At 38.3% G+C, this 135,939-nt stretch overlaps 2 protein-coding genes across 9 annotated transcripts; one reads left to right on the top strand and one right to left on the bottom strand.

Moving 5' to 3' along the window:
- The first annotated feature begins 33,702 nt into the window (after positions 1-33,702).
- MAK (male germ cell associated kinase) lies at positions 33,703-115,167 on the top strand. Of its 6 annotated transcripts, none has more exons than XM_045189107.2 (16): positions 33,703-33,746; positions 38,672-39,001; positions 40,286-40,340; positions 42,926-43,047; positions 49,470-49,549; positions 52,791-52,923; positions 63,139-63,310; positions 66,930-67,097; positions 75,522-75,818; positions 80,350-80,519; positions 83,520-83,668; positions 100,376-100,507; positions 102,373-102,447; positions 105,105-105,224; positions 106,587-106,616; positions 109,153-115,167. In XM_045189107.2, the coding sequence occupies exons 2-16, from the start codon at positions 38,901-38,903 to the stop codon at positions 109,305-109,307; spliced, it is 1,959 nt and encodes a 652-aa protein (XP_045045042.2). In that variant the 5' UTR covers positions 33,703-33,746; positions 38,672-38,900; the 3' UTR covers positions 109,308-115,167. The 6 variants fall into 6 exon arrangements, with proteins under 6 accessions (XP_045045042.2, XP_053776380.1, XP_045045043.2 ...); XM_053920405.1 differs by lacking the exon at positions 33,703-33,746 and adding an exon at positions 33,758-33,904 and having other exon boundaries at positions 38,901-39,001; XM_045189108.2 differs by lacking the exon at positions 33,703-33,746 and adding an exon at positions 33,758-33,904 and having other exon boundaries at positions 102,376-102,447.
- On the bottom strand, positions 78,246-134,038 carry LOC112297546 (transmembrane protein 14C). 3 transcript variants are annotated; one of them, XM_045189109.2, is made up of 7 exons: positions 133,891-134,038; positions 132,851-132,929; positions 132,443-132,519; positions 131,095-131,196; positions 127,865-127,952; positions 80,620-80,727; positions 78,246-78,589 (listed from the first exon to the last, which is right to left on the bottom strand). In XM_045189109.2, exons 2-6 carry the CDS (start codon positions 132,871-132,873, stop codon positions 80,649-80,651), a joined length of 369 nt encoding a protein of 122 aa, XP_045045044.2. In that variant the 5' UTR covers positions 132,874-132,929; positions 133,891-134,038; the 3' UTR covers positions 78,246-78,589; positions 80,620-80,648. The 3 variants fall into 3 exon arrangements, with proteins under 3 accessions (XP_045045044.2, XP_053776383.1, XP_024408078.1); XM_053920408.2 differs by lacking the exons at positions 78,246-78,589; positions 80,620-80,727 and adding an exon at positions 122,000-123,449; XM_024552310.3 differs by lacking the exons at positions 78,246-78,589; positions 80,620-80,727 and adding an exon at positions 126,426-126,934 and having other exon boundaries at positions 133,891-134,037.
- Between the last annotated feature and the right edge of the window lie 1,901 nt (positions 134,039-135,939).

Genomic DNA, 135,939 nt, shown 5'->3' with positions numbered 1-135,939 from the left:
GTAATTTATTTATTTTTGTACCCTTTGACCCCTGTTAAAAGAAAAATTAAAGTGGCATAAACATGGCTAAGAGAGTCACTTCAGCTAGCGTGAGGAGACTATTAGGGAAGTGAGCCCTAATATGCCACTTTTCCTTTATCCAGTCATCTGTTGGCAAATGCTCAGGTTGTTTCCATGGGCCGGTTACTGTAAATATGCTGCAGTGAACATAGGGTTGGGTGCATATATCTTTTCAAATTAGTGTTTTCATTTTCTTTAGATAAATATCCAGAAGTAGAGTTACTTTATCATGTGGTACAGTAATTCCATATTTAATTTTTTGAGGAAACTGCATACTGTTTCCATAGTGATTTTACCAATTTTCATTCCCACCAACAGTGCACAAGTGTTCTTTTACATCCTTGCCCACATTTATATTGACTTTTTTGTAATGGCCACTCTAACAAATGTGAGGTAATGCCTGCCTTGGTGATAGGGTTGCCAGAGTTAGCAAATAACATAAAGGATGCTCTGTTAAGTTAGAATTAAGATAAATAACAAGTAATTTTGAGTATACACATACCCCAAATATTGCATGGATGTACAAAAACTATTCATTGTTTGTCTAAAGTGCAAATTTAACTAGATGTCCTGTACCCTGTCACTCCTACTTGGTAAAATATTATAATTTAATTTCATTCTTGTTCAAAATATGGTAAATGACATTTGATGAAGAGGTTAAAACTGTCTTTACATAAAACGATTGGTTGCTGAAGTTTTATAAGGAAATAATATTTATTTTAACTGTGTAGTCTCATTAATGGGAGAGAATATATTTTTATTATCCTTTATAGTATAAACATCATAGATAAACTTAATAAAGATTTTTAAAAGCAAAAAAAATCACCCTTTAACATTTCTATTTACAAACCACATTGAACAGTGAACAGATTTCCTAACGCTAACCTCTTCAGCTAATAGTCACCCCGTTTATTCATATTTCTACACCATTTGGTTAAAGCAAAAGAGTGTTCTTTGTATCATATATCAGTAATGGATTTTTCATTAATTGGCCCATTAGAGCTTGGTCTTCTGATCCTCTTGGACAGCTGAGTTACCCACATAACAATCTGGTTTACAGTTTGATAAATCTTTTTAAAAATGAGCCATTCTGGAGCTGGGCATGGAGAAAAGAACTGAAGAAGGTGCTCTCAGACCTCAGCCACCCGTGGTTCTCCCAACTCATGTACCAGAAGGACATTACTGAGTAAAAATGCCACCTGGCTTCCTATGGAAAATAAACATTCAATTTTCTAATGCATCTAAAGGGTTAGGTTTTAAAAAAATAAATAAGACTTCTGCCTGGAGGTGGCCGATTTAATAAACTATATTACTTATTCAGGTTTCCATAAACTACCTGAATTTCTTCTTTTAACCACCCTAGGCACTATGCTTTTAAAGACATTTTCTGGCTATTGCCAAGATGTAGCAAAAAGCCTATTAATTCAAGTGCACCCAGAAGTGAGACACAAGAAAGGGACATGCAGAAATCATTTATTCCAGTCTTGGACTTCAGGCTCAAGTGCTCCTGCAAGCCCAACCATTTCCGCTTTGGAGGTTATTGTCCTCACTACAAGAATATCACAGTCATCACAGAACTCTAACAAGGCCTCCTTCAACTTAATGTTTTAGTTTTGTGAATTAAAAAAAAAATCCAAGTTTATCTCAGTTAATATCTGCAAAACTGACTGAAAAATCATGGCCTATTCAACAGAATATATTCATTCACCAGCCACATGCAAAGTGCTCACTATGGGAATTATAAAGAAGCATAATCTGGGGTCTCTGCCTTCAAGAAATTTCTAGGAAACGATAAATAATATATGCTGAACAGCATGTTAAATAGCAGGTAAAGCTACATTATCATTTGCATGGTAATACTTTTTAAAGTGTTGCTCAGAATATTTCCTTTCTAATCTTAGAGTTGTTGAAAACATTAAAGCTGTGAACGTCCAATTTGTCTCTGCAGCTGGAAGAAAGTTTGGGCAGAGGGACCTTCTGCCAAAGGAAGGATGACGGGCAGGGAGATTCAGAAGTCCAACCCGAGAGGAAGGGAGGGAGAAGATAAGCAACATTCTCATGAATATTTTCTTCATCCCATTTTTCTTGTTTTATTAAGGTATTTTTCCTCATTAGTATTTTGTTATTAAGATGTTCTTCTTCCAAAATTCTTCATGTACATATTCTTCAAATTACCTCAAAATTAATTTTCTCATGAAATATTCTTTATGGAAGCATTCTTCATAAAATGAATATATTCCATGACTATATTCATTAATATGTTCTTCTTGATTACAAGTATTTTAACACAGTCATAAGAATATACTTAAAATGAATGAATATGATATTGTTCCCACCTTTAGAGAATCTATTTTTAAAGATTGACAATATAGTTGTCCATATTCATAATGAATATATTTTTTAAGATTTTATTTATTTATTTTTAGAAAGAGGGAAAGGAGGGAGAAAGATGGAGAGAAACATCAATGTGTGGTTGCCTTTCACATCCACGCAACTAGGGACTTCGCCCACAACCCAGGCATGTGCCCTGACTGGGAATCGAACCCCCAGCAGCCCTTTGGTTTGCAGGCCAGCACCAAATCCACTGAGCCACACCAGCCAGGGCCATAATGAACATATTTGTGATCAGTTATTCAAGCAAATATTTGAGCACCTACAATGTGCTGCATGTTGTTCTAGATCCTGATGATAAAGCAATGGATGCCAAGCCTGGTCCTTGTTCCTGTGGAGCTTACATTTTTTTACAAAGAGTATGTTCTCAATAAAGATGGAAATGTTATATATATTCTTATAACTAAGAAATATTAGTAAGAGATACCATTTAATCCCTTACTCATTTTTCCCATCTGGTCTGGTCAGTGCTCCCTGTCTTTTCTCCCAGCAAAAAATCTCCTTTCTGCCCAATTCTCTCCAACACAGTAGTATACATTTGAGGCAAAGACAAATTAAACATTCTTCAAAATGCTGTTATGAACATAAAATGAAAACTGGCCTACCAAAATTTTGCAGAAGCCCTCAAAACTTAAAAAAATACCTCATCCCATTCATTAGTAATTGCTATAAACTTTATAAGTTGTTGTTTTTTTTTAAGTCAGAGAAATCACTGTTTGGAAAATTGTCTTCCAATAAATGTCTTTCATGAAGAAATTCACTCCTCATCATTCTGATTTGCACCGGACACCCATTGGGTACCACAGGCTAGATAGTTAACACCACCCCATTGAAGCCGAGAGACTTGAAACCAAGTGTTGAAAATGGAGACGGGGAGAACACTAAAGGCTGCCCATACTCTGTCTGGAAGGAGAGGAGAACCTTCTGTGTTAGACTTGGTTAAAAGGGCCTCAGCCTGCTCCTATGTGCCAATGTTTTTCAGTCAAACAGCTCTCCTCTACTTCCAAGTGAACAAGATGAGCCCAGAGCATCTTGTACACTGGAAAGTGCTAAACAAGCAAACCCACAATGACAAAACCCCACTATGATAGGTGTCATGTCAAAAGGACACAGAAGCTAGAATAAGTTAAGAAAAAGCTGGCTAAAGCAGGAATAAGTTAAGAACAAATAGTATTGATTATAAACCAAAGAACAGAAAAAAAAATCCATGCATCCATCCTGATATAAATACATGATTAAACAAGTGGGGGGAGAATAGAGAAATGTTCTGTACAGAATAATTTCAAATAATTGATGTAGAGACCCCAACCTCAAGGAGATGGAGCACAATTCCCCACTCCTTATTGTGGGCTGTTCATAGTCACTTCCTTCCAGAGTATTGTATGGAATGGGAAAAAAAAGTAACTTTATAGTAGGAAATCCGACAAACAATACCTCACCCAGATGATCAAAGTCAACATCAACAGTGGTTAAGTCATATGGATAGTATGTACCCTTGATATCATGTGATGAAATGGCATGCTATCAAGGGTATCCTCTGTGTTTTTCCTCTTACAAAAAACAGAATCCCAAACTAAGCAAGGGTAAAACAATAGATCAGGGATGTCAAACTCATTTTCACTGGGGACCACATCCACCTCAAGGTTGCCATCAAAGGGCTGAATGTAATTTTAGGACTGTATAATATAACTACTCCTTAAGTAGGGGCAAGAAGCTCGGCGCTGACACCAGGTAGAAACAAGGTGCTGGGCCAGATAAAACAAGGTGGCGGGCCGGATTCAGCCCACGGGCCTTGTGTTTGCCACCTGTGCAATAGATGAATCCCAGTCAAGGGGTCATTCTGCAAAACAGTATTCCTCAAAACTGTCAAGATCATCTAAACAAGGAAAGCCTGAGAAATTCACAGTGTAGAAGACCCTGAGCCCTGGCTGGGTGGCTTAGTCAGTTGGAGCGTCATCCTATACACCAAAGGGTTGTGAGTTCCATCCCAGTCAGGACAAATACCTAGGATGTGGGCTCAATCACCAGTTGGGGCATGTACAGGAGGCAACCAATAGGTGTTTCTCTCTTCCTTTACTTTCCCTTCCTTCCTTTCTTCTTTCCTTCCTTCCTTCCTTCCTTCTTTCCTTCCTTCCTTCCTTTCTTCCTTCCTTCTCTCATCTCTCTCTCTTCCACTTCCTTCTCTCTAAAATTGATAAATACAGAGTCTGACAGAAGTAAGGCTTGCTTCACTGTCATTGGTTGGGTAATAATGTGGGTGTAATAATTTATAGTTTTAATTTCAACATTTCACCTAAAATGTCATATGGTGTGCTTGAGTGTGATATTTTCATGTTACAGAATTACATGCTTATGATTTTGTAATAAAAAATTTTGTAATAAAAAGGGGCATTACTTGTGCTGGACCCCTGTATATCCTCGGGTGAGGATTTTTTGAAAAAATCAATAACTACATCCTCAGGTGAGAATTTTAAAGAGAGAGAGAAAGAGAAAGAGAAAGAGAGACTTGTCTGAAAATTAAATGTAATGTGGTATCCTGGAAAAGGACACTAGGTAAAAACTGAAGAAGTCAGAATAAAATAAGAACTTTAATAATAATGTATTAGTTAACTGTAACAAGTATACCACACATTATTACGATGTTAATAATAGAGGAAACTGGGTACAGAGTATAGGTGAACTCTGTACTATTTTCTCAATTATTTTGTAAATCTAAAACTTCTAAAAATGGGCAAAGAATTTGAACAGATACTTCTCCAAGGAAGACATACAGAGGGCCCAGAGACATAGGAAAAGATGCTCAGCATCACTAGCCATCACAGAGATGCAAATTAAAACCACAATGAGGTACCATCTCACACCAGTCAGAGTGGCCAACATAAACAAATCAACAAACAAGTGTTGGAGAGGATGTGGACAAAAGGGAACCCTAGTGCACTGTTGGTGGGAATGCAGACTGGTGAGGCCACTGTGGAAAACAGTATGGAATTTCCTCAGAAAACTAAAAATGGAACTGCCCTTTGACCCAGCAATTCCACTGCTGGGATTATGCCCTAATAACCTTGAAACATCAATCCAAAAGAACCTATGCACCCCAATGTTCATAGCAGCACAATTTACAATAGCCAAGTACTGGAAGCAACCTAAGTGCCCATCAGCAAATGAGTGGATCCAAAAACTATGGTATATTTACACAATGGAATTCTACGCAGCAGAGAGAAAGAAGGAGCTTATACCCTTTGCAACAGCATGGATGGAATTGGAGAGCACTGTGCTAAGTGAAATAAGCCAGGCGGTGAGGGACAAATACCATATGATCTCACCTTTAACTGGAACATAATCAACAGAAGAAAAAAGCAAACAAAGTATAACCAGAGACATTGAAGTTAAGAACAATCTAACAATAGCCAGGGGGGAGTGGGGAGGGGACAGTGGAGAAAGGGGATTACAGGAACTGCTATAAAGGACACATGGACAAAACCAAGGGGGAGGGTGGGAGCAGGGGAGGGAAGTGGGTTCGGCTGGGGTGGAGTGGAGGGATGGGGAGAAAAGGAAAAAAGAAAAAAAAATAAAATAAAATCTATTTAAAGTATACAATAAATATTCTACCTTCCCAGGTCCCCTCTTTGTCAGCAGGATCCCACACACAAAGGAATAATAAGCAGAGCCATTCACTAGCAGGGCAAAATGTCCTTATATGTGTGTCTTAAACCCTGTTATATCCTGCTTCAACATATGTTTGAAGGCAATTTCTTATATCAGATTTTAACCATTCTGGTGCATTGAACCAATTTTAGCATGATGAAGTGTAATAGGATAATGGTCCTGTCTTGCTAGTTCGGGGTCTAACAAACACACACGGGCAGTTTGGGGTTGATGGGTCACCAAGAGCCCCTGAGGAAAGAGCTCTGAGGTTTAGCCAACACGGTGATTCAACAGTATGATAGGGCTGCTTTCAGACAGCAGCTCCTGAAGCAGACGGGAGCATGTCTAGGCAAGATGTGGCCGTGTTAACAGGCCTTCCCAGCCACTGCTATTGTCTTGATCATTCTCCCTGATTGGCTATTCCTCTCTCTAGCCACCTCCAGGCCTAGTTTGATGTTGGCTTCATGGTCATTTTGTGTGTGAGTATCTACCTCAACCTCTTCCCAGGCTGACAGTCTTTACTAGCAAAAAAGCCAAAGTAACTTTTGAGGACAGCAATAGAATTATATATTAAGATAGTAGCTAACATTTATTCAGTGATTACTCTACGCCAGGCATTATGCTAAATATGTTTCATATAAGATACAATTTTATTCCCTGTCAAAAGATGTGGCCACCACTGAATGCCTAAAAGAAAGAGCTGAAATTACTGGTAAACAAGGGACAGCTGTGCTAATAAGCTGCTGTGTCTGAGCAGAGCAAAGAGCTGTGCTTACATAGGGTTGAGGCCAACATAGAGTTCAGACACCGGTGCGTGTTCAGAAGCAGAGGTATTAGCGATGGGTCTGTTGACATTTAGCTTTGGAAACAGTTAGTTGAGTAAGACACTTGTCGATAGGCTCCCTTTAGAAGTATAGTTATTCAGTGAGTCTATTGCTAATCAACTGTTTTGAAGTGTGAGCTGTCTCTGGTTGGCTTGCTGGTTACTGTGGCAAGTGTCATCGATTAATCCAGATGGGTTTAAACCTGATCCTGATAACTGCTTGTTGCTAAAGCCAAAGAACTAGTTCCTGAGAATAAAGAGTAGAGTATCTCTTTATTCTCAATCATGAAATACTATAATGTAGTTACTGTTATTATTCTCACATAGAGATTTAAAGAAACTAAGATTGAATAAAGTGACTGGTTTAAGACACAAAATAGTAACATGGGAGCTTAAAACTGGCTCTTTCTCTATATAAGACTTAAGCACAAAATTATACCGGGGTTATGATAAGATGGGAATAATATTGCTCCACCTTATATTCATTACATCCTGTGTATATATTAGGTGAGGTATTAGTAACCTGGAACATATTCAGAAAATAATAAAAAGGGGGATGAAAAAATGAAAAAATTCTGTTGCTTGATGTTTTAGTTAGGGTTCACCAGAGGAAAAGATATATAGGACACATGATAGATAGATAGATAGATAGATAGATAGATAGATAGATAGATAGATAGATAGATATAGATAGATAGGTAGGTAGATAGGATATATGATATATGTAGGAGATATACCTGCATATATCTCTATATATATCTATAGAGATATATCTATGGAGATAGAGATTTAAAGAAATGACACACAGTCCTCAGACTGTCTGGTCAGAAATCTGTAGGGTGGGCCCATAGGCTACAAATTCTGACAAAAGTTGATTTGCAGTTCTGAGTCCTGCAGGAGAGTAGGCTGAAAACTCAGGCAGGGTTTATTTGCTGCAGTCTTTTTTTTTAATACTTATTGTTGTTCAAGTACAGTTTTCTGACTTTTCCCCCACCCCTCCCCACCACCCCAGGCTTCCCCACCTCCCTCCCCTGTTTCCACCCACCCTAGTTATTGTCTATGTGTCCTTTATGGTTGTTCCTGTAAACCCTTCAAACTTTTCCCTCATTTTCCCCTCCCCTCTCCCTTCTAGTGACTGTCAGTTTGTTCCCAATTTCAATGTTTCTGGTTATATTTTGCTTGCTTGTTCATTTTGTTGATTAGGTTCCTGTTAAAGGTGAGATCATATGGTATTTGTCTTTCACCACCTGGCTTATTTCACTTAGCATGATGCTCTCTTAGCAAGACACTGCAGGCAGGGTCCTCAGTGTTGTGGCTGAGACGAGACAAATTCACACAACCAAGTCCTGTGGAGGAAAAGGGACGGCACAGCCACTCTTTCAAGGGGAGAGTGCCTCAGAGCACCTTGGCCACTCTCTCAAGAGAAGAGCGCTCTGATCCTTGCCTTGACAGGCTTTTATTTCTTTTCTGGGCACATTACGTTGAAGATGGTCCTCATTTACTATGCACAGGTTCAATTTGGGTGGTTACCCTTTACAGAAAACAAAGGAGAGGATGTTGTTAATTATATCAAAAAGGAAAGATATTTGCAAATGTAAAGGGAAAAGTAGTTGAACTGGTTACACTTATCCTTGGAAGGTTTAGCATAGATTTTAGGAAGTTACTTTAAAGATATGCAGTAAACATTTGCTGCCTCAATTCAGGGTGAGGGAGTTTTAGCAAAAAGCAAGTCTCAAAGCAGCCTAGGTACAATGCAGGCCTGATTCCCCATGGGAAAACCTATCCGTGGGTGTGGGTCCTGTGGGCTGCACCTCGCTTTCCACTGGCTTTCCAAGTGGGAGCTGGGCCCACGCCACACAGAACGGCCTCCAATAACTCTCCAGTTCCATCCCTGCTGTCGCAACAGGTAGGAGCTCCTTCTTCCTTTCTGCTGCATAGAATCCCTTTGTGTAAATATACCACAGTTTTTCGATCCATTCATTTACTGATGGGCACTTAGGTTGCTTCCAACCCTTGGCTATTATAAACTGTGCTGCTATGAACATTGGAGTGCATAGGTTCTTTTGGATTGGTGTTTCAGGGTTCTTAGGGTATAATCCCAGCAGTGGAATTGCTGGGTCAAAAGGCAGTTCCATTTTTAGTTTTCTGAGGAAATTCTGTAGTGTTTTCCATAGTGGTTGCACCAGTCTACAATCTCACCAACAGTGCACTAGGGTTCCCTTTTTTCCACATCCTCTCCAACACTTGTTGTTTGTTGAAGAATTAACATCATCAAAATGTCCATACTACCCAAAGCAATTTATAGATTCAGTGCAATCCCTATTAAAGTACCAATGGCATATTTCACAGATATAGAACAAACACTTCAAAAATTTATATGGAACCATAAACAACCCCAAATAGCTGCCGCAATTTTGAGAAAGAATAAAGTAGAAGAGATCACCATACCTGATATCAAACTGTATTACAAGGCCACTGTAATCAAAACAGCCTGGTACTGGCATAAGAACAGACACATGGACCAATGGAACAGAATAGAGAGCCCAGAAATAAACCCAAGTCTCTATGGTCAATTAATATTTGACAAAGGGGGCAGAAGCATAAAATGGAGTAAAAATAGCCTCTTCAACAAATGGTGTTGGGAGAGCTGGACAGCTATATGCAAAAAATGAAACTTGATCACCAACTTACATCATAGACAAAAATAAATTCGAGGTGGATAAAAGACTTAAATATAAGTCGTAACACTATAAAAGCCCTACAGGAGAACATAGGCAGGAAAATCTGGGATATTCCATGCAGCAATATTTTCACCGATAGGTCCCCTAGAACAAGGGACATAAAGGAAAGAATAAACAACTGGGATCTCATCAAAATAAAAAGCTTCTGCATGGCTATAGAAAACAGCATTAAAATGAAAAGAGAACCAACAGTATGGGAAAACATATTTGCCAATGATACCTCAGACAAGGGTTTGATCTCCAAAATATATAAAGAACTCACATGACTCCACTCTAAGAAGACAAGCAATCCAATTAAAAAATGGACAAAGGACTTGAACAGACACTTCTTCAAGGAGGACATACAGAGGGTCCAGAGACATGTGAAAAGATGCTCAGTATCACTAGCTATCGGAGAGATGCAAATTAAAACCACAATGAGATACCACTTCACACCAGTGAGAATGGCCATCATAAACAAATCTTTGTTGCAGTCTTGAGGTAAAATTGCTTTTTCTTTTAACAACCTGTCTTTCCCCTTAAGGCCTTCAACTGATTAAATGAGGCCCATCCACATAATGGAGGGATGCAGGGTAATCTGCTCTACTCAAAGCCTAATGATTTAAATGTTGATTCCCATCTAAAAATTCCTTCACAAACATCTAGAATAAAGCTTGACCAAACAACTGTGCACTGTAGCCTAGCCACGTGACCTTATAAAATTAACCATTACACTGAATAAAGGTGGATTAAAGGGTCCAGTAATAGTTAGCTAGAAAAAACGACTCAGATGGGACATGATACAGTCTAGAAATGTTTGCAGTAATGGCATTACTTGGGCAGAGAAGGCATTAAGCAGTATAGTGTAGAGTTTAGGGACATGGTCTTCAGTTTAGGAACATGAACTTTAGACAAAACTGAAAATAGTGAGCGTGAGAATAGATTTTTCCAGACTTCACATAGCTATTTAGTGAGAGTGGGGATTTGGACTCAGATTTTGTGTTCTGTGAAGATCGGGTAAGCAGTTCCTTTTTGTGGATGGTTTAAGGGCTATAGCTCCTTCCCTTCTCCTTTTATTCTGGGGCAGACATTCTAAATTACCTGGAACACTTGCATAGGAACATGGGAAATATGTTCTTCACAAGCTGAAATAATTAAGAGTGAAGGTGAGCCAGGAAACAGGATGCAGTCTAGAAGTTTGCTTAGAATCAACCCATTTAATGTACAAAGGAAAAGACTGGGGGGAAAAATGTGTCTGGTTAAGCAAGAGCATTTTGTTATCATAGAACCTTTCCCCTGGACCTTGGAATCCTGAATCCAGTTAAGCCCTCTCAAAATGGGACTCAGTATACCCTTAGGAGGAAGATAAACGGTGACACTCCAACACTGCAAGTACTGATTTCCATCACACATCTCTTGTTTGGTATTCTTTCATGATTTGTTCAGGACAAATTCAGACTTAAAATCTGCCTTATCCATAAAAACACAGCTTAGAATACTGACACTTTAAAGGCTTAATTTATTTTGACAAAATTTAATTAATACTATTTAAGATTAGATAAGATTATGCCTTAAAAATATAATGTATTTTATATGGAGAAAGGAGAAAACTAATAATATGCCAAGTAAGGGAAAACTTGGCATATTGTGGTAAGCAAGATTTTTTGTTTACCATAGTAATCTGTAATTCTTACTCCGCTACTAGCTATTTGGTAGCTAATGATATTCTTCTACACTTTGCACTGATGGTGGAAAACATGGAAGATATACCCATGATTGTCAGCTATGGCTGTGAGACCCTGGAGATTCAATTCTCTGATGCAAACAAGTCACCATGAGTCTGTGAAATGTTATATCAGGAATTTGCTGAATCTGAAGGGAGCAGCAAGTGGTGACAGGATAACAAATGTTATCAGTGACCTGTATCAGTTGTGCAGATGCCAGGAAAATTGCTTCAAGGTTATTTCACAGGTATTTGTAATAGATCATAAATCAAAAATGGTTGCTGGCTTGTAATATCATGCATTCTACCTTGAATATCTAGTAAAGAATGGGCAGATCTAATTTGATCTCCCACAATTACCTCTTACTTTTTAATCAGCGGTGTCTAAACTTTTGGTGTCTCTGTGCCACACTAGACAAAGAAGAGTTGTCTTGGGCCCCACATTAAATACATTGTGACATGTAATCACAAAAAAATCTCATAACATTTTAAGTAAATCTACGATTTTGTGGTGGGCCTCATTCATAGCCATCCTGGGCTGCATGCAGCCCGTGGATTGCAGGTTGGACACCCCTGCTTTAAATGTTCTCTGAGGGAAATTCCTAATTAAGTAAGAAATCAATTTTAAAATGTAGAAATGAAGTAAGGGATGAATTCTCCATTTTTTATTAAGCATTTACAGTGGGAGGCTACCCCACTACACTGTAGGATTCAACAGACAGCAGAAATACTTGTGAAGTAGGAATACTTTCTAAAAATCTCATCCACAGCTTTTTTTTCTATAAAGAACAGGTATTTATTTATTTATTTATTTATTATTTTTCTTCTATTTTAGGTCTCTAAATAATTCTGACATCATCATCCATTAGAGTCCACTTTCCATACCCACTCAGTTGGCTGTGGAACCATAGACACTTCATGCCGTGTGGTGCAGACGAAAATCCCAGAAAAAGATCTGGATCCGCCCTGTCTGGTGTGGCTCAGTGGGTTGGGCATCACCCCACAAACCAAAAGGTCACTGGTTAGATTCCTGGTCAGGGCACATGTCTGGGTTGCAGGTCAGGTCCCCCGTTGGAGGCATGCGAGAGGCAACTGATCGATGTTCCCCTCCCACCCTTTCTTGCTCCCTTCCCCTCTCTCTAAAATAAATAAATCAAATCTTTTTAAAAATGAAGAGATCTGTAACAGTCAGAATTCTCCAGAAACACAGAACCAATAGGAGATTCACACACACACACGCATATGCAGATAGATACAGGTACACATATGTCTGTGCGCACATATGTAAGTATTTGTCTTTACATATGTACAGTGTACATATAAACACATGCATATATGAAGAGATATATTTTAAGGAATCGCCTCAGATCATTGTAGGGGCTGGTAAGTCTGAAATTTGCAGAGCAGGCTGGCAGGCTGGCAATTCAACAGGATTTGATGTTGCAATCTTACGGCAAGAATTTTTCCCCTGAAAAACCTGTTTTTCCTCTTAAGGCCTTCAACTGATTGCAGGAGACCCACCCACATCATGGAGGCAACCCACCCAAATCTCCTTTACTTAAAGCCAACAGGTTGTAAACGCTAATTACAGCTACAAAATATCCTCACAGCACAGCCCGCTCACTGTTTAACCAATCAGCAGGGCATCAGCCTAGCCCAGTAGACACATAAATTTGAAACATCAGGGTCACTGGCTGATGGCCCTCTACCACCTACCCTTACTGTACCAACTGCCTTTCCCTGAGGTACTACATGGCTGGCTCTTCTGGTCATTTAGGTTAGCAGCTCAAATGTTATCTTCACAGGGGCTTTCCCTGGCCACTGTATCTATTCTTGCCCAGTAAACCCTTTCTACCCATTTCTCTCCATCACAGTGCTCTGTATATGTGTGTGTGTACATGTACATATACATACATACATGTGTGTGTACATATATATGGCTTATTTTTTCTCTGCCTCTTTAAAATATAAGTTCTATTACAGCTGGTCCATGATTATCTCAGTCACTACTTATTCATATCAAAAGCAGTGCCTGGCAGATAGTAGGCATTTAATAAATATTTATACAATTAATAGACTCAATGAAGCAGGTAGTTCATTCTATTTTTAAATAGCTCAAATTGTGAGAAAGTTATGAAAATGTTACCTATGCTAAACTGAATCATCCCTGCACGAAAAGCCATCCATTTGTCCTAGATTTATCTTCTGGACTAACCTGAAATAATTCTGTTCCTCATTCTGTATGTGTAAACACATGAATAGAGTGTTCTTGTCTCCCATTAAATTTCTTATCCAGACTAAATGCCTTTAATGGTTTCCATTGTCTGCCCTATTTGCTTGTATCCAGTTGAAAGATCTGTACCTTCAAATGGGCCTCATAGAGTGGAACACGTTATACTGGGTGTGTTGTAACCAGCACAAGCAGCAAGGCTGACACTTCCAAGACCTGAACACTATAAGCCTATTAATTTAGCTGAACGCTAAACGCCGATTAACTTGACCTAACAGATCATTTTCACTTCTAGGAGTCACATCACACTCCTAAACACACAAAAATGTGCATGTTTGTAATGGCTAGTCATTTATTAAGCACCTGTCTATGCTGAACAGAGACTTCATGGGATTAAAATTTTACGTCTCTGTCTCAAGAAGTTTATAATCCAAGAAGTAAAAACTATTATACATAATGAGAATTTTCAGCTTTGGAAGAAACTTTAAAGGACATCTAGTCTTATCTTTTCAGTTTATGGAAAATGCAATGGGGTCCAGAGTAGCTAGCAATGAAATGGTAACAAACAAGACAGAATAGGATGTAATGGAGTGATCATCATGGATGCAGACAGTAGAGCAGTATAAAATAAATTCAGAGGGGGAAGAAAATCAGTGATACTTTGAGTTGCTGGTGAGAACCCCACAGAAGAAGCAGGCCTGAATGCTGAGGAATGGAGGGAACTTGGTATGTAGAGAATAGAGCTGGCATTTGGGAAAAGTGAACCGCTAAGAGGACACAAGACAGGATGCAGCGTAGTACGTTCTCAAAACAAACTCACAAGAATAAGTGGTATTTATATCAAATACCAACATGTTATGTAATACAGGTATATAGTTAATAAAATAATAATACACTTCTTAAATGTAATACTGCAGTTTTACAGAAAGGCTACAGACCAATGTGAGCCTCAACACTGGATAATATGAACTACATTTTATGGATAATTCTTATGTGATTATCAAGCATGTGCTATGAGTAGTAATAACTAACCACACATCAAAAGATGCATATGTCACTGTGCTGTTTATAAGCTATTTTTCTTCCAAAGCCCTATAGGTACTTCCAAATTACTAAAGCCTAGAAATAGTCCAGTGAACATGAGGAAAAAATCAGTGTTTACAAAAGAAGGAATTGATTCACAAAAAGGAATGAATTCTCTAAGTTTTCTTCTGACCTGTTCCCTATGTTTGTCACAGTATGATCTGAAGAAAACAAAAAAGAAGTAGAGGGAGAGAAGGAAAGAGGAAGGGCAAGTGGGAAGGAGGGAAGGAAGGAAGGAAGGAAGAAAAAAAGAAAGGAAGGGAGGGAGGGAGCAAACCTATCATTAAAATTTTGAAGAAGATGGTGCCCACAGTGAAGAAGGAAGCCCCTGCCCCACCCAAAGCTGAAGCCAAGGCAAAAGCTTTGAAGGCAAAGAAAGCAATGCTAAAAGGCATCCACAGCCACACACACACACCAAAGAAGATCTGCATGTCACCCACCTTCCAGAGGCCTAAGGCACTGCGGCTCCCAAGGCAGCCCAAATATCCTCGAAGAGCACTCCCAGGAGAAACAATCTTGACCACTATGCCATCATCAACTTCCCCCTGACTACTGAGTCAGCCATGGAGAAGAGAGAAGACAACAATACACTTGTGTTCATTGTGGATGTCAAGGCCAACAACCACCAGATCAGACAGGCTATAAAGAAGCTGTATGACATTGATGTGGCCAAGGTCAACACCCTGATTAGATTGGGATCTAATCTGAGTCCAGCTGGCTAATTCTAAATATAAAAATTTTATACTAAAAATATAAATAGAAAAATTCTGTATTACCTGAGGGGATGATTACACAACATTGTAAATGTATTAAAAGCTACTGAACTGTTCACTTTGAAATGGTTAAATTTATATTATGTAAATCTTAACTCAATTAAAAAAATATGTATTACTAGTTCAGAGAAGATATTATAATAATATAGAAATGGCAACACCTGAAAATCCTCCTGTTCTTGGTTTATAAAAACATCTTCATTTACTCTTTGTGTTCATATGATTCATGAGCTACACTGGTCTCTACTTTAAGGTGAAGCAGTGCATTGTCTTGGAAATATTTCTGAAATTATAGAATCAGAAATCTTGTATATGATTATTGTCTTTGAAACTGACTACATGCCTGAAGTCATGTAATCACCCTGACTGCACTTTCCTCAATAGTAAAATGGAGATGGAATTGTTGTAAGAATCAGATATGAAAACATGCATGAAAGTGCTCTGTATTATTCATTCAACAAATATGTTTGGAGTCTCTACTGTGTGTTTGCCACTGTCTAGGGACTGGATATAGAGCAGAGAAGAGTCAGCTCAAATATCTGCCCTCATTGAGTTTACATTCTAGTTATAGAGAGTGACAATACACAAGATCTTAATGAGGAAATATTTAGTATGACATATGTGATACATGCTAAGAAAGAAAATGAAGGAGACACAGGGAATTGGGAACATATGTTGCAGGGAGCTATACAAATTTAGAGAAGAGTCCAGGGAATGTCTCACAAAGATTGTAACCTTTGGGTAACAATCTGGAGAAAATGTGAGAACTGGCCAGAGTAGTGACAAGATGTGAGAGCATTCCAGGCAGAGGGTACATCTAATATTCAGCATGTTTGGAACCTCCAATTTGCTGTAGCTGGGTAAGTGAGGGGAGGGGAGGGAAGGGATGAAAGGTAGGGCCTTGTAAGTCTTAGTAAGAGGTGTGCCTTTTATTGGAGTGACGTAGGAAAGCATTGGAGGGTTTTGAACAAAGGGTTTTCATCTGATGTCTGTGTATTCTAACAGGATCACTGTGGCCAGTGTGTTGGAAATAGATTGTATAAGGGTAAGTGTGGAAGTAGGGGGGCTGGTTAGAAGTTTATTACAATGATGCGCATGAGACATGATGGCAGCTTGAACAAGCTCTGCGGGCAGCAGGTGTGGTGAGGCATGGTCAAGTTCAAAAGATTATGAAGGCAAGTTTATGGGTTTTGTTAATGTGGAGAATAAGAGAGAGAAGAGTCAAGAATGATACACCAAATATTTGATCTGACAACTGAAATCATGGAGTTGCCATCGGCCAAGATGGGGAAGGCTGAAGGAGGAGCACTTTGGGAAAGTAGGGGAAGGAGAGAGTGTTAGGAGCTCAGCTTTGAACATGTTAAGTTCAAACTATTAGATTTCTAAGGGAAGTGTTGAATAGGCAGTTGGATATATTAATGTAGAGTTTAGGATAGAGGCATAGACTTGGAGATTCAAATTTTGGAATTATCAGCATATAATAATACCTGGCATTTGTGGATAGTAAAATGCTATTCAGATATAAAGTATATTACCCATCAGTTACTAATGAATAGAACACAGCAGCAGTCATTGACCTACTAACCCCTCTGAAGGACCAAAGATACTTTTTAAAAAGTATTTTTAATAGAACACAATTGTTTTTGGAAAATAGGACATATGCAAGTGTTAATTTTTTTCTTAGGTTACTTCTCAACTATTTTATTGCTGATCTTAAACCAGCAAGAATTTCAGAGGTTCTTAATTGGTATTAGACTTACACAGTATCAACTGGAAGTTCTGAGAAGGCCCTGTGATGACATCTTCTTCAAGAATGCTTATCTTTCTAGAAACAGAAAAGCTTCCGTGTGAAATGCTGTCTTCAAGAAGCATGAAGCTGCTAGGTCAGCCATTGACTTGATAACAATCATGCGCGGAAGGATATTTGGCCAAGCTTTGATAAGAAATATGCTGGTAGTTTAAAAATATACACTTTTGAACACTGCATCCTGTAAGGAGAATTCAAATAAATCTCTATTAAGATTAACCACCAAAAAATTGATTATTTGAGGTTGAAACAACTTGTGGAAAACACAAGGATAAGGTTGTATAGGGAGGAATCCCAAGAATGATTATATTAAACTACTGTAAATCTTGATTATATTGAGAATCAGAATACATGTTTTGTCATTTTGCTGTTACACACCTACATGTCAATCCATCAAAAAAAATTGGGTCATAAAATATAATATCGTTCTGAAATATTTGGAGTACCAATACTTAAAAGTAAATCCTCAAATTTCTTGTTCTAGAAATGGTAGAGTGGCTTATATTGGACTAACTCTCCAGGTAACAGTTATAAACTCTGGACAAATATAAAGTTTAACTACTTAAAGGCCGTGGAAAAAATCACCAAGTTAGGTAGAAATTGGAGGGGCCTGGAGCCTTGAGAGCAGGGAGCCACAATGACTACAGTTCATGTTCATACATTTGTCTCCTGAGAGCATGCCCTGTCCAAATGGTGTGGAGCCACTAGAACAGTGGCCTCCTGCTACAGTGGTTTGGCTTGTCAGATGATGAAGTCTGGAGCTGTCAAAGTAGCTGAAACTGAGGGGAGGAATCTTGGAATAGAGGGAGCTACAGAGAAAAAGTTGTGTATAAATTCACGTTCAATTCTTGCCTGACCCGTGAACGCTGCTTGCATAGACAAGAACTCACATACAGGGCTGGTAGAATCCATTAAGTGGTACAACTACTTTAGAAAACTATTTGGCATTTTCTTTTAAAGTTTAACATACACCTCCCTTATGATACAGCAATTTCACTCTGAGGTATTTACCCCAAACAAATGAAAACATATTTCCACAAAAAACCAATTTGTACAAGAATTATTATAGCAGTTTTATTTATATTAACCAAATGTCAGTGAATAGGAAGATGAATAAACAAATTATGGTAAATTCATACAATGGAATGCTATTCTGTGATTGAACTACAGATAAAAACAACAATAGAGATGAATGTTAAAACATTATGTTCAGCAAAAGCAGCAGAGCACAAAAGAGCACATCCTTTATGATGCTACAGGGTGGGGCAAAGCTGTGAGTATGCAAAGTGGTTTATTCTTATATTATGATTTATTAATTATTGTATTATTTTCCATATGAACAACTATTCATGGAAAAATGACTTCATTTACATGAAGTTTAAGAACAGACAAAACTAATCTATGATAACAGAAATCAGTGAAGATTGCCCATAGGAAAGAGGAGTTGGGATTACCTGGTCAGAGACATGAGGGATCTTTCTGGAGTGAAGTGAAGTTTCTATGTCTTAATCAGGATTTTGATAACACAAGTGTATAGGTTTATAGAAACTCAATGAATTGTACACTTAAGATCTGGCATTTCAGTGTATGTAAATTTTACCTCAAGTTTTTAAAAGGTGAATTCCTTGCATCTCCCAAATTAAAATAGAATCCTCTACATGAATATTCCTTTAGAAATGAAATAACTTCGGAGAAAGAATAGTCTAAAGGAAGTCCTTTATTCCTACTGTAAGTGTTTTAGAGAGAAACTGCTATGTTCTCGGAGACGTGTATCCACGCTGATGTTACTCCAAGACACTTAAAAACTTTTTTAGGTTTATGGAAGGAGTATTAATTTGGATTACACACTGTGGATCACTCAGTGTCCTACGGCATCTTGGGGAGGCAAGGAGCAGGGAAGTATGTGGAGATCGTGCACACGTTGATGCTGCAACCTTCTCCTACAATAGTCAGTAAGGGAGTGAAACCCACTGATCGAATTCAATGATATTCCTCCTCCATTATTTGTCATTTGGCTTCAAGTGCAAGTTAAATCCATACCTAAAAAGTGTGGTGAAAATTGGGACAATTCAGGTTGCTCCAAAATCTGAAATTGTCTTTGTTGAGGTGTGGAAATGGGAAGTTGTTAAATTTTCTAGTCTCTTCATTTCTAATAAAAACAACAGCAGCAAATTTCTAGAACTGCCATTTTTCATTAGCAATTGTTTGTAAACGATTTTTGCTCTACTGTATAATCGTCCTTAGCTCGCAGAAGCAGTTTAGGCTGCGACTATTTATCATACTCAAATTTTAAACATATTTCAGCTGACTTTAAGATGATTCTCTGAAAAGCCAGACAAAATAAAAAATTTCTTAGAATAAGTATTTTGACATAACAGAATCCTCATTGCAATAGGTAATACATACAACCAGGGAACCATTACACACTAATTTTATTTTTTCTAAAACTACTTCTTACTTGGTGTTACTACATATACACGTACAAATAGTATTATAATGGGCTACCCTTCCTTATGTCTAATTCCCACTAGCCTGAGGAAACCACGTTCAAATCTTTTGAGCATTCTGCTGGTATTTATCTCCAGATTTCTAAACCACAAGTTTAGACTGCTATTTCTTTCTACTACCATTACCTGGGATTCTTTTTCCCCTCAATTCAAGGTGAAAAATAATTTTTCTCAGATTTTGAAGGCATTGCTCTGCCTTTTGTTTGCTTAGTTATTTTCCCAGTTTCCAGCATCAGCTACCACTGAAATTCTTAATCATTTGTGTGTGACTCATTTTTTTCTCTTTGGAAGAATCTTCTATTTATCACTAGCTTTTAAAATTTTCACTGTGATGTATGTTCATGTCCCACTCCCCCTATTCTTTTACCGGGCATTGGGTGGGCTCTTTTAATCTGGAAGTAAGTATCCTTCAATTCTGTGTTTTTCTTGTGCAATTTCTTTGATTTTTTGATCCTGTCTCCTCTGTTCTTTCTCCTGCACAATCATTAGTTAGACAAAAGACTTGATTCTCTCACTTTCTAATCGTTTCTCTTCGGTTTATTTCTTAAAAAACTGTATGCTGTTCGATTCAATTTCCAGGAGTTTTTCTTAAATTTATCTTCAACTATTCTATTAATTTATTTTATATTTCTGCCATCCTGGTTTTATTTTTCTAAGAGTTCTTTATTGTTCCTGAATATTACTTCATTTTATCATGTCCTCTTTCTGTTTCATGGATACCATATTTTCCCTTTATGTCCTGAAGAACATTAATTATAGTTTTGGGTTTGCTTTACTTTTACTATTTTTTTAATGTTCTCTGAATTGCTTTTGTTTCCTCTGAATCACAGAATTTCCTCCTGAGTCTCAGATTCCTTACTTGGCTGGAGCTTGTCAATTTAGGGACTCAACTATCAGTATATGCAGGACTTTTTCTTGTTTCAATCCACTTTCCCAGAGGGTATTGTTCTGTTACCTATGGCATAATTCAGTTGCTGTCTTTCTGGAAAGCAGAGAAAGTGGCCTAGAGTCTCACCGTTCAAAATGCAGTAGTTTTCTAAACCTACCTGATTTCAGCCTGCACCTTCTCTGCTCTTCTGCTGAGCTGGGAGGGACAGCTGCCTGGTTGGGTGGGCCAAAGGACAAAATATGGGGTCTGTTTCTTTTACAGACTTCCAGCCATCCCTCTTTTCTTTGGCCCCACCCCAGCCACCTTCTGGGGTCCCTCAAAATACTCAATTGCTGAACTTCATCTACATTTGGTAGCATGAATCAGCTTCCTTCTCATTTGCCATTTAGTTTTTATAGTTACATTTTATTTTGAAAGGATAATCATTTATCTTCAGGAAAAAAAAGTACTTTGCTTTTCTTAATTCCCCCAAGATTTAGGCTTTATAAGGCTGTTCACAAGCAAACAAAAAATGAGCATGAGTGTTGTAAAAATATCTAACAGATTGTGCTGTCTAGTTTTTAATTTATAACTCAACAAACAACAAAACGCTCTTTTTATTTAAAAAACCTATATGTCTTGACATTTAAACAAAATCATATCTAAATAAATATCTTTAAAATCTCTGTATGAAGCCAATTAAACATCACACTTACTAAAGACTTGTATGGTGTTTTGAAAATCTGAAGCTTACATGTACCTCTTGTGCTTAAAGAGCTTCATTGATTTCCCAAGTTTTTTAAACCTCTCCTAAATGTTCCATTGTGACCCCAATCAAGAAGTATGCATCTTAAAAAATCAAAAAAGTTGGGAACAAATATTGGGATTTCCATAGTCACTTGTCTTTATGATGTCCCTGTACTATTTTTAAAATTTTATTTCAGGTTTTGATTTAGGCAGGAACTTAATGATATATCATATTACAGTAAAATCTTCTAAGTCAGTGAATAAAATATATAAACAAAGTGTCTGTACCTAGAAACATATTGATAAAGATCAGTTCCACAATTTCATTTGACAGAAGCAAACATACTTGAGGTGATATAATTTATTACTTCCTTCTAAGCAGGACAGGCTCTAGTCTTACTTGTGACAGGAATGAAGTCAACTGAATAGTCTGTTTAAACATAATGCAGTGAAGTAGTTGCTTCTTGACAGATAAGCCCGATCTCAGGTTCCCATTCCTGCCCCTTCAAGATGATCACCGTCCTCCACAGGGAAGTTTTGTGCCTAAAGTTCCAATTGATTGTTTTGGGTTCAATGTCTTTTGATCTCTTAGGTGTGTGTCCCTCCTGGCTTCTGCCTGCAACCTGGCTTCTGCCTGGACATTTCTAAGGTAGGTGCAGAGGGTTTTAGTACCGGAATGGCACTTAGCCAAGATGTGGTTGTGTATCACTGAATGGCGCCAAAATCTTTGCTCTGGTAAAAAGCTACAAACTGTGCCCTGGCCGGGTACCTCACCTGGTTGGAGCATCATCCTGATGTGCCAAGGTTGTGATTTCAAACCCCAGTCAGGGGACATACAAAAATCCACCAATGCATGAATAAATGGGTAGAACAAAAAACTGATATATTTCTATCTCTCTCCCATTCTCTCTCTCAAATCAACAACAATAAAAAGCTACAAGCTGTGAATATTGGTGAAAAACCAACACATCCACACATTTTCTGTTTTAGTGGAAAACCTGTTTACATGGTAATAAGTGGTTTCCATTGTTTAGTGTGAAAATCATTTGTTTATTTGTTTGTTTAGGGAACTGGCTTCTTCAGTGATACCAGCTTTTATGTTTAATAAAACTTTTGGTTTAAAAATAAAGTGGGGAACAGTGCCAGCCAAACTGGAGGCGTAGGCAGAAACCCTTCACTTCCTAGCACAACCAAAAGAAGATAACAACCAATCTGAGAACAATAAACAACCAGAAGTGCCAGAAAATCAGACTGCATGGAACTCTGTCAATGAAGGAATTAAGGAAACATTTAACCACACCAGTAGGAAGGAGACGGGCAGCTGGGTGGGCAGAGGAGACTTGTGGCCAGGAGGTGGGTGCCCTGGTGGGGCTGGCTGAGAGGACCCAAGGGGAGGCAGTGGACTGTGTAAGGCAGGGCTGGCTGAACGGGAAACTAAGACTCAGAGCTAGCGGTAAAGTAGGGCAGAGGTTGCCTTGGCAGGAGAAACTCCCAGTCTCACATGAGAGAGTTTGTTGGAAAGTGGGGCTACAGCCAAGCAGGTGAGCCACACTGTTCCCTCTCTGGCCCCTCCCCCACAGGCAGTGACACAACGCAGCAAAGAGGGTTGCCCTGCTAGTGAATACCTAAGGCCCCGCCCCCTTATAACATAACAGGTATGCCGAGACAAAGAAATATGGCCCAAATAAAAGAACAGATCAAAGCTCCAGAAAAAACGCTAAGCAATGAGGAGATAGCCAACCTATCTGATGCAGAGTTCAAAAACCTGATAATCAAGATGCTCACAGAACTGATTGAGCTTGGTCGCAAAATGAAGGAACAAATGAAAGATGGCCAAAGTGAAATAAGCAAAATATTCGGGGAACCATCAGTGACAGGAAGGAAACTGGGGCTCAAAGCAACAATTTGGAACAAAAGGAAGAAATAAACATCCAACCAGAACAGAATGAAGAAAGAAGAATTCAAAAATGAGGAGAGGCTTGGGAACTTCTGGGACAGCTTTGAACGTTCCAATATCCAAATCATAGGGGTGCCAGAAGGAGCAAGAAGAGCAAGAATTTGAAAACTTACTTGAACAAATCATGAAAGAAAACTTCCCCAATCTAGCGAAGGAACTAGACTTCCAGGAAGTCCAAGAAGCCCACACAGTTCCAAAGAAATTGGACCCAAAGAGGAACACACCAAGGCACATCATCATTAAGTTACCCAAGATTAAAGATGAGGAGAGAATCTTAAAAGCAGCAAGAGGAAAAGAGAGTTACCTACAAAGTAGTTCCCATAAGACTGTCAGCTGATTTCTCAAAAGAAACCTTACAGGCAAGAAGGGGCTGGAAAGAAGTATTCCAAGTCATGAAAGCAAGGACCCACATCCAAGATTACTCTCTCCAGCAAAGCTATCATTTAGAATGGATGGGCAGATGAAGTGCTTCCCAGATAAAGTCAAGTTCAAGGAGTTCATCATCACCAAGCCCTTATTATATGAAATGTTAAAGGGACTTATCTAAGAAATAGAAGAATATCAAAAACTATGAATAGTAAAATGACAACAAACTCACAACTATCAACAACTGAACCTAAAAAAAAAAAAAGAAAAAAAGAAAAACAACGAAAACAAAAACTAAGCAAACAACTAGAACAAGAACAGAATCAGAGAAATGGACATCACATGGAGGGTTTTCAGTGGGGAAGGGAGGGGAACAAGAAGGGGAAGAAATGTACAGGGAATAAGAAGCATAATTGGTAGGCATAAAATAAGGAGAGGTTAAGAATGGTATAGGAAACAGAGAAATAAAAAAACTGACATGGCCCTGGCTGGTGTGGCTCAGTAGATTAAGCACTGGCCTGTGAACCAAAGGGTTGCCAGTTTGATTCCCAGTCAGGGCACATGCCTGGGCTGCAGGCTGGGTCCCCAATAGGGGGCGCACAAGAGGCAACTACACATTGTTGTTTCTCTTCCTCTCTTTCTCCCTCCCCCTCTAAGAAAAAAAACAAATCTTTAAAAAAAAAGAACTTATATGTACAACCCATGAACATGAATGAGAGGGGTGAGCAAGGCAGGATGGTTGGGGATTCAGGGCAGAGGCGGGGATAAAAGAGGAAAAATTGGGAAAACTGTAATAGCATAATCAATAAAATACTTAAAAAATAAATAAAATAAAATGTATTTTCAAAAACAAACAAACAAATAAACAAATAAATAAATAAAGTGGGGCCCTGGCCGGGTGGGTCAGTTGGTTGGAGCATCATCCTGTACATCAAAGTTTGCAAATTCCATTTCTGGTCAGGGCGCATAAGGGGGTGGGGACCCAAAAAAACTGGAATATTTATAGTGTATTTATTCCTATGTGTTTAAATATCTGTCACCTTCAAAGTACTTCTCCATTAGATGAAATACACCTATCTAGACTTTTTCCACTGCACAAAATAATTTTGATGGATTTTAGTGCTTCTGCCATTTTTTTGTTTCACCTCTTCCACATAGGCGAAACATTTCCCTTTGAGGATTTTTCATCTGGGGAAACAAAAAACATTCACTCGGGGTGAGATCGGGTGAATAGGGAGGGTGGGGCTCAGGGGTCATGCTGTTTTTGGTCAAAAACTGCTGAACACAGCAGCACAGTGTGGGCAGTCGTGCCCGTTAATCACCCATCATGAAATGGGCAAATGTGTTGAGAGTCTTCAGAAAAAATTCACTGAAGCTGAATGAAGCCTCTCATAACACCACCAGCTGGGACAGCAATACAGATACATAGCAGGGGAAGCCTGCACTACAAGGGGCCTGCCCTCTAGAAGATAATTCCGGGTTTTGGGGGGGTTCCCCCTCATAGCTAGGTTGTGGGTTCCATCCCTGGACTGGGCGCACATACAGGAAAGAACTGATCAATGTTTCTCTTTCTCTCTCTCATTCTCTCTCTCTATATATAATCAATAAGCATAATCTTGGGTAAGGATTAACAAAATGAAATAAAATAAAATAGTGGGAAAATACAGCAAAATATTAAACAGTAAACAGAAGATGATAATATTTATTTTCTTTTTTTATATTTGTCTGTTTTTTTCAATTTTCTCAATTTATATTTGGAAAAATGAAAATAAATTTTTCTCTTTTAAAATAAAAATTTAAATGCTCCTGATGCAAAATAGTAAATCAGGAAAAAAATCCAAGAAATAATTGGATATGAATATCTCTGTAAAAACAAAAGTGAATCAAGCCTAAAAGACATAGTCCCTACTGGACTGTAACCTGCATATTCCTATTCTAGAATATGACCTGCTTGGGGGCAGAATCTCTATTGTTCATTCAACAAATGTTTCTTAAGCCCCTACAATGTGTCAGGCACTCTTCTACGTAACATAGAAAAGAACGAAAAAATCACATGAAATCCCTGCCCTGGGAAGACTATAATATAGTGGATATGGAAGGGAAAACAAACAATGAATAAAATGAATAATTCATTATATAGAATATTGAAAGGTGATAAGTGCTGTGAAGAAAAATAGAGCATTCTTAAAATTATGACCATGTAAAACTTGTTTAGAGTTAAGATTTGATCATGATCTTCTATAGTTGATATATTTCTTTAGGAAATAATTTAAATCCTAAGGAGGGGTAATAACCCACAAACACAGCATTTGAGGTGAGCTGGATGAGAGTTGGGAGTTGAGAAAAATATAAAAGAGGACCACATAATAAAACGAATGTTTCGAACCCAGAATGTTCTGATCCCTTAGTCATTCACCGAATGTCAGGGTCCCACACTTGGCATTGAGACCGAGGTGGGAATTCAGTGTGGAAGCTGGGCTGACTGGATGATCTTCCACCCTGAAACTCTGAGGTGCCCGGGGAAGGCACAGAGAGCCAAGACAGCTAAGTTAGAATACTGGAGGGAGTAACACGTGGGAGGAAAATGTATGTCTTTTTTATCGTCCTATATAAATCAGGAACACTTTCAACTGAAGTGGAAAGGAAAATCAAATGACTAAACAAGAGGAATTTCCTGGCTCTTGCAGTTGAAAAGACCAAGAACAGATTCAGGCACGACTCAATGCAGGTGCCCAAATGCTGTGATCCAGAAGTGATCTCATTCTCTCTCAGCTCTGCAGTCTTCTGTGTTCATACTCATTAAAGATGTGCTGCAAAGATGGCACGCAGCTGCTCTGGGCCCTCATTTTACTAAGACTCCTTAACAAAAAGGGAATGTCTTTTTCTCAGTATTTCAGAATCATGTGGCCATCTATGCAAGCTAGCCACTGGTTCTCTGAGTAACTCACATGTCCATCCTTGAAGCTGAACCACAAAGACAATGGGTCAGGGGGGTCTCCCCAAAGGAAAACTGGAGGGATACCTGACAGGGCAGAATAAATGCTGGAAAGGCAAAAACAAGAGGTCCACTGTCAATCATACAGGGTGAAATTCAGATTAATGGTCAGGAACTTTAAAGTAACATGTTACCACTCAATCAAAGGGCAATTTAAACAATCAGGACCATCCCAAACTGAGATTAGAGGAGGTAGTGAGTTTTGTTGTAGGAGGTTCCATCCAAGAATCACATTTTGAAGGTTTCTAAGGTTTCAATCAATCAACTGAATCAATTTAAGGACTGACTTGTGATCGGACACCCCAACACTTCCCTCTATCTCTGCTGCTGTTACACTTCCCCATTCCATCATATCTGAACTGTGCAGCCGCAAATGTCTCCTAACTAGTCTTCCTACTTCCCAATTGCCCCTCTATGATTCTTTTTCCAGACAGCAGCCAGAAGAAACATTCATTCATTCATTCGACAAATATTTATTGAGTACCTGGTATGTTCCAGGTACTGATTAAGGGACAGATAACATTGGTGACCAAACACATAAACCCCTGTCTTCAGACAGCCTCTGTTCCATTGGGGGAGGCAGAAAATAAACCACACACATTGGTAAAATATATGAGATGTTAAATTGTGGTAAGTGCTAAAAAGAAAATAAATAAAGCATCAGGGTGTGCACGAAGTGTTAGCAGGGTGGGTAGTTAGGGTGGTCGGGGAAGGCTTCACTGAAAAAGTACTTTTTCAATAAAGACCAAAAGGAAGTAAAAGACTGAGCCTTGCAGATACTGAGGGATGAACATTCCAAGCAGAAGGAAAGCCAGAGCAAATGTCCAAAGGCGTGAGTGTCTCAAGCAATGGTGAGAAGGCTAGTGCGGTTGAAGCAGAGGAACTACAATGAATTAGTAGGAGATGATGTCGCATAGAAAAAAGGCGACCAGGTGACTTTCATAGTTTTGTAGGTCATGGTAAGGACCTTGGGAGGGAGATGAAAGCCTACTGTGAGATTTTAAACAAAGTAACAAAATCTGTCTTGTGTTTTTAACAGAATTACTTGACTTCCATGAGAATATCCTGAAAGTGAACAAAGGCTAAAATTTCTATCTTAAATTTTTTTTATCTTCACCCGAGGACATATTTTTTCATTGCTTTCAGAAAGAGAGGAAGGGGGAAGGGAGAGACACAGAGAAGGAGGTAGAGAGAGAGAAAGAGAGAGAGAGAGGGAAACACTGATCCGAAACGTTGCCTTTCATAGGTGCCCTGACCAGGGATCAAACCTGCGACCCTTCGCTGTATGGTACGGAGCCATACCCGCCAGGGCTAAAGTTCTATCTTAACAGTCCACTGAACACTGTGAGGATCTTATAATTCTTTAATTCTGACTAACCGTTCAATTTATATGCTAATGTCATCTAATATTTTGGTTCATATTCTTAACTCCATAAATTAGACTATCATTTTACACTGAGAATATGTATCCATTTATACATTTATACATGCTCATCTTATCTTTTTGCACCTCTGACCTTCCTCCTGGGATTACATTCCTTCTTCCTAAGGTCCAGTCTTTGAAAGTGCCTTTGAAGTAGGTCTGTTGGTTGTCAAATATCTATTTTGTTTTGTTTTTTAAATATGGAGATGCCTCTATTAGACCTGGCTCTTGAAACATAGTTTTCTTAGGTATAATTCTAGTGACAGTTATTTCTTCTCAGTTCTTTGAGGGAAAATTTCATTATTTTCATTTTCACTTGAGGAGAAATTTTCATTTCATCTCCTGGCTTCAAGTTTTACTATTGAAAAGTCCATTCTCAGTCTGATTGCTCTTCCCTTGTGAGCCATCTCTTTTCCCCCTGACTGCTTTTAAGTTTGCTTTTTCTTTGGTATTCTGCAGTTTTACTACCTTGCGTCCAGAAATGAGTATGTTTTTATTTTTTAAAATATATTTTTATTGATTATGCTATTATAGTTGTCCCATTTACCGCCATTTTTCCCCTCTACCCTGCACATCCCCTCCCACCCTTGTTCTCCCCCTTAAGTTCATGTGCACTGGTCATACATATAAGTTCTCTGGCTTCTACATTTCCTACACTATTCTTAACCTACCCCTGTCTATTTTCTACCTACCATTTATGCTACTTATTCTCTGTATCTTTCCCCCTCTCTTCCCCTCCCACTCCCCTGTTGATAACCCTCCATGTGTTCTCCATCTCTATGGTTCTGTTCCTGTTCTAGTTGTTTGCTTAGTTTGCCTTTGTTTTTGTTTCAGGTGTGGTTGTTAATAACTGTGAGTTTGCTGTCATTTTACTGTTCACAGTTTTTGATCTTCTTTTTCTTAGATAAGTCCCTTTAACATTTCATATAATAAGGACTTGGTGATGATGAACTCCTTTAACTTGACCTATTCTGGAAAGCACTTTATCTGCCCTTCCATTCTAAATGATAGCCTTGCTGCTGGATAGAGTAATCTTGGATGTAGGTCCTTGACTTTCATGACTTCGAATACTTCTTTCCAGTCCCTTCTTGCCTGCAAGATTTCTTTTGAGAAATCAGCTGATAGTCTAACAGAAACTCCTTTGTAGTTTACTGCCTCCTTTTCTCTTGCTGCTTTTAAGATTCTCCCCTTATCTTTAATCTTAGATAATGTAATTATGATGTGCTTTGGTGTGTGCTTCCTTGGATCCAACTTCTCCGGGACTCTCTGAGCTTCCTGGAAGTTTATTTCCTTTTCCAGATTGGGGAAGTTCTTCATTATGTTTTCAAATAAGTATTCAATTTCTTGGTCTTCCTCTTCTCCTTTTGGCACCCCTATGATTCGGATGTGGGAATGTTTGAAGTTGTCCTGGGGGTTCCTCAGCCTCTCCTCTTTGTTTTAAATTCCTGTTTCTTCATTCTGGTTGAATGTTTATTACTTCCTTCTGGTCTAAAGCATTGATTTGAGTCCCAGTTTCCTTCCCTTCACTGTTGATGCCCTGTACATTTTTCTTTATTTCACTTTTCACAGCCTTCATTTTTTCCTCTAATTTGTGACCATATTCAACCAATTCTGTGAGCTTCCTGATTACCATTGTTTTGAACTATGCATCTGATAGGCTGGCTATCTCTTCATCACAAAATTGTGTTTTTTCTGGAGCTTTAATCTATTCTTTCATTTGGGCCATTTTTTTTATCTTGGTGTGCCTGTTAAGGGGCAGAGCCTTAGGTGTTCACCAGGGTGGGGCAACCCACATCGCTCCATTGTGATGCTACATGTGGGGGAGGGGTCCGAGAGGGAAGAATTCTGCTTAGTCCACTCTCTGCCGGTTTTCAGTCACTTCCCCCACTACCCACAATCAAATTGGGCCCTTTTGGTGCTGATTCCTGGGTGGGTGAGTTTGTGTACATTCTAGGACCCTGTGGGTCTCTCCAATGACCTCTCCTGTGAGGCTGGGAGTTTCTGCCTTCCCAACACCCACAGGGTTTTTCAGTCAGAGGCTTTGAGGCTTTATTCCCCTGCAGTGGAACCCTGGGTTGTGGGGTCTGTCTTGCTCCCCAGTTGTTCCTCCCAGTTTATCTGCGCTCAAATGTGGTACCGCCCTGCCCGCCAACCACGGCCTTGCTACGAATCTTCTCCTCCTGGCTGCCCATCTCTACCCCTCCTATGGGTCTGGATAAATGTTTCTTCTTTAACTCCTTGGTTGTCGGACTTCCATTCAGCTCGATTTTCTGTCAGTTCTGATTGTTTTTTGTTTTTAAATTTGTTGTTGTCCTTCTTTTGGTTGTGCAAAAAGGCACAGTGTGTCTACCTATGCCTCCATCTTGGCCAGAAGTCTGAGTATGTTTTTACTTGTCCTGCTTGGTATTCTTTGTACGTCCTTTATCCATGGATCATATCTTCAGTTAGTTGCAGAAAATACTCAACCACAATTTTGCAAAACTTGCCTCTCCTCTGGTCTCTAGATTCTCTACTTCTTAGGCTCTATATAGACATATATTAGACTTTTTTCTACCATCATATCTTTTAATCCCTCATTAATATCTTCTATCTTTGTTTCTCTTGTGCTACATTCTGGTTAATTTCTGCAGATTTTGTGCCAATTCCCTAATTCTTTCTTTGGTTCTAATATGCTATTTAACTCATTCTTTTAAAAAAAATTAATAATTATGATGTTTACTTTTAACAGTTTATTTGATTCTTTTTCTAATATTCTTGGTCAGCTTTGGTTCATTTGTGTGATTCTGTATACTTTTCACATAGTTATTTTATATTCAAGTTAATATTTCCAATTTCAGAAATCCTTGAAAGCCTGAACATATTGATGCTTTTTCTGCTAATTCTCACTTGAAGGAGTTCACTTGGCATGTGGTCATGAGCTCATATGTTTTAGAGGCCTAAATTGAGGATACTTCTTCAAAGATCATTTGTGTTTGTTTCTTCTAGCATTCAGATGGTTCTACTGGCCTAGGCCCCTTCCCAGGGTCTCTGGTTAATTTTTTAGTCTCTCACTCATCTCAGCCCCACTGTCACTGGTCCAGAGCGTGGTCTTCTTGCTGCTCTGCTCAAGTCTAATTTGCTTTTGCACAAGCTTTGCCTTTCACATTTGTTTCCTGCACTTGCTGGAATATCAGTTACCTTTGATAAAGAGTTGGGAGTGGTCAGAGATTTCCTGTTTTTCCTGTTATAACAATGTCATAAAAGTTATGCTTCACATATAGTCCTGTTGTTGCAAAGCAGGAGGACCTCCTGGTATCTAGTAGGTCATGTGGTCCTCTTTTTGTTTTCCTCCTCATTTCTTGTTTTTTTAAACCTACCTTTCTCACTCTGAAATATTTTTTGAGGTCTCCTACTGCTTCTCTGAATTTTCTTTTACTTTCACCTCCATTTTTTTCTTCCATTCTTTAGAAGAGGGTATTTTCCAGAATCCCAGCCCCTTTCTTCTTAGTTTATCTCATCCAAACCATGATGTTATCCACAGTATTCCAATATATTGGTATTTCCAGCGCTAACATAACCCTAAGTTACAAATCTATATTTCACAGTGCTTTCTTGTGACCTCCAATGGATTTTCTCAAAATTAAAATTTTCAAAACTAGATCCCCCGTCTCTCCTCAAATATGCTCTGCTTCAAATAGTTTCCAACTTAGTTGTGGATACCACTCATCTAAGCCATATGGTCCTGTCAATTTTAACTCCTAAATATCCCATGAAACCTGTCCCTCTCTGTTCTATTTCCATCATCATTGCTATAGTTGGATTCTCATCATTTCTTCATGATAAATTACAATAGCCTCTTTTTCTTTCTCTTGCCTTCAGACTCACTGCTCAAATCCACCAACCCACTTTTGCTCTTGTGAGCTTTCTAAAATGCAAATGTGAACGTGTCACTTCTCTGTGGAAAATTCTTCAGTGGTCCACTGTTGCAGCATGGTATGAATTAGGCTTCATAATGGTACATATAAGACCATCATGACCTAAAATAGGCTTTTTACAAACAAAATATAACCAGAGACATTGAAGTTAAGAACAATATAATAGCCAGAGGGGAGGGGGGAAGGGATAGAGGGGAGAAGGGTTTTCAGGAACTACTACAAAGGACACATGGACAAAACAAAGGGGGAGGGTGGAGGTGGGGGAGGGAGGTGGGTTTGGCTGGGATAGGGTAGAGGGGTGGGGAGAAAATGCAGACAACTGTAACTGAACAACAGTAAAATATTAAAAATTGAAAAAAGAAAAAAAAGAATCTTGAAACAAATAAATAAATAAATAAATAAAATGGGCTTTTCACTTTGCCTGCCTATTTCACTTTAAGCTGTGAGAGGGCCATGAGAATGTCTGTCTTGTTACCTTGGCATTATTTTCAGTGCCAAGCCCGGAGCCTGACATCTAACTGATAATTACTAAATGGATACATCACTACCTTGTGTATCATGCTTCTGATTTATATACCTTTTGCTAGCTAGTCTGAAGTGTTATTTATTTATTTATTTTTCAGTAACATATGTACCTTCCTCTTGCAACTCTAGGCTAGTTACTATTTGTTCATTTATTCACACATTCATTCATTTTTCTTGTAATTATTGGGTTGGCCAAAATGCGTTTGGTGTTTTTTTTTTTCCCATAAGATGGCTCTACTAGTGCTTAGTTGTCTTTAACTTCATCAGAAACATTTTGACAGCTGTCATATCAGCAGCCATTTTAATTTCAAGATGGAAGAAAATATGAACATTTTGGCATATGTTGCTTTATTATTTCAAAAAAGGTAAAATGCAACTGAAACACACACAAAAGAGAGATGTGTGGTGTATGGAGAAGGTGATGTGACTGATCCAATGTGTCAAAAGTAGTTTGTGAAGTTTCATGCTAGAGATATATTTCCTCACTAGATGATGCTCCATGGTCAGGTAGACCAGTTGAAATTGATAGTGATCAAATCACTATCAATTTTATTAATTGAGAATAGTCAATGTTATACCACATGGGAGATAGCTGACATATTCAAAATATACAAATTAATAAAGTTATTGGTGGAAATAAAAAATGTCTTTTACAGAAAAAACCTAAATGAACTCTTTGGCCAATGCAATAACACCATCTAGCCACAATAACACCACTGTGACTGCTACTGAGTAGGCTCTCTAAGTGTAAAAATGAAAACAAATTTAGAAGTATGGCCTAAAAGATAACAGTAATTGACCAATATAAGGAACTGCAACACAAGAATAGTTTTTCTCCAGGTGGTACATGCAAAAAAGCAGAAGCACAAGGCAAGCATAATGCCTTTCTCTTGCCCTTCCCTAACCTGGGAACCAGATTTAGTGAATCAAGCGAGACTTGGTAGAAAGAATTGGAGCAAAGCGAAACAAAATAAACAGCAAACCAACCAACCAAACGGACTCAATAGACGCCCAGGTGTCGGAATAAGCCGGGTCCCTCGAGGAAGCGAGGCGTGCAGGATGGGGCGGGGCTTGTCCAGCTCGACCACGCCCCTCTGTGGGCGGGTGTAAATTGGCGTGCTACGCACTCCCGCCGTTTCCTAGGAGATGAAACACACAGGACGCCGGAGCTTCACTCGGAGCAAAGGAGGTAAGCGGCCGGCGAGGGCAGGTAATCCCAACCCGGCTGCGAAGCCTCCACTCACCCACCTACCCAGCCTGAGTTTCTGCGAGGCTGGCTCAGCATGTCCCCTCGACGCCCAGTCCTACCAGAGTCGACCTCCGAGGAGCGAAGGGGCCCGTACTCTGGTAGGGGAGGAACGAGGGGAGGAGATCCGGAGAGGGGCGGAGCGGTCGGGAGGGGTCGGCCTGCGCCTTCTGCGATGCCGCTCTCCGACGCGCCTTAGACCACTGTCTTGCGATGTTAGACGGTGGGGGTCGGGTCGGTTCGGTTGGTGACCGTGGGACATCTTTAATCTGAGGGACACGTGCCGCCAAACCTCTACCCTAGGACCCCGCCACTCTCACCTCGCCACTGCTCCCTTTGCTGCTTGTGTTGGAGGGGAAACTACTTTTAGGAGCGAGGGGAGGGCGGGGTCGATCCCCACGAGTCGCTGCCCCCGGGGCGGCCTGGGGAAAGCTGCGGAGTGAGTTCGGAACTGTTACAAAATAAAAATGGAGGGAGAAGTCTTTTACAGGGCCCTCTTTGCACAAAAAGGATCAGAGGGTGTAAGGAAAACTTTATTTACTGCAAATAAGACAGGTTGGAAGGTGAGGGTACCAATAAAACTGGTTTTTAGTGGTTTGTAATCTCAATTATAAAAGGAAAGATTTATGTAATTGTGATTAGATAATTCTTTTAAATGAGCAGAAATTTGTTCTAATAATAACGGAATCATCATGAAAGTCAAAGTTATTGGACTAATTTTAATCAGACAGACAACCCATTGAGTCAAAATAGCCGTGGGGACAGTTACTTTTCAGCTTTTGGGCATGCCTTTGTCTCCGCCATCCCGCAGTTTACCGCTGCGTGATGGGGAAAAGGAGGCATTTTCTCTGAAGGCGACCACTTGCTGCCTGCAAGAGGCTGGTCTTAGGCAAGGATATTTGATCTCTGGTCGGGTTTTGTTTTTAGTTTTAAAATGATTTGTGACTATTAGCACAGCACCAATGCTTTTATAATTTAACACGGAATCTGTTTTTCCATTGTAAAAGCTTCCCTTTTAATTTTTGTGAACATGATTTAGTTTGAAATCTTGTTTTGCTTTTTAAACAACTTAGTGATTTTTAAGACGTTACTTTTTAAAAAATACCATACAGTAGGTTCTACAAACAGGTTGAAGACATCCAATAGTATCTTTTCAGTGGCAGACACAAATTTTGCCCTCCCTTTGCCCTCTATGTTAATCTTCTTTAATCCTGTCTAAATCCCTATTTAACTGGCAGAAGCTGTTGAGAATAAAGCTCAACTTTACAGTAATTGTACACTTAGATAAGCAGTAATTGTGCATTTAGATAAAAACAAAACTGGAACGGGAGAGAAATTTGATGGGTATTTCATGTAGGTCAATAACTAAGCTTCTAAATAAATGTCTTTTTCTTTAAATCAGAATGTAAGGTTTGTTTAACCCATAGGAAAGTAAGTTAATAATTGTAGCTTGATTGTAGGAAACTTCAAGTACCTAACAGTTCTGTTAAGTTGAAGATCAGTTATATCACATGTACTTGTGTTTTGCCTTGTTGCATGTATATATGGAAATAAATTTTATAGAAATATTCATGTACATAAGAAATCACGTTAATGCATGCCTATTTTGCAGAATTAGCTTTCCATAGGTCAACAGAGAAGAACTTGTAGAGAAATACTGTGTTTGAACTGGGAACCCATAGGCAGTCTATGTTACTTAAGTTACATATACTGCTTTTGATTAGTAATCAGTTTAGGACCTTACTGTGCTACATTGATAAAAGTATTAACAGTTGTTTGTGTGAGTAGGTACATGGGAATAATGATTTTTTTTAAACCCTTTATGCATCTTCACATTAGGCCATGGTAAGGGGACAACTGAAATGGTTAGCATTTCAGCCTGGAGAGCGATTTATTTTTTAATTAATATGACTCAAAAGAGGCCTTTCCAAAGCTTTTGTTTGGGAGCATGATATGTAAATTTGTTTTACTAAAAGATGGGTAGGGTAGGGTCATATTCACAGTTTTCACCACTCAACCCCTCAAATGAAAGAAGCTGGGAAATGACCGTGTTTGTTCTTTATTCTTCCCTGAATGTAATTATACCCTCCCCTATAGACACCCTCACTTGAAACAAACCTTTTATTTCCCTTGTATGTTTGAAAGTCTGTTGGTTAGGCTTGGAGTGAAGTTTCCAGAAGCCACTCTGAAACTGGGTTTGGAGGCTGAATGCGGATAGTCATTAAGGACGGAATGATCTGTTGTGCTAATAGTGCTTGTGATGGTGGTTCATTGTCTTAATGGTGAAAGAGAAAGAGGTAATTAATTCCACTTTTACAGGCTAAGTCATTGCAAAGTAAAGTTTTGACTACTGTTCCCTCTTTACATGATTACTGTTCCCTTCTCAAGCAGTGTGTCCTTTTCCAGAATTGCGTACATTACTGTCTATTTCTTAGACCCTCAGTTAGGTATTAACATGAAAGTAATTGTTGCATATGCAACACATTTGCAAAGGAAAGCAATGCTATTATCGGATTAGATGTCTTAAATAATTTTGGGGGTGAGGCAAAAAATAAAATTCTCATGATGGGAGCTCCAGGTAGCCTCCCTTCTCCCTTACTCACATTTTCTTTCCCCTCACTGTTTCTGGCCTATTGTTTTTACAAGGTCCCTCAGGTATAGGATAAGCCAGGTGTAGCCCCAGGATTTTCTTAATTAGGAAAAACCATTTGCACTTTCCTATTTGTAGGATCTTGGTGCTTTAGGGTGAGGCAGTTGGGTTAGGAATCTTAAGGTGGGAAGGGGGTGGCTTTTGTTGTAGGGCAGATTCTGAATGGTTTGAGAGAAAAGAAGGGTGGTTTATTAACAATCAGCTGTATCAGTGATTGTAAAAGCAGTAAGAATGGTTTGTTTAGAAGTTAGGGACTACACTGAAAGAACACAGCTTCAGGCTAATGCAAGTATCAGACTGACTCCATCTTTGATTCTCTGATCCTTGATAGGTTATTTAATCCTGTATTTTTATTTTATAATTTTACTAGTAGGATGAACATCATGGCCTTTTGGACAATTATATTCTCTGTATGGTTATTTATGCGGTGAACATATAGAGAGCACTATTTTCTTAAAAGAGATAGATGTATGTCATCTTAAATAGGGTAGCTAGAAAAGAATGTTAAGTAATGTAATATGTTGATTGTAAATTGCAAAATACCGATTTCATAAAATCCTAAATGATCAGAAGAAATACATTTCAGCCCATAGTTCAATCATAGCACATAGTACAAAACAACCCAAAAGATATTTCAAAATTATATTTCCTTATACATATAAAGGAAAAATTAATAAAACCAAATACATGTTTTGGTCAAGTACCCCACAGAGGGATGTTGCCTTTCCCCATATTAATACTTTAATATTTAGAATTTGTGTTTATGTATAATGTAAAGACCACTTGTAAAAAACTGCATGAACAGGGGAACCATTTGCTGGCACTTGATAAACCATTTGCTCAGATGCAAGCTAAGAGAAATGAGGAACCCCTAAATAGAACTGGAAGCTGCTATCGTCATCTCTTTTTCAAGATTTTGGCCACAGAGTTAGCATAGCCTAAACTATTTCCCATGTAGCTTTGAAAGGGTTCTTATCTGTATGAAATAAAAACACTCCCTGTTATTGAAAAGCCCCACAGGGTTCTTCTGAAGTTTCCTGTGGACAAATATGTTCCTGAATATATGAAACAACTTAGTTTTACTGTACTTCTCTAAGCTCGCTTGTTCTTTGTCCCAAAAGCCTATTGTTGGAAGTGCAGGTACATTGACAACTACATCACATCCTTGTCAGTCCTAAGTTTATGCATATAATAGAGAAGCAATTTCTGTGATTTAATTTGATTTTGTAGAAATGAAACAGCTGCAATGAGAGGAAAATAATCTTTGAATGAAGTATCAAATTATAAAAGGCATTTTAAAACACACTTTATTTTAATGATGCCAGACATCCTGCAGTTAAGCATAAAGCCTTGTAACAGAATAATAGAGAGTTTTAAAAGCAGAATAAGAATGAAAAATAGGTATGAACTGAGAAACAGTTACTTGAAATGTGGAACTAAGAACAATGAGAAGAAACAAATGTAATGAAGTATTCACTAAAGCTAGTGCTTTGTTTTTCTGTAATCATAATAATAAAATCAGAACCTATTGAAACCTGTACCCTTCAGATTATATCCATAATTGCTTAGTTGTAGTTTTGAAATCCACAACTCTCTGAAAGATGAAATTTTAAAAATTGTGCAAACTCATTTGCAACAAAATATGACCTGAGTGATGGGAGGGCACTCATAGTCTTTATTTATTTTACTTAGTATACTTTTCCTATATTTTTCTGTAGGTACATTAAGAGGCTAATGAGCAGCATTGCATAACATATGGCATACACACCGTATTACTTTTCCACAACATGAAAATTCCTGGATTCCAAACAGATCTGGCCTGGGAGTTTCACACAGGGGATTATGGTCCAAATTAAATATGATGCAGAAATTGATTCAAAGGATTGATATAGTATAGATGTCTGATTTCCCAAGGTCTGATTTGGAATAATATAGATTATATTAAAAATAAGAAATCATACACATCATTAGGCTGATATTTATTGAACATTCCTGGGATAAATAGCACACAGTACCATGTAAATGAAGCATTCACCAAATGCGTATTATCAATCTGTTAAATGTAAACTTCATTCCAAAAAGCATAAATGATTTACTGACAAATGTTTAACACATGAGTATTTATATTATTTATAATTTTTCTCTGTGCTATATACTACCAGTAAGTTTCTTGAAGAGATTCTTTAATGAAAATTCTTTTTATTCTTATTCTTTATAGGGTATTTATAAGAATGGATGCACTGTTTCCTTGCCAGATTCCTTATTGCTGTAACTCATGAGCCTGCATAGTCTTGGGAATGAACCTATGTTTAATGATGACAAAGCTTTCACCAGTGTAGCAACAACAATCTAACAGCAAAAACAAATAAAAGTAAAGAAGCATTTAAATTTATATCCAACAACGAAGCCATTGTAATCAACAACTTCTGCTGCATTATTTTTCCAAGATGAACCGGTATACAACCATGCGACAGCTGGGAGATGGCACCTATGGGAGTGTGCTGATGGGCAAGAGTAATGAATCTGGGGAGCTGGTGGCCATCAAAAGGTAGCATACAGAACGCTGCAAAGTTTACTTTTGGAGCTGATCTTTCTTCTCCTTTGTTTGCTTGAGAATACATGCATACAGTGATGCCTCTCATGTCTTATTGTAGATCATAGATTTGGGTACATCTAGTATTTATTGAGTGCTAGGTAGTTTATAATGACTTTTTCTTGTGCAGTAGTTTCTACTTTGTAGCTAGGGAATTTGAGGCATGGAGAAGTCATTAAGTCATTCATCCAAGGTCATATAATAAGGGAGCTGCTGAGTGAGGGTTTAAATCCACTGCTACCTTCTTGACCACCATGCTATGTTGCTAATTCTTTATGCTGCCCTTCCTTTTCTTATTTCCTTACCCCTGTGTTTTACACTCTTGTAGAGGCTCAGAATAATTCCTATAGGAATTAGTTTAATAAATATGGATAACTCTAAGCTTCCTGAGAATCTACTAGAACATCTCAATAGCAAATTATAATGCTAAATGAAAGCAGCAGGGCATATAGGATTCTGATTTTTCATAATCCAGCCTTGTGATTTCTATACCTGAAGAAATATTTTTTAGAACATGAATCCTGTTTTTCTTGTCTCCCATTTTGTGTGGTGACTAAAAATGCATTCATGTAAGTAATACAATCTCTTTCTATGGCATACATATTGGAATTACTTTATTACCCTAGATTCACTTTTTATGTATTCATCTTTAATGGTAACCAACATTAGCAGGGACTTAGGCAGTAAAACAAAATTCAAGAAAGCTATTTCTAAAATTTGGTTACTTTTGAATTATTGCTGACTTAAATCACTTAATTTCATGGGCCTCTTGTTTAAATCTGAGGTAATGATATAAAAGTTGTCAGAGAAAACATTTTACTAAATTTGCTACCAAAATTTGTAATTTTCCCCTATTCCACCTAATTATAGTATTTCATATTTATCTTTTAAGTTCTAGAAAGAGGGCCTTTTGGAAGGAGCACCTGTAGAAAGGCCCAGTAAAACTAATTAGAGAAATGTAAGAATTCATCCAGAAAGGAAGATTAATGGTATAATTCTTTCACTTTTGTGTTAAAGCAGAAATTCAGATATGACATAGTCATGAACTTATACCAAATAGTCATGAACTTATACCTGATATTTGTGGAAGGGAGGTGATTTGCTTTTTAGGAGGAGGGAAGAGAGAAAATCATAGCTTGCCCAAAGTGAACTGATAACAGAGTAAGAAAGCCAGTGGTTTAATTGGTGCTTTCAAATCTTCAGTCCCCGTACACTAAACTTAACTGTTTTTAATTTCAGAATGAAGAGAAAGTTTTATTCTTGGGATGAATGTATGAACTTGAGAGAAGTTAAGGTAAAGTCCTAGAGATGAAAAGAACTGGAGAAGGCCTTATCTCTACCTCATACCTATCTCATTTCTGAGGAAGGTAGCTAAGGAGATTATCCTGTAATTAAAGATTTGGAATCTTTATGGTCCAAATCTTTAAAGATCATTAAATTTTCTTTTTTTTTAATATATTTATTGATTATGCTATTACAGTTGTCCCATTTCCCCCCCTTCACTCAACTCCATCCTGCCCACCCCCTCCCTCCCACATTCCCCCCCTATAGTTCATGTCCATGGGTCATACTTACAAGTTCTTTGGCTTCTACTTTCCTACACTATTCTTACCCTCCCCCTGTCTATCTTCCACCTATCATTTATGCTACTTATTCTCTGTACCTTTCCCCCCTCTCTCCCCCTCCCAATCCCCTATTGATAACTCTCCATGTGATCTCCATTTCTGTGGTTCTGTTTCTGTTCTAGTTGTTTGCTTAGTTTTCTTTTGTTTTGGTTTTAGGTGTCGTTGTTTATAACTGTGAGTTTGTTGTCATTTTTACTGTTCATATTTTTTATCTTCTTTTTCTTAGATAAGTCCCTTTAACATTTCATATAATAAGGGCTTGGTGATGATGAACTCCTTTAACTTGACCTTATCTGAGAAGCACTTTATCTGCCCTTTCATTCTAAATGATAGCTTTGCTGGATACAGTAATCTTGGATGTAGGTCCTTGCCTTTCATGACTTGGAATACTTCTTGCCAGTCCCTTCTTGCCTGTAAGGTCTCTTTGGAGAAATCAGCTGACAGTCTTATGGGAACTCCTTTGTAGGTAACTGTGTCCTTTTCTCTTGCTGTTTCTAAGATTCTCTCCTTCTGTTTCATCTTGGGTAATGTAATGATGATGTGCCTTGGTGTGTTCCTCCTTGGGTCCAGCTTCTTTGGGACTCTCTGAGCTTCCTGGACTTCCTAGAAATCTATTTCCTTTGCCAGACTGGGGAAGTTCTCCTTTATTATTTGTTCAAATAAGTTTTCAATTTTTTGTTCTTCCTCTTCTCCTTCTGGCACCCCTATAATTCAGATGTTGGAACGTTTCAAGATGTCCTGGAGGTTCCTAAGCCTCTCCTCATTTTTCTGAATTCTTGTGTCTTCATTCTTTTCTGGTTGGATGTTTCTTTCTTCCTTCTGGTCCACACCATTGATTTGAGTCCCAGTTTCCTTCGCATCACTATTGGTTCCCTGTACATTTTCCTTTGTTTCTCTTAGCATAGCCTTCATTTTTCCATCTAATTTTTGACCAAATTCAACCAACTCTGTGAGCGTCTTAATAACCAGTGTTTTGAACTGTGCATCCGATAGGTTGGCTATCTCTTCCTCGCTTAGTTGTATTTTTCCTGGAGCTTTGAAGTGTTCTGTCATTTGGGCCTTTTTTTTTTTTTTTTTTTTGTCTTGGCGTGTTTGTTACTTTAAGGGGCGGAGCCTTAGGTGTTCACTGGGGCGGGGTAACGCTGGTTGCTGCGCTCTTATGCTGTACGTGGGGGAGGGGCCGAGAGGAAGCAATGGCACCCACCCGCACTCCCTCCTCTACCCACAATCAAACTGGGCCCCTCTGGTGCTGGTTCCCCAGTGGGTGGGCTTGTGCACACTCTAGGCCCCTGTGGGTCTCTCCAACAACCTCTCCGGTGAGGCTGGGAGTCTCTCCTGCTGCTGCCCCAACCCCCACGGGCGTTTTCAATCAGAGGTTTGAGGCTTTATTTCCCCGCGCTGGATCCCTGGGTTGCTAGGTCTGCTTCTCTCCCCGCCATTTGTCAGGTTTATCTGTGCGCAAATGTGGGGCCGCAGGGTCTGCCAGTGGTCAGACTGCCTGCCCTGTTAGTCCCACACTCCGCCAGTCTCGGTCCCTCCACGGCCACGCGAGTCCTCTCCACCCCATGTCCGTCTCCGCCCCTCCTACTGGTCTGGATGTATGTTTCTTTTTTATCTTCTTGGTGTCGGACTTCCTTGCCCTTTGATTTTCTGTCAGTTCTGGTTGTGGGAGGAGGCGCAGTGTGTCTACCTGCGCCGCCATCTTGGTCACAGGATTCGATCATTATATTTTCTAACATTTTCCTTTATCTTCCTAATTTCTCATTTCTCATCAGAATCTCAATGGAGAATAGAAAATAACTATACCTTTCATATCTGGAGGTACACTGTCACTTTTAAAAGAGCATTTTAATTTATATTACAAAGAAAAGACAACTTTTTAAATTACTATATTCTTTATATTTTTTGCTGTATGATTTGGATAAATTTTTGGAGACTTTTGCATGGTTAAGTCAGAAAAAAGTTAGACCTAGTTAATACACTGAGAAAAAAATGTTTGGTAGGTATTGTTGACTTGGTTTATTTTTGCACTTATATTAATTACTTAAAACAATTCACTGCTTACTTCAAATAAACGTTTTAAGATGTTTTTAGACATGTAAATTTTATTGATATTAAAACTTAATTCATTAATAAATTTAGAAAAAATGGAATATTACTTAAGATAATTATCATACCTACTAGCATTGATGAGATTTTGCCAACTTTCATAACTTTGCTGTAAGAATTTTAATGCTTATTTGCTGTGTTGCAGTCTCTGAAGAAACTTAATCATGCCAATGTGATTAAACTAAAAGAAGTTATCAGAGAAAATGACCATCTTTATTTTATATTTGAATATATGAAAGAAAACCTCTATCAATTAATGAAAGACAGGTATGTCTGTATTTTATGAAAATTGTACTTTTCTCCGATTATCTTCTCCATGAGTTCCTTGGATCCCTTCAGTGTGTCACATTTTATAATACACAGATTCTAAAAGGTGGATTTAAATTAATTAGTCGTTATCTTCATGAAAGGATAATATCTAACATTGAAGAACTGGCTACAACAGCTACTATTTTCCTTCTGGGATCTCTTAAAAATCAAAATAAATATTTGATATAAACACACACACTATCTACCTATACTTTTGAAGCAAAAATTTATATTTTAATGCTTAGTAATAAAGCTGGTCTTGGGCAAAACTGAGAAAATTATTTTCATTGCTGTCCTAAGCATCTTGTGAAAGGTTAATGAAAGAATGGAGGAAGGAATGAAGTAGATTCCTAAAAAGGAGCTAATAAACTCATTAGAATGCTTAAGTGATAGAACTTAATGTGTTACCCATCCTAAGGAAATTCTTATTTTAATTATTAAACCTGTGAACAGAACCTAAAGAGGAAGAGCTTCAGTCATTTGCCATGAGTTTAGGGAGGATAACATTTAGGAGGTAGATGCCAGTCACATCTGGGAGGTTAATGTCCAAAATTTTGTCTGCTTTTAAAGCGAGAATTGAACAAAATATCTTCAAACACTTTAGAAACAAATTTCCCAATAGACTGATGTTGATTTCTCTCTGTATTTCTTTCACACACACACATACTCACCCAAGGCCTCAGCATGGTGAGTGAATTTTTCTTTAATCATATTTTTTCTTCTTTCAGGCTGTGATGTTCCAGGCTGATATAACATTAATAGCAGTTAAAGTAAAAGTAAAAGATTTCTCTCTCCCAAATCAGTATTTATTGTCTAGAGTCCTTTCTAGCCTTTCTATACAGGCATACATACTTTTTGCATGGTTGTAATTTTAAAGATCATACATTATTTTATTTCATTCATTCACTTACAGGCTCTTTTTTAATGTAGATATATAATTTTCATAGTTACCATAGGATGTCCTGTTAAATGATTATACTAAGCTTCACTTAGCTCTGAATTATTTTAAAAGAAATAACTATCAGTCAGAGAATAGGTTGGTAATTATAATGCATAACATTGATAGAATTATTTTGTAGCCATTAAAAGTGATAATTACAAAGATTATGGAAATGCTTATAAGTAGATAAAAAACAGAAAGCAAAATTGTATTTATGTAACATTGATACCTAATATAAGTTATGCACGTGTATGGTTTAGTATTAGATTAGAATACTGAAAAACCAAAATAGTTTCTTAATCAGGTGTTGAGATTATGGATAATCTTAACTTTTTGGCTTCTAATAATAATTTACGCTGTTTAAAATATGTGAAATGATAAACATGCATGATATATTGAAATGTAGTTGTTGAAGGAATTAAATACATATAAATATATGAAATGTTATACTCTCATCTGATTAAAAATATATATCTATCAGTGGAAGTTGTTAATGTAATAGAAAATGAACACTAAAAAGAATCAACTTTGGAAATTAAGTATTCAATTCTTGATTTTAAATTAAATGGAAATAAAAGTGACATTATTTAGAAAATTATTTAATATCAAAGGTATAAAATTAACCATTAACAAGTGTATATGATAAAGGGCTGTTTGGGGTTAAATGGTAGTTTTACACTTTGTTTTTGGTATGTAACTTCCTGAAACATTGTTTTGAGGATCTAGAAAAATTCAGAAGCCTTTTTATTCAAATAAACCTTTCTATTTCAACTGGAAACCAATATACATTAACCTTTGTTCTGATACTATGAACTTCAGCATATAGCATTCTTTTTACAAATTTAAAATTGTTGGCTAGTATAAAAATATTTTGTTTCTTTTAAAATTTATAGTTTAGGAAAGTATTTTTGTTTTTTTATTTCATAAATTTTTTGCTGTATATTTTTTCATTACCATTTAGTCTCTTTATACCCCCCACCCTGCAATCACCACACTGTTGTCCATGTCCATGGGTCCTTTTTCCTTTTTGCTCACCCCCTACCCACCCACCCCCTTAGCTGTCATCCTGCTATCTATGAGGATGATAGATAATTTAGTCTGTTCATTAGATTCTACATATAAATGAAGTCATATGGTACTTGCCTTTGCCAGGCTTATTTCACTTAGCATAATGTTCCCAGGTCCATCCATACTGTTGCAAGGGGTAAAACTTTATTTTTTTACAGCTGAGGAGTATTCCATTGTGTAAATGTCCCATAGTTGGTTTATCTACTCACCTACTGATGGACACTTGGGCTGCTTCCATATCTTGGTGATTGTAAATAAGGCTGCAACGAACATAGGGGTGCTTATGTTCTTTTGAATTAATATTTTGGATTCCTTCAGATATATTCACAGAAGTGGGATCTCTGGGTCAAAAGACAGATACATTTTTAATTTTTGAGGTATCTCCATACTGCTTTCCACGGTGGCTGCACCAATTGGCATTCCCACCAACAGTGCAAAAAGTTTCTCCTTTCTCTACATCCTCGCCAACACTACTTGTTTTGTTGATTTATTAGTGATAGCCATTTTGACAGTTGTAAGAATGTGTCTCATTGTGTATTTCTCTGATGACTAGTTACATTGAGCACCTTTTCCTATGTCTATTGGCCATCTGTGTGTCCTCTTTGGAGAAGTGTTTATTCAGATCCTTTGCCCATTTTTTAATCGAGTTGTTCAGGGTATTTTTTGGTGTTGAGTTTGTAAGTTTTTTATAAGTTTTGGATATTAACCCCTTATCAGATATGTTGGTGAATATGTTCTCCCATTATGTGAGTTATCTTTTTATTTTGTTGATAATTTCCTTTGCTGTGCAAAACCTTTTTAGTTTGATGTAGTGCCATTTCTTTATTTTTGTTTCCCTTGACTGGGGAGATATATCAGATAAAATGTTGCTACAAGCTATGTCCAAGATTTTGCTGCCTATGTTTCTCTACAATTTTTATGATTTCAGGCCTAACATTTAATTCTCTGATCCATTTTGAATTTATTCTGGTGTTTGGTGTAAGAAGATGGTCTAATTTCATTTTTATGTATGTATCTGTTCAATTTTCCCAAACCACTTATTGAATTGACTGTATTTAGCCCATTGTATGTGCTTGCTTCCTCTGTTGAATATTAATTGATTCTAAAGGTATGCGATTATTTATTAGCTGTCTGTTCTGTTCCATTGATCTCTGTGTCTGTTTTTATGCCAGTACCATGCTATTTTGATTACTATGGCATTATAGTAAAGTTTCTTATTAGGTAGCGTGATTCCTCTAACTTTCTTCTTCGTTCTCAGGATCACTGTTGCTATGCAGGGCCCTTTGTGGTTCCATATACATTTTTGAAAAATGTGTTCTATTTCTGTGAAATATGTCATTAAAATCTTGGTAGGGATTGTGTTGAATCTATAGATTGCTTTGGGTAGTATGGACATTTTAATGATGTTTATTCTTCCTATCTATGAACATGGTATTTGCTTCCACTTAGTTGTATCTTTTTCGATTTCTTTCTTCAGTGTCATAATTTTCCAAGTACAGGTCTTTTATATCTTTGGTTAGATTTATCCCTAGGTATTTTATTCTTTTTGAAGCAATTGTGAATGGAATTATTTTCTTAATCTCCCTTTCTGTTAGTTCATTATTGGCATATAGAAATGCAACTAATTTTTGAATATTAGTTTTGTATTCTGATACATTGTTGAATTCATTTATAAGTCATACTAGTTTCTTGGTGGAATCTTTAGGATTCTGTCTGTACAGGATCATGTCTTCTGCAAATAAAGACAGCTTTACTTCTTCCTTTCCAATTTGGATGCCCTTTATTTCTTCTTTTTGTCTGATTGCTGTGGCTAGGACTTCCAGTACTATGTAGAATAAGAGAGGTGAAGGTGGAAGGCCCTATCTTGTTCCCGATCTTCTTTCATTTAGGGTCTGTTTCTTTGTTTTGGCTGCTTCTTTGTATTTGTTTCTATGTATTAGGTAGATCTGCAAGACTCTCGTATATGCCTAGGTCAAACCCTGCCTGTTTCTAGCCCTGGGATACCTGTTTGGTGGTATCAGCAAACCATAGCGTGTGTGTGGTTCTCTCTGCTGGGACTGTTGGTGTGCAGAAAGAAGCAGGCTGCATGCCAAGGCTGGCTCTAAGCAGCACCAGGTCCAGGGACAGTCAGCTAAAGTCTCAGAGCTCCCAGAGATCCACCTCTTTCTGAAGGCTTTCTCAGTCAGGCTTAAAGAGCGAAAGTCTTCCAGCTGTACTCCTCAGCAGCAGGTCTTAAGCACCACAGTGTGGGACAGAGCAATTCCCCCAGGCAGGGCTATTGCTTCCCCTCAGGCTGATGCCACTGGAGGGGGCTGCTCTGCCTGAGGAAGATGGCTTCTGCAGTATGGGGAATGACTCAGCATAGGGACCCTGGCAGCTGTTCCTTCAGCTCTCTACTGAGAGCCACCAACCCCAGACTCTCCTCAAGTGTCTCTAGTCCACTCTGTCCTTCCTCTGCTGGAGCCCAGGGTAAGTGGCTGAAAACAAAATTTTATGTGTTGACCCTTTAAAAGGCTCTCTGAGTCTCCAGCCATCTCTCTCTGGCAGACAGAAACCCTGCTGCTTTTCACAGCTGGATGTTATCTGGGCTCCTTTCCAGTTTCTGGTGCTGTAGGCTGGGGAGCTCAGCTTGGGGTTTAGACCCTATACTTCTCAGGAGGAACCCCTCGGCTGCTGAAATGTTCCTCTGGGACTTCAGCTGAGCTGCTGCCCAAGAGAGCCCAGGCAGCCCTCTTGTGCCTCCTTCACACTCCCTACCAGTCACATTGTGGTGATGTGGCTTTTCTTATATGTCTGTGGTTATAAGGCTCCTCTCCAGCTAGTGTTCAGTTGATTATTTAGGGCAATTTTTCTATAATTTAGTTGTAATTCTAGTTTAGTCCTGGGAGGAGGTTAGTGTAGCTTCCACTTACTGCTCTGTCATCTTGGGTCTCTGAAAGTGAGTTTTTCAAATATTTCAATACTATATGATCAGTACTATTTTCAGGCCCTGGCCGGGTAGCTCAGTTGGTTAGAGCATTGTCCCAATATGCCAAGGTTGTGGGTTCAGTCCCCAGTTGGGGTCTCACTTTCTCTCTCTCCCTCCCTTCCTCTCTCTCAAAAAAAAAATCAATCAATAAAAAACTTTTAAAAAATATTATTTTCAAATTTGAGATAAGACCAGTGTTTCTCTATTGTTTGCTTCTAGCTCATTTGGTGGGACATTTTGGAATATTATATAAGCGTATAATGTAGTTAACAATACAATGTTAAATAAAGGACTTTTTCCCATATGTTGAGAACACTGGAATAAACACTACAAATTAATCCAATCAGTCATGCTGAAATAAAGATGTTAGAAAATGTTGAAATTATGAAAATGTTGAAATGATTACTTTCAAAACATAGAATGGCTTCAGAATCAAAGAAGAATTAACTCAGGGTCAAAGAATTAAATTGATCACATTTATTTTTGGTATGCTATTGATTAATATTTGTCAGCCTTAATTTGGCCCTTATTTGGATCTTACTTTGTTAGGCCTTGTGTAAATACCATATAAAGCTGCACTGTTCAATGCAGTATCTCTGAGACATAGGTGGCAGTTTTGAAGTGTGGCTAGTGTGGATTGAGCTATAAATGTAAAATAAATTACATGTCAGATTTTGAAAACTTGGTACAAAAAAGGAGAATGTAAATTCATTAGTAATTTTTTAATTTTAAAAAGACTTTATTTATTTTCAGAGAGAGGGGAAGAGGAGGAAAAAGAGAGAGAAACATCAGTGTGTGATTGCCTCTTGCATGCCCCCTACTGGGGACCTGGCCGGCAAACCCAGGCATGTGCCCTGACTAGGAATTAAACTTGTGACCCTTTAGTTCTCAGTCCAGCATTTAATCCACTGAGCTATACCAGCTAGGGCTCATTAGTAATTTAAAAATACTGACTGCATGTTAAAATAATATTTGGTATATATTGAGTTAGACAAAACATTATTAAACACCTAAGTGGTTCTCATTCATGGCTCTTGTTATATTTTTATTAGACAGTACTGATGCATACTCTAGAACTGAAGCAGTTCTGCCCTTAAAACTCTTAAAGCCTACACACACAGTACAGATTTGCACACTTTGCTCATCTGATAGTTACTCGTTTTCAATTTACTTTGCTCCTCTTGGGTTGGAATAGAATTTAGCTATTTGAGTTTTTACCACCCAGCAAAACAAAAATAATTCTAAGTTTCACTTTTTAAATATACGATAGCACTATGAAACTATAAATCATACCTTTAGCCAGAATCATGAGGCCAGCAGGGGCTCTAAGGGAGGAGGAACCTCATTTGTTTTGGTTGGTTGGTTAGCAGCTGTTACATGAGTATTTTGTTCATTTCTTCACAGGAACAAGTTGTTCCCTGAGTCAGTCATCAGAAATATTATGTATCAAATATTGCAAGGGCTGGCATTTATCCATAAACATGGTAGGTTTCTTTTTCTTTTTATTGTTGTTCAAGTACAGTTGTCTCCATTTTCCCCTACTACTCCCCCATGCCCCACCTATCCCCATCTCCCACCCTCACTCCTACCCGCCTTTGGCTTTGTCTGTGTGTCCTTTATACATGTTGTTTGACGACCCTTCCCCTTTTCTTTCCTCATAATGCCCCCCCTTTAAGTTTCATTTTCCTGCTTCAGATTATTGCCAAGATCATACACAGGAATTGAACATACACATAAATAATGTTACGTTTGGATAACTGCAAGTTTGCAGTATATGACTATACATATGTATATTTTTGTTTAAGAATTTAGAATTTTTATCATTTTATATAAAATACAATTTCTGTAATCTGTAACTGTCTTCCTGCATGGCAGAATTTTTTAACAGTTTGATCATCAGCCTTTAGTCTTAGTCATCATAAACCTATCCTGCAGCCTCATTGCCTCTAATTGTACCATGGAAATGAGAACAATATACATAAGGCCCTTCTTTTGGAAATGATAAGAATGCTTTGATCTACCAAGACTGGTTATTATTATTTAAGTAGTTTAAATCAACCATATTATAATATTTCATAGTTTCCCTTGGTATTTACATTTGGTTGTTTCTATTCTTCAAGTAAAATTAAAGCAAGTGATCTTATTTTTATGAATTTCGTATTTATGTAACCTTTATGTAGTTTTTGCGTATCTATCAAACCAAAATAATTAGTCCTGTAAGTTAGTATGATTATTATGAAAACTTTTAGCAAACATTTGTTTAGAATCACTAGATGTTTAGATATTAAATTAGAAAAGTTTCTATACCATTGCTGCATTCTGAACGTAGACTTTCAAAAAACACCATCATTAGTCTCCATGTTTATCCCATATTTTATATTTCTTTTTCTCCTTTAACTGCTACAGGAAATAGTTTATTTTCTGAAAATACTATGCAGTTCTGGCCCCTGTGGCTCAGTTGGAGCGTTGTACTGTAAACTGGAAGGCCATGGGTTCAATTCCTGGTCAGGGCACCTTCCTGGGTTATGGGTTTGGTTCCTGCTCAGGGGATATGAGAGGTGATTGTTGTTTCTTTTTCACGTCGGTGTTTCTCTCCATGTCTCCCATCCTTCCCTTCTCTGTAAAATCAGTAAGTAGGTCCTTGCGTGAGGATAAAAAAAAATGCTATGCAGAATTCCACAGAAACATTGAGAAAATTCCTGAATCCCCAGTTATTTGTTTTATATAAACTAGTAAGCTCTTTAAAAGCCTAAAACCCATGGTAATATACTACAACCCATAGGTAAATAAAAGTCATTTATTAATTACAGGGATATAAAAAATTACGCTATTTTAATTGTTTGTGGTGGATGCCCCAAATATAGAATAGGGTAAATATATCATGCCATTGAAATTCTGGTCAGCGTGGTACTCTTGATATTTGCGAGTTACTTTATGCTAATGAAGCAAGTATGATATGGAAGATCAAAAGTCTCGAGTTGTTTGATTTTTTTTGGAAAGAGCTTTGTGTTTTATTGATAGTTTTCAGGCTAGTAATAAAGTTGGTTTAGTTTTTTAGTTTTCTTAGATATGTATCAATTATCAGCAACTTCAGAGCACAGGGAATTCAAGGAAATTAGTTTGGGATTTATAAATTTCTGCTGAAAGTAAATAACATGAGTAATCTAGAATTGCATAATTGACTACACAGTGATTTGGGAAACCAGACTTTAACAACAATAGACATTTTCACACAACTTTATTTCTTTGCTGTTGATAAGCATTGCAGATGTAATATTTTGAGAATATATTTTTTAAATAGTGGCTGTCAAAAAAACAAGACCAATATTTTAGTTAAAATAGGACCGAGTCTCCAATATTAGTGAGGATAGGGAAAGTCTCAACTTTACATATATGTAATTGGTTCACTTCCAAGATTTTATGGATTAATGTCACTTTACCATCACGTGTTCCCATTCCTGTCTTCTTATAAAAGTGCAACATAATTCTCTTGGAAGTTAGTGAAATGGTTCCTAACAGCTATTTTCAGTAAGAAGTGGCAGATAAACTGAGTTCAGAACTGTCGTAGATGTCACAACTGTAGACCCACACTGGCTTTGAAGGACTGACGAGAGTTCAGGATTGGACAGTCTTCCTAGCCCAAAGCTGCATGAGAATCCTCTCATGGTGATCACTACAGCCAAGGACCTGGCTTGTTCTTTGTCCTCCACCTTGCAAGGTCATTAGAATACAAACTACCTGTGTACAAGCAGTGTGCTTTAGGTCTCTCATAGAAATTTCCAAGGAGGGCTTTTGTGGTTTTTCTTCTTCCTGGGTTTTCTGTCTCATTTTCATTGGGCTGCCTTTTAGATTCCATAACTAACCATTTATTTTATATAGTGGTTGGTAAACAAGCATTATAGTCATTGGGTTTTTCAGTAAAGCAGCTACCAAGGAAGAACTGAGCTGTTAAATAAAATAATTATAAATGAAGAAATTGGTTAAAATGTGTAGAGATCCCTTTTTGTTTAATAGGTTTTTCAAATAAGTGATTATACTCAAGGAATCTCATGTTAAATGCAGTAGAGCCATAGTAAGACCAGCTGTGTTGACTTAAGCCTGATTATGCAGCCCTTCTCAAGCTTTCATTGAGCTACTTCTCTCTGAGCCTCAACCTCACACAACAGTGATCATAATACCTCTTTAAGGCTGTTTTGCAAATTAATGAGATTGTCATAATGTGGTAGTATCCAGCCCAGTACCTGAATTTACTGGATTAACAAATACAGATACATGTTACTTTATGTATTTTTTGATCCTCACCTGAGGATTTGTTTATTGATTTTAGAGAGAGAAGAAGGGAGGGAGGGAAAGAGAGAAAGAAACATCGATGTGAGAGAGAGACACTGATCGATTGGTTGCCTCCTACACACACCCAGACCCAGGATTGAACGAACAGCGGCCTTTTGGTGTGTGGGACGATGCTCCAACCAATGAGCCTCACCAGCCAGGGTGAAGAAATACATGTTATTTTTAATGACCTTATATGCTGTGTGAGCTTTCTTGCTAAATTATTTTGAAAGGAGTATCTCCACCTCCAATCACTTTTTATACAATAAACATGGTTTCTTTTTTCCCCTTAGTTCACATTCCTAGTTATAACAGAGAGGCTGAGTTCTATTTTGTTTATGTCAAATATGTTTAAACATGATAATTGGTGGTTGTTTTTCCCTTTTATATCCCCAGGTTTTTTTCATAGGGATATGAAACCAGAAAACTTGCTTTGTATGGGTCCAGAACTTGTGAAAATTGCTGATTTTGGTCTTGCAAGGGAATTAAGGTCACAGCCACCATACACGGATTATGTATCAACCCGATGGTGAGTTTTATGCAGCTCTCCAGAGGCATATGCCTATGCTGAAGTTTTCCTCCAATGAATTGTTAAATATCATTCTGGATGTTCCATATGTGGTATTTAAAGCAAAGTGTAGAAGTAACTTTGTATTCTTTGGAGAGAAAGGATCAGTTCAGACTATACTAATTTATGAAAAAAAGGAGAAAAAAAGATTTCATTTATTCATTCATCAAATATTTATTGAACACCTACTATGTGCCAGATATTATCTTAGGCACTGGGAACACAGAAGTGAACTAAACAGAAAAAACACTGCCTCATATACAAATAACTAAATTGTAAATATCCTGAATTATCAAAAAACATATGTGTTCATCAAAAAACATATAATAGTCCCAAACTGCAAACTACCCAAATGTCCATCACCAAGTAGCATGATATATTCACCCAGTGAAATGCTTTACAGCAATGACAGTGAAAGGTCTGTAATTACATGCAGCAATGTGGGTGAGTCTTCCAGATACAGTGTTGAGACCAACAGACCAAACCAAAAAGAATACATACTATATGACCCCATTTACATTAAAAGCAAAAATAGAGAAAACTAATCTATGTTGTTAAAAGTCAAAACAGCAGTTACATGGCAGAGGGGAGAGGTAGCAACTGGAAGAGTTGAGGAGAGGGGACTTCTGGGATGCTGGTAATATGCAGTTTCTTGATCTGGGTGCTGGGCCCATGGGTGTGTTTCGTTTGTGAACAGTCATCAGGCGGTATACTCTTATGATACATACATTTTTCTGTATGTATATATACTCCCATAAAGATAAGAATATTTGTGCATCAGATGGAGAAAAATAAAATATGAAAAGGCACAGGGAGTTGGGGGAGATAAGGGAAGAAAAAAGAATGTTGCTACTGTAAATAGAAGGTCTCTCTGGGAAGAGCCTGGGAGGACGTGCCAGGGCAAGCAGGAGCTTTTCTGGGAGAGAAAATACTGAGGGTAAAGACCTTGACACGGGAGCGCCATTTGTGGACTCTGCAGAGCCCAGAACGAATAAGGAGGCCAGCAGTAGGAAATGAGGTCAGAATGTTTAGGGGTGGCCAGATCTCATAGCTCATCGAAGTACTGTGACGGCTTTTTAATCTGAGCGACTGGGGAACCCTTGGAGGATTTTGACATGATCCTACGTGTTTTAAAATTATCACTCTGGCTGATGTATTGAAAATAGATTTTAGAGGAGCAAGGGCAGAAGCAGGGAGACCAGGTAGGAGGCTGTTGTAATAATTCAAGCGGGAAGTGGTAGTGACTTGGATCTGGTGGCTGTGGAGATGGTGAAAGGTGTAGGATGCTGGGTGTGTTTTTAAAGTAGAGCAAACATGAGTTCCTGGCAAATCACATGTTGGGTTATAATATATAAAGGAGTCAAGACTCCACATTTTTCCCCTCAGCAACTGGAAGGGTGGAGTGAGCACAATTGAGATAGGGAATGCTAGGGAGTTCTTGCTGGAGGGGATGGAGCAGGGGAAGCACAGTTTGATTTTGGGTTGAGGTGAATGTCTATGCAAGGGGAGATGTCAAAGTAGACAGCTGGATCTATGATACAGAGTTCAGGGGAGAGGGCTGGGCTGAAGATGTAAAGTAGAAGATATCAGTATTAAAAATGGTAAGATTAAATGAAGTCACTAAGTGAGCAAGTGTAGTTAGAGAACAGAACACATCTGAGGACTGAGCTAGATAACGTAATCATAGGCCCCCATTTGCCCAGGACGGTCTCAGCCAATGCCTGTAATCATATTGGTTTAATATGATTATAAGCATACATTTCTTGAATACATGATCCACATATTATTGCACTGTGTGCCCACCACCAAAGTCAAATCTTCTGTCACCATATATTTGACCCCCTTTTCCCTTTACAATGCCCACCCCCGCTTCCCTCTGTTGTCTGTGTCTACGAGTTTTTGTTTGTTTTTCTTGTTTATATCCCACATATGAGTGAAAGCATATGTTCTTAACTTTTCCTGTCTGACCTATTTCACTTAGCATGATATTCTTAAGGTCATCCCTGTTGTCACAAATGGTAGTATTTCATCTTTTCCTTATGGTTGAGTAATATTCCATTGTATGTGTGTACCACATCTTCTTTATTCAGTCATCTTCGGAAGGACACTGGTTGTTTTCATGTCTTGGCCAGCGTGAATAATGCTGCAGTATACATAGGTGTGCATATCTCTTTGCAAATAAATGTTTTCAAATTTTTTAGGTAGATACTAGAAGAGGGGTTGCTGGATCATATGGTAGCTCCATTGTTGATTTTTTGAGGAACCTCCATCTTTTTTTTTCCCACAGTGGCTGTACCAGTTTACATTCCCACCAGCAGTGAATGAGGGTTCCTTTTTTTCTCCACAGCCTCTCCAACACCATTATATTTGTCTTGTTGACAATAGCCATTCTAATAGGTTGAAGTGGTATCTCATTGTGGTATTGATTTGCATTTCCCTAATAGCCAGTGAATTTGAGCATCTTTTTATATATCCATTGGCCATTTGTATGTTTTTTGGAGGAAGGGTCTATTCAGGTCCTCTATTCATTTTTTAAAATTTTTATTGTTATTCAATTACAGTTGTATGCCTTTTCTCCCCTTCCCTCCACCCCACCCCAGCTGAACCCACCTCCACCATCCCCCCCGATTTTGTCCATGTGTCCTTTATAATAGTTCCTGCAATCCCCTCTTCCCACTGTCCCCACCCCACTCCCCCCTGGCCACTGCTAGACTGTTCCCAACCTCAATGTCTCTGGTTGTATTTTGTTTGCTTTTTTCTTCTATTGATTATGTTCCAGTTAAGAGTGAGATCAGATGCTCAGCATCACTCGCCATCAGAGAGATGCAAATTAAAACCACAATGAGGTACCATCTCATACCAGTCAGAGTGGCCAACATAAACAAATCCACAAACAAATGTTGGAGAGGATGCGGAGAAAAGGGAACCCTAGTGCACTGTTGGTGGGAATGCAGACTGGTGAGGCCACTGTGGAAAACAGTATGGAATTTCCTCAGAAAACTGAAAATGGAACTGCCCTTTGACCCAGCAATTCTGCTTCTGGGATTATACCCTAAGAACCCTGAAACACCAATCCAAAAGAACCTATGCACCCAATGTTCATAGCAGCACAATTTACAATAGCCAAGTACTGGAAGCAACCTAAGTGCCCATCAGCAAATGAGTGGATCCAAAAACTATGGTATATTTACACAATGGAATTCTATGTAGCAGAGAGAAAGAAGGAGCTTATACCCTTTGCAACAGCATGGATGGAACTGGAGAGCATTATGCTAAGTGAAATAAGCCAGGCGGTGAGGGACAAATACCATATGATCTCTATTCATTTTTTAATTGGATCGTTTGTTCGTTTGATGTTGAGCTGTGTGAGTTCTCTCTCTATTTTGGGTATTAATCCCTTGACAGGGCTGTTGTCTGCAAATATCTCCTCCCATTCGTTTGATTGCATGTTTGTTTTGTTGTTTTCTTTTGCTGTGCAGAAGCTTCTTAGTTTGATATAGTCCCACTCACTTATTTTTGCTTTTACTTCCCTTGCTTTGGGGTCAAATTCTTTATATAACAAACCCTAAAGACTCCACCAAAAAAACCTATTAGAAACAATAAATACAGTAAAGTTGCAGGATACAAAATCAATGTACAAAATCCACTGCATTCCTAGGTACTAACAATGAAATTTCAGAAAAAGAAATGAAAAACACAATTCCTTTTGCAGTTGCAACCAAAAGAATAAAATATCTAGGAATAAACAATAAAGGATATGAAGGACCTATAAACTACAATGCATTATTAAAAGAAATTTTAAAATAATACAGTTAAATGGAAAGATATTCTGTTTGTAGATTGAATAGAATCAACATAAAATGACCATATTACCCAAAGCAATATACAGATTTAATACAATCCCCATCAAAATCCCAGTGATGTTTTTTAAAGAAATAGAACAAAAGGGGGGAACATTGTTACGAACATGTAAAAAGGACACATAGACAAAAGAAAAAAAAAGAACAAAAGTTCATAAGATTTGTATGGAACTACAAAAGACCCCGAGTAGCCAAAGCAATCCTGAGAAAAAAGAACGAAGCCAGAGGTATCACACCCCCTGACTTCGATAGTTGTGATAATCAAAACAGCATGGTATTGGCAGAAAAACATACACACACAGACCAATGGAACAGAATTGAGAGCCCAGAAATAAACCCATATGTATATGGGCAAATAATTCAACAAAGGAGCCAAAAACATAAAATAGAGAAAAGAAAGCCTTTAATAAATAGTGATAGAAAAAATGGAAAAGCTACATGCAAAAGAATGAAATGAGACTGTTGTTTGTGCTGATATATAAAAGTTAACTCAAAATGGATCTAAGACCTAAAAATAAGATCTGAAACAATAAATTACATACAAGAAAACAGGTACTAAACTTATGGACCTTCGTCCCAAGAGCCAGTGCCTATTATCAGCAGTTTCATTTAAATGAGCTGGGACAGGTTTGAGAGACCTCCACTGAATGCTTCCTGCTTCCTCTGTGGTCTTACCTGGTAATGTAAGAGACCTGTGAAAGTGAATGATGAACCAGGGACGCACCTTAACATGACTAATTTGGAGATTTCCTGTCTATTTAAACATTTCCTGAAGCCGTGCAACCAAATGTGCTTAGATACAAGTGTTCCTCAGCCAACTGGTTCACCTAGGGTGCTAACAGGAGTAGTGTTGATACTGTTTGCCCTGCCAGGCACATGGCATACAAGCCTCTTGTGCCATGGTCTTTGCCATAACCTTTTAGATGGCAGTGGGTGGGATCGTGGGAAACATAGGAAGTTATAGGTTAGGTGTACAAGAAATATATGTGGGAAATAAACACACAGCAGGGTACTTGTAGGGCATAGAGAAAGTGGCCTAAATATTTATTTTAAAGTGATTATTACATAGTATAAATATATAACTATTTTACTGTTTGGTGCTATGGGTTGAATTATATCTCAAAAAAAGATAGGTTGAATTCCTAGCCCTTGATACCTGCACCTGTGACTTGATTTGGAAACACCATATTTTGCCATGTATAATGCATACCCACGTTTTTGGCCCAAACTTTCAGGAAAAAAAATCATTCGTTTTAATTTCTTGATTCAATTATTTATTTATTTATATTTCGATATTTGTTTTTTGTATTATAAAGGAATTTTAGCATTTATTTTTTTAAATATATTTTATTGATTATGCTATTACAGTTGTCCCATTTTTTCCCCTTTATTCCCCTCTGACCTGTACTCCTCTCCCACCCACACTCCCCTAACCCCTTAGTTTATGTCCATGGGTTGTACATAAAAGTTCTTTGGCTTCTCTATTTCCTATACTATTCTTAACCTCCCCCTGTCTATTTTATACCTACCATTTATGCTTCCTATTCCCTGTACCTTTTCCCTCATTCTTCCCCTTCCCTGGTCCCCTCCTCTCTGATAACCCTCCATGTGATCTCCATTTCTGTGATTCTGTTCCTATTCCAGTTGTTTGCTGTTTGTTATTTGCTTTTTTAGGTTTGGTTGTTGATAGTTGTGAGTTTCTTGTCATTTTACTGTTTGTATTTTTGATCTTATTTTTCTTATAAGTCCCTTTAACATTTCATATAATAAGGGCTTAGTGGTGATGAACTCCTTTAACTTGACCTTATCTGGGAAGCACTTTATCTGCCCTTCCATTCTAAATGATAGCTTTGCTGGATAGAGTAATCTTGGATGTAGGTCCTTGCCTTTCATGACTTAGAATACTTCTTTCCAGGCCCTTCTTTCCTGCAAGGTTTCTTTTGGGAAATCAGCTGAGAGTCTTAGGGGCACTCGTTTGTAGGTAACTTTCTCCTTTTTTCTTGCTGCTTTTAAGATTCTCTCCTTATCTTTTATCTTGGGTAGTGTAATTGTGATATGCTTTGGGTGTGCTTCCTTGGGTCCAATTTCTTTGGGACTCTCTGAGCTTCCTGGACTTCCTGGAAGTCTATTTCCTTTGCCAGATTGGGGAAGTTCTCCTTCATTAGGTTTTCAAATAAGTTTTCAATTTCTTGTTCTTCCTCTTCTCCTTCTGGCACCCATATGATTTGGATGTTGGAATGTTTAAAATTGTCCTAGCAGTTCCTAAGCCTCTCCTCATTTTTTTTGAACTCTTGGTTCTTCATTCTGTTCTGGTTGAATGTTTATTTCTTCCTTCTGGTCTAAAGCATTGATTTGAGTCCCAGTTTCCTTCCCTTCACAGTTGGTTCTCTCTATATTTTTCTTTATTTCACTTTGCATAGCCTTCACTTTTTCCTCTTTTGCAACCATATGCAACCATTTCTGTAAGCATCCTGATTAACAATGTTTTGAACTCTGCATCTGATAGATTGGCTATCTCCTCATCACTTAGTTCTTTTTCTGGAGTTTTGATCTGTTCTTTCACCAGGCCTATATTTTTTTTATGTCATCGCACCTGTTACATTGTAAGGGGCAGAGCCATAGGTATTTGCCAGGGTGGGGCAACCCACTTCCCTGTGTTCTGGCACTGTATTGGGGGGAGGGTTCTGAGAGGATACAATGCCACTTGCTCAGCTCTTGGCTGGCTTTCAGTCACTTCCTCTGCTACCCACAAGCAGATTGGGCCCTTCTGGTTCTGATTCCTGGGTGGGTGGGTTTGTGTACATTCTAGGACTCTGTGCCTCTCTCCAGCAAACTGTCCTGTGAGGCTAGGAGTTTCTCCCACTGCTGCAACTCCCACAGGTTTTTACAGCCACAGGTTTTGGGACTTTCTTTCCCCATGCCAGAATCCTGGGTTGCGTGATCTGTCTCGCTCCCCAGTTGTTCCTCCTGGTTTATCTGCATGCAAATGTGGGACTACCTGGTCTGCCACCTGCTGCCTCATCTATCCATTCCTCCAGCTGCTGCCTTCCCGCACGTCCTTCTGACCCCGCAGCCCATCTCCACCTCTCCTAGCGGTGTGGATGAATGTTTCTTCTTTAACTCCTTGGTTGTTGGACTTTGATACAGTTTGGTTTTCTGGCAGTTCTGGTTGTTTTTTGTTTGTAAATTTGTTGTTGTCCTTTTGGTTGTGCGAGGTGGCAAAGTGTATCTACCTCTGTCTCCACCTTGGCCAGAAGTCCAGAATTTTAGCATTTATTTTTGAACATATGGCACAAGAAATTTTAGGTAATCCCAAAACACAAGAACAGATATCAGGTACTTCAGGTACAGCTCATGTATAATGCATATCCTTACTTTTCCCTTAAAAATGTGGGCAAAGAAGTGTACCATTATACACGGCAAAATACTGTAATTAAGTTAAGATGAAGTCTTTACGGTGGGCCCTAATCCAATGTGACTAGTGTTCTTATGAGAAAAGAGAAGAGAAGAGACAGAGACGCACACAGTGGGAAGACAGGAAGACATATAGGAAGAATGGCATGTGAGCATGGAGGCAGAGATTGGAATGATGCAGCTGCAAACTAAGGAACACCAAGGATTGCTAGCAGCACCAGAAGCTAAGAGAAAGGCACAGGACAGATTCTCTCTCAGAGCCTTCGGAGGGAGCAGGGACCTACTGTCATGTCTCTTTAGCTTCCAGAACTGTGAGAGTTTATGTTTCAGTTAGTTTAAACCAGTGATTTTCAACTGGTGCCCCAATAATTTTTAAAACATACAGTACCTGACTTTATTCAGTGACACTGACCTCTTTTCCCTTAGATTTTCAAATAAAAATATTATAATAGCCAAGACAACAATAGTTGTCTCATGTAAATGAATCAAAATTATACCTATTTTTTTGTCAGAGCAACAAAAAATATTTTTTTTTGGTGTGCTGCAGAGTTTTAGTAATTAACTATGTGTGTCATGAGATGAAAAAAGTTGAAAATTACTGGTTTAAATCATCTAGTTGTGACATTTTGTTATAGCAGCACCAGGAAACTAATACATTTTTTTTATTGTTGTTCAAGTACAGTTTTCTACCTTTTTCTTACCTTCCTTTTTCTTAATATATCAGATAGCACTTATTTCCATAAGCAGTTAAATCTGTGTTTGACCAATTGAAATGCAAGTTGTGGTCCAAATTTACAATGTATATGTACACACATATACAGAGAGTCACTGAACTACTAAATTTTTTGATGACATTGATGTCGACTACAAAAAAATACTTGAGTGCAGCATGTGCTTTTATCTATTTGCTGTCAAATTTTAGAATTGTTTGAGCCTTCGAAGAATTATTTTTGTAAATCAATTAAAGTGATTTACAATGGTATCTAGCTTCTTTATAAACAAGTCCTTTATATTATGGCTGCATTTTATTCCAAATCACTTATAAATCTTTCATCAGAATTTTTGATAAATGGAGTACCAAAAACACAATGTTTTTGAAGTTTGTAGAAAATTGTAATTACTGAAAATGAAGTTTGCACACAGGAAGACAATGATTTTTATCCCTACAAATGCAAAGGAGGAATTGAACAAATTAAATGACTAGAGCTCAAACAGTGTACTACTTTTATTTTTCTTAATGTATAATTAGATTGAGAAAATCGCTTCTTGAAGGAAGAACTTTGTTTTCACCTGGGTAAATTTAGGTTCTACACTGAAAAGGAATAAAGTTAAGACTTGTTTTCAGCATCTAAAGTACCAAAACATTCAAAACAATTTTTGTCTCAAAAAACTATTTGTCAAAGCAGATAATAACAAATGTTGACAAGGATGTGATGAAATTGGAACCCTCATACATTAGTGGTGGGAATGTAAAATTATACAAACAGTCTGGCAGGTCCTCAGTGGTTAAATGTCTAGTTACCATGTGATTGATCCAGCAATTCCATATATATATATATATATATATATATATATATATATATATATATATATATGTATATATACCCAAGAGAAGTTAAAACTCCCATCCACACAAAAACTTCTAAGTGAATGTTCATAACAGCAATATACATAGTAGCCTAAAAGTGGAAACAACCCAAATGTCTATCAGCTGATTAATGTATAAACAAAATATAGTATGTCAATACAATGGACTATTTTCAGCATTTATTTAATTTTTCTTGTAGAGTACAGACTTCATTGACTTTGTTTTTAATTGAATGTATTTGAGTGGCATTGATTAACAAAATTAATACAGGCTTTAGGTGAACAATTCTATAGCACATATCTGTACACTGTATTGTGTGTTCACTACCCCAAGTTATTATCCAGCATTTAAAAGGGTAAAGTACTGATACATGCTATAATATGGATGAACCCTGAAAACATGTTAAGTGAAAGAAGCCAGTCATAAAGGACAAAGTAGTGTATAGTTACACTGATATTAAATATCCACAATAGGTAAACCTATAAACAGAGAAAATACATTAGTGCCAGCAGCATAGGGCATATTGGAAAGGTGTGGGGTTTCTTTTCGGAATAATGAAAATGTTCTAGAATTCATTGTGATGATGATGTACAAGTCTGTGACTATACTTAAAGCTATTGAATCATACTCTTAAATAGATGAATCATGTATTATGTGAATTGTATCTCAATAAAGCTGTCAAAGGAAGGTACTCTGAATGGAAGCAAAAGGTAATATTGTAAAACATCTGGGCTGAAATATTTACACATTTCAATACTAATCCTCTACCAGGTAAGTGTGCTCCTATAAACTATTTTTATCAAGTAAAAATATCGATTGAGGAAATTGAGTCAGTTGAAAAAATCATTATTCTCAAACTAATAAGGAAGAAAGAAAAAATCCCACTACTCAGGGATAATCTTTGTTAATCTGTTTTCTATCCTTCATATGGATATATCATGGATATGATGTTTTGTGAAATTATACACTCTTCCCATTCAGAATATATCAGCTTTCATTCAGAGCTCCCCGCTTTTTCTTAATATATCAGGTACCACATTTCCATGTTTGTTCATCTGAGTTCCTATTGTAGGCTATTTGAACATTTTGTTTATATGAGTCACTAGTCCTACTAATTGTCTGTGGTCTGAGAATATGTGTGATGCCAATTTAACCCCAGTGCATTGTACAAATGCCTGATGCACAGAAGGCACTTAATAGCTGTTCCTTGACTGAAACGCATGACCAAACATAACAGAATCCTACTGCCACTCCATCATTGAAACCACAATCAAAATAATCTGTTTTACTTTGTTTTCCTTTCTATTTTCGTAGGTATCGTGCTCCTGAAGTTTTACTAAGATCTTCAGTTTACAGCTCTCCCATTGATATGTGGGCTGTTGGGAGTATAATGGCTGAACTATATACATTAAGACCACTTTTCCCAGGGACAAGTGAGGTTGATGAAATCTTTAAAATTTGCCAAGTTTTAGGGACTCCAAAAAAAGTAAGTACTCTTGTTCTTAAATTGTTATAACTTTTGATTATAACTTTTGCCTAGCTATATGATATTTTTATTTTCAAATAGGCTTATGATTTAATGGTTAATTTTCTTTTAATTCTTAATTTTTTAAAAAATTGGGGTGGGATGAGGATTATAAGAAGCCAGATCCCATAGACTGAATAAAAAAGATTCTTTCCTTTCTTTAAGAACATAGGAAAGATGCTCCATAATTAGAATTCTATATATTTAACTTTGGGTTGATGACTGACAACTACATGGACATCCTTACTTGGACTCCTACCTACTTTCTCTGTGAATGTCCATTGGCATCAACTCATTACACCAGGCGTCCTGGATTACCTTCTCTTAACTTTGCCTTGTTTCCTTTTACATACCTCTGCCGTGGACATATGACTTCTTGGACTGAATATTTTTCACTTAACTACTTCATTCAGCTAGATCTTATATTCAGGGATGTGCTTAAATAAGTTTAAGTATATATAATTATCTCAATTAATTAGTATATGTCATATGGTTAACAGTAGCTATTAAAGCTTTAAGATAATTGTCATTACCCAGCTATGTGAAATTTTTATTTTTAATTATATTTTATTCATTATGCTATTACAGTAGTCCTGATTTTTACCCTTTGGTCCCCCTCCACCCAGCATCACCACTCCCTCAGGCAATCCCCCCTCCATTGTTCATCTCCATGGGTCATGCATATAAGTTCATTGGCTACTCATTTCCTATAGTGTACTTTTACATCCCCATGGCTGTTCCGTAACTACCTATTTGTACTTCTTAATCCCCTCACCTCTTCTCCCATTCACTCACACCAGCTTCCATATGGCAGCCATCAAAATACTCTCTGTATCCTTGATTCTGTCTCTGTTCTTCTTGTTTGCAGTTTGTTTTTTAGATTGTATTGTTTATAGATACGTATTTTTGCCATTTTATTGTTCAAAGTTTTGATCTTCTTTTTCTTAAATAAGTCCCATCAACATTTCATACAATAATGGTTTGGTGATGATGAACTCCTTTAGTTTTTTCTTGTCTGGGAAGCTCTTTATCTGCCCTTTGATTCTAAATGACAGCTTTGCTGGATAGGGCAATCTTGGCTATAGGTACCTGCTTTTCATGACTTTGACTATTTCTTACCAATCCCTTCTGGCCTGCTAAGTTTCTTTTGAGAAATCAGCTGACAGTCTTATGGGAACTCCACTGTAGGTAACTGTTTTTCTCTTGTTGCTTTTGAGATTATCTCTTTATCTTTAAACTTTGGCTTTTTAATTATGACGTGTCTTGGAGTGGGCCTCTTTGCATCCACCTTGTTTGGGACTCTGTGCTTCCTGAACTTGCATGTCTATTTCCTTCACCAAATTAGGGAAGTTTTCTTTCATTACTTTTTCAAATAGATTTCCAATTTCTTACTTTCTCCCCTCCTTCTGGCATGCCTGTGATGCAAAAGGTGGACCTCTCGAAGTTGTCCGAGAGGCTGCTTATACATATATCCTCATTTTTTTCTTGGAGTTTTTTCTTTTCTTGTTGTTTAAGTGGTTGTTTTTTCTGCCTTATGTTCTAAACCATTGATTTGATTCTCACCTTTATCCACTGTACTATTGTTTCCCTATAAATTGTTCTTTATTTCAGTTAGTGTATCCTTTGTTTCTGACTGGTTCTTTTTTATGCTGCTGAGGTCCTCACTAAGTTCTTTGAACATCCTTACAAAGTGTTTAGAACTCTGCATCAGATTGATTGCTTATCTCCGTGTTGTTTAGCTCTTTTTCTGGAGTTTTGATTAGTTCTTTCATTTGGGCCATGTTTCTTTGTCTCCTCATTTTGGCAGCCTTCCTGTGTTTCTTTTTCTTTTTTTTTTTTTTTTTTTGCGTTTAGATCTTTTTTTCTGTAGGTTTCTCCTGTTCTTTCTTTTGGGGTTGGTTTCTTTCCTGTGTTTGTTTCTATGTATTAGGTAGAGCTGCTTTTGACTCCATGTCTTGGTAGTGTGGCCTAATGTAGTAGGTGTCCTGTAGGGTCCAGTGATACAGCTCCTCTATCACTAAAGCTGTACTTGAGGTGCACCCTTCATGTAGGCTGAATACACTCTCCTCTTTTAGGTGAGCCTTGGTTGCTGTTGGCAGATCAATGGATAGGATTTACCAAGACCAGTCAGCTGCAAGGACTGGCTGTGACCACTTACCACCAACCTCTGCCCTCTGTGGAGGATCAGCTCTGTAGAGGCAATGTGATAGTGTTCCTACATGGTCTGTAGCTGTCCACTGGATGCACTGGCCCTGGGGTTTCCTGGGTGGTGCAGGCCGAAGTCAGTTTTTACCTGTGTTTTGCCAGGGGTCACCCTGCCTAAACTATAAAGCAATCTCAGATGGGTGCTACTTGTGCTGGGCTTGGAGATTCTAAGGCAAAGTCAAGCTGTGAATTTAGGCTGGCTGCTATTAGTGCTGCACGTGGGGCTCACTGAGGCCTGCTGTTGCTTGTTTGAGAGGATTTAGGAAGTTGTGGAGCATGAGCCACAACCAGCCAATCATATGGAAAAGCAGCTTGGGTGGGTCCATATGTGGGTGGGGCAGAGTCTCTGGGGATCTTCAAGGGGCGGTCAAACAGTGTTAGCTAGGTTGATGGAGTTTCAGATATGGGACCAGGTTGCTAGTTTTGTGCAGGGAGGGTTCAGAAAAGGGACAATGGCCTCTGCTTGCCTTGATGACAGATACTTCAGTTTCTCCCCATATGCCGCTGGTGCCTTTCAAGCTGCTACCCCGGTGCTGGTGCTCAGAGATCGTGAGTCTGAGCATGTGAGTCCATGTGGTGGTTTTTTAAGAAGAACTGCTTGGGGTTCCATCAGTTTTCTTCCACTGACTCAATCCCCACTGGTTTTTGCAGCCAGAAGTTGGGGGGACATCTTCCTGGAACTGGAACCCTGGACTGGGGAACCTGGTGTGGGGCTGGGACTCCTTGCTCCCAAGATATTCCTCCTGAACTTTTATCCACCACATGTGGGTGAGAGAGCGGCCTGTTCCATGTCAGTACCCCTCCTACCAGTCTGGATGCATGTGGTTTCTTTATCTACATAGTGAGTTGTCAGACTTCCATTCAGCTCAGTTTCTGATGGTTTGGAATGATGGTGGTTCTATATTTTAGTTGTAATTTTGGTGTGGTTGTGTGAAGAGGTGAGACATGTCTCCCTACACTGCCCTCTTGACTGGAAGTGTGCAATTTTTAACATTGGTATAATGTATAATGAGGATCTTTGTCATGATGAGACAAGCAAGTATCCTTATTTTTCATTTTTTCAAAGTCACTGTCATCATGATGTGTGTCGTTGTCATTATCGTCATCATCATCATCTAAATACTAGACATGAGTTTAATATTTTGCAGTTTATAATAATGCCATCTCATTTTTTTTCTAACTCTCAGTTCAGTGTTATTTCTATACTGTTTGTATCACTGAATTGTTAGTGGCATGGTATTTCATTCCCACATTTATTTTTATGAATCAACATTAAAATTTTCACATTTGAATGGCTTGTATATTATTACTGTGTTTTTAAATTTATTACTAATATTCTTTTTGCTGTCTCCCTACTTACATATTTCTTAAACAGAGTGACTGGCCAGAAGGGTACCAGCTTGCATCTGCAATGAATTTCCATTTTCCCCAATGTGTTCCTATAAACTTAAAAACTCTTATTCCAAATGCCAGTAATGAAGCTATTCAGCTTATGACTGAAATGTTGAATTGGAATCCAAAGAAACGACCAACAGCAAGCCAGGTAAAATCAATCTCCCTGGTACACTTTTGTTAAGATTTAAGGATGTACAATATCAGGGATATTTTCATTTGCGAAGATAAGTCTTTTCTCAGCCAGGGTATACCAAAAGATTTAAAGCCCTAAAGCCTTGAGGCCCAATATATATAGTAAATTAATTTCTAGGCATGCCAAATACTTGGGAAAATTGCAAAAATAGCCACACCAGTAATTTTATATGTTTTATAGTTCAAATGAGAAACACTATGAAGGTAAGGCTGAAAGGAATACTGTATTTTGCCATATATAATACACACTTCTCTTTTTAGATTATTAGATTAGTTTTATTTTTGTTTCTTTTTTTATAGCTTTATTCCATTTATTTATTTTTTCCACTTTTTTTATTGTTGCTCAAGTACAGTGGTCTCCATTTTTCTCCCACAATCTTCCCACCCCAGCCATCCCCACTTCCCACCCTTGATTCTACACCTCTTTGCTTTTGTCCATGTGTCCTTTATATATGATCCTATAACCCCTTCCCCTTTCCCCCCATTATCTGCTCCCACCTCCCCTCTGGTTACAGTCAGTTCTTAATTTCAATGTCCCTGGTTACATTCTGCTTGATTGTTTGTTTTTTTGATTAGGTTTCACTTATAAGTGAGATCATATATTTGTCTTTCATTGCCTGGCTTATATGGCTTAGCATAATGTTCTCCAGATCCATCCATTTGTTCCAAAGAGTAGGAGCTCCTTTCTATCTGCTGTGTAGTATTCCATCATGTAAATATACCATAGTTTTTTGATCCATTCATTTACTGCTGGGCACTTAGGTTGCTTCTAACCCTTGGCTATTGTAAATTGTGCTGCTCTGAACATGGGGCTGCATAGGTTCTTTTGAATTGGTGTTTTGGCTTCTTAGGGTATAACCCCAGCAGTGGAATTGCCAGGTCAAAAAGCAGTTCCATTTTTAGTTTTCTGAGGAAATTCCATACTGTTTTCCACAGTGGCTGCACCAGTCTGCATTCCTACCAACAATGCATTAGGGTTCCCTTTTCTCCATATCCTCTCCAACACTTGTTTGTTGATTTGTTTATGATGGCCATTCTGACGGGTGTGAAGTGGTATCTAATTGTGGTTTTAATTTGCATGTCTCTAATGGCTAGTGATGCTGAACATCTCTTCAGCATCTTTTCATTAGTCTCTGGGCCCTTTGTATGTCCTCCTTGGACATGTGTCTGTTCAGGTCCCTTGCCCATTTTTTAAATGGTTGTTTGTCTTCCTGGAGTGGAGTCGTGTAAGTTCTTTATATATCTTGGAGATCAAACCCTTGTCCGAAGTGTCATTGGCAAGTATGTTTTCCCATACAGTTGGTTCTCTTTTCATTTTAATGCTGTTTTCTATAGCCACACAGAAGCTTTTTATTTTGATGAGATCCCAGTTGTTTATTCTTTCCTTTATGTCCCTTGCTTTAGGGGACATATCAGTGAAAATGTTGCTGCATGGAATGTCTGAAATTTTCCTGCCTATGTTCTCCTCTAGGACTTTTATGGTGTCATGAGTCATATTTAAGTCTTTTATCCACCTCGAATTTATTTTTGTGTATGGTGTAAGTTGGAGATCGAGTTTCATTTTTTTGTATGTACCTTTTTAGCTCTCCCAACACATTTTGTTGAAGAGGCTATTTTTACTCCATTTTATACTTCTTCCCCCTTTGTCAAATATTAATTGACTGTAGAGACTTGGGTTTATTTCTGGACTGTCTATTCTGTTCCATTCGTCCATATGCCTGTTTTTATGCCAGTATCAGGCTATTTTGATTACAGTGGCCTTGTAATACAGTTTGATATCAGGTATTGTCATCCCTCCTACTTTCTTCTTCTTTCTCAAAATTGCTACAGTTATTCAGGGTCATTTATGGTTCCATACATATTTCTGAAATGTTTGTTCTGTATCTGTGAAATACATCATTGGTACTTTAATAGGGATTGCATTGAATCTATAAATTGCTTTGGGTAGTATGGCCATTTTGATGATGTTAATTCTTCCAATCCATGAGCATGGTACATGCTGCCATTTGTTTGTGTCTTCCTTAATTTCCTTCTTCAGTGTTGTGTAATTTCTGAGTATGAGTCTTTTACCTCCTTGGTTAGGTTTATTCCTAGATACTTTATTTTTCTTGTTGCTATATGAAATGAGATTTTTTTTCCTGATTTCTGTTTCTGCTATTTAATTGTTGATATACAAAAATGCCTTGGATTTCTGAGTATTGACTTTGTATCCAGCCGTTTTGCCAAATTTACTTATTCAAGTACTTTTTTGGTGGAGTCTATAGGATTTTCTATGTACACTATCATGTCATCTGCAAACAGTGACAATTTCATTTCCTCCTTTCCAATTTGGATGCCTTTTATTTCTTTTTCTTGTCTAATTGCTGTGGCTAGGACTTCCAATACTATGTTGAATAAAAGTGGTGGAAGTGGACAACCTTGTCTTGTTTTTGATCCCAGTGGGAAAACTTTTAGTATTTGCCCATTGAGTATAATGTTGGCTGTAGGTCTCTCATATATGGCCTTTATTATGTTGAGGAATGCTCCCTCTTCTCCCACTTTGCTGAAGTTTTCTATCATAAATGGGTGCTGCACTTTATCAAATGCTTTTTCTGCATCTGTTGATATGATCATGTGATTTTTGTCTTTGCTTTTTTCATGTATTATGTTTATTGATTTGTGAATATTATGTCATCCTTGCATCCCTGGGATGAATCTCACTTGGTCATGATGTATGATATTTTTAATGTATTGGTAGATGCGGTTTGCCAGTATTTTGTTGAGGATTTTAGTGTCTCTGTTCATCAGTGATATTGGCTTGTAGTTTTCTTTCTTTGTTATGTCTTTGCCTGGTTTTGTAATTAGGATGATGCTGGTTTCATAAAAAGAGTTTGGGAGTCTTCTGTCTTCTTGGATTTTTTGGAATGGTCTGTGAAGGATAGGGGTTAGCTCTTCCTTAAATGTTTTGTAAAATTCTCCTTTGAAACTGTCCAGTCCAGGGCTTTTGTGTGTTGGGAGTTTTTTGATTACTGCTTCGATTTAGTCAGTTGTTACATTGGTCTGTTCAGGCTTTCTGCTTCTTCTTCATTCAGTTTTGAAAGATTATATTTTTCTAGAAATATGTCCATTTCACCTAGGTTTTCAAATTTCTTGGCATATAGTTCTTTGTAGTAATTTTTTACAATCCTTTGTATTTCTGTGGTATCAGCTGTAATCTCTCCTCTGTCATTTCTAATTGTGTTTATTTGAATACTCTCTTTTTCTTGATGAGCCTGCTTAAAGGCTTGTCGATTTTGTTCATCTTTTCAAGGAACCAGCTCCTGGATTCATTGATCCTTAGAATTGTGCTTTTTGTCTCTATGCCATTTAATTCTGCTCTGATCTCAGAGACATTCCTTCTACTTGCTCTGGGCTGTCTTTGTTGTTATTCCTTGAGTTCTTGTAGGCATAGGGTTAGGTTGTTTGTTTGAAATGTTTCTACCTTTTTAAGGTAGGCCTTTTTAAGGTAGGCCTGTATTGCTATGAACTTCCCTCTCAGGACTGCCTTTGCTGTGTCCCATGAGTTTTGTATTATTGTGAGTTCATTTTCATTTGTTCCCAGAAACTTTCTGATTTCTTCCTTGATCTTATTCTTGATCCAGTCATTGTTTAATAGCATGCTATTCAATCTCCATGATTTTGAGTGTTTTGGGTTTTTTTCCTTGAGGTAGTTTCTAGTTTCAGTCCCTTGTAGTCAGAGAAAATGTTTGATATGATTTCAGTTTTCTTGAATTTGTTGAGGCTTGTTTTGTGTCCTATTGTGTGGTCTATCTTTGAAAATGTTCCGTGTGCATTTGAAAAGAATGTGTATTTTGCTTCTTTGGGATGTAAGGTTTTATATATATCAGTTAAGTCCACTTCATCTAGGGTATTGTTCAATGCCACAATATCTTTGTTGACATTTTGTTTGCAAGATCTGTCCATTTTTGACAGTGGGGTGTTAAAATCCCCTACTATAATTGTGTTGCTGTCAATATCTTTCTTGAAGTCCTCCAAGATTTTCTTTATGTATTTGGGTGCTCCTATGTTGGGTGCCTATATATTTACAATGTTTATGTTTTCTTGGTGGATTCTTTCTTTGAGAATTATGAGGTGACCTTACGGGTCCCTTTTTATGGCTCTTCTTTTGAAGTCTATTTTGTCTGATATGAGTATTGCTACCCCAGCTTCTTTTTCCTATCCATTTGCTTGGAATATTTTTGTTTCCAGCCCTTCACTTTCAGTCTGTATAGGTCTTTTGTTCTGAGGTGGGTCTCTTGTAGGCAGCATATGTGCTGGTCATGTTTTCTTATCCATTCTGCTATTCTATGTTTTTTGATTGGAGCATTTAATCCATTTACATTTATGGTTATTATTGATAGATACTTATTTATTGCCATTTTTTCGTACCTGTGTTCCTCTCTCTTTTGCTGTTTTTCTTCTTCTTCTTAAAGCAAACTGTTTAGCATCTCTTGTAGAGCTGGTTTAGAGGAGGTATATTCTTTGAGGCTTCTTTTGTCCAGGAAGCTCCTTATTTGGTTTTCCATTTTAACTGAGCCCCTTGCTGGATAAAGTAGCCTTGGTTTCAGGCATGTAGTTCTCAGTACTTGGAATATTTCTTGCCATTCTCTTCTGGCTTGGAGCGTTTCCATTGAGAAGTCAGCTGCTAGCCTTATTGGGGCTCCCTTGTATGTTACTTCCTGTTTTTCCCTTGCTGCCTTTAAGATTCTCTCTTTGTCTTGAAATTTTGCCATTTTAATTACGATGTGCCTTGAAGTGGGCCTCTTTGGGTTCTTCTTGATTGGGACTCTATGTTTCCTGGATTTGTGTGACTTTTTCTCTCATTAAATTAGGGAAGTTTTCCATCATTACTTTTTCAAACAGGTTTTCTATCCCTTGCTTTTCTTCTCCTTCTGGTATCCCTATTATATGGATATTATTATGTTTTATGTTGTCCTGTATTTCCTTTAGCCCCTCTTCATTCTTTCTGAGACTTTTTGCCTTTTCTTGCTCATTCTACGTTTTTTTTTCTACTTTGTTCTCCAGTTTACTGATCCAATCCTCTGCTTCATAGGGCCTGCTTTTGATTCCTTCTACTGTGTTCTTCAGTTCAGAAATTGTATTCTTTGTTTCCTCTTGGCCTTTGTTGATAGTTTCTATTTCCTTTTTCATGTTGATGTAGTTTGCATTGAGTTCATTGTAGTTTCCCTGTAGTTTTTGGTAATTCTCTGTGAGCTCATTGAGCTTCTTTATAACCATTGCTTTAACTCAATATCTGATAGTTGCCTCTATTTCCATTTAGCCTGAGGCTTCCTCCCTTCCTTTCATTTGGGGATTGTTTCTTTGTCTCCCATTGTTTGTGAGGCTCTTCTTGTTAGCCTCTGCTTCTTAAATTGATCTGTTTAACTGCCTGGGTTTATGGTGTGAACTTCTATGGTAGAAGACCTGTGAGATTCACTGGTGCAGTCTCCTTAATCTCCTGAGCTTGAAGTGTTGGGCTGTCATTTATGTTGGCTGTCTGTATGTCTTTGGGTTTTGATTGTTGTTGGGTCTTTCTTTGGTGGGTCCTTCCCTCCAACTGGTTAACTGAGGGTCACTCTGTCCACCACCTCTTGTATGCTCTTGTGCAGGTGTGGGCAGGTTGTGTTGAAGCTGGTTCTTTCCTGTGTATAAGGTTTCGAGAGTTCTTTCTTGCTCTTGTTCAGTTGTTTGTTCTGAGTAAATTTCTCCACCATTTAGTTGTATTTCCAAACTGGTCCTGGGTGGAGGTTAGTGTGGCTTCCACTCCCTCTTTCACCTTCTCCTGTTGTTATCTGTTGGTGGTTCCTTTGTTGGTGGGTTTCCTCTTCCAGCAGGTATCCTGGTGTTTACAGTTTCCACCTATTCTTGCCCACCCAAAATGAAACACATCCCCCATAGGATCCGATTCCAGTGCAGCCTTTGAGACTTGGAGTTCCTTTCCAGACTCAAACTCTCTATGGCCTTCACCTGTTTTCCACTCGCTGGTTTCTGCTCCTCTTAGATAAAAATCTTTTAAAGAGCAGCAATTATTTTTAACAAACAGTGCAGTATATTTTCTAATGTTTCTAAATATTCATTACTTTTGTAATAAAAATGTAATAAAAATATTTAAAATTTTCCTGAAAAAGAAAATGGGCATGAGATGTGAAAAAAATCACAGAAAAAGAAATTAAAATTACTAAAAACACTTTTTAAATATCCAACAAGGGTTCATGGTAATGAAATGCAAATGAAAATGAAATACTATTTTTTTTACCTATCAAATTAACAAAAAAAATACAAGTAGTTTAAAAGCTATATCTCTAAGTACTAATGGAAAACAATTTAGCAATATATATAAAGAACCTGAAATAACAATCAGAAAGTTGGGTAAAGATTCATGCCCAAAGATGTTCAAAGCTATATTCAGAACTTTTCCATTGGAAGTATAAGTCTAAATATTGCCAGGGGAACATTTAAAGTATATACATCCTTAATATGGACTGTTATGCCACCATTAAATTGAAATTTTTTGAATAACTATTTCAGAGAATTCTTAAGCTCAAGTGCTACATATAAAAAGTGAGCTATTTATATGTGTAAAATGATTTGACACATGTAAAATATATTTTAAAAATATGTTGTATAACTAGAAAGATAAATTCAGAAAAACATTTAAATGTGACCTATAGTTTTCTCTTGATGTTGGCATTGGAGATTATTTTAATTTCTTCTTGACAACTTTCCAAATGTTACTTATTCTATGTAATGAACAAATATTCCCTTAATAAACAGGAAAAAAATTACTTTTTAAAAAGATTCTCTTAAAGGATGGTAGCTGGTATATTAAAGGCAAAAAGTTGTTAGAGATGAAACTTTGAAATTGCAAAACGCATTCATAAAGGTTCTAGTACCAAAATGTGCACTATTAATGTAGGAGTATTGACATACTAATTAATGTGAGTTAATTCAGAATTTGAGCGCCTTCTGTGTATCGGGGTACTGATGTATTTAAATTGTGTATATTTGTTGAGTTCCACTTAACAATGTCAGTGTAATTAACACATAATCAGTTGTGGTAGGTGACATCTTAATACCTTTTCACCTCTGCCAAAATGTACCTCCATACCTGTAACCTTCTTCACTATTTTGTAGCCCTGCTGTTCAGTGCAAATAAGGAGACCTAGTTAGGGAAAGTAAGTTACAGGATTCAGGGCCAATGTACTGAGCTGCCTCCTTCCCTTACACACCTGAGAAGTGAGCCGGGGGTCAAGGCTCTCCTGATATAGGGTAGAGGTGAAGAAAAACAAGCTTTGGCTCTCTTAAAGAGCTACCCCTCCAAACAAGAACTCAGCAGAACTGGGAACTTCCCTTCTCATCCAGGCACGTGACCCTGCGGAGAGGATCAGAGGTCACAGCCCAGCTGCACTGAAGGCTTCATACATTCTCTAGACCAAGTTCCATCAGCCTCAGCACTGACAGTTCTGACCAGATAATGCTTTGTTGTGGGGCCCATTGTGTTCACTGCAGGGTATTCAGAAGCATCCTTTGCGGCATACCTAGATGCCAGTTGCATTTCCTGCCCACAAGTCATGACAATAAAAAATATCTCCAGACATTGCCAAACGTCGCCTGAGAGACAAAATCACCCCAGTTGAGAACCACTGCTCTAGACTGTCACCCAGACAGTCATCAGGGCTCCCCACCTCCAACCTCATGCAGTAGTAGCAACTGATGACTGACCTTAAAACCCAAACAACAATCATTTTTATTAGTATTTTTATATTTTCTTCCTATGAATATCTTCTCTTTGCCAGTGTACTGATGAATATGCTTTATCATGTATGCATTTATAATTTTCTTTCTTAGAATTTTTTTATTGCTAGTAGATACACTTATATTTAGCCTAAGAGTAGCCCTGAATTTTATTAACACATGAAGTTAATCATTTTTAAATTACATAAAAGGTCTTTAAACTCATTTCTTAATGCCTTTGGATGGACTCTAAACCATTATCAATGTCAGCATTTAAGTTGAAATTGATCACATCAAATTTAGCCAAAGCTTATAAGCTAAATTTTGTTTTCATACAAAATCTTAAAATAAATAGAATAATTGCTTTGCCTGGATGTTAAAATTACAAGTGAGTTTTACATTCTTCCTAATAACTTGTACTTTATCTCTCTTGAGAATGTTCTTTCTCAAATTATTTTTTCCTGGTTATCTTTTTAAAGTTGCCACATGGGGGAAAGTGGGTGCTCTCTAAATCTTTGAAACTTTCCTAGGCTAGTGATACAAACTTAGCCCAGTGTCTGACAGGAGTTTATATGCAATAAATTTAGATAGAACCATTTTACATTTGTTATTTCCATGCTTTTTATAGGCATTGAAACACCCATATTTTCAAGTTGGTCAAGTATTAGGCCCTTCCTCACGTCATCTGGAATCAAAACAATCTGTAAATAAGCAGGTACAACCACGAGAATTGAAGCCATCTTTAATTGATCTAGAACCTAAGCCTCTGCCAGATGTAAATGATCAGACTGCCGGACAGCCCCAGCCAAAATTCGGCCACCAGCCACTGCAGTCCATCCAGCCTCCACAGAACACGCCAAAGCAGCAGAGCCAACAGAAACGGCCTCAAACACTGTTTCCAAGTATCATCAAAAACATGCCAACTGTAAGTCACCCATGATGCTTTTAGATGTAATAGTTTGACTAGCTCAAGTAGGATTTGGTCTCTAGGCCTTCTTAAAAATGTCAGGGAAGATATAAAAGATTATTCTATGTTAAAGCCTCTGCTGCTTCTGTCAGGAGCTTTGCATGGGATAAAATTCTAAAAAGAAAAACTCAGAGTGAATGTAATAAAGGTTACATGCTATGGACTTCCTTTAACAGTTATTTAGGTGCAAGAGAACTCAAAGAATTGAAAAGAATCTGTAACAGAAGAGAGCTGGTAAGGAATTTAACAGTAGTTTTATACTGTTTTTAAATGTTAATGTATGTGAACAGAATGTTTTTTCTTAAGTGTCAGGCATAATATTATACTTCCTCTTCCCATTTCTTTTGTTCAGGGAGCTTGTCAGGTGCCATATATTTTAATTGCCTCCTCAAGAGGTATACAGTACTTCCAAATGCATTTGCATTATTGGCATTTTAGAACTGAAAGAGATCTTAAAGAACCCTGTGTCTAATTCCCTATCCAGTCCTGCTCCCAACAGCAGTAATCACAGTTAACATATTACTGATTCCTTGCTTCTTATATGTATTGTTTATTATCTGGCTCTTCCTACTAGAATGTAAGCCCCGTGAGGTCAAGAATGTTTGTGTGTTTTATTTACAGACCCAGACTCAAAATGGGGCCTGGCACATAGTAAATTCTCAACAAATGAATAATTGCCCACACTATCTTTGAATTACCTCCAGGATCTTGAATCCACATATTCTGACTATTACAAAGTTCTTCCTTAAACTGAGCTAAAATCTGGTTTTCTTTGTGTTTTAACAAAAGTTAATCACTCTTCTAGAAAGGCAGCCTTTGAGATATTTGAAAATAGCCCTTATATCATCTGCCCTTTTCTGTAGGAGAAACATCCCCAATTCCCTCATGTGCTCCACATATGACATCGTTCACCAGTGACAGTAACCCTTGGTTCCTGTGTATGAAGCGGCCCTGAGTCCCCTCATTAGCCTGCTCCACACTTAGAAAGAGGCTGCCAGAACTAGGAGCAGAGAGCAAGCAGGGAGTGAAAAACTGGATGAATCACCTCCAACATTCCAGAATCACATGCCCATTAGTACCACTGAGGATTACATTTGTTTTTGTTTTTCTTTTGGTTTTTCTTGAAAGGCACATCGAATGTAGACTCATACTGAGAGGGAAGGAAAAGAAGTTGATATTTGAGTAGCCACTAAGTGTCATGTACTCTGCTAGGCCCCCCAGTATGCTTTTGCTAAGTTAAAGTACCCAATAACCTGGCCCTAAATTTTTAGGTAGCATATAAGTTCCAGAGTTGGGATTGAGTATTTGTCAACTAAAATTCCTAATTCTATTTTTTTTTGCAAGTGCTTCTGTTAAATCACATATTCTTACCTTTCTTTGTGTATTTGATCTCTAGGATTCAAAAATTGCAGGAACTTACTTTTACCTCTTAAATTTCTAATAAGCATTTTGAAACCCTTGTTTTGTCTTCTCAGTTTAACCATTCTGCCCAGATTTTCACCAGCTTGTTCAGTTCATTTGTTCTTGTTTTCGCCTGTACCTTCATGATAAACAATGAGCTTTGGGCAGGCCACTCGAACCTTCTTCTAGATCGACACTGATCATTAATCGGTACTCTTGGCCATAACAAAATACCATAGGCTGGTGACTTAACAGAAATTTATTTGCTCAGAGTTCCGGAGACTGGAAAGTCCAATATCTAGGTGCTAACCAATTTGATTCCTGGTGAGGGCCCTCTTCCTGATTTGTGGACAGCACCTTCTTGCTTTGCCCTTACATGGCAAAGAGAGAAAGTAAGGTTTCTAAAGTCTCGTCTACAAAGGCACTAATTACCATCATGAGGGCCTCCCCCTCATGAGCTCATGTAATCCCCAATTACCTCCTAAAGGCCCCATCTCCCAATACCATCACAATGGAGTATAATTGGGGGGTGGGGCAATAAACATTCAGTCCGTAACAGTGCTGATCCACCTTTGTTGTCCTTTGGTTACTTCATTATATCATGAAAGACCCTTTCACCTACTTTGTTGAAGTCTACAATAGACTACATGTATTCATTGTTTACCTTTCATGGGAATTGGTGGCCTGTATGATCTACCACTTATTTTACTCAGTGCTCAAAAACTTGCCCTTTAATAACTAACTATAGAATCTTTTTCCTCATCCTATACCAAACTTGTTAATATGGAGTTTGTGAAAATTCACCTTCTACTTTATAAAAATTATATTTGCCCCTTTCCAATTTTCTCAGACAAACAAGACTACTTGGTATTACTGACATTGTTTAGCAGAGTATGGCAGCAACTCCCTAAAATACAGTTCAACTGAAATAAGAGTCTTGAACTCAGCTAAGTATAACTTTTGATTAACTCTACACATGTGGGGCTTTAAATCATTTTATTTTCCTTAGTCTAGAGCTCATGCTCCCCGACAAAGAAAATAGTGTAATAGAATTTGGCAAATAACACTTTTTGTCATCATCCATTACTGTGATGTCATCAGCTTCAAACAGTGGCATATTCATTTTTTAAGCAGCATCTTGCTCCCAACAGAGCTGTATTTGCTGACCTTGCTTCCAAATTCCCTAAATTTCAATTGCCTTTTGGATTTTTCAGTTTACATGTCGCCAAGCCACCCCATGTAAATTTGAGCAAAATTAACTCATTGTCTGCCCCAAGCCAAGTCTTCTTACTTGTTCTTTATTTCTTTTTTTATCCTTGCCTGAAGACCTGTTTATTGATTTTAGAGAGAGGGGAAGGGAGGGAGAGAGAAAAAAACATCAATGTAAGAGAGATATGTTGATTGGTTGCCTCCTGCATGTACCCTGACCAGGGATCAAACTTGCAGCCTAGGGTATGTGCCTAGGGTATGTATGGAGATCGAACCAGCAACCTTTTGGTGTATAGGACATGGTCCAACCAATGGAGCCACCCAGTCAGGGCCCTCATTCCTTATTTCTGTTAAAAGAACCACCATTCTGAGATGACTGGACTCAAACTTTTAAAGTGTCCTGACCTTTCCTCCTGTGTCCCCTAGGATTACATGTAGTGACTTATGACAGAAATCTGACCACTTTGACTTGAACAATAAGGGTTTGTTTTTCTCTCATAAAAAGAAGTCAGGTAGTGGGCAAGCCAGGGCTGGTGCCACTTGTAAAAAGAACCAGATGTTTCTGTCTTCTTGTTCTACTACCCTTAGCAAGCAGCTTTTATTCCTATGGACATAAGATGATTGCTGCTCCTACAGGGTTGCACCTACCATCTGGAAGGAGGAAGAGTGAAAAACACTGGCACAGGCTAGCAGAGTCTAAAACTGTCCCTCCTGCAAGCCCCTTCCAACAGACTGGTACATACAGCTTACTAGCTAGATCATGTCACATGGCTACCTATTGCTGCAAGGAAGGCTGGGGGTCCGGATATTTTAACAGGGCACATTGCTGCACTGAACAAACTATTAGTAAGGAAGAAGGGGAGATTGGCTCCCCGGGCAACTAGCAGTGTCTGCTACACTCTCCTTTGACCTCTGCCTGAGCAGAGTCAAAGTCCAAAGTCCAGCCTTTTTATTCTTTGTTAAAACAAATGTATTTTTTCCTGAGCATTCCAACCACTCTGAATCTTGTCACTGCCTGCCATTATAATTTTAAAGGCCTCTTATTTGAAACCTGGCCTTTCTAGCATGTTGCCTTTATCACATCACTTTTTCTTTTAGCCCCAAAACATCCAGTGTTCTCCATTTCCCAGAGGATGGCTGCACTTTCTTAGGCCCTTCATAATGTAACATCAGTCTGTTTCTGCAAGCCTGACTTCTGCTACTTCAGCACAAACCCTCTGCACCTGTAAAATTAGTCTACCGTTTTTTCTTGGAACAACCTCTGGCACTCTCCTATTAAAAAGCCATACTTTATACATTTCCTCTTCAAAGTCTAGAATAATAATAACTATAACAACAACAGCAATAATAATTCTAACCTTTAGTATGCCTATGTGCTAGGCCCTATCCTAAGGACTTTCAATGTATTTTACTGTTAAATTCATAAACACCAATTTAGGTAAATGCTCTATGTTCCCATTTAAGGAGGAGGAAACTAAGACTTTGAGAAGTTAAGTCACTTGCCTAAAGAGACACAGCTACACATGGCAGTTTTCCAAATTACTTATCAGTGAGGAGTGAGTTTTGATCCTAAGTGTTCACGTTTCCTTCCAAACCAGATTCACAGAGATCGCTCCCTTCTATCAATTCCTGTTATATTTTTAACATGTGCTACCTGTATTTATGCTAATACTATTACATGTGTTTGTGTGTACATATATATACACACACATACATACATGCGTACATATATATTTATGTATGTGTGTGTATATATATCCTTAACTATATGTAAGACTCCTTGAGAATGGGGACTCTTAATATCAAATATAATAGCTTATGCATATAAAAGGCATTCAGCAAATGATTAAAGATGATGATGACTGATTTTCCACCACAGAAGCCAGATGGCACACTGGGGCATAAAAGTGCTAGGAGGCGTTGGGGTCAGACTGTGTTCAAATCCGGAGATACTTGGGAAGAGTTTGAGGACTGTGATTTTGGAGCCTCCCATTCCAAGAAGTCAAGCATGAATGTTTTCAAAGAAAAGAGAAAAGATTCTCCATTTCGGTAAGATTTCAGATTCCTCTGTAAAGTATATTTTTTATCATGCATCAGCTTTATTTTACTCATTAAATACAAATGAATGTAGATATTAAAACGAACTTACCTTTGAAAAGGTAAGACTCTAGACTTCTCTCAGTAATGATTCTCAGTGTTAATGGCTGAGCGTCGCAGGCGTGTGGAGGAAGGGGTTCTTGTTAAATCTTCAGTATGCCTGTTGAATAATGATCACCATTATTCTCATTTGAAATTCAAATACCTATTGGCAGAAGGCAGAGCACACTCTGATAGTGTCCAAATTTAACTATTTGTTTGCTTGCTATTCTAAACTTTTTTGATCATTTCCTGAACTTTTTCTGAATTTTAATATTTCCAGCAATCCCTTTTCTTTTCATAAGTTGAATCATCATGAATGTGTTATTCAACTTTGAAGTGAGGGAGGGTTAAATTTTGGTGAATGTTTTGGGAAAATATTTTCCTTTTTTTTTCCTCTTTGAAACAAAAGAGGAATAAGGAGAAAAGATGTGGCATGAGTCAGGGAAATTTATCCGATAGGTGTTTGGTATTATATGGTGGAGAAATCTTCATTTTGGGGTATACATACCTCTGAAGGTATATGGGAACTCTCCAAGGGGGACATATGCTTGAATAATTCCTAGTCGATCAATTTCTAGATCCTTGAGTTCCACAGTACTCTTCCCTAAAATACATGAGCTGGAGAATTAGCTTGCTAATCCACCTTGCACTTTGCAGAGCGCCACACCTCTCAGCCATTTCAAAGCTTCCATGCCATAAGGGTGTAACAGCCTGTGTGGTGCTAAACAAAGGGGGAAATCAGAAGACTGCCGCCTTCATCTCAAAAGGCTTTCTGTCTTTCCTTGTCTTTTTTTTTTTAATTTTTATTGTTATTCAGTTACAGTTGTCTGCATTTTCTTCCCATCCCTCTACCCCACCCCAGGTGGGATTGTCTTTCCTTGTCTTATGCTGTTTCTCCTGAGGGGAAAAGCCTGCCTTAGAAATAGGGTGTTTTAGTATGTGTTGGAAAGCATGGAGATTCAGAACCACTTTAGGGACCAGAGCCTAGTGATGCTTTATTTTTTTAAGGGTACTGGAAATGTTTTGTGAAACTATCTGATTTTTAAAAACCTGTGGATATACATTATACATAATTTTTGAAGATTCAGAATGTTTTATGGAATAAGGTAGTTAAAAACTTACTTTATCAAGTCATACCATGAAATACTCCAATTACAGTCAATTCTATTTCATCTTATAGAATATTTACTGTTTTTTATCTGCTATTAATAAGTAACAAGAAATAAAATTGTTTAATTTGTGATGGAAAATTATAGACTTAAACATGTGCAGGGAGATACATAGTTGGGGTTTGTTTTTTTTTAAACAATTATTTACATCTGGGAACAAGGGTTTGAAGACCATTGGTGTAAGCTGTAGACAACTTGAAAATTTTTCTTTTTAAACCCATGTCATTCTAATTCCAGCTGAACTTTATCATATACAGGGATGGGCAAAAGCATGTTAATAATAATAAAAGTAATACAATAATTAATAATACAAGAATAAATTTTGTGTGCTCACAAGTATAACCCTACTTCTGCCTACCCCTGTATTTTTAGGGTAGAAGATGCTTGAATCAAAACCTGTGGTTAAGATCAGGTTTGTAGTCTATATACTTGATTCTGGCAAGGGGACAGTTGGTAAAGTTTTTCAACATCAACTTTTCCTTTGAATTTCTTTAGAAAAAGAACAACTATATAACAATGAAATTTTAATATAGGCATTTATTCCATTTTAATTTTTGGTATCTTTAAATGGCCTTATATACTTTAAGCATATAATAATTATTAATATACTATCATTTATTAAGCACCTACCTAAATTTTATTTATAATTTTCATATTTCAGTAAAAATATTTGCAGAATAGGATGCCGAGCCTTAGACAGGTTAAACGAATAGGCTTCCCAAGGTTAGATGAGGCTTAATTCAAGTCCAGATCTCTGTCTTTTCTGCACCACACCGTCTGTAAAGCAACAGGCACTCAAATGCTTGGTGAGCTGAATGGACTCTGCTGTTCTCTACTCAGTTTCTCAGGCAGCCTGTCTTCAGAATAATATACAGAGTACCAAATACTGGAGTGTTAAACCTTTACTTAATGGTTCTCTTCTTTTAAGATATTTATACTAATTACTATTTACACTTGTACTCATACTCGTTAGACATTTACTAAATACCTAGTTGGTAGTAAGAGGTATGAATATGATGTTGTCTGTCTTCTATCCATCAAATGTATAGCAGCAGAAATAGGACCTTCAAGTATCTATTAAGACAGAGTGTTTATTAAGTACCACTAATGAGCGAGCTGCAGGGCACTCTAAGAGCTCTGTTGATGGGCAGACCACTTTGAGGAGGAGAGGAAAGTCCTTCTAGAGTAAGCAGTGACTATAATGGGCTGAGGGGAGGGGAAAGAAGTCAGAAATGGATGGGACTGCTTCTAATGAAGGGGGACTACTTGTGTCCAGGGAGATCCCAAAGTAGGCTGGGGTAGCCAGCAGTTCAAAGGGCCAGCCAAGTCTGTGTCAGTCTCCAGAGGAGTCCCAAACAACCTTACTGGTTATACATATGCTGGTGACAATGGCTGTGACTGGCTTCCCTTTCCATGTGCCGCAGTCTTCTTACATCATAAACCCACAACTGCAGCAGCTGTGGGCACGATGGAAACATTACACAGACAGTTTGCCGCTCGGTTAGGAAGCTTTCTGTCATGAAATGTCTGGCATTAGATATGATTCAGTGCACTGGCTAGTATTTACTGGAGGGAAAAGGTCATCAGTTCGTATTCCTATCAACAAAAGAACTCTGATGGAAACCATTGGAGTGAGGTCACCTTGACTATTTTGAAAAGTTGTGCAGAGAGTAGGTGAGAACACAGTAGTGTCATCTTCTCATTTTGCATGCCCTAATGCTACCTTATGTTGACTTTCAAGGCTTCCAGAGTCAGTACCCTCAGGATCCAGCCACTTAACAGGAGAAGACAAGAGCTTACCTACTGCTACTTCCCTAAAATCGGATTCTGAATTGTCAAGTGCTTCAACAGCTAAACAGTACTACTTAAAACAATCGAGATACCTTCCAGGTAAGTAGAGAAAATAAAATGTTTACTCCTGACAACTATATAGATAAGCCAGACTCCAGTGTCCTGAACCTTTGTGGAAAGTGCACCCTTGAAATGAAAAGTGTAATAACAGTGTTCTTTGCTGGCTCAGCCTTGTCAGTGCTCATTACAAAGGGCTTTCTGGGCCTTCTGCCTTTGGGAGGTCTGCTCAAGAAATGCCTAGCGGCCACAAATCAAGATAAAGAATATGACTCAAAAAAATAGCCTCCTTCCCCCAACCAAAGCTGTGCCTTTAGTAAATGCTAAATTTTATTAACAATTCTGCACCCCCATTACAACTTTTTATAAAATGTAGAATTTTATACTGTTCCGTAAATGATGCGATCCATGTTTTTGAAAGTCGTTTGAATTTCTCAATAGAACATGCTAGGGTCAAGGAGGTTGGTCAAGAAGCCATTGAATACATCTCAGTAGAGAGGATAATCGCTTATTCCAGAATGGTAAAAGCAGGGAAATGGGTAAAATCTAGATGTCTTTCGGTAATGAAACTGACAGGACTTGCTGATGGATTAGCATGGGTAACAGTAAAGAAAGGAAGTAATTAGTGTTGGCTTCTGGATTTTTGACTTGGCAACTGGGTGGATAGTGATGACTTTAACTGAGAAACGGAAGATTAGGAGAGGACAAGAGTGTGGAAGTAGAGAATAAGGAGTTGAGGTTGGGATGCCTATTTTTTTTATTGTTCTATTATGGTTGTGCCAATTTTTCCCCTTTGCCCTCCTCTGCCCCACCCACCCCCTGTTCCCACCATCAGTCCCCACCCTGTTGTCCATGTCCATGGATCATTCATACATGTTCTTGGGATGCCTATAGAACAGCTGAGTTGATGTATCTAACAGACAATTGGATATATGAATCTGGAGCTTAGGAAAAAGATCTAGACAGATGGTGAATTTACATTTTACCTGAAAGTAGAATTTTCTCCTAAAAATTCACTTTAAAAAGTTTAAAATTCAAGTTAGTTTAAACGGAATCACATTTTAAATCACTGTGTATTTATACAGATACATCTTCAGTGCAGCAAGAGGAGGAAATGATCATTTTCCTCAGTGCTGTTGTGGACATGGTTATTTACAGGTTTCTGAACATAATAAGCAGGTTCATATGAGGAAGATTTGCTTTTCACATTTAAACCTCCAGAAGTAAGCTACAGTCTTCACTTCCCAGAAGCATGTTTGGGAAGCAGAGGTAAGGAAGATGAGCAAAAAGGTTGAGACTGGACTGGTAGCAAGATATTGATGCTTAACATATTTTTCTGATTACATGGTTATATGGTTACCTTTTAGGCAACCATATAAATTTCAGTACTAGAAATCCAATAGGAGTTCACTCCTGTTGTCAATAACTGAGGAGAGAAAAGAGTGAAACTAAGGAAAGGGTTTAGAAATGAATGGGATAGAAAACAGAAGACACATGGATATATAACCTAAAGCACGTCCAGCTGCCTGCTGCTACAAAAGTCAATATTCAAGAGACAGGTGCTGATGTAAAGGAAAGGGGTTTATTTTCAGGTGCCAGCCACCTGGAAGATGGGGGACTCATGTCTCAAAGCCCATCTCCACATCTCAGTGGAGGCAGAGATTTTTATAAGGAGGGAGAGAGAAAGCAGAACAAAGAGATCCAGGGGAGGGGGTTGAGAAGTTCACCTGCACCCTAGCATAGTTCATTCCAATAAGGCAAGTGATGCCTTAACTGCTGGTGTGCATCATCGCGCTTTAGTCATCCTAGCTCTACGGTTGAAGGTCAGCAAATCTCCCAGAGTTGGGATGCCTGAAGGTCAGAGTCTATCTTTCTGGGCAGTTAGTTCCTAGGATTCTTATACAAACATGCTGTTTATCTCTAAGTTACATATTAGAGTCAGCACTTACAGAAACAATGGCTAAGGAATGGTGGATGGGTTACAGTTTCCCACTGTTACAATATGTTACTGTTGTGTAACATTTTGTTACAATATGATATGTTTTCACTGTTACTGACATATAGTTTTAGGCACAGATGTTGAATAAGTTGAAATAAACCTATGGAGAACTGATCAGGGCACTTAGGATACACTTCTCTGCTGATTAGTAAGAAGGAAGACACTTCCTAAGAGAAGTTAAAAGAGATTGGCATGAAGTTATCAAGGTCAGAGCTAAAAGGATAACTGGATATTTGAAGATCTAAGTGGGATAAACTCTTGCTTTGTTTCGTTTTAAATCCTTTCAGAGGAGGGGAGTCAGCTGGCATGTAGTGGGTGAGCAGCATTTTTCATGCAAAAGAAGGGGGAAAACATTCTAGGGCCCATAGGGAGCATGAGCATTCATTTCTTAATTCTGTTGATTCATTCATTTGTTTTTCTTTGCATTTTATTTTTTAATAGTTTATTTTTTATTGTATTTTTACTCATTTTTCATTCATTCACTCAGTGATAAAATAATAAGTACCTAATATGTGCCAGGTATTTACTCCTTGTTCTAGGTATTCCTATGCAGGGTGGGGCAAAAACAGACTTATAGTTAGTGTGGAAAATAATACAATAATTAATAAATAATATAACAGTGAACTCTGTGTTTTGTGTACTTACAACTGTAAACCTACTTTTGCCCCACCCTGTATTTATATAGCATATACAGTACATTGAACAAGACAGACATGGTCCCTGCTCTCTAGAAGCTTACATTCGAATAGAGAAAAAAAAAGAAAATTAGCAGATACTGGTAAATACTACTGTGAAAACAGGGAGATGAACTAGAGATGACTGCTGAGTCAAAGAGCGGGGGGTGGCAGGGGTGAGGGTCCTTGATTATCTAACATTTGAGCTGATACCAGAAAGATGAGAAGAAGTTACGTGAAGAGCTGAGAAAAGATGTTTCAGGCAGAGGGGGGAAAGGCACTTGCTTATTTGAGAAATAAAACAAAAGACTTCACATTTGGACTTTAATGGGCTTAGGAGAGAGTAGTATGAGGGGAGAGGGGGAAATCTGACAGAGTTCAGATGATATAGCACTTGGAAGGCAGGGAAAGGAACTTGGGTTTTGTTTGGAGTCAGGTGGAGGCCTTTGAGAGGACTTTAGCAGGTGAGTGAAATGTGATTTGTATATTAAAGAGACTCTATGTAAGAAGTGGATTATATGAACAATACTAGAAGGTTGGGAGGCCATTTGGGAAGCTACTGCAGTCCTCTGGGGGAAATATGATGATGATTTAGAGGGAGATGGGTTCAGATATAATATGGAAATGGGCTTGCTGATGGATGTTGGTAGAAAACAAGGGAAGAGTGAGTTTGGGGCACTGAATCTTGAGTGGATGGTGGTGCTGTGTTCTGAGATGGGAAAGACTTAGGAGGAACAGGATTGGGTGGGGAAGAGGCAGTCATTCTTACCTGGGGTCTGATACACTGAAGTTGCTTGTGAAACTCCAATGTGGAGAGGCCAAGCAAGCAGTTGGAAGGAAAGAGCCAGGAAGCCTGAAAAGGGACCCAGTTCCAAGATAAGATTGGGAGTCCCCGATGACTCCCAGACAGTATTTAAGCCATGCAATGAATAGGACTGGTGATGAAGAAAGAACCTGTAAGCTGGAACAATGGCAGCAGTAGAGGAGGAGGAGCTGAGAAAGGGAAAAGGAAGCAGCCTTTTGATGAGGGACAAACCACAACGCAGTGGTTTCCAGAGGCCAAGAGGGTGCATGTACCTGGAAGAGTTGCTTTCCCCTGAGCAGTTGGATAAGGAGGATGGAAATGTCTGATTAGATTTGACAGTGGAGAGGAGCCTGATGACCTTGAGCAGTTTCAGTCTTAAATGGGGAGAAAGATGTAGTTTGGAATATGTTGAAAACTGATGAGAAGTAAGAAATCGGTAACCAGAGACCTAGAATGGCTGAGGAGTAAGTTGAAGCAACACTAATCTCCTCCCATGACCAATGTAGTATTACAACTAAATTGTAGAGAAATCATCCTTAATAACTAATTGAACACTAGCTGTAGAGAAGCCTTATAACCAAAGGCAGGCAGAAGAAACCACTTCATTGCAATGAGACTGGAGGGTAGTGCGGAGGAGGTGTGAGGGCTGGCTGGGCTCCCATGGGGAACAATTGAAGTTCCAGAGGGATATTTCAGCAGCCAGTGGTTCCCCTGAAAAGTGTGAGGTCTAAACCCCAAGCTGGGCTCTCCAGCCTAGAGCACCAGAGCCAGAAAGGAACCCAGATAAAATCCAGCTGTGAAAAGCAGTGGGGTTTCTGTCTACCAGAAAGAGATGGCTAAAAACATAGAAAGCCTCTTAAGGGGCCAATGCCAAAAATTTCATTTGCTGCCACTTACTCTGGGCTTCACCAGAGGGAGGGCTGAGTGGACTAGATGCTTGAGGACAATCTGGGGCAGGTGTCTCTGGGGAGAGAACTTGAGGAATAACCACCAGGATCCCTGTGCTGAGTCATTCCCCATACTGCAGAAGCCATCTTTTTCAGGCAGGGCTCTCTTTTCCAGGTGGTATCAGCCTGAGGGGAAGCAATAGCCCTGCCCACAGGAATTACTCTGCCCTACTCTGTGGAGCTTAACCAGGGCTGCAGGGTACAGCTTGAGCCAATATAATTGATTAAGTTTAACACCTATGGTAGATCTGTGGGGGCTCAGATTTAGCTGACCCTCCCACAGGCTCAGTGCTGGTAAAAGCTAGCCTTGGTGTGCAGCCTGGTTCTTTCACACACAAACAGGCCCAGCATGGGGGGGGGGGGGCAACATGCTGTGAAACACCGATAGCTCCAGAAGGGTTGCCCAGGGCTACTCACATGCAGAGTCTGACAAAGGCCTGAACTATAGTCTTTGCAGATCTACCTAGTACATAGAAACAAATACAAAGAAGCAGCCAAAATGAGAAGACAAAGTAACAGAAACCAAATGAAAGAACAACAGAATTCTTCAGAAGAGCAATTGGAAATGAAATGGAGGCAAGAAATTTATCAGAGAGTTTAGAGTAATGATTATAAGGATATTCAACAGCATGAAAAAAGACACAGAAAACATAAAAAAGGACCTGTCAGAAATAAAGAATGTAATTTCTGAAATAAATAATACACTAGAAGGAATAAACAATAAGTTAATAATAGATTTGGAAAACAAGGTAGAAAAAAATAAACAGCAGCAAAAAAAAAACAATTTTAAAAAATGAAGAGAGCTTAAGAAACATTTAGACAACATAAAGCGTAACAACAATTGCATCATGGTAACATCAGATTGAGAAGAGAGCAAGCAAGGGATTGAGAACCTATTTGAAGAAATAATGACTGAAAATGTCCCTAATCTGGTGAAGGAAAAAGACATACAAGTCCAGAAATCTCAGAGTCCCAAACAAGTTGGGCGCAAAGAGGCCTACACCAAGACACATCATAATTACAGTGTCAGGGTTAAAGACAAAGCGAGAATCCTAAAAGCTGCAAGAGAAAAGCAGGTAGTTACCTAAAAGATCACACCAATTAGACTGTCATATGATTTCTCAAGAGAAATATTACAGGCCAGAAGGCATGAAATATTCAAGGTGCTGAAAAGCAAGGACCTACAACCAAGGCTACTTTACCCAGCAAGGCTATCATTTAAACTTGGAGAAAAGGAAGCTTCCCAGAATAAAAGAAGGAGAAATAAGAAGCTTCCCAGAATAGAAAAAGCTAAAGAGTTTGTTAACATTAAGCCAGTACTGCAACAAATGTTAAAAGGCTTGCTTTAAGGAGAAAAAGAGAAACAAAAAAAAGAACAAAATAGTCTTAACAATAAAAAGACACGATATACATATCTATCAATCACCTTATATGTAAATGGCTTAAATGCTCCAGCCAAAAGACATTGGGTAGCTGAATGGACAAGAAAACAAGACCCATATATATATATGCTGCCTCCAAGAGAGCCACCTCAGCTCGAAAGATACACAGACTAAAAGTAAAGGAATTGAAAAAGGTACTTTATGCTATTAGAAAGGAAAACGCTGTGGTAGCAGTACTTATATTCAACAAAATAGACTTTAAAACCAAGGCTATAGTAAGAAGCAAAGAAGGACACTGCAAAATGATAAAGGGAAGAGTTCAAAAGGTTATAACCCTTATAAACATTTGCACACCCAACACAGGAGCACCTAAATATGTAAAGCAATCTTGATGAGCATAAAGGGAGAGTTTGACAGAAATACACTTATAGTTGGAGATGTTAACATATCGTTGACTATAATGAATAGATCTTCCAGACAGAAAATCAACAAGGAGACAGTGTCCTTAAATGACACACTAGATCAAATGGATTTAATTGATATCTTTGGAGCATTTCACCTCAAATCAGCAGAATATACACACTTTCCAAGTGCACATGGGACGTTTTCTAGAATAGACCACATGTTAGGACACAGAACAAGTCTTAATAAATTCAAAAAGATTGGAATCACATCAAGGATTTTCTCTGACCACAAAGCTATGAACCTGGAAGTCAATCACAAGAAGAACACTGAAAAACACACAAAGACATGGAGGCTAAATAACATGTTATTAAACAATGAATGGGTCAACTATGAGGTCAAGGAAGAAATCACCTTGAAACAAATGAAAACAAGAACACAACAATCCAAAATCTGTGGGAAACAGGGAAAGTAATCCCAAGATGGAAATTCATATAGCATTACAGGCCTATTTCAAAAAACTAGAAAAAGCTTAAACAGTCTAACTTTACACTTGAAGGAACTTGATAAAGAAAAACAAAACCCAAAGTGAGTAAAAGGAAGTAAATAATAAAAATCAGAGCAGAAAAATGAAGTAGAGTCTTAAAAAATGATGTAAAAGATCAATGTATCCAAGAGCTTGTTCTTTGAAAAGACAAATAAGATTCATAAACCTTTAACCAGACTCATCATGAAAAAAAGAGAGAGGACCCAAATAAATAAAATCAGAAATGAAAGAAGAGAAGTAACTACTGATACCAAAGAAATACAAAGGATTGTAAGAAAATATTATGAACAAGTATATGCCATCAAATTGTGGACAACCTGGATGAAATAATTTCCTAGAAACATAGTGTCTTCCAAAACTAAATCAGGAAGAATCAGAGAATCTAAATAGATGGGTTATACCTACTGAAATTGAAGCAGTAATTAAAAACAACTCCCAAAAAACAAAAGCCCTGGACTTCACAGATGAATTTTACCAAACACTCCAGGAAGAACTAACACCCCTCCTTCTCGAACTATTTCAAGAAATTCAGCAGGAGAAAGGCTCCCAAGCTTATTTTACAAGGCCAGCATTATCCTAATTCCAAAACTAGATAAAAACAGTACAAAAAAAAAAAAAGAATATTATCGGCCAACATCCCTGATAAACATAGACACTAAAATCCCCAACAAATATTAGCAAATTGAATATACCAATACATCAAAAAGATCATATACCATAATACATGAGATTTACTCTGGGAATGCAAGGTTGATAAAACATTTGCAAATCAATAAATGGGTTCACTACATAAACAAAATGAAGGATAAATACCCCATGATCATACCAATTGATGCAGAAAAAGCTTTTGATAAAATCCAGTACCCATTTGTGACAAAAACTCTCAGAACATTGGGAATAGAGGAAACATACCTAAATGTAATAAAAGCTACATATGACAAACCCACTGCTAGCATCATACTCAACAGGCAAAAACTACAAGTGTTCCCCTTAAGATCAGGGACAAAACAGGGATGTCTGCTTTCACTTCCCTTATTTAACATCGTTCTGAACTCCTAGCCCCAGCAATTGGATGAGAAGAAGAAATAAAGCTTATCCAGTTTGGGTGGGAAAACGTAAACTGTCTTTATTTGCAGTTGGTATGATACTATACATAAAGAAACCCAAAGATTCCACCAAGAAACTACTAGAACTGATAAATGAGTTCAGCAAAGTAGCAGATTTCTGGATACAAAATTAATATCCAGAAATTAGTGGCATTTTCGTATGTCACTAATAAAAACGAAGTAACAGAAAGGAAAATCAAGAAAACAATCCCATTCACAATTGCTTCAACAAAAATAAAATACATAGGAATAAACCTAACTACAGATGTAAAAGACCTATGCTAGGGCCCTGGCTGGTGTGGCTTAGTGGATTAAGTGCCAACCTGTGAACCAAAGGGTCACCAGTTCAATTCCCAGTCAGGGCACATGCCTGGGTTGTAGGCCAGGTCTGGGGGCAGGGGGGAGGGGGATGGGGCACACATGAGAGGCAACTACACATTGAGGTTTCTCACCCTCTCTTTCTCCCTCCCTTCTCCTCTGTCTAAAACTAAATAAATAAATAAATCTTAAAAAAAAAAACCTATACTTGGAAAATTATAAGACACTGAAGAAAGAAACTGAAAAAGTTACAAATAAGTGGAAGCACATACCATATTTGTGGATAGGAAGAATTAACATCATTAAAATATCCATACTACCTAAAGCAATCTATAGATTCAGTGCAATTCCTTTCAAGATTAGAATGACATATTTCACAGAACTAGAACAGTATTTCAAAAATATATATGGAACCACAAAAGGCCCTGCATAGCAACAGTGATTCTGAGAAAGAAGAACAAAGTTGGAGGAATCACACTACCTAAAATCAAACTGTATAATGAGGCCATAGTAATCAAAACAGCATGGCATTGGCATAAAAACAGACACATAGTTCAATGGAACAGAATATAGAGCCAGTATTAAAGCCACATCTCTATTGTCAGTTAGTGTTTGACAGAGAAATTCAGGACATACAGCGGATTAAAGATAGTTTATTTAATGAATGGTGTTGGGAAAATTGGACAGATATGTGCATAAAAATGAAACTAGACCACCTTTTACACCACACACAAGAATAAATTCAAAATGGATTAAAGACTTAAATGTTAGACCTGAAACCATAAAAATTCTAGAAACAAACATAGGCCCCAAAATCTTGGATATAGCTCGTAAGAATATTTTATCGGATGTATCTCCTCAGGCAAGAGAAACAACAGAAAAAATAAATGGGACCACATCAAACTAAAAAGTTATTCCACAGCAAAGGAAATTATTGACAAAATAAAAAGATATCCACAGAATGGGAGAACATACTCACCAATTCATCTGATAAGGGGTTAATATTCAAAATTTATAAAGAACTTACAAAATTCAACAATAAATAAAACAAACAACCTAATTAAAACATGAGCAAAGAACCTGAATAGACAGTTCTTCAAAAAGGACATACAGATGGCTAATACACATATGAAAAGATGCTCAATGTCACTAATCATCAGAGAGATGCAAATTAAAACCACAATGAGAGATCATCTCAAACCTGTCAGAAGGGCTGTCATCAATAAATCAACAAACAAGTTCTGGTAAAAATGTGGAGAAAAGGGAACCCTTTTGCACTGCTGGTAGGAATGCAGATTGGTGCAGCCACTGTGGAAAGCAGTATGGAGATAACTGAAAAAAATTAAAAATGGATCTGCCTTTTGACCCAGCGATCCCACTTCCTATAAGAAGAAACCCAAAACACTTATTTGAAAGAATTATGTTCACCCTTATGTTCATTGCAGTGTTATTTGCAATTGCCAAAATATGGGAGCAGCCCAAGTATTTATCAGTAGATGAGTGGGTGAAATAACTATGGGAAATGTATACAATAGAATACTAGCTGGCTGTAAAAAAAAAAAAAAAAAAGAAGAAGGACATTTTACCCTTTGCAACAATATGGATGAAACTGGAGAACATCATGTTAAGTGAAATAAGTCTATCAGAGAAAGACAAATACTATGTGATTTCACTCATATATGGAATCTAATGAACAAACTGAACTAACAAACAAACAAGAGACAGACTCAGAGAGAGCAGGATTACCGCTAAGGACTCGGGAGGTTAGGGGGTGTGATAATTGATGAAAAAGGACTCACGGACATGGACAACAGTGTGGTAATTGCTGAGGGGAGGTGGGTAAAAGGGGACTAAATGGTAATGGAAAAAATACAATGAATGGATAAGTAAATAAATAAATAATAAATAAGACATGCAGATGCCCCAGGACATGTTACTAAGTGCAGACACTTTGGCCTCAAGGGCCTTTACTCACAGTATTTTTCTCATCAGTGTCATTTGTTTATGCTCTACCAAGAGCCAAGTATTTTGACTTGACATTTTTCACAACAATGTACTTAGTTTTTATTCTGTTGCCATTGTGAAGATGTAACAGATGAAGTTATGTGACAGTGAAAAATAAATAACTGCATAGCCATCTTTTTCAACGCCCATTGTCCAACCTCCAGGACCCTCCTATTTGCATAACATGGCTCTTGGGCACTGTGGTCCTGATGGAGGTAGTGGAGGAAATCCTAGAAAATTGCCTAGGAAGGTTAAATAATTAAAGGGAAGGTGGCAGCTTGTATGGAACTGACACACTTCTATACCCAAACAGCCAGGGGGTGACAAGAGAGTGAAAACAGGGCCTGGGTTGAAGGCTTGGCTTGAGTTGTAGAGAGAATGTTTTTAGCATTTAGAGTGAGAGAGGAAAGAGATTTTTGAAGCAGCTGCTCTGCGTAACTGTATATTTATATATCAAAATGTGTGTGTACATATATGAGATTTAATCAATAAAACTTTACTGTTATTTTTTATAGTTTTATTTACTTATTTTTAATTGCATTTTATTGTTTATGCTATTACAGTTGTCCCAGTTCCCCCCCCCCCTTTGATCTCCTTCACCCAGCACACCCCACTCCCTCAGGCAATACCCCCAACCATTATTCATTTCCATGGGTCATGTGTGTAAGTTCATTAGCTACTCATTTCCTATATTGTACTTCACATCCCCATGGCTGTTTTGTAACTACGTAATTGTACATTTTAATCCCCTCACCTCTTCACCCAGTCGCTCACACCACCTTCCCATCTGGCAATAATCAAAACACTCTCTGTATGCATGATTCTGTCTCTGTTCTTGTTTGCTGAGTTTGTTTTTTAGATTCAATTGTTGATAGATACGTATTTTTTGCCATTTTATGGTTCATAGTTTTGATCTTTTTCTTAAATAAGTCCCTTCAACATTTCACATAATAATAGTTGGGTGATGATGAACTCCTTTATTTTTTCTTGACTGGAAAGCTCTTTATCTACCCTTCAATTCTAAATCACTGATTTCCTGGGTAGAGCAATCTTGGCTGTAGTACTCTGCTTTTCATGACTTTGAATATTTCCTGCCAGTCCCTTCTAGCCTGCAGTGTTTGAGAAATCAACTGACAGTCTTATGGGAACTCCCCTGTAGGTAACTAACTTCTTTTCTTTTGTTGCTTTTAAGATTCTCTCTTTATGGCATTTTAATTATGACGTGTCTTGGAGTGGGCCTCTTTGCATCCACCTTGTTTGGGACTCTGTGCTTCCTGAACTTGCATGTGCATTTCTTTCACCAAATTAGGGAAGTTTTCTTTCATTACTTTTTCAAATAGATTTCCAATTTCTTGCTCTTTCTCTTCTCCTACTGGCACTCCCATGATGTGAATGTTGGAACACTTGAATTTGTCCCAGAGGCTACTTATACCATCCTCATTTTTGTTTGTTTGTTTTTGGGTTTGTTTTTTTTTAAACCTTTTATCTTCTTGTTGTTCTGATTGGTTTCTTTTTTTCTTCCTTATGTTCTAAATCATTGATGTGATTCTCAGCTTCATCCACTCTATGTTGTTTCCCTATAAATTGTTCTTTATTTCAATTAGTGTATCTTTCATTTCTGACTGGATCTTTTTTATGCTGTTGAGGTCCACACTAAGTTCTTTGAGCATCCTCATAACCAGTGTTTCAAACTCTGCATCTGATAGATTAATTATCTCTATTTTGTTTAGTTCTTTTTCTGGAGTTTTGATTTTTTTTTTTTTGAGGCCATGTTTCTTTATGTCCTCATTTTGGCAGCCTTCCTGTGTTCCTATGTATTGGGTAGAGCTGCTATAACTCCCTGTCTTGGTAGCATGGCCTAATGTACTAGGTGTCCTGTATGGTCCAGTGGCACAGCCTCCCTTATCACCCAAGCTGTACTCGAGGTGTGCCCTTTGTGTGGGCTGAATCATCCTTCTCTTGTAGTTGAGCCTTGGTTGCAGTTGGCAGGTCAATAGGAGGGATTTATCCAGGCCAGTCAGCTTCAAGGACTGGCTGTGACCACTGTCCATCCTCCGTGGAGGATCAGCTGTGCAAGGGCAGGGTGGTGGTGCTCCAACATGGTCTTAGCTGTACACTGGGTGCACTGGCTCTGGGGTTGCCTGGGTGGTGCTGGCCAAGGTCAGCCCCTGACTGTGTTTTTCCCAGGGCCACCCTGCCTGGACTATAAAGCAATCTGAGATGATTGCTAATTGTACTGGCCTTGGAGATTCCCAGGCAAAGCCAATCTGTGAATCTAGGCAGGCTGTTGCTAGTGCTGAGCCTGGAGCCACTTAGCAAGAGGTACAGGGGCTGGAGGTATAGTGAGGTCAACTATTTCTTGTTGGACAGGATTTATGAAGTTGTGAGGCATGAGCTAAGACCAGTCATTCACATGGAAAAGTCAAAGTTAACAGTTTGGTTTGGCCTGTAAATTGGGTGGGTCAGAGTCTCAGGGGATCTCCATGTCAGTACAAACAGTTTTAGCCAGGTTGGTGGAGTCTCAGAGAAGGCACTCATTTGCTGCCTCCGTGGCTCAGAGGGGGGAGCTCAGAAAAGGGACAGTGGCCTCTGCTACCTTTCTCTCTGGAAGAAAGCTGTTCCCCTGCTTCCACCTTGGTGCCAGACACTTCAGTTCCTCCTTGTATGCCACTGGTGCCTTTCAAGTGCACCCCAGTGCTGGAGCTCAGAGGGAGTGAGTCTGAGTAAGTCTTTGTGGGGGTTCTTTAAGGAGAACTGCTTTGGACTCCAGAAGTTTCTTCCACCAACTCAGTCCCCATTGGTTTTTGCAATCAGAAGTTACGGAGATTAATCTTCCTGGTACTGGAACCCCGGGCTGCAGGACCTGGTGTGAGGCTGGGACTTCTCATTCCTGAGATATCCCTCCCAAATTTTTACCCACCCCATGTGGATGTGAGACCAGCCTGTTCCGTGTGTCTGCCTCTACTACCAGTCTGGATGGATGTGGTTTCTTTAATTTCATATCTATTCAACTCAATTTCTGATGGTTCTGAGTGATGGTTATTGTATATTTTAGTTGTAATTTTAATGTGGTTGTGTGAGGAGGCTTGCCATGTTTACCTATGCTGCCATCTTGACCAGAAATCTCCTACTGTTATTTTTTTTTTTTAAAGAAAGAAAGAGATCATCTTATATGTAGACAACTCTTTGGTGGCATTTGGCTGTGAAGAGGAGTTTAGAAATGGAGCCACACCAGAGTGGGGGTGGCAGGGGTGGTGCTTTGGGGGCAGGTTTGCATATGGATGGGAACGATCATTTCCAGAGGGAGGAACTGATCATGGCAGAAGAGGAGGGGAATGAATGAGGGACTGAAAGGCTTAGGAACGTGAGAAGAGTTGGAGTTAAGACCATAAGAGACGGGGTGTACTTTTAAAAGGAGCAAAGATACTTGTGCATTGTAATCTCTTAGATACCAGCAGGTTTTTAAATTTTGGCGTTGAAACCATGAGGGAGTTCTGATCTGACTGCAAAAGCAGGGGTGTAAGAAAGTTTACAGAACACAGATTCATGGGAGGCACTTTTTCCTGCCCTTTTTTTGTGTGTGTTGGTAAGCAAATTAGTATATTTCTTTTAGCTATAGAAGTGAGCTCTCTGGTGGTGGGAAAGGCTACAGTAAATTTTTCTCAGAAGATAAATGAATCCAAAGCACCCCATTTTCATGCTTTTGCCCCCTAATGTGGTTCAGGAACATATTTCAAGGTATCTGAGATTTATCTGATTATTTACTTTTTAACCAGAAAGATCTGACAAGTTCTGAAAACTACTTTTAGCTGTAATTGAGATTTAAGAATTAGACTCAAAATTAGAAAGAATTGTTTGAATCTATACTTGAGCCTTTCTGTTACTCTACTGGCATTTTTTATCTTGAAGATGGACCCTCTAGGGCTGGGTGAAATTTGGAAATAGAATTGAGCTCAGTTTAGTCACTTGGACAAACATTTATTGAGCACGTAATGTGAGCCAGCAGCTTTAGAAGATAGAGACCCAAATAAGAAGTGATCCTTCTCATCTGTGCTCCTAAGTTGTTTTTATAGTGGAATATCTTCAGGAGTAAAAATTTAAAAATCTCTCTGGTGACCTTCTTTTTGTACTATAACTCCAAGTATAGAAGGTCTTATTAAGCATCAATCTCTAGGGTCAGGGGAGCTCTGGAAGTGCACCATCTAATCTTAGGGCAGCACGACATGACGCTACAAGGATTGGCAGGCCTGTGACACTAGCCTTCAGTGAGAGACATGCAAGAGTCGGTGGTTGGCCAGCTACTGTCCGACTGTACGGAGCAAGACTTTGAGATTCTGTTTTCTGTTACTGACAATGGGACTGCAGTCATCAGCTCACCCTGTAAGCCTTAGGTACTTATTTTTTTTGCAAGGCAGTTGCAAATAGAGCATGCGTGGAAGAATTAACATCTCTCAGTGATGCCCTGTGGTCACTCATGTGGCCTCCACAACGAGGACTCTCCAGCCTGCTGCCACCATGCTGACAGGAAGATCAGCACACTCCACAGCACTCTTGAACCCTGGTCTGTGGATCCTTCCCAAGTCCCTTTGTCACTTAATGTCTTCCTTCCACCCTGCGTACTCAGTGTCCTGTATCATTCCTATACCTATCACCACTACTCATTTAAAACTTCTTAACATGACCCACAAATTCCCGTGACCTGACCCCTGAGCCCTCTCCAGCCTCCTTTTGTGCTGCACCCTGTGCTCGCTCCGTGCGGATTGAGCCTCTCTGGGTCCTGGCCTGTCGCAGGTTCACAGGTCCGGTGCGGCACTGCTGCCTCTCCCAGGAGCTTACTCCCCACCCCTACTGGCTTCTAATCATGGTTCACATTTCAGCTGGAAATTACTGTCTTTGAAGAAAGACAAGCTTAGTTGCTTCTGTTATTTGCCCCTTCAGCACCAAATTCTTCTAAACAATCTGTACACTGCTAATTATTTACCTAATGATTATAACTACTAATGTCTCCCTTCTCATTGTAGCCAAAAGGGAGAAACTGTTCAATTTTGTTCACCACTTTTTCTCCTGTGCCACACACACTGCCTGACACATGGCATGTGCTCGGTAAATACGTGCTGACTTTTGAATCTCCTTTGAGGTGAGGCGTGAGAGAGTCTTACTTTCTGCTTCCCTCTAATACAGTGCTTGGTATATAGAAGGTGCCCAGTAAAAACTTATAAATTAATACATAAATGATTTAAAATTCCAGATTATATTTATTTTCAAAAAAAAATCTTAAAAACATAAAATTAAAGCAATTATCTTCAGTAATGTATATACTTACTTTAAAAAAGGGATATCGCAAGGCTAACTACATTAACAAAACAATTTAAATATTCAGGGCCCATTTTTTTGTTGTTGTTGAACTGTATTTATGAAAACTGTTCACTTAAAGAGAGTTTTGGTTTTTCCCCCTACCTTGTACTTTGCTTTTGGATAAAGACTTTTTTATTGTAAAAATGTTTTTAGTATGAGTAATTGCTAGCTAGTACATTTTCTTTATTGTCAGGTAATAGACTATTAAAATTCTATTTGTAGGTGTTCTATTAAAAACCAAAATCCATAAGGAGCTTATATATCCTATAAGAAATGGAAATTATTTATCTCATGGAGTATTTCCTTAGAAAACCGATGGCAGATAATCTTGAAGCTCGGTACTGAATCTTGTTTCTGACTGTAAAACAAGGATATTAATAGGTATCTGTTAAATGTGAAAGCCTGCTGAGGAACTCCCTCTTTGAAAAGCAGAAGTTCATACTACCTGGAAACAGCCGCTGACTCCCTACATTAATGGTAGCTAGAGAACACGTGGCCTGGATGATCCAGAGGCTTAGACTGTGATGTCTCTAGCACCTTGTAAGTTGAATCCAATTTAATTGTCAGTAAAAAGTAAGCAAGTCAGGAAAATTTCAAATCTTTTAAAAGTAGTTAAAAACACTACTTTGACCACTAGCACCAAAGTCCAAAGTTGATTCCACATCTTAGATTTCAGAAAATGATAAAAATCTAACTGTTTAGATTTTACTGTGTCTAATACACAAACAGGCTTCACAGATAGTCTTTATGCATCTACTTCTGAACTTCTCAGGCTCCCCGAGTTCTTGGTCACAGGTCTGTTTTCCCGGCTGCACTAAGTGTTCCTCAAGGGCCCAGCATGGAGTACACACTCAAAATAAGTGAATGACTTGGAAATATCTTCTTGAAAAAAGTTTTTGTTCCACCTTAATTTTTACCAGACACTTAGCAAGACATATCCAATGTTCAATTATTACTTCTGTTAGAGAAACTATCTTATGTGTATAAAATATACTGGGAAGAGTTTAGGTTAATGTGCTTAGGACTTAGGAGCACATTAGGGTTCATAAAAAAGCAAGTATTTGCTACACTGTAACCAAAAGTTATTTCCATTCTCCTCCCTCAAGTTATTCCTAATCTTCGTTTGAATGTGTAATAAATATGTTTTTCCTTCAAGTTTATGATCACAAAGTTCAAGTGAACTTTGAAATGACTGTTTTGTTCTTCCAAGGTGTAAATCCTAAGAACGTGTCCTTGATAGCCAGTGGAAAGGATATGAACCGGTATACTTGGAATAATCAGTTATTTCCTAAGTCATTGGGACCCATTGGTGCAGAACTTGCCTTCAAAAGGCGTAATGCAGGTAAAGCAAGAGTACATTTAAAGTATAAATTTTCATTGTTTTTCTTCTGCAGATTTTTACTTGTAAATATATTGCAGCTGCCTCCTCCCAACCAAGATAACCCTGGGGGAGCACAAAGGTTTTCCAGCTGGTACTTGAGCACAGATAGTTTTAAGGGAGTCGTGTGCCAGATCACAACTTCCATGTGGATTGTTTCCTAACATGAATCTGCCTGAACAAGAGTTTCTGTTCTCCTACCTTACAAAAGAAAAGAAGACTTCTCACTGTTTACCATGGTGTGTTTCCTATTTCCCCGAAGTGTAAAAATACCTGGGTTGCCTATGAAAGGGACAGTTTTATTATTGTGGTGTCAGTATTGAGAAAGTGCTTGGGGAACAAATCCTTGTTAAGTCAAGTGGTTTCCAGTTCTTAGCTTTCAAAAAAATCGAAGGAGAAACTAAGTGCGTTGTTAGCTGACAGATAATTAAAAATCACTTTTTGTGAGCTCACTATATGATTTTTGGTCTGTAACTTCTCATACAATGCAAAGACTACAGTGATAAAGCTGTTACAAAACACTTCATTCCTAACTTCTTGTTGACATTGACAAGGTTCTTCCATCTTTAAAAGTGAAAAAAAAAAGCAATAGAATTGATGTTGAACACTGTCTGGTTTTAGCGGTAAGTAATATCATTTGTGGTTACATGAGCTACTTGAAAAAGGTCCCATCTTTCTCATTAATAGATGAATTCCTCCCCAAATAACTTTTCATATGTAATCAAAATTTAGATACTCATTTTTTTGATTAATTATATAAAATGAATCATTATAATTATAAATAACTTAATCCAGAAGAGTATTTTAATATGCTTATGTTACAAGAAATTTTTTTAAGGTTTCAATTTATGCATTTTGAGTGGTCACTTTAAAGAGTTTTAAGCCTAAAATTATTATTTGGGAATTAAGTTATGAATGAAAGTAAAACTCTAGAGAGAAAAGGGACTGTTGTGAAATTTCGAACTGTTAAAAATAAAACCTATTCATGTGTTTCTTAGGTTAATATTAGTAGACATAAAATCAGTACGGCCCTGGCCAGGCACTCAGTTGGTGAGAGCTTCATTCTGATTCACCAAGGCCAAGGGTGCGGGTTTGATCTCTGGTCAGGGCACATAAGAAAACAACCAATGAATGTGTAAATAAGTGGAACAACTAATTGATGTTTCTCTCTCGCTCTCCTTTCCTCTCTCTCTCTAAAATTAGTAAATAAAAATTTTAAATAAAAAATCACTATGGTATTTAGACTCCATTGGTTGTATTTAAAGAGATGTAGTAGTTTTATTTTTAAATGTCTATAATTACAATATGCCAGAAATCTTTTGGAACTGTAAAACTTATGATGAAAAATTTTAGATATCAGCTTAAAATATATGAAGAAGTAAAGAGTTTTTTTTTTTTTTAAGTAGGTAGTTTTAAATCAAAAACATTTGAGGATTTCTCTCTAGCAATGGAGTCGTTGTGAGGTGACATCTACACACTTTGGGGCATTTTGCAGGTTTCCCAGACACGTCGAAGACTCAACTTACCCGTTTAAATGAGTGCAGAGATATCAAACACTGCAGCACTTGAATTTACTTACTTTTCCCCAGTTTTTTAAAAATAATATTTACTGAACCAACTGATGAATAATTTTAAATGGTAGCACTACAACTTTGAGTCTCGGGTAATGGAAGATTGGAACCAAATGAAAGCTGCGAGAACATGAGAAGTTTTTTTCATATAAAGAGTTCTTTCTGGATCTTTTCACTAATCATCTAATCCATTTTTCTCTGCTTTTCTTAAAATATTCTCCCTATTATTCTTTCTTTCCCATCTGCCTTCTCTTTAAGAAGAAAGCATAATTAAACCAGTTGAAAAACTATCATGCAATGAAAGTTTTCCCGAAAAATTAGAGGACCCACAAGGTAATTTCTGGGCATTATAGATGAGTACAACTTGTTCTTTGAATCTCTTGTTCAATTTTCTTCTCAACATTTACCCCAAATCTTGTCATAAAAGGCCATTATGAAGGCCAAGGTCTCCTGCTTTTAGGAGTCAGACCAGGTCCAGGAGAAGGAGACACATTCCACATCAAGAACATCTTCCTTTAGTAGTTGGCATTTTAAGACTAATCTGTGCTTGTCTTCTTAAATTAATAATGACAATTATACAAATCAAGTAAATCTATTGAAAAGTTTATTTTCTAATTTTGTAATAGATATTCCTGGAATTTTTTCAAGTTCTGAAACTTATTTCTTAAGCATTAACAATCATTTAAAAGCAAAAGATACCCAGGTTAATAGAAATGGTGGATTTCCTAGAGAGTTGGTGTTGGGACTGTTGGCTCCAACCAGAAAATTTGCAGCTCACAAGGCACTTCAAATGACAAGCCAAAACAATTTAAGAAGACTTCGTTTTCTGTACATTTTGTCTTAGCAGCTTCTTTCTCCAATAGGCAGCAGCCTCCTAGAACTGTTCAGTGCATGGCTTTTAGAGTCCGGCGTACCCCATTCTGCTACTCACTAGCCTTGTGACTTTGGACGAGTTATGTAGTCTCCCTGAGTTAAGTCAATTTTCCCATCTGTAAAATGGAGGGAATCGTATTTACCTAGGTAGTATTATATAACCATTCCTAGGGTTTTTGTCAAACACTAAGCATTGAATAAGTGTTTGTTCTGATGATGAGGATGAGAATGAGGGAGATGGTCTGAAATTGCTATTGAATGTGGTCATTGCCTTGAACTTCCTTTCAAAAAGTCTTTCGAAGGACTGATTTGTGGTTTAAAATGAGTATTGGAGGGAAAGGAAAGGTCAAAATAGGCAGCTGCGCTTATGCAAAATTCAGCAATGTTAAAAAATTGTATACACTGATAACATATTTACTGTGCAAAATCCATTAAAGTCTGATAGGTAATATTGTTGTTTGACATTCGTTGGTTCAAGAGCAAACACTTATCGACAGCCTGCTGCGCATAGTACCGTGACAGACATCAGGGACACAGAAGGTCAGAGTCCATACTTGGGAACAAATAACTTCATGTAAAAAATGCTTCGGTGGTAGCTACCAAATGAACAGGTCTTCGAAGCCACCAAAGCTCTCAGCGCTGTCTCACCTTTTCTGTGACAGGCTTGTCTCCTTTCTGGCATAGTTAGGCTCCTTGAAAGAGCAGTTGTATTTATTTTTCATCATATTTCCAGGTTGCTCAACTCGCTGTGGTTTATCCCCAGACTATTGAAACAGCTCCTGCAAAGTCCTGAAGTTATCCTAGTGGCCAGACCCAATGGGCAGTGCCAGTCCCTCAGCCTCTGTGCCTCGCTTATTATTCCTTCTGTCTTCACACACTGTATTCTCTTGAATTTTCAGACCCGACCATCTGAAGGGAAGAACATCTTGAATGTTCTTCCTACCAAGTTCCTTTCTATTCTCTCTGCCCCACTTGGTCTGTTCATTTCCCTTAATGCTGGTGTTCCCTGGAGTTCTATTCCCTCTGAGATCACTCCTCCAAAGCCACAGCTCCATAAGCACCATACTTGATCATTGCAAGTCTCCCAGCCTGCTCCACCTCTGTGACATGAATAACCCACAGGCACAGTATCTTCCCCCAAACCTGAGTCTCCTCATATTGTTGTTGGTAATCACCTAAACATCAAACATACAGGGTCCAGCAGAAGTGAGGCCTGCTTGTGTGTGGTCGGTAGGGTAATAATATGGGTGTAATAATTTATAGTTTTAATTTGAACATTTCACCTAAAATGTCATATGGTGTATGTGAGTGTGATATTGTTATGTTATGGAATTACATTCTCATGATTTTGTAATAAAAAATTTTGCCATTAAAACGGGGCGTTATTTGTGCCGGACCCTGTATATCTTTTTCCCTATCCCTCCTGCCCCATGTACCCTCTCAGTTCCCCTCTTCTCCATCCCCTCTATGACTCTGTTAGTTCAGACCTTTATAATCTCATTTCAGCTCTAGCAGTGAGTGACCTGACTGGTCTCCTGCCTTAGATTTTCCCCTTTCTCTCCACCCCTAGATTGCCCCTAGATTGGTCATTCACTGATAGCGATGCAGATGATGATAAGGAAGGTGACAGCTGACACTTGCTGAACACCAGATTCTGTGCCAAGTGCTTTGCATACATCTCCTTCAGTCCCTACAACAACCCTGTGAGAACAGGTGCACTTTACCATGATTTTACAGAATGCAGACAAGCACAGAGAGCACCCATCTCTGCGATGGAGCTTCCTGGCAGGAAATACCCCCCTGTTAGGAACTGGAGTCATAAAAAACTGCAGTATGTTCAGGGAGAACTCAGCCTTGCAATTCAGATTCTAGCTCAGTCACTCACTGTGAGGACTTAGGCAAGTTCTAAGAGCCACAAGGTGTGAATAACAACATGCATCTACAAGGGTTGTTATATGGACTGAAAGGAAGATCTGTTAAACCATAGTGCTGTGCCTGAAATATAGTAGCTGCTCAAAACGTAGAATTTAGAATTAGTAGGGGTAAAATTCAATGTTACCGTCTGGTGCTTTAAAATATTCGCCTTCTGACAATGAAACTATTTGATATGTCACTAGGAAATCTTGGAAGTTATGCTACTTACAATCCGTCAGGATATATTCCTTCCTTTCTCAAAAAAGAAGTGGGGTCAGCTGGCCAGAGGATCCACTTAGCACCTCTCGGTGCAGCAGCTTCAGGTAAGAACAATTTTAGATACAGTTTTTGGGAATTATGATCAGAAAGGAGCGTTTTAAGGTTTCTACAGTCACTTTTCCCCCGTGAACTTAAATTAGTCTCACATTATTGACAGCAGTTCTAATTGGTTTTGGAAAAATGTCCTGGTTTCCTTCCAGAGCTGTGGTTTGAAAGTCCAATAATTGTAAGAGCTACCTCTAATTAAGTGGTGACTCTGCCAGATACACACTCAATGCTCACAATGGCCTGATGAGGCAGACCTGGTTTACAGAGGAGGGAACTGACATTAAGTAATTTACCTGGGGTCGCACAGCTAGTAGATGGTGGAGCTGCAATGGAAACTCACGTCTGTCTAACTCCACAGTGTGCTGTGCTGCGTACATCATGAGACATGGGAAGAAGCATTTTTTCAGAGCTTCCTGCCCACTAACTGGCATAGAGTTAAAGCTTAAAAATGTCGAGACTGTGTGATGTATAAGTTAACCGGACATTCCTCTGCGGTTCCATTTTAGAGTATAGAACAACTGTGGCATAACTTGCATTGGCTTTTGCTTTGCCGGTGGTGAAAGGGTTTACTCCTTCACCCTCCAGTGTTATGACTGACCAGGTCACCTGTTCTGCACTGGCGAGGCATATGACAGCCACATTCCGGGGTACATTCTTGAAACTGAGGGTGATGATTTTGTACTTGAGCTGACCAGATTTGACAATGAATGTTCTCTAAATTTTTGTAATCTAAAATAGGCACCCTCATTAAAGCATCTAAAATAGCCATTAAGGCAGATAATCAGAAGTTTGATAAGATAACTAGTTGTAGTTTTAACTTAAAACTTGACTCCAAAAGTATTCTCATAGCCTATCCTAACCAGGGTCTTACATTAAAACTCCTGATTAGAGGTGCTAACCTTTAAAGCTCACACTCTTGGAGCTGAAATTGTAAAAAGTGCTGAACTTTTGTAATTTTTTCTCTCTTACTACAGTAGAACTGCTTAAACAATACTCAGTTACCTTGTCTGTGAAAAGAATTGCTTCATTATCTCTCTGCTAAAACACAGCATATAAACATCTTATATACAGAAATAATTTTATGAAGCCTCAAATATTTTAAGCCAGGCTTATGAGTTATTAGCCATGTCTTAGCAATTTTTAATGTAAAAGCAGAAAATCATAAATGTTTCAAATTATTTTGTTACCTAAGTACATGCTCTTAGAAGGTGAAATTGGGTATTTTTAAACATATTTTTATAAGATACTAAGACCTTTTTATATTAGTTATTATATTATCATGCATATTCCTGTTTTCATTTTTTTAAAGTAAATGCTTTCTCATAACTTTTCATCTCTTCATTTATTCTGCTTATCAGATTTTCCTACAGATGGTGATAGGAGGAAAGGTAAAAAAAAACAGAAGTAAATGCTAATCATTTGCAAGTGGTCAATGCAAATCCTTAGGAAAACACTGTTCTGTAAGAGATGTGTCATCCAGTCCTCCCACTTGTGTGGCAGTTTCCCACAAGAAAATAAAACCAGGTCATTACCATGTTTACTCAACTATCTCCCCTTCTCTCATAGTCTCCCTTTCCACTGTTTCTCTTCCTTACTCACAAATTTTGAGGAAAAGTCATTAACGTTTTCCTCCCTCCCCTTATAATCTCTCATCCCAAACTTCCTAATACCTCCTCATCCCCTCCTCTGAGGGTTAGAAGGACTTGAGGAGTGACTTTCATATACAGCTGCCCATTCGGGCCCTGTTCCCAAGAATTCTGTAGACATTAACTTATTTAATCCTCCTAGTGACTATTACAGAAGGTACTATAGGGCGGGGCAAAAGTAGGTTTACAGTTGCATGTGAAAGTTTATTCTTATATTATTATTCATTATTTACTGTATTGTTTTCCATGTGAAAAACTGTAAACCTACTTTTACCCCACTGTGTATTAAGATCTCCATTTTATGGAGGTTTTTTTTTCTTTTTTGTATCTTGATAAAAGATATATAGTAGTGGCACTGATTAAATTCTTAACTAGAGGCAAACACCTTTTCCGTTAGCAAACATTTCCTACAAGAAGTTAAATGCCCTTGATAGGACACATGCAGTTTTTACCATAAATGCACGGCAAGGGTTAGAGGCTGGCTGTCTGACTTCCAGGAGTGCTGAGGTGCAGGCCTGGCCCAGCTAAGGCACAAAGAACATTTCTCGCCCTGACGTGGGACCTGGGCTCCTTTGTCAGTGACTACATTTTTGACCAAAGGGTGCTTGAATCCTAAAACTATTATTTTTCGGAAAGAAATCCTTCTTGGAAAAATGATTCCTTCTTTGAAAGTTTTACATACCTTGGTCTGGACAGTTTCCTTCAAATACATTTAGGACCCAACTTAAGCTGCCATGACCTAGAAAAAAACTTGTCTCTTTTTGTATTCTCCAAGCCCCTCACTGCTCACCCAGTGTTAGCCTAAGACTGCGTCTCCTTTCCGCTGCTCTGAATCACCTGGGCTTATGACCTCTGTTTTTCTCCTCCCTGCACTCCCATCCCCTCACATGCTGTCTCCTCTGTCCATGGTACCATTTTGATGTGCGGACCTTGGGTGAGCTCACTAACTGAACAGACCGATGCTTGTCTGTGTTCCAGTTGATCAGAACTAAAGAGCTTTCCCTGCAGCACTTAACTGGCCCTTTTAGACACTTTGTCCCTGCCTTTGTTAGGTAGCTTCTTGATAGCTTTACCTTTGAGGATTTCTAAATGAGTTAAGAGTAGGATGAAATGACCTGTCAACCCCCCAAGGGGAGAGCTCTTGGCCTCTCTGTCTCAACCAAATTACACAGCAGGCAGTGACTGTCACCAGGGTGGTTCCTCACTTCATGCTTTGTTCCCTTTAAGCCGAGGTTAGCTGCACATCAGGACCCACATGCTCCCATAACTTCCTTCTACGTTCCCAATTTTACAGTGAAAGTACAAAGAAAAAACAGGTAAACTACACAGGTAGGGTATATGAAATGGTCAGACCCATCTCAAAATTCACTTAGAGTTTATTCCAAGAATGCCAGTGCCACACAGTGTGAAAAGATAGTGAAAAGATATTTAAATCCCAAACAGAAAGCTCAAACAACCCTCCTTAGAATACCTGATACCTAGCTTGCAGTTTGAAGTGAGGAGGGGGGTGATGGAGGAACTGAAGATATTAAAGTTCTCTGTAAAGTGATTCAGTGCTTTACCATTTGAGATGCTCAAGCAGCTCGAACATAAATGTTCAGATAACAAATGTTTAACAATTTAAAATTTCACACAATTTTAGTAAGCCAAATGTACGAATAAAACAAACCTTGTGATGGGAGGTTTGGGGTCCTAGGAATGACTCACCTTTTAGAGGGATTCTGTTATCATCTGTCCTTTTTTCCCAATTAAAAATTAAACTTTTTGACTCTAAAAACCACATTTTAATGTTTAAAAAGAAATCTAACATGTAGTTCCATGAAGCCAGAGCTTTATAGGACTCACAATTCCGAATACACCATTTTGTAGTTATACTGTGTTTGAATGTCATTTAGATGTTAACTACAGTGTAATTTTATGAAGTCACAAACCCCGTGGGTATTGCCTATTGAACTTGAACTTGGTCGTCGTAGCTGGGTGTTACCTATCCAAACATGATGAGCAGTTTACGAACCCAAATGAGAACAGAGCAGTAGTGTCAGGAGTGTGAAGCAGAAATAATGGCTCTGAAGCTACTGAAAATTCTAACTGGTGTCAACCAAATACAACACTAGAATTTTTGGGTTTAATGTTTAAAAAAAACTCTTATTAGAGACTACTGAATTAATCTTTTAAAGATAAATTCTAAATCTCCCCATAAGATGAAAGGATGAATCACTGTGTTTTGAGTTCAATTTTATCAAATAAAATTCTAGTTTCTGATCCTGATTTCTTTCAGAATATACCTGGAACACAAAAACTGGTCGGGGGAAATGTTTAGGACCTACTTACAATCCTACAGCCAAGAATCTAAATGTCGTGAACCGTGCACAGCCAGTTCCCTCAGTGCATGGGAGGACGGACTGGGTGGCCAAGTACGGAGGCCACCGGTAGGAGTCTGGTGCAGCGGCCACTGGGAAACGTCTACAGATGTCCACTACTGAGTTCTGGAAGGAAGATGTAATAGTGGGTACTTTGAAGAGCAAAAATCATTTCCTATTTTCTTTCCTAGAAATGAAATGCATTTTATTGGCTTCACTGCCCATACATGGGTAGGACCGACATTTAGTTAGGACTTTACAAAGTATTGAATAAACTATTTGCCAAAGTATCAAGTATTTGATGTACAAATTAATAGATACTAAGTACAAGAAGCTTTTGTTAAAAATGCTTCCAGAAGTTTTTAGTGTTTTAGTTTTCATGTGTTGTATATTTGCATAAACTACTTCATATTTCATCATTTGGCCTCGGAAGTTTTGTTGTTTTTTTTTTTTATAGCAATTAGGTAGACCATGGATGTTGTGGGCTGTCAGTTATAGTTCTTATTTGGCCATGGCTCTGCTCTACCACCTTGGCAATGGCAGAAAATGGTAATTTATCATTTGTGTTTCTATTTTGAAATTATTGTCACAATTATAATGCCAATCTTAAGCAGGATGTTTTTCTTAGAAATAAATTTATATTTAACATAGAGATTTCAAAATTATGCCACCTCATTTTAGTGGGAAAAGAACCTGTTGTTTAATTTTGACCAATACAGCTGCTACGAATTCATGCTAAACATCAAACTGAATGGCTTGATGACTCCCAAATGAACCAAGTCAAGGTTCTTCCATGTTCACATCAAGAAAGTTCTTAAAACTGTGATGTGTGTTCACTGGACTTTCAAAACACTTTTGTCCCCTTGCTCCTACCAGACATAAGGGTGAGGGTGTCAGCTGATTCCCCAGAATGTTGCTGCTGATTGTTGACTCAGCTCTGACCTTCACATTCGCTCTGAAGAGCAAATTCATTCAGCTGCTGTGGCAGTGACTTCACTTAGCACATTTTTTGTCTTAGCTTTATTTCTAAACTCGTATTTAAAATAGACATTTTGAACTTATGACAACTTTAAACCTGCCATTTTATGGACTGGACATTAGTGCTCTATATTCCTTTAAAGAACAATGTTATCAACTGCTGATAACTTTATGTATTTTATGACTTTGTAGTAATTGCTAATGTAATTGCTATCATTTTGTGAACATTATCCAAAGGCATATTATAGTAATAATATGGTATTTTTGTACAGAAGACTCAGCTCTCCTTGTTGAAAAATGTTAAAATCTAAAGAATGATTTATGTTGTTGGTAATGGTTTTATTTGTACAGTTTTAATTACTGTCTCAAAGCTAAAATGTTGCTGGGACTGTTTAAACACTGGATAGATATTAAAATTAATATGCTTAACTAGTATCTTTCTGTACACTTTTAAGGGTATTTGTTGTTTTAATTAGCTTTGTTTGGTTTTTTTTTTTTTAGCAGTTTTATATTTATGGAAAAATTGTATGGGAGGTACAGAGTTTCCATATTTACTCCCTCATCACCTCCTCCTCAAATCTCCCCTATTATTAACATCTTGCATTAGTGTGTGACATTTGTTATAACTAATGAGCCTATATTGACACATTGTCATCTAAAGCCCATAGTTTATATCAGGGTTCACACTTTGTGTTGTCATACATTTTTGTCAAAACCCCTATAATGTACAACATGTGACATGTAACTACATTTACAGTACTATACAGAAGAGTTTCACTGCCCTAAAACTCCCCTGTGTTCTACCCATTCATCCTTCCCCCTTCTCCTCAAACCTCTGGCAACCACTGATCATTTTATTTGCCTCCATTTTCCACAATGTCATGCAGTTGGCCTCTTCCACTTACTAATTTACATATAAGTTTCCTCCATGTCTTTTCTTGGCTTGATATCTCATTTCTGTTTATCACTAAATAATTCTGCATTGTCTATTATTTACCAGTTTATTTATCCATTCATCTACTAAAGGACATCTTGGTGATTTCCAAGTTTTGACAATTATGCTTAAAGCTGCTATAAACAGTCATGTGCATGTTTTTGTGTGGACATCAGTTTTCATCGCATTGGGGTGAATTCCAAGGACCATGATTGCTGGATCATGTGGTAGGAATGTGTTTAGTTTTGTAAGGAAGAGTCAAACTATCTTCCAAAGTGACTACCTTCTTTGCATTCCCACCAGTGATGAGAGTCCCTGTTGCTCCACATCCTTGTCAGCATTTAGTGTTGTCAGTTTTAGATTTTGGCCATTTTAATAAGTATGTGGTGGTATTGCATTGTTTCAATTTGCAACTCCCTAATGACATATGATGTGGAGCATCTTTTCACAAGCTTATTTGCTATTTGTATATCACCTTTGGTAAACTTCTGCCCATTTTTAAGTTGTTTTCTTATTGTTGAGTTTTCACAGTTCTTTATTTTGGTTAACAGATCTTTATCAGGTATGCACATATTTCTTCCCCATCTATGACTTGTCTTTTCATTCTCTTAACATTATCTTTTTCAGAGTGTAAGTTTTTAATTGTAATGAAGTCTAACATCAATATTTTGTTTCATGGATCCTGCTTTTTCATATATATATATATATAAATTGATTATGCTATTACAGTTGTTTATTTGCTTCTCCCCTTTATTCCCATCTGCCTTGTACCCCCCCACCATCATTCTGTACCTACCATTTATGCTTCTTATTCCCTGGACCTTTTCCCCCATTATCCCTTTCCCCAGCCCCACTGATAACCCTCCATATGATCTCCATTTCTGTGGATCTGTTCCTGTTCCAGTTGTTTGCTTAGGTTGTTTTTGGTTTTGTTTTTTTAGGTTCAGTTGTTGATAGTTGTGAGTTGTCATTTTACTGTTCATATTTTTAATCTTTTTCTTAGATAAATCCCTTTCACATTTCATATAATAAGGGCTTGGTGTTGATGCACTCCTGTAACCTGGGAAGCACTTTAGCTGCCATGCATTCTGAATGATAGCTTTGCTGGATAGAGCAATCTTGGATGTAGGTCCTTTCCTTTCAACACTTGGAATACTTCTTTCCAGCCCCTTCTTGCCTGCAAGGTTTCTTTTGAGAAATCAGCTGATAGTTACCTACAAAGGAGTTCACATAAGACTGTCTCCTTTTCTCTTACTGCTTTTAAGATTCTCTCTTTATCTTTAATCTTGGGTAATGCAATTATGATGTGCCTTGGTGTGTGCTTCCTTGGGTCCAACTTCTTTGGGACTCTCTGAGCTTCCTGGACTTCCTGGAAGTCTATTTCCTTTGCCAGATTGGGGAAGTTCTCCTTCATTATTTTTTCAAGTAAGTTTTCCATTTCTTGCTCTTCCTTTTCTCCTGGGACCCTTACGATTCAAATGTTGGAACATTTAAAGTTGTCCTGGAGGTTCCTAAGCCTCTCCTCGTTTTTTTGAATTCTTTTTTCTTTATTCTGTTCTGGTTGAATGTTTAGTTCTTCCTTCTGCCTCAAGTCATGGATTTGATTACCGGTTTCCTTCCCTTCACTGTTGGTTCCCTGTACATTTTCCTTTATTTCATTTTGCATCGCCTTCACTTTTTCCTCTATTTTGAGACCATACTCAACCATTTCTGTGAGCATCCTGATTACCAGTATTTTGAGCTCTGCACCAGACAGGTTGGCTATCTCTTCATTGCTTAATTGTATTTTTTCTGGAGCTTTGATCTGTTCTTTGGTTTGGGCCATATTTTTTTGTCTTGGCACACCTGTTACATAGTAAGGGGTGGAGCCTTAGGTATTCACCAGGGCAGGGCAATCCACTCGCCTGCATTGTGGTGCTGTATATGGGGGAGGGGCCAGAGAGTGAACAATGCCACTTGCACAGCTCTAGGATGACTTTCAGTCACTTCCTCTGCTACCCACAAGCAAATTGGGCCCTTTTGGTGTTCCCAGGTGGGTAGTTTTGTGCACATTCTAGGATCCTTTGGGTCTCTCCAACGAATTCTCCTGTGAGGCTGGGAGTGTCTCCTGCTGCCTAAACCCCCACAGATTTTTTTCAGTCAGCAGTTTGAGGCTCTGTTTCCCTGCACTGGAACCCTGGATTGCACAGTCTGTCTCCCTCCCCAGTTGTTCCTCCCAGCTTATCTACATGCAACTGTCAGACTGCCCAGTCCTCCAGCCACTGCCTTGCTGTGAGTCCTCTCCGTCCCTCCTCCTGGTTTGGATGAGTGTTTCTTCTTTAACTCCTTGGTTGTCTAACTTCCATACAGTTCAATTTTCTGGCAGTTCTGGTTATTTTGTTTTTAAATTTGTTGTTGTCCTTATTTGGGTTGTGCAAGGAGGCAGAATGTATCTACCCACACCTCCATCTTGGCCAGAAATCTTATGGATCATGCTTTCAGTGTGGTATGTAAGAAGTCATCACCAGCCCTGGCTGCTGTGGCTCCATTGCTTGGAGCATCATCCTGTGGACCAAAGGGTTGTGGGTTCAGTTCCCAGTCAGGGCATGTACCTAGGCTTCAATTTGGTCACTGGTTGGGGTGTATACAAGAGGCAACCAATTGATGTTTCTCTCTCACATTGATGTTTCTCTCCCTCCCTTCCTCTCTCATGCATCAATGAGCATGGCCTTGGGTACGGATGGATAGATAAATAAGTTGTCAACAAACCCAGGGTCACCTATGATTTCCTCCTCTAGTTATCTTCTAAGAGTTTTATAGTTTTGTATTTTGCACTTAGATCTATGACCCATTTGAGTTAATTTTTGTGAAAGATGTAAGTAAAGTGTATGTCTGCATTCTTTTTTTTTTCATGTTGATGTTGTTCCAGCATCATTTGTTGAAAAGACTCCCTAGTGGACTGCCTTTACTACTTTGTCAAAGATCAGTTAACTATGTATTATGGTCTACTTCTGGGCTCTATATTCTGTTCCACTAATTTATGTGTCTATTCTTCTGCCAGCACCACAGTCTTGATTACTGTAGCTTTGTATAAGTTTTGAAGTCAGGTAATGTCAGTCCTCCAACTTTGTTTCTCTGCTTCTATATATATATATATTTTGTTGTTGTTGTTGTTGTTATTTTGGGTCTTTACTGCTCCAGGTAAAGTCTTGATTAGAATGTTTGTCAATATCCCCAAAATAATGTACTGGGATTTTGATTGTGATTGCATTGAATCTAGATCATTGGGAAGACTGACATCTTGACAGTACTGAGTCTTCCTGTCATGTACGTGGACTCTCAGATATCTTCTTTCACTTACTTTACCAGCCTTTGTCATTTTCTTCATGTAATCTTATACATATATTAGATTGTTTTAGTGCTAAATGTGAACAGTATAGCTAATTTAAAATTTCAATTGTTCGCTGCTTATATATAAGCAAATGATTTTTCTGCATTAATTTTGTATCCTAATACCTGTTATAATCACTTATTAAATCCAGGACTTTCTTTGAAATTTTCTACAGAAATAGTTATGTCATCAGCAACCAAAGTTTTATTTCGTCCTTCCCAATCAGTGTACCTTGTCCTACTGCACTAGCTGTGACTTCCCGTACAATTTGAGTACTGCCTTCCTTGCCTGCCTTGTTCCTGATCTTCACTGGAAATAACTCATAATTGATCATATGATTTTTGTTTCTACCCCACTGATGTGGTATATTACATTAACTGACTTTCAAATGCCGGACTAGTTTTGTATACTGATATAAATCCCACTTAGTCATGGTACGTAATTCTTTTTACACATTGTTAGATTTGATTTGCTAATATTTTGTTGCAGCATTTTTGCATCTATGTTCATATAGATAAATAGATAGAGTGCCTAATGTTAACAATTGGTGAAGTGGTAAAACTAGGTAAAGGGTATATGGATGCTCATGAGTATAACTGAAACTTTTCTGTAATTTGAAAATTTTCAAAATAAAATGTTAAAATGAAACAACATAAATATGGCCCTGGCTGATGTGATGTGATGAGTGGCTCAGTTGGTTAGAGCATCATCCTGTAACTGAAAGGTTGTGAGTTCGATTCCCAGTCAGGGCACATGCCTAAGTTGTGGGTTTGATTCCTGGTCCAAGCACGTATGGGAGGCAACCAGCAAATGCTTCTCTCTCATGTCAATGTTTCTCTCCCTTTCTTCCTTCCTCTCTCTCTAAAAGCAATGAAAAAAAAGTGTCCTTGGGTGAGGTTAAAATAATACTTTTTTAAAAAAAACAACATAAGTATGAAGAAATGATTTGTCATAAATATAAGAAATTGATATAACCAGAGTATGAAGTTTTTCTCAGAAAACAGATTTAGGGTATAATCCCAGCAGCAGAATTGCTGGGTCAAAAGGCAGTTCCATTTTTAATTTTCTGAGGAAATTCCATGCTGTTTTCCACAGTGGCCACACCAGTCTGCATTCCCACCAACAATGTACTAGGGTTCCCTTTTCTCTGCATCCTCTCCAACATTTGTTTGTTGATTTGTTTATGTTGGCCACTCTGACCGGTGTGAGGTGTTACCTCATTGTGGTTTTAATTTGCATCTCTCTGATGGCTAGTGATGCTGAGCATCTTTTCATATGTCTCTCGGCCCTCTGTATGTCTTCCTTGGAGAAGCGTCTGTTCAGGTCCTTTGCCCATTTTTTAATTGGGTTGCTTGTCTTCCTGGAGTGGAGTCATGTGAGTTCTTATCTATTTTGGAGATCAGGCCCTTGTCTGAGGTATCATTGGCAAATATGTTTTCCCATACTGTTTTCATTTTCATGCTGTTTTCTTTAGCCATGCAGAAGCTTTTTATTTTGATGAGGTTCCATTTGTTTATTCTTTCCTTTATGTCCCTTGCTTTAGGGGACATGTCTGTGAGGATGTTGCTGCGTGGAAAGTCTGAGATTTTCCTGCCAATGCTTTCCTCTAGGACTTTATGGTGTTACAACTTATATTTAAGTCTTTTATCCACCTTGAATTTATTTTTGTGTATGGCGTAAGTTGGTGATCGAGTTTCACTTTTTTGCACGTAGCTGTCCAGATCTCCCAACACCATTTGTTGAAGAGGCTATCTTTGCTCCATTTTATGCTCCTGCCTCCTTTGTCAAATATTAATTGACTACAGAGATGTGGTCAGCCTAAGTGCCCATCAGCAAATGAGTGGATCAAAAACTGTGGTACATTTACACAATAGAATTCTACACAGCAGAGAGAAAGAAGGAACTCCTACCCTTTGGGACAGCATGGATGGAACTGGAGAGCATTATGCTAAGTGAAATAAACCAGACGGTGAGGGACAAATACCATATGATCTCACCTTTAACTGGAACATAATCAACAAAAGAAAAAAGCAAACAAAATATAACCAGACACGTTGAAGTTAAGAACAATCTAACAATAGCCAGAGGGGAGTGGGGAGGGGATAGCGGGGAGAGGAGTTTACAGGAACTACTATAAAGGACACATGGACTAAACCAATGGGGAGGGTGGAAGCAGGGGAGGGAGGTCAGTTTGGCTGGGGTGGGGTAGAAGGGTGGGGAGAAAATGCAGACAACTGTAATTGAGTAACAATAAAATAATTTAAAAATTAAAAAAAACAAACTGGCAGACAAAAAAAAACCAAAACAGATTTAGAGGCCTACTGCAAGTAAATGAGTATATGGATAACACATAAACAAATTTCATCCAATGTATGTAATATATAGAATAAGGAAAAATAGATTCTTCTCTAATACACATAACATGCACAAAATATTGACTTTATATTAGGCCACAAAGAACATCTTAAATTATCAAGTGTAGAAATACGTAAGTCACAACTTCATTCTATAGTGTAATAAAACTAAAGAATAAAGGCCCCTCAAATCTGTCTACTTAACAAATTCAAAATTATTCTAAACACTTGAAAGGAAAAATTAAAAAGTGAAAGACACCCATTATAAATGAACAGTGATAGACCTCTGTATTAGAACTTGTAAAATTAAGCCACAATAGAGGAAAAAAAAAGGGCACTAAAAATACACTGAATTTGAGCAGTTAGGCTACCAAACTCAAAAAAAGAGCAACAACTTAAAATTTAAAAGGAATTACATAAAAGTGTAGAATAATGAAATACAAGATTTCAACCTGGCAGCAGCAAGCATTATCTAGCACCCAGATCTTGGTTTCTGAGATCTTGGAAATGGTTGACTCCAGCAATGGGGCATGAAATACCCAAGATGAGCTTGGAATATCTGATAGGGCCAGAAAGGGAGTTCTGGGGGGGAAAAAAAAAACACCTACATTTTGATGGGTTATGTCAAAGGAACACAGGAGCCAAGATGAAAGAACTCCCAATGCCTAAGACTGCAACAATTTGAGCAAGAAAATTAATAAAATATTGGATTATAACTCAAAGTAGAAAGTATGCATAAACCTATAGTGGTAAGTGAATGAATGAGTGAATGAATGAATGCATGGCAGAGAAGAGAAAAATGGCTCATGCAGCAAAATTCCAAATAATTTATGTAGCTACTCTGCCCTCCAGGAGGTAGAGCACAACTTCCCATTCCTTAAGTGTGGAATGTGCAGAATGACTTCCTTTCAAAGAATACAGTGTGGGAAGGGGAAAAAAAGAATAATTCCCAAGTGGAGGGAAGCCTGATGAACAATATACCTCATGCAGATGATCATGGTCCACATCAACACTAACGGTATATGCAGCCTTAACATGTGATGAAAATGGCATTACTTCTGTGGTCTTCCTTCTAAAAACTTAAAACCCCAAGCTTACCATGAGAAAAACACTAGATAAAGTCCAAGATAAATACATTCTACAAAATCATTACTCCTCAAAACTGTCAGCCATCAAAAACAAAGAATGTATAAAGTAGTCACAGCCACGAGGAGCTCAAGAAGACATGACAACTAAATGTAATGTATCCTAGATGAGATCCTGGAATAGAATAAGATATTAGTTAAAAAGTAAGGAAATCTGAATGAAGTATGGACTTTAGTTAATGATTATATATCAGTATCAGTTAATTATGTTGTAACAAGGTATGCTACTGAAAAATGTTACTAATAGGGGAAACTGGGTGTAGGGTGTGTGGGAACTCTGTATCCTCAAAACTGTTCTAAAAATAATTTATTTCTTAAAAGTAAACTTGAATAATTTCTCTATTCAGCAAATATTTATTAAGTGCCTGTTATGTACTAAATGTGGTATATATGGTAGTAACAAAATGGTCATTTTCCCTGACCTCACCGAACATACATTCTGTAGGCAGATACTAAACAAACACACGAAAATTGTATAGTCATCCCTAGGTATCCATGGGGCATTGGTTCCAGGACCCTCCACTGACACCAAAATCCATGGATGCTTAAGTCCCTTATATAAAATGGCCTACAAGAATGCATGCAGTTGGTCCTCTGCATATGTGAACTTCCAACCCATGGATTGAAAATACTGCTTTCAATCCATGGTTGGCTGAATCCACAGATGCAAAACCTGGGATATGGAGAGCTACTAAAATTATTGAAAAAAATCCACGTACAAGTGGACTTGTGCAATTCAAACGTGTGTTGTTCAATCATCAACTGTATTTGCAAATTATGATGAGTGCTATGGAGAGAAAGAATAGGGTGTTGGAGACTAAAGGCGGGATCTAAATGTAGTAAGAGATGATTGAATGATTCTATGTGTAGGAATCTAATTATACTTGAAATATGCCTGTGACTGCTGGGTAGAGAATGAATTATTGGGTCAAAGCATGAAGATAAGGAGTCCAAGTAGAAGATTAACAAGTGGTGACTCTTAGACTTAGGTATTAGAAATGGTATGGAAGAGAATGATTGTGTCTGTTGATAGAAGGCTATTAGTTTCTGGTATTGATCTTTCTTGCTGCTTTATAGAACTTTGTCATTAGTTCTAATAGGTTTTTAGTTGCTTTTCTTGGATTTCCTAGATAGACAATTGTATTAACTACTTTAAATGTTTAATTTGTTTGTACTATTAAATTATGCCTCATTTATTTCTTATTGCTTTGTCTATTATCTTTAGAACAATGTTGAATCTTGTCAGTGATAGCAGCAGCTTATTATTTCTAATTTTAACATTAAGCCATAGGACTAGATAAAGGGCAGCTGACAAGAACCTATGGCAAGTAGTATGCTTGAGTGAATCAACAGAAGCATTTACATACATGACAGAAATACATTTTGTTCAGACTGATACCTAATTTAACATATATACAAAAAAGTTCCCACTCATAATAACGAAACTACAAAATACCCTAAAATAATTTTAATAGAAATGCAAAGAACTACATGAATAAAGCTCTAAAATAATGCTTTATGATATTAAAGAAAAAAAGTAAATGATGGCACATGTAATTTTCCTGGATTGAAGAATAAATATTTTAAAATTCCTCCCAAATTTATCTATGATCAAAATCCCATGTAAAATTAAAAATTAAAAGGCCTAATTTTAGATTTATCTAGAAAAGTATGTAAAGAAAAATCTGAAAAGGAACAATGACACACTTGCCCTACCAAATATAAAAATTCAGTCCCACTATACAGTGGCCAGTACAATTTGGCACTGAGCCAGGAGGTAAGTAGATTCATAGAAGAGACTAGAAAACCCAGAATTAGTCCCAAATTTGGAAATTCAGTACATGGTTAAGGTGGCATTCCAGAGCAATGAGTAAAGGATACACCATTCAACAAACAATACTAAGGGCAATGGCTTCTTTTTTTTGAGAAAATAATCCAGTTATATGCCTAATTTGTAGAATTCCCACAAAAATAAATTCTAAAGGCAATAAAAATAGAAAGCTAAGAAATGAAACTGTAAAAGTATTGAAAGAAAATGAGAATTTTATTTTATATTCTTAAAATGCAGAATGCTTTCCTAAGGAAGACACAAAATCTAAAAGCCATAAAGAAAATGGGATAAATTTGATTCTATACAAAATTTTAATTTCTGCATGACAAAAACTACCATAAACAAAGTCAAATGGCAGGAAATATTTTATTTTCAATATATATATAACAAAATAATATTTTTATTATACAGTCACAGACCAACATGAAAAACAAAAACCAAAAATGGATAAATATATGAACAGGCAGCTCACACAAATAATATATTATTGCTGGTTAATAAATGCTCAATAACTCATAACAAAATAGTTAAAACAAGTAGATATTTTGGCTTAGGCCAAGGGTTGGCAAACTATGATCAGTGAGCCACATTCAGTCCATTGCCTATTTGTGTGTAGCTGGAAAACTAAGGATTTTTTAAAAATCAAACATGGCTTTAAAAAGCATCAAAATGATTACTATTTTGTAATATGTGAAAATGATTTGAATTCAATTTTTTGGTGTACCACGGGTCTCTAGTAATTAATCAGTTTGTGTGCCATAAGATGAAAAAGGTTGAAAAGTGCTGCCCCAAACAGACACAACTCCTCCTTTGTGTGTCTTCCTGGTACTGTGTCGCTGCCTCTGTCGTGCATTTACTTCTATGTTGTCTTTGTTTAGACGTCAGTCTTCTCCACTAGATTCCATGAGGGCAGGCTGTGGTTTGCTCTTTCTCTTCTAGGACCCTTCACAAACTTAGGACAGTGAAAACTCGGGAAACTTTGCTGAGCAAGGAGGGGCTTGGTAAGGGCACTGTCAGGGCTGCCTGGCAGTGAAGACTCCGCCCACCCCATCTGTGGGCAGCCTTGGAACTGTCAGAGCTGACTACTGGTGATGCACTTTAGACCTAAACTATTTCCCACCTTCAGGGAGCCTTGTCTACTGTTGGAGCCCCTTCCCTAGAAAAAAACGCCAAAATCGGTGCCCTTTGCAAACATTACAGACAGAAGAAAAATAAGTGCCACTATTGTGATTCAAAATCCCATCTATAAAAGCCTGGAAGGATGGTAGCTTTAGATGGTCTGTGGTTACACCATCATAAAATAAGCTGCCTTTAATTGTGTGTGTGTGTGCATGAACATGTATGTATGTCACATACACATGTGTGTGTTTGGCGGATGTAAAATATTGACAAGGATTATAAAATACATATAACTATATTTTAATTAGTAACAACTACCCAAGCACTAGCTTAGAACCCAAAATAAGTCTGATGAATGTAGAATATTGTTTTTTTATTTAGAAAAATCTTTTGCCATGCCTCAGCCCTTAACAATTCATGATTCAAACATTTGGGGATAACAAGTCATAACTGATGCTCACTTCTGCCTGGCCCTCACACAACAACAGGGTTTTGGGGAACAAGCATAACGATAAAGGTTAGCTCTGTAAACGTACACTATACAGACAGCTCTTCACTGCTCAGGACACCCCAGCCTCCTGTGGGTGTTCCGGCCTTTGTAATATTCTCTAACTACTCCAGTTGGTTTTCTCCCACATTTCCCTAAAAGTCAGGGTTTTTTTTTTAAATATATTTATTGATTATGCTATTACAGTTGTCCCATTCCCCCCCCAACTCCACTCCATCCTGCCCACCCCCTCCCTCCCACATTCTTCCCCTATAGTTCATGTCCATGGGTCATGTATATAAGTTCTTTGGCTTCTACATTTCCTACACTATTCTTACCCTCCCCCTGTCTATTATCCACCTATCATTTATGCTTCTTATTCTCTGTACCTTTCCCCCCTCTCCCCCTCACACTCCCCTATTGACAACCCTCCATGTGATCTCCATTTCTGTGGTTCTGTTTCTGTTCTAGTTGTTTGCTTAGTTTTCTTTTGTTTTTGTTTTAGGTGTGGTCGTTAATAACTGTGAGTTTGCTGTCATTTTTACTGTTCCTATTTTTGATCTTCTTTTTCTTAGGTAACTCCCTTTAACATTTCATATAATAAGGGCTTGGTGATGATGAACTTCTTTAACTTGACCTTATCTGAGAAGCACTTTATCTTCCCTTCCATTCTAAATGATAGCTTTGCTGGATACATTAATCTTGGATGTAGGTCCTTGCGTTTAATCTTGGGTAATGTAATTATGATGTGCCTTGGTGTGTTCCTCCTTGGGTCTAGCTTCTTTGGGACTCTCTGAGCTTCCTGGACTTCCTGGAAGTCTGTTTCATTTGCCAGATTAGGGAAGTTCTCCTTCATTATTTGTTCAAATAAGTTTTCAATTTTTGTTCTTCCTCTTCTCCTGGCACCCCTATAATTCGGATGTTGGAATGTTTCAAGATGTCCTGGAGGTTCCTAAGCCTCTCCTCATTTTCCCGAATTCTTGTTTCTTCATTCTTTTCTGGTTGGATGTTCCTTTCTTCCTTCTGGTCCACACCATTGATTTGAGTCCCAGTTTCCTTCACATCACTATTGGTTCCCTGTACATTTTCCTTTGTTTCTCTTAGCATAGGCTTCATTTTTTCATCTACTTTTCGAACAGATTCAACCAATTCTGTGAGCATATTGATAACCAGTGCTTTGAACTGTGCATCCGATAGGTTGGCTATCTCTTCCTCGCTTAGTTGTATTTTTTCTGGAGCTTTGAAGTGTTCTGTCATTTGGGCCTTTTTTTTTTTTTTTTTTTTTTGTCTTGGCACGTCTGTTACTTTAAGGGGTGAGCCTTAGGTGTTCACCGGGGCGGGGTAACGCTGGTTGCTATGCTGTGACGCTGTACGTGGGGGAGGGACCCAGAGGGAGCAATGGTGCCCGCTTCACTCTCCTCCGGATCTCAATCTTTCACTCCGATACCCACAATCAAACTGGGCCCCTCTGGTGCTGGTTCCCGAGTGGGTGGGCTTGTGCACACTCTAGGCCCCTGTGGGTCTCTCCAACGACCTCTCCCGTGAGGCTGGGAGTCTCTCCTGCTGCCGCCCCAACCCCCACGGGCATTTTCAATCAAAGGTTTGAGGCTTTATTTCCCCGAGCTGTAGCCCTGGGTTGTGCGGTCTGCTTCGCTCCCCGCCGTTCGTCCGGTTTATCTGTGTTCGAATGTGGGGCTGCGGTGTGCTCTCCGCCACTCTGAGTCCGGCCCTCTGGGTTTATCTGTGCAAATGTGTGGCCGCAGGGTCTGCCAGTGCTTGGACTGCCTGCCCCGTTCGTCTCACACTCCGCCAGTCTCAGTCCTGCCACAGCCACGCGAGTCCTCTCCAACCCGGTGCCCGTCTCCGCCCCGCCTACCGGTCTAGATGAATGTTTATTTTTTATTTCCTTGGTGTCGGGCCCCCTTGCCGTTCGATTCTCTGTCAGTTCTGGTTGTGCGAGGAGGCGCAGTGTGTCTACCTACGCCGCCATCTTGGTTCTCCCAAAAGTCAGTTTTTTAAATATAAAAAAAACAAAAAGACTTGTTACAAAAGAAAAATAAAATTGGCCTTCTGCTTATAAAAAAAAAGATAATGAAATGTTCTGCCTACTTGATTTTCTTTGTCCATTGTCCTTAAGACTATACAGGACTAATGTCTAAAAGATCATAACGGGATTCGCCAAGGCTTGAAATCAAACCACAGATCAACGAACTGTTTGTAAACATGTCTTTGTTATTTAAACTATGAATCTGGCATAATTATATGATGAAAGCCAGTCACTGACTATGCCAGGAACTATAGAACAATTTTTTTTTAGGTATTTGCAAGTATATGATGTCAGACACTAACCGTCTCACAATCTATGAGTAGTTATTAACAGCAATATGTAAGGAGGACGTTGAGTCTCAGTAGACAAAAAGCTCAGTGAGTTACTGCTGCAACGGAGCTGTCCAACACTCTTACCTAGATCCTGGCTGCATGAACAGAAGTGCACAGTTGAGAATACAGTGCTCTGGTCACAGCCTGTGTGCAGAGCTCTGGGCATCACACTGTCAGAATGGGCCCGGGCGGACATGTCGTGTAAAATGCAGACGTGAGAACTAGGGCTCCTTCCTTGTTTTTTTTAAAGTAGTTTTACTGCTGATGTTGCATAATTTACAAGCTAAAAAGCTGGCAGCATGGAGCTGTCTGCCACAGCCTCCTAACAAAGTTTAGTTGTTAGTATCCTCTTAAATGTTGAAAAACAGCTCCTTTTCTTTCCTTTTTAAACATAAACATTTTTAATTGGCATTAACTCTAATCTGCCCTATCTTAGATTTTGTTCTATAATCATGAGTTTCTGTAGAGATATTCTCCATAGATGATAATATTCTACTGAAATGCCTAAAAAAGTTGCAGGCTGGCCTTTGCTTTATTCAGGGATTTTTAAGTCAGTCAGAAAAGGGATACTGGAGGTTCTTCACATATGTAACAGCATAGTAAACTGGAGACAGTGATGAATCAGCTACAAAGGTGATAATGTATTAAAGTCACATTTAAGATATTTGCTTTTATATATATTTTATAATGCAAGCTTTTGTAAAAACAATGCTGGGTGATAGATTAGTCTTAGAAAATATTCATCTGTGCAGAGAATACATTTTCTTCCATTAATTATTATGGAAACAAATTCACAGGTTATATATGGTATTTTCCAAAAGGACTATTAATAGAACCTTTTGAGATGAATTAGTATGAGAACATTTTTTAAATAGGATCACAGTCCAAGTGAATGCAACTTTTTTTTAATAGAACACTGGAAAAAAGTGCTAAGTCATTTGGCACCTCCTTACAAATATTTTACATGGTCACATTCATTAAATGTTACTACATTTCTGAATTTTTGCAAAAATATATTTTATCATAATAGAATGGCATTATTTTAATGAGTTTGAAAAACTGACATGGTCAGTTCAGAAAATCAAGTCTGAATAAGGTCATTGCATTTAAAACATATATATGTACTTGATGAAGGTTTGACTTTCATTGTACATAGGTCTTATAATTCATAAACATGTCCTGTATCTTGGAATAAAAATGTTTGTTATATATTTAAAGTCATGAATGGTAAGGAGTGTGTTTAAACTGTTATAAACAGTAGTACCTCATAAGACCATGATGATCTCGTGTATGTAAGTACTACAAAGTACTATAAACAAATTAGTTGCTATTTGTTGTATAGCACATATGTTTACACACTCAGTGCCCTAATACTCCCTGAGGGAATCATCTTTTAAGTGGTCCTTGCAGTGGTATTTTTCACGTTTTTCACGTTTTCGACTTCTGCTCTGAAAATTTTTTTAACAACATGATAATGATGGTAGATTTTTCTCTATTGTTTCTAGTGAAAGGCTTTTAGTCCACCAGAAACTACCATCAAATGTTATTAAATGTTAATGTTGCCATTCTGTAAATACTGAATTTTTCCTGTCATTTAGCACAGCCTCGCTTCCATCTGTCTTAATGCTGGCATTAAGATCGTGAGCCCTTTTTCTCCCAAAGTGCAGGCTTTGAAATTACTTTTATTAAGTTATTGATACAATTTGATATTTTTTCATAATCTATATTTAAACAAAATTACATCATTGCATCTTTTCTAAATTCATCTCCATTAAAACTTTCCTTAACAAGCTACCAGACTGCTTTTGCCACCATTAGCCATAATGTGTTTGTATGTTTAATTTATTTTCACAATAAACTTGTGTAATGGAAAAAATAAATAAAAGGTTTTTTTTAAGATTTTATTTATTTTTAGAGAGAAGGGAAGGGAGGGAGAAAAAGGGAGAAAAACATTAATGTGTGGTTGCCTCTCGCATGCCCCAAACTGGGAACCTGGCCCGCAACCCAGGCATGTACCCCGACTGGGAATCAAACCAGTGACCCTTTGGTTCGCAGGCCTGCACTCAATCCACTGAGCCATGTCAGCCAGAGTTAGGACTCCTTTCTAAATCCAACCAATACCAGTTAAGTTGGAGGTAAGGAGCAAATATCACCTTCTTTTTAAAGAGAGAGAAACTAAAGAGTCCAGAATGAGTTAATTCTTAATGCTGATAAAAGCAAAGTGAGGTGAAAAATGTGCCAGTATCCATCCAGTGAACTGACAATGTCAGTGCACCATTAATGTGTCCAAAGTCGAGACCCACCTAGGTAATTCAAGTTCCAGGTAGGTCTTTTAGTTCATATTTACAGATTAACTAGTTAACCAAAATTTCTTTTTTTATTACACAGTCCTAATCTTAGAAATTCTCACTACAGGTCGTTTTCAAAGCCAGCTTCAATGCTATATACAACAAATAACTTCCCTTGGTCCTTAAATTTTTTGAAATGGGTAATCCCTAAATAAAATATTTTAGAAACTTTCATTTCCCTCTATTATACTAATACATTTCATTCTATGTTCCAGACACCTCTGGCAACAAAGACACCAAAGAAAATATTACTTATACTAAACTTTATTTCCACTAATATTTCCCTTTACATAATTTCAAAGTAGGCCTGGCTCTAAGATGAACAAAAGAACAGATAACCCAAATCTCATGAGAGATTTTTTTCCACAATATTCTTCTAAGGGCATGAGGAGTTTCAGGGCCCCCAATGTTGACACCTAACATTTTACCCCTTGAGACTTTATGTAAAAGTACAGAAAGAAGAAATAACATCAAAACACAAGAATCAAATTATACGAGGGTATTATAAACTCTCATGATATATGCTACCCATCTCTTTAGGGCTGTAATAATAATGACTGATACTTTTCTCTGCAGAGTTCAACATGTTTTTTTAAGTAAAATGTCTGCATATGTTAAAACGCTGCACTTATTTCTCTCAATATATTAAAAGTAGTGGAAGTTTTAAAATTCTTCAAGAGTCCAAGCTGGAACATGACTATGACTGATGGGGTCTATTGAACAAACTAATTCCAAGTTTGGCAACCATCAGCAAACTGTTGAAACAAAATAAACAAAAAACATCATGTAAAGAACAGAACTGGCACTTGACTATTTTCTTAAAGGATTAGGGCTCTGTGGGTCCCTCACTGCCTAGTGAGCAGGCACCATGGCAGAGGAAGTAGAGATGGAACTTCCATCCCTCAAGAGGCACCAAAGAAAAACCTTGCCAGGGTCAGTCTTGTGCTGAGGACTTAAAATAGTACATGTGATCTGGAGTGCCTAATCCTACTGCCAATAATCCTGAGATGAGAAAACTGAAGGCTGGAAAGTTCAAGGCCTCCCCATGGTCACAGAGCTAGCTGATGGTACATTTGCAACCTCCCAGTTTATTGCTCTTGACCTTGGTCTGCACTATGAAACATTTTGCTTGACAGCATCATAACTATGACCAAATGACCAAAGTCATAGTTGTAATTAATCATTTCTTAAAGCAGATTTTTAAAAATTCCCCCATCTTTAGGGTCTCTTTATTATGCTTAAGGACTACAGTTCAAAAAAAATCTGGTTTGGATTTTATAATCAGTTAATTAGAAATAGGAATCAACAGAAATTCCCTTCAAGCAAAACTTTCAATAAAAGGCACCCACGCAACTAAGAAGTAAACGTGGAACCCACACTGAATAAGCTGTGGTCATGCTTTGCACTGAAGCTTCTTCCTCTGTAGGGAGGAGCCAGGATGGGCCAGAGAGCAAATGTGAGAGGAAAACTGTTTCCAGAAGGAATGAACATACTTATTTCACTTTCACATAAATAACATCAGCTACTGTTTTTGCAGCCTTTCCTACTTGTATATACATTAAATCATTTTAGTTGACGCTCAGCATCAAGTATACTGAAACGAGTAAATCTGTGGGTGTACAAAGTATTACGGGCATTAAATTAAAATCTATACTGGTGAAGAACTGCAATAGAACAGAAAGTACCTGGCACCCGCAATTAAGCCCGCAGGCATAAATTTTCCAGAGTGGTAGAATCTCATTCCCATAATGCCAGCCAAGGTTCCAGATGTAGCTGATGGGAAAAAGGCAAAGTTCATTACATCTTATATTTGGGAGAACTAAAAGAAGTGACCAAAGTCCCACCCATCTTTCAAGGGCCATACCCCGTCTCATGCCTCACGAGTTCAGGGAGCTTCATGACCACCCGCATCCTGTGAGACTTAAGCACAAACACTAGAATACAAGGCCCTCACAGCCTGGGTCCCATCAGCCCTTCCTGCCTTATCTCCTACCTCTCCTCAGACATAAATTTCTTTTCTCCAAACTGCTTTTGGGTTTTTTTCCCCTCCTTTTCTTGACAATTCTATTGGGTTGGCCAAAAAGTTCATTTGGTTTTTTCCATAAGATGGCTCTAGTAGTGCTTAGTTGTCTTTTAATTTCATTCAAAACAATTTTGTTAGATTGTATTGTGACAGCTGTCATATCAGTATGCATTTATATATAAAAATATCAAAATTGGTGAATTTTTGTGCAGCTGTTTTAATACTGATGATTTTCATACACAATGTTTTCAACATATTATGCTTTATTATTTCAAGATAGATAAAAATGCAACTGAAACACAAAAAAAGGATTTGTGCAGTGTACGGAGAAGGTGCTGTCACTGATTAAACGTATCCAAAGTGGTTTGCGAAGTTTCACACTGGAGATTTCTCGCTGGATGAGGCTCCATGGTCAGGTAGACCAGCTGAAGTTGATAGCAAGCAAATCAAGACATTAACTAAGAACAATCAATGTTATACCCACTCGGGAGATAGTTGACATACTTTTATTTTATGGAAAAAACTCAACAGGCTTTTTGGCCAACCCAGTATTTACCCTATATGCTCTTCCCACTCAACATCTGTTAAAATACCTACTATGTATGCCATGCACTGTACTGGATGCTGGAGAACACACCAAAAAGGTCTCTGTCCTACAGTTCTTCAAGTTTGATGGGACAAATTTGTGAGGATCAGACAAAAACTTAGTAGACTTGTATTACGGGTACAATTAATGCAGTACAAATAACAGGAAGACTGTGAAGATTTGCTGAGGAAGTAAGGACTGAGTGGAGACCTGAAAGCAGCAGTTAATGAGCTAAAGGGGAAGGAAGCACATTCCAAGCAAAGGGAGTAATATATGTAGGGCCACATGCTGAGAGGCCTTGTGGAGAAAAGGCCAGTATGGTGAAGAACTCAAGATATGACTAGCGATGAAGAGAGGCCAGATCCCTGTGGTCTCTTACAGATTGTGGTCCTCATCCTAAGAGCAATGAGACGCCATTAAAGGACATTCAATTGAGTTGCATTCTGAAAAGAGTTCTACCTGTATCACAGAAAACAAACTGCAGGGATACAAGCATGCACGGATATCAATTAACAAACTTCCTCAGGAAAGCAGGGAAAGAGAGGGATGCCTGGGATGAGGACAGTGGCCATGGAGATAGAGGAGGAGACAATTTAGGATGTATTGGAAGCAGTGCTGATAGGACTTGCTGATGAGTTAGAAAGAGGGAGGGGAAGAGTGCAATCAAGACCTGAATGGATGGAGAACACCAGAAGACAACGTGCTGGAGGACGGGAAGTCAGGCTTTGGGACATCTTGATTTCAAGCAGACAACTGTATATAAAAGAGTAAAGCTTGGAGGAGAGAGAAACTTGTGAGTCATTTGTATATTGGTGGTAATTTAAGGCCTGGGCTTCAAGGACATTGTCAAATGAGAAAATATAAAGATGATTTAAAAAGCCAGGCCTTAAGCACTTTAATACTTAATGACCAAAAAAAAGGAAAAGGGTCAACAAAAGAGAATGAGGAAAAAGAAAAAAAGAAAAACCAGGAGATGAAAAAAATGGATTGGTGTACTGTCCTGAAAGCAAGTAACAGGCTAAATAATAGGAGGACTACACTGGATTTTGAAAAATACAGGTCACTGGCAGCTTCAGAGAAAGCTACCTATTTCCATGAACAAAGAGGACAGAAATGGAGACTGAAGTGGGTCAAAAATGTACGAGAGGTGTGGAAACAAAGGAAGTACAATGAATTTAGAGAAGTTTCTAAAGGGAAAGAACAGAAGCAACTGGAGAAGGAAGTAGGGTCACGAGGTCCTTTTTTTTGTGGGTGCGATGAGCACGTCTGAACATCAGAGGAATCTATCTGAAATGTAGAATATAACTAAGAGATCGCATCAGTGACAGCATAAAGCTCCAAGACGGAATGGGAGAAGAGACCCAAAACCAGGGTGAAGGGACTGGCCTTGGCAAAGAGAAAGAGGACAAGGGAAGGTTTGGATGTCAATGGCATAAAGTCCGGGTCCCCTTGTGATGGCTGCTGTTTCTTCTTTAGGTAGGCAATGAGGGTCATTTGCTAGAGTGAAGAAGTGGGGTCACAAATGGAAACGTAAGTCTGAAAGTCATTCTGGAGCTTTAGTGAGGGAGGTGTTAGGCAGAGCTAAGAGCTGGGCACCTCCTCCTTCGCCAGCACACACCATATGAGCTATCACTGACATCCCATCCCAGCCCAGGCAGAACTGTACAAACCACTCTGTTAACATGCTTGTCCTCCCCACCATACTAGTAAGGGCCAGAACTGCATGCTTCCTCATAGTATGGGTTTGTGGAGACAGTGAGGAACACACACTCCTAGCAGACCATCTGACGCATAGGTGGAGCTCAATAAAAATGTACCAAAAGCAACCCTGATAGTAAGTAATCTTCCCTTCCCTGCACTTCTCACTGTCTGTGCTGCTCACAGGCCACTTCAGCAATCCCACAGAATCACTTTTTATGTCCCTAATTAAGGTGCAGGCTCCTTGAAGGCAAGGCCTATGTTTTACACGTTTAGCTTACTGCTAAGGGGCTAATGATTTAAAAATGGGGAAAATGCAATATTGATGAAAACCTAGACACGTGATCCTTTAGTGATACTCAAGCAGACAGTTTTTAGTGGGTAATCACAATGGTTAAGAGACATGGACTAATTTCACTGGAAAATCTAAATTTATGAGGTATGAAAACCTTTTCATATTCTGTACGTAAAAAATAAGCAGAAACCAGCACAACCCCCCATTAAAACTTCCCCAGGGCGTGGCAGAAGCAACCTGACGCACCCCACCAAACCTCTGGTAGAGTCTTCTGGATAAATAATTAACTGGGAAGACAGTGAAGCTGACATACCTAGGAAAACCCAAATGTTCCTTGGATCCTGAGAGAGCTGATAAGCACCCAGGCCTGCTAAACCACCAAAGAGGAGCCCAGCAGCCAGAGATGGGACACTACCTGGAGGAAAGCAAACACATGCCTGTAATAAAATGTCAAACATTTATTTCATTAATAGAAGCCACCAGACTTCCCTTCCTGACAAAGGAAAACAGCTAGGGAACTCTCAATGCAGTTCTCAAACACAAAAATGTTTTGGAGAATGAGCTAAATAGCTCTGGTAAAATTACCACAGAAATCAGGGTAATAACACACCATTTCTCTCTCTAATAGGGAGGGTGCTTCCACCCAAAAAGGGTAACTACTGCTTATAAAAGCATCTGTTTAAGAAACAAGAAATTATGGCAATTGGAGTTCCATTCATGTATTGCCTTTATGTTGTTTTTTTAGAAGAAAAACTATGATGCCTTTATATTTGCATCTGCAAATATAGAAAAACCTCTGAAATCAATTCCATATCATGTTTGAATGCTATACGTTTTACACACATACTACACATAGGCAACACACACTGTATTTTTATATGTGTGCACACTTATCGGATCTCTTATACATAGTGGCGATATTACAGCAGATCCGAAAATGTGTGATATCTCAGTAATTTTGCATTTATGAGTCTCATATAAAAAAAGAAGAAGGGGGAGTGAAGGAGAGAGGAGGGTGGAGGAGGAGAGTCCTAAATAGGCCTGGTTAACTCACCAAGGACTGTAACTGTCCAGGGACAAGACCTTGGGCAAATCCCAAAAGGAGGGGGAAACAGGGTGAGTTAAAAGAAGATTTGGAGAAGAATAATATAAAAATTCATGTGTGTGCAAGCGTGCGTGTGTATTGGGGTGGGGATGTAGATAATGCATAGAAATGAGCAGGCTCTCTCATGTATCCCTGCCTAATTTAATGAGGAACTTAAAAAAAATGACTATGTGGAGACTAGAAGTTTCCTCGTACTCTAAAAGAAGAGCACAGAGGTGGCAGGCACACTGGGGTCAAGGCCGATGTATGGCAGTTGCTGATAATAACAATCTACTACCACCCCTGCCCAGCATCTTTAGATAAAGAGGCAAAAACAAGTAATTCATAAGAAGCCTCAGCCTTAACTCAGCCAGATAACCCAAAGGCAAGTGCAGGGGGAGCCACTGCAGGAGGAGCTTCCACAGGAATTGCCAGACTGACAATAAGCCAGCACTCAAGCTAGAGGGCCTAAAGCAAACCTGATTCAAATAAGATTGCACTTTGGGGACCCTGGGGACTCACTCTTCACCAGGAACAATGTGAAGATCTTAATAGGTTAAGTAACTACAAAACATACCGGCTTTTGCATAACCAATAATCCCACCAGAAGTAACCAGTGCTGCGTAGCCAAAGCCAATCCAATGTAAAGGCACTCTGAAAAAAAGAGTTAAGAAATCACTGCCAGCCATGTCTAAAAAAATGAAAACAAAACCCCCACAATCATAGAATGGAATTTAAAAGGTCATCATTACAGTACAATCCTGTCACTGTGGAAGTGAAAATGAAGCCCAGATGTTAGACGACTTGCCTGAAGTCACACAACTAGTCGGTGGCAGAGCTGGACTCAAACCCTGGCTTGCATGTCTATTATCCTATACTCAGTACTGCCCTGGCGGTCTACTCTTAGAGCCGTTTTCAGAAGGGAAAAAACCCTCTGGTTCTGAGAATCTCGGAGCTACTCCACTCCCATTCATTATGCACTTACAGTGGGCCGGTGTCCTTCTGCATTGCTCCCTCTCACACAGTCTAGACAGGAGACTACGCGGGGTCTGCACCTGCAGGGGCTGGATCAGAGGGTGGTTAATAGCACACCGTCTAACAGTCAGAAAGAAGTGGGTCCAGGTTTCAGTTCCACCCCTTCGTAACTCAGAAGTAATGGGCAAGCTACCCAACCTCCCTGAGCCTCGGTTTCCTTCACTGTACCATGAGAATAACAACGGTACGAATTTCCTGGGGCTGTTGTGGGCACTAACTGGGATAATATATACAACAAAAGTGAACCATTTTTGTAAAAGTCTCAATTCTAATAACAGGACCACAGGAAACTGAGCAAAATTCACTAACCAGCTCTATACAAACCTTTTCAACAGTTAACCAAATTATGTATCACAAAATCGGAAAGCAAATGTCATCTGTGCCCTTGATTCAACCATTTGAATTGTTCCTTTTAGGGGAGAAAGGTGCTGCTTTTTCCTTTTGCTCAAAGAATCAAACTATTTCAATACTTAACATTTGTAAAACTTTTAGACGGTTATTTACTTTTGCATCTAACTCAGTTGTTGGGAGGAAAGAGGACAAAATGCAGGAAAACTCACGTCATAATTACGACACTATATACACCCTTATTAAAGCAACTCCTAATTTCTTAAAGAAATGCATTTTACATCCAGTGAGGCTAAGAGTGAAAGCAACACATACACCTTTCGTTTCATTTAAACTATTAAATGTGTATAAAAAGAGGTGGCCAGTCATTAATTCATAAAGGCATTGAGTTACCAAGATTTTTAAGGAGATGAAGCAATAAAACCTCCAGGAAGCTAAACAGCACTAAACTATTTGCTTCGAGAACTGAAGGTTTCCACAAGATTCACAACCTATTTTGAGGAAAGCAGAAAATGCGCGACTAGAAAGGCAACTGTGATGCAACCTAAAGCTCCCGCCTGGACCCAGGGGACGAAGAGCACGCAGCAGCAAAGCCTCCTATATAATACCAGAAAATCAAAACAATTATATAATAATAATTACCAAGAACCCGAACCGCTTTCCTACAGGCCTGCTCCGAACGACGAGGGTGCACAGGCCGTGGGGCGGGGTGTCCGGCGCCGGAAATGTCGCGCTCCCGCTCAGTGTCCCGGAAGCGGGCCAGGACGTGGGGCGGAGCAGAGCGTGGGGGTGGGGCTTGAAGCGGGGAGTGGCGGGCGAGCCGAGTCCAGCGGCCCGGCAGCGGCCTTGTCGCGCCTGCGCCAGTCCCAGCACCTACCCCAGCTGTAAGCCTGGGTGGCTAAATGCCGAAAGCCCAGAGTTTGAGTCGGGTCTTGAGAGAGGCTGAATGCGTTGAACCAGGCGAGTGGGAGGAGGACGTCTGACACTGGATTCTGAAGGACCCCATTCAAGGAGAGACACGTTACTAGGTGTAAACCAGATGCCGGCAGGCCATCCGGGAGGATTGTCACTGTAGCCCCGTCACGTTTTTTGCCTCCAGCTGGGAGGGACACTTCTACCTGCACGGAATATGATGTCCAGAAGCTAGCAGTTGGCTCTCTTCGGTGTTATAGAGAGTGAGGCTACTTGAGAAGCACCTTAAAGGGGGAAAGAGGGTAACTTAAATACAGGATCTGGCAGAAGTAAGGCCTGCTTGAGTGTGGTTGGTAGGGTAATAATTTTTAGTTTTAATTTGAACATTTCACCTGTGTGTTATTGTTATATTATAGGATTAAATGCTTATGATTTTGTAATAAAAAAAAGGGGCCGTTATTTGTGCTGGACCCTGTATAATTTACAACTTCCTCAGTGATGTCCCAGTGCCCACAAGACATCTCCACTCCCACTCCACATCTGCTTCTCTTCCGTGGCTTTCTCGAACCATTCACTCAGCTGCTGTACACCAAAATTTGGGTGTCATCCTTGATGTGTCTTCTTCATCCCCTGCAAGTATCAACATAGATAAATCTTATAAATACAATATTCAGTGAAAAGGAAATTGAAGCACATACATACTATAAAACTTTCCACCTGTAGCAGCTCCTACCTCTAGATATCAGTGTTTACCATAGGTGATTCTAAGAGCTAAGAATTTTGAAAAATTCCTACTGGAATGGCCAGACCTCCACCAACTTAATAGAAGACTCTTCTGAAAAGCTTAATACCCTCTTGGTCCACCCATGTTGGCAAACCAAAGATGGGACTTGTTTTAACCAGCTGGATGGATTTAGGGATTCATTTCTCTCTACGTAGGTGCAGGCTTCAAACCTTAAATTATATCCCGCATGATCATCCTCCTGCCCTTTAGACTTAAAGAAATTGAACCACAGAAAATTAAGTGAATTTTCTACAATCTTAGTCCTTGATTGAGCTGTTATTTGAAATAAGGTTTATTACACACCCTTAACTCTACATCATGCTGCCTCTTATAGTGTCATTCCTCAACCAAAACGCAGTTCTGTGTGTACAGCCATCATAAAATATCATAACATAGGGTCTCTGAATTGTGACCAAAAGAACTGTGTAAGATATTCTCACAACTTTTTCACATTCTAACCAATTTGGACTAATCACATTTATATTCACCTTGCCAAATAACATTCCATATCACACCCATCACAAAATTTTTAAAAATCATAAATGAAAGGAACTGGTTTCTACTCTATTTTGATTAGTTCCACACATGATTTGTGTTTAGTAATGTTTCTAATGGTATGAACATATTTTGGGAGAAGCTCAGCATTTTTCCTCCACCCATAATCCCCTCCCCTTTGGCAATCATCAGCTTGTTCTCTGTATCTCTGGGTGTTTTTATGCATTTGTCTTGTTTTTTTTTAGATTCCACATATAAGTGAAGTCATATAGTATTTGTCTTTCTCTGTCTGGCTTATTTCACTTGGCTTAATCCCCTCTAGGTTCATACACGTTGTCACAAATTCCAAAATTTTATTATTATTACTAAGTAATATTCCATTGAATATATACCACATCTTCTTTATTCATTCATCTATCAATGGACATCTCTATGTTGCTTCCATACCTTGGCTATTGTAAATAATACTTCAGTGAACATAAGGCTGATATATCTTTCCA

Source organism: Desmodus rotundus, chromosome 3 (assembly GCF_022682495.2).
Source record: "Desmodus rotundus isolate HL8 chromosome 3, HLdesRot8A.1, whole genome shotgun sequence".
NCBI lineage: Eukaryota > Metazoa > Chordata > Mammalia > Chiroptera > Phyllostomidae > Desmodus > Desmodus rotundus.
Note: the sequence above shows the minus strand (reverse complement) of the source record. Positions and strands in the feature narration are given on the sequence as shown.

Excerpts from the sequence above, each read along its gene's own strand:
- MAK (XM_045189107.2), top strand. The coding sequence starts at position 38,901 with ATGAACCGGTATACAACCATGCGACAGCTGGGAGATGGCACCTATGGG. Across the intron at positions 52,924-63,138 it reads GATTATGTATCAACCCGATG|GTATCGTGCTCCTGAAGTTT; the intron begins GTGAGTTTTATG and ends CTATTTTCGTAG. Across the intron at positions 100,508-102,372 it reads CTTCAAAAGGCGTAATGCAG|AAGAAAGCATAATTAAACCA; the intron begins GTAAAGCAAGAG and ends CTTCTCTTTAAG.
- LOC112297546 (XM_045189109.2), bottom strand. The coding sequence starts at position 132,873 with ATGCAGAAGGACACCGGCCCACT. Across the intron at positions 132,520-132,850 it reads CAGAAGGACACCGGCCCACT|AGTGCCTTTACATTGGATTG; the intron begins GTAAGTGCATAA and ends TCTTTTTTTCAG. Across the intron at positions 131,197-132,442 it reads TATTGGTTATGCAAAAGCCG|GTAGTGTCCCATCTCTGGCT; the intron begins GTATGTTTTGTA and ends GCTTTCCTCCAG.